The 123,125-nt window shown below is 36.4% G+C and overlaps 3 protein-coding genes and 1 non-coding gene across 7 annotated transcripts; 1 reads left to right on the top strand and 3 right to left on the bottom strand.

The window, feature by feature from the left end:
• Positions 1 to 4,667: 4,667 nt before the first annotated feature.
• On the bottom strand, positions 4,668 to 82,301 carry ATF2 (activating transcription factor 2). 4 transcript variants are annotated; one of them, XM_061135457.1, is made up of 14 exons: positions 82,148 to 82,301; positions 71,615 to 71,715; positions 57,929 to 58,003; positions 56,185 to 56,254; positions 44,760 to 44,856; positions 41,889 to 42,007; positions 41,632 to 41,760; positions 37,735 to 37,913; positions 36,130 to 36,244; positions 32,623 to 32,709; positions 25,065 to 25,214; positions 22,234 to 22,440; positions 12,341 to 12,446; positions 4,668 to 6,157 (listed from the first exon to the last, which is right to left on the bottom strand). In XM_061135457.1, the coding sequence occupies exons 3-14, from the start codon at positions 57,958 to 57,960 to the stop codon at positions 6,078 to 6,080; spliced, it is 1,371 nt and encodes a 456-aa protein (XP_060991440.1). In that variant the 5' UTR covers positions 57,961 to 58,003; positions 71,615 to 71,715; positions 82,148 to 82,301; the 3' UTR covers positions 4,668 to 6,077. The 4 variants fall into 4 exon arrangements, with proteins under 4 accessions (XP_060991440.1, XP_060991439.1, XP_060991438.1 ...); XM_061135456.1 differs by having other exon boundaries at positions 4,668 to 7,208; positions 37,735 to 37,802; XM_061135455.1 differs by having other exon boundaries at positions 4,668 to 7,208; positions 82,148 to 82,300.
• Positions 82,302 to 96,866: 14,565 nt separating this feature from the next.
• Positions 96,867 to 100,087, bottom strand: ATP5MC3 (ATP synthase membrane subunit c locus 3). Its single transcript, XM_061135118.1, has 5 exons — positions 99,930 to 100,087; positions 99,631 to 99,742; positions 98,410 to 98,487; positions 97,703 to 97,896; positions 96,867 to 97,125 (listed from the first exon to the last, which is right to left on the bottom strand). Exons 2-5 carry the CDS (start codon positions 99,667 to 99,669, stop codon positions 97,011 to 97,013), a joined length of 426 nt encoding a protein of 141 aa, XP_060991101.1. The 5' UTR covers positions 99,670 to 99,742; positions 99,930 to 100,087; the 3' UTR covers positions 96,867 to 97,010.
• A 6,979-nt stretch (positions 100,088 to 107,066) lies between these two features.
• LOC133051333 (U6 spliceosomal RNA) lies at positions 107,067 to 107,171 on the top strand. Its single transcript, XR_009691835.1, has one exon. It is a non-coding gene; the product is annotated as a U6 spliceosomal RNA (small nuclear RNA).
• A 5,539-nt stretch (positions 107,172 to 112,710) lies between these two features.
• LOC133050901 (ubiquitin-like protein 5) lies at positions 112,711 to 112,908 on the bottom strand. Its single transcript, XM_061135196.1, has one exon. The coding sequence runs from the start codon at positions 112,906 to 112,908 to the stop codon at positions 112,711 to 112,713; it is 198 nt and encodes a 65-aa protein (XP_060991179.1).
• Between the last annotated feature and the right edge of the window lie 10,217 nt (positions 112,909 to 123,125).

The following is a 123,125-nucleotide window of genomic DNA, read 5'->3' as shown; positions in this document are numbered from 1 at the left end:
TGACCCCATGGACTGTAGGCCACTAGGCTCCTTTGTCCATGATGTTCTCCAGGCAAGAATACTGGAGTGGGCTGCATGCCCTCCTCCTTCTCGACCCAGGGACTGAACCTGTGTCTCCTGCATTGCGGACAGATTCTTTACTGCTGAGCCACTGGGGAAGCCCATATTGGGAGTAGAGCCGATTAATAATGTCGTGATAGTTTCAAATGCATAGCAGAGGGACTTAGTCATACATATACATGTGTCTATTCTGTCCCAAACTTACATCCAGTCTGCCACATAACATTGTGTAGTTTCCTGTGCTAATCAGTAGGTCCTTATTGGTTATCCATTTAAAATACAGCAGTGTGTACATGTCCATCCTAAATTCCCTAACTATCCCCACTCCAACCCTTTCCCCCTGGTAACCTTAAGTTTGTAAGTTCTCTAAGTCAGTGAGTCTGTTTCTGTTTGTGAATAAGTTCATTTCTATCATTTCTTTTTAGATTCTGTGTGTAAGTGCTGTCACACAGTGTTTCACATCTGTCTTGCTTCACTTAGTCTGATAATCTCTAGGTCCATCCATGTTGCTGCAAATGGCATTAGAAAATTAAAGTGTTAGTCATTCAGCTGTGTCCGACTCTTTGCGACCATGGACTATGTATATGTAGCCCACCAGGCTCGTCTGTCCATGGAATTCTCCAGACAAGAATATTGGAGTGGGTTGCCATTCTGTTCTCCAGGGGATCTTCCTGACCCAGGGATCGAATCCAGATCTCCTGCATTGCAGGCATTCTTTTTAATGGCTGAGTGATATTCCTATTCCTTTTGCTCTGAATTGGCTCTTCTCCCCTTAGTGCTGGTTACAACTCATGCTTGGATTAGTGCAGTTTGTAGGCTGATTGCCACATGGGCCAGCCTTTCTATTGTTGTGCATTTTTTAAGCCAAGTCAATAGTTGCCTGTTTTCTAGTCTAAATCCCTTAGGACCCTCTATAAACTAGCCTGATTCTAGCTATGCAGTTTTGCTCATTGCTAACCCTCTTCTTCCCATCTTTCCATTGTCCTATAAACATAATGTTTATATAGTCTTTTGTTGCTACTTTTGTTTCCTTTCTACCCATCTCATTCATAATTTAAGGTGAAGTTCAAATATAATATGGTTTGCCTCCTTTTGTGAACTTATAAATCCTGTTTCAGAAGTTGTAGATTTTATTTCCTGTCATAGATGTAATAAATATTTTGTCTTTCCAAATGTATTCTCCTTGATGGTAAGATCCTGGTCTTTACTTTTACTGTGGTCCCTCCAGTCCAACACCTCAGTGCAAAGTCCGTGCTTATTACGTACTTCATTTAGTGGGCCAACATTTGTAAGTGTTTTCACCAGCAAGAGAAATGAGACACCTAAATTAATATTTTTATGTTAAATATTCAGAAAAAAAGTGGGGGAAAACTTTAACCAAGAGATCAAAGCATTGTTAAATGATAAATGATTTAAAATTATACATACCTATGCACTGTTATAGCAAACATAAAAATATTTTATGCAAGTTCTTAAATTATAGATCATTAATATGTTCAAGCACTTACTACTTTTGAGCCACTTATGTAACTTCTACAGATAAATAGAACACAATGAAAATGACAATAGAAGTAGGTATTTTCAAAATTGTCATCTAATATTACCTTGTCATAAATAATCTCTAGTCCATAAAAAAGAATTTCCAGTTGTGATCTTCAGTCACGAAAAATATCTGAAGATCTTTGTTTGCAATATGTTATTTTAGACTATTGATACGATTGTTCATAATTTAGCAGCGAAGCTACCTCAGAATCCATTAGCTGAGCTGAACAGATTAAGATATAATGCTAAAAATTTAGCAACTGGGGAAAGTCAATAATTATCTCTTGAATAAGTTTTAAATGCTCAAATTAATTATGCTGATAGCTATATTACCTAACTCATTTTATTTTTCAATATTATTAGATCCTATTAACAGAATTTTAACAAGCACATCTCCTAAAAATAGAGAAATTTAGCTACTGTTTAATTACATGGGAGATTTTAAAAAAGTATTGGTGAGAAAAAAAATAAAATTATCAATTAATACTGTATTGTGCAAAAGGGTTTCTTTTTGAGGATAATGGTAGTGAGGGATTTTTGCATTTTCTCAAGCATCACATAATGCATTTCCTTCCTTCCAGTTATGAGAAACTCAGACAACTCTATCATCTTAGATTCTGTTAAGTAAACTTCATTTAAATACTTTTTGTGTCAGGTTATGGAAAACAGCATTTCTTAACTTACATGCTTTTAAAAAATCATTAAAGCAAAAATAATTTTAAAAAGGAGCTCTTTTGAGGGAACAGTCTCTTTTGTCTACTTTCATAGAAAGCAAAACCTACTGTAAAATTAAGTGAATAAAGTAAAACTACCTTTGACTTGATAGTCAAAAATGAAATTCAAAATCATAAGTACTTTCCCAAATAATTGAGGTAATGCATGATAAAACCATGGTTCTAGCTCAATGAATTATTTCTTAAATGTAAAATCTAATGGAAAATAAAGCAAGAGAAGCACCATGACAGTGGTGTGCCAATGCCATTCTCTTCTCATAGTCATTGGAAAAATTTGCATGTCCATTTGAGGAAAAAAGATACAACTTAATGGCCCATTGTTGAATATCAGAACCCTTCTAGTCAGTGCTATGACATTTTTGAAAATTTTACAATATTTGGTGCCTTGGACTGCTACAACAGAATAAAACTATTAATATTTTCTTTTATTGTAGGTTCCAATGTCACATGGCCTTGGTTATTTCAGAACTAATAAATGTTTAGTTCTGGAAACATTTACATTAATTTTACTTCTTCTATGGCAATGTATAATTGGCAACTCACCATTTACTTAAAAGGTAGAACTATTTATTTCTCCAGAAAAATCCTTATTCTACTTTTTGTGAGTTTTTTTCTCCCACACAGAAGGATCTTAATACTTTGCTTCAGTGAAAACCCAACTCTCAGTCTAATTTTAGATAGCTAGAAGGACCTTCACTTAAAAAAGTATGATAATCACAGAAAAAAATGTATTTATTGAAAATTTAAAGAAGTGATTTTTCATAATTAGACATAAAATGGTATAATTTTAATTGCTTCAGAAGTTAAGTATTATCTTGTGGTCAAGGTAATCTAGAAATATCAGATTAAAATTTGCTTCTACTTGGTTTGATAACTGTGCTCTTTAGGTATTTAGTGTATACATGTCTCTCTGTGTGTGTATATGTATATATTTTTATAAGATGAAGTCCCAGCAGTAAATAGGATTCTCTCATAATTACATTCTCACAAATAAATTATTATTGTCAAACATGAAACTATAGTTTGAGATGGAGAATGAGCAAAACTACACTTAAACGCTTGTCTGTGGAATTTACTTATCTTTCCTGTCCTCTGAAATAAGTCAAAAGCAAATGTGTAGTTTCGTAGTGTATCATTAGTCAAGCTTTGTTACAGAAACACATCAATTTGTCTTCATGAAGTCTTTGATAGCATGTAATTTAGATTAAGCACATTTATGAAATGTATACCTTAAAATTAAAAAATAACCACGTGTTTCTTTGTGTCTTTTCGGATTGGCTCTGAGAGAGAAGGCTGAACCATCACCCCAGTGCTCTCCAGCACAACTGGTATGTCCGTTTCTTCACTTGGCACTCATGGCTTCTATTGTAACGAGTAAGATGATGTACTGATACTCAGCGTTGTGTTTCCCCAAAACCCCTCTCTCCACTTAGAATGTAAGCTTCCCCAAAGCAGGGGCTTTTGTGTTTTGGCTCTTAGTGTATGCCAAGTGCCTAGAAGAAAAACGGACACCTAGTAGTGCTCACAGTGTGGTAGGAGACGAGGTTAGAGATGTAATGGGATGCGGTTGGGGGAACAGATCTTGTAGGCCCCGTAAGGGCTCCAGCTCCGAATGTAATGAGGAGCCGCTCTAGAATTTGGAGTGGAGGAGTGCCGTAACTTGATGTGTGTTTGGGAAGCTTCAGGGCGCTCCTGGACTGAGGATGGGCTGTAGCAGACGGTGAAAGAAAGGAGGTACACAGTACTCTGGGTGAGGAACCATGCGGGCACAGAGCAGGGGGATAGCGCTGGGAATGATGAGTGGGTGAATTCTGTATTATTTTGAAGGTAAAGTAACAGCATTTCCTGATGTGTTGGATGTGAGTGGTGAGAAGAGAGGAATCAATGATGAGAACAAAGTTGTTCAGACTTCAGCAACTGGAAGGATGGTGTGGTAATCAATTGATTTATGAAACATTATGGGAGCACTGTGTTTGAAGGTAGGGTAAGGGAAGATTATACAGTTCAGAGTGAAAGAGTTGTTTTGATAGGCAGTTACCAAGATAAGCCAAAGGCTGGTGCATCTGTGTGTAGTAACTGTGTGTGTGGGTAAGGGAATATTCCGGGCTGGAGACTTAAAGGTTCATTTTGTATGGATAGGGCTTAAAGTGCATGCAGAGAAGAAGAAAGAGTCCTGAGTGACCTTGCAGCTGTGAAAGGTCTTGGAGAAGAAATTAATTTTATCACAGGAAACAGAATATTAGGTTCTTCTCAGGTAATAAACATTCTGAAGGAGAAAAACATCATTATCAAGTAATCTTACTTTAGGAAAGACAGGTAAGAACAAGCAAATTAGGAACATAATTTAAAGATAGAATTTATTCTTTGATGGTTTACTCATGCAAACTGCACATAAAAGAAAATAGTACAGTTTGTGTAACATTGCAAATATAAGGACTCAAAATGCTAGGTACAGAAGTAGTGTGACATCCTGAAAGTCAAAATGGAATTTGTGTTTATACAACTAATAATGATTTTTATTTGCTGAGTACAGACTGATTTACAATGAGTTTTGCTAACCTTGGTAATAAGCTCATTAACCGTTTACATGACTTCTTACATCTATGTAGTTTTATTTTACAGTTGCAAGAATTCCTGTTACCAAAGAACTTTAACTTGCATAAATAATAAAATTTAAGAAAAATGCACTGACTGACTTAGGAGAATGAAAAACGGAGGCTTTTCCTAACCCATCCAAACTACAATAAAAAACAGCCTTCTTGCAAAATTCATATTTTGTGCCTTTGAGATCAACTCCTTAGCATAACTATGGCAAAGTCATGATTAGAAATTGAGTACCTGAAAATTATAAAATCAGTTAAAAAAAAAACAAACTTTAGAAGTAGAATTATCAACCAAAAATGCTCATTTTTTATAAGCCAAACAATAAAATTCCTATTATCTTCATACTTAAAAGTCCTGAAATGTCATTTGTATAATCTGAATGTTTCCCAGTTCGGAACTTAGGCAAGGTGGGCTATTTCCTTGAATTGTCAAGGATATTCATACAGGTTTCAGTGTCAGTCTCATTAGGAGACGGGACTGGGACTTGAGCAAATAGTGTAGTATGGATGCAGGACAAACCACACAACTTATTATAAATGTGTCACAGATATTTACATAATGGAATCCTGCTTGAATGCCAGAAGTTGCTACTGGGGAGGACTCATAACTATTTTACAAAGTTTTCTTACACACATCTACTACTTTATTTTTAACAATTTCGTCTATTTTAAAATATTGTACTGTATTTTGAACATAACTGCAGAATAAAAATAGATAATGGCACATTAGAAAACTCAGTATCCCACAGATGATTGGATAATGAGAAAAGTGAACCTACAATCATCTCATCAGAAACAAACTACATCATGGAATGTTAGTTATCCAAGCCTGCACAGTAATGACATCTTAAATTGCAATCATCTATTGGCCAGCATCACACCGAAGGCATCATTAAACATTCAAGCAAAGATTGCTGGCATAAACTATTGAAAGACACACACATACACACATACTCACACTCTCTCACTCACTCTTGTTTCCCACATTATAATTACATTGTTCTAAAGATAGATACTGATTTTTTCCCACGAGAAACGTTATCAAAATTTGCTACTAAAAGATGACAGTGCTTCCACAAGAATAAGTACAAGTTAGCTTGCAAGTACAAGACAATGGGGGTAAACAGTCTTAAATTTTCTAAGTAGTAATTTTTAGGCTTTTCTGGCAACCATACCTTACTTGATTATGCATAAACTTCTCATTTTGAAACCTGAAATCTGCAAAAAATAAAAACCAAAAATCTAACATCAAAAAATTTTTAAGTATCCAATAACCCTGTATTGTACTTTATATAATTTCATATTTTGTTAGCCTCAAAACATAGGATTTAAAATACTGAATTTAAGACTTGAAAAACAGTCATTATTGAAATGATAAAGGATTCCAATATTCATGCTTACTTAAAATCTTAAAATGCACTATTACTGATCTTAAGATTAAGAGTGTGCATAAAAGCACTGTATGTCTTTTACCACATTTCACTCACTTAAAAAGTGTTCGGTAATATTCTTCCTTTTGCATAATGTGCAAAATAAAAGGCAAAAAGATTAAAAGAAAATTTCTTTCTCTTGCTAGTGCTTTATGACCTTGTTAACATTACAAAGTCAATAGGGACTATGCAGAACTTTGGTATAAATGATATAACAAAATTACCATCGTAGTTGAGGGTTAAGAGGTGGTCAAAAGAAATGGAAGTAGGAAGAGAGATTCAGTAACACCCCCATTTATTAAAACACCCCCAAATTAAAAGGGAAATAAACCACAATGAATTATCATACAATTTACACATTGAGCACAGAAAAATTAATAAATCTAACAATATTTATAAAAAAAGCAAAATCAGTCTTTTTCCAGAGACTAAAAACTTGTTCAGTCTGATCATCAACTGCTGCTACACCAACTTTAGAGTCAAATTTAATTTCAAGTAAAAAAAAAAAAAATTTACAACCACAGATTTCGCATAAATGGAAACTGGTCTTTCCTTGATTTCCCTTTGAAGTCACTAATGAGTATCTAGAGCTGCTGCACTGCAGGTTTTTGATCAACTTCCCGAGGGCTGTGACTGGGAGGAAGGAGCCATGGCAACCTGCGAAAGCACAGGCTCTGTACTCTGGTCCGCCATCTGCGTGAGCACGGACGTGGCCACGGCTTCCGCCTTGGAAGTGGAGCTGACGCCATTGGATGTGCTCACAGAACTATGTTGTATAGCTTCGGTATGTGGACTACTCGGCACTGACAAATCTTCTGAACTATCATCTTTATCAGCAGCTGAGTGGAAAAAAGAAAACTACTCAGTTTCTTAGAATAGTTGTAAAAATTTACCAGGCTGAGTCAATGTACAGAATAAAAAGTTAGATGGCATTTTACACAATCAGTTCAGAGAAGTTGGTATGACAGTAACTGAGTAACAGAAAGGTGGATGTAAGTCATGAAGTAGGCAATTGTGCCTGCAACAAGTCAAGTGAAGTCACAGGCATGCGCATGCAAACACCTCAGTGCCCAGTAAAACAGAGCTGAAGAATTATTTGTTAAAGTGTTAGGACCCAGAGGGATGGGATAGGGAGGGAGGCGGGAGGGTGGATCGGGATGGGGAACACATGTAAATCCATGGCTGATTCATGTCAATGTATGGCAAAAACCACTACAATATTGTAAAGTAATTAGCCTCCAACTAATAAAAATAAATGGAAAAAAAAAAGTGTTAAGAAAGAAAATTAAGTAGGAATTTGAGAGATAAGTCTCTTATAGATCAAATGAAACACCCAGCAACACATCTGACATGTAGGCCAATAGACTGGTTTTGTTATTCTTATTAAAAGGTTAGAAAATGTACAAGCATATACATAATCAAAATGAATTCTAACATACAAATTATGTCTTCAAATAATTCCCTCTGCAGAACTATATTTATTCTGACTTTCTATCTACTGCAGCAATGGATGATTATAACACCTGATTCTAATGATCTGTACATATGAGAATAAGCAATATTTAGAATCTAAATGCCACCAGCTGTTATAGTTGCATGCATTGAGATTCAAATAAAAATCCATATAAAACTGGAGATAGGGCATTCTAAATATTTATGAAAATAAATCTACCAATTTTTTGGCTTGAACAACAAATCTACATCTTTCTTATTTTAACAGAAGAGAAACCAATAATTCCATTTGTATAACACTCACAAATAGTTACAGTGTATGCAAGTTATGAGACAACAGATAGCATTAACACCTGTGAACTCAGCTTCCCAACTTAAAAGACTGCAATTAACACTTGTTGATTGACACTTGTTGATTAACACTTGTTGATTACCTTCACCAAAGGTAATCACCATTTTATATGTATTCCCTTTATCATTCTCTTGTTTTTTCTTTGAAGTTTTACCAGATAGGTATAAATCTCTAAACAGTGTCGTTCAGCTTTATTTTTGAACATTTTAAACACAGTGTTACATGGGATGTGTTCTTTTGCACTTTGCATTTGGTATTAAAATAATTTTTATTTAGTGTTCAGAAATGACAATAAGCTGGCTTTCTATGAAATTGGAGAATACATACTGGCCTGCTTGCTGATGGCCAGGTGCTCATTCTGAAAGTCAATTATTAAGACTGTGGACCCCATGAAGCAGGACTTACCCAGGGATTTGTAATGGAGAAGATAGAGGGGGAGGAATCTGGCAAGCACAACTTTAGTTCAAATATAATTCTTCCTTTTGAGGGTTTTCTGAAATATAGTAACCCTTACAGAATTTTGATACTTTTGCCTCAAATTCATGCATTTTTGAAAGAATCTCACCATCTCTATAAATCTGCTTTAAATACAAAACTGCACCACTGGATAAAAATTTGACATCAAGATACAGTAAAAAAACAAAACAAAACAAAACAACCACAATCAGTAATCCTTTTTAAAATTACATAAGGCACAAAGGTACTTTTCTGATTAAGCAACAATGAATGTTATAAAATATTTACAATTCAGTTAAATAGCCAATACAATAATAATGCATTCTAACAAAACACTGGCAAATAACAGTTTAACTGGAGAGAACAGTAAAAAGCCCTCTATTTCACCACTACTTAACATGATAACAAAATGACCTTCGTCTCTAAGTTCTTGGGATATAAAGGCTTTCAGAAATAGAGCCATCTGTGACAAGTGGTATAAGGAAATGTAAATATACAATGGGGGCGATGGACTCAAAATGAAAAAGTGATAAGGGACAGCTATATCTTTCTCCAAGCTTTCAGAATTAGGTAAAACAAATCTTTAGGCTGTACAAAGAATCAGGTACTAACTTATAAATTATGTATAAAATACCTTTGTGATGTGATACAGCTGTACCCATGTCCAGTTTGAGATGGTAAGGGGAGAAAAATTACTAGTGTAAATCACAAACGATAGAAAGATACAAGAGATCTTACTACACTCTAAGAGCCATTTTTAGCACTACTTAAACCAAAGAAACCAGTTGTTTGACAATTCACTCTCTGAAGTTCCACTAATGTTTATACATATTTTCATTCATGAAAATATAAACTCACATTTAGGGTTTAATAAGCTTTGCTTCCCACTTATGATTACAGAAACAACTATGTTTGTTAATTATGCCCAGAGGTTTAGAGAAGATGAATTAATGGCAATAAGATTACTCTTATGTTTTATTCTTCATGGAATCCAAACATTAAAAATATTTTCATATTTCTCTTCTGTTTTATACTGCTGCTGCTGCAAAGTCGCTTCAGTCGTGTCCGACTCTCTGCGACCCCACAGACGGCAGCCCACCAGGCTCCCCCGTCCCTGGGATTCTCCAGGCAAGAACACTGGAGTGGGTTGCCATTTCCTTCTCCAATGCATGAAAGTGAAAAGTGAAAGTGAAGCCGCTCGGTCGTGCCTGACTCTTAGCGACCCCATGGACTGTAGCCTACCAAGCTCTTCCGTCCATGGGATTTCCCAGGCAAGAGTACCGGAGTGGGCTGCCATTGCCTTCTCCGTGTCTTATACTGCTGCTGTTAAGTCACTTCAGTTGTGTCTGACTCTGTGCGACCCCATAGACGGCAGGAAGTCCACCAGGCTCCCCCGTCCCTGGGATTCTCCAGGCAAGAACACTGGAGTGGGTTGCCATTTCCTTCTCCAATGCGTGAAAGTGAAAAGTGAAGTAGCTCGGTCGTGTCCGACTCTTAGAGACCCCGTGGACTGGAGCCCGCCAGGCTTCTCTGTCCATGGGATTTTCCAAGCAAGAGTACTGGAGTGGAGTGCCATTGCCTTCTCTGATGTTTTATACTATTTGACCCTTAAAATCAATGTCATAGTTTTCTCATGACTGAAAGGTTTCCTAGGATATGGGACTTTCCGTTGTTGAGAGACCCTATGACTGTGTGACTTTATATTGTCACTTTTATCTGCAAGATTTTGTCATATTACTTAATTTCTTCTAAACCTTAGTTTTGTATCACAGTGTTTTGAAAGAACTGGTATTACAGCTTATTATCATTAGCAATTGCTATGTACTATAATATGATGAACAGTTATGTATTTGTAAATTTCTCCACATTTTTTTCTGAGATTTAAACATTTACTTAAGCAATCTTTACCTTGACTATTAAACAGAGAAGTCAGATTTCTTTCCAGACTTCAAATTTGAAAATAAAAATTTTGAAATTTCTACAAAATCCAATTTGTAGAGCTGAAGAGAACTAATTTTATGCAAGAACTATACTGATGTCAGTTTGACTATATAGATAACTAGACAGGAAAAAAGATGGGAACTGTTCCAAAACTCCAAAATGTCTTATTTTTTTACATTTTTCACAACCTTGTATATCTTCACTAAAAACTTATTAATCTAGATTTTCAGTCAGTTTGAGGATATAGCATGCAAACCTATACATCTGTACACTTAAAAAAATCTTTATGGCTTCAAATAAATAACTGGTTTGCATTTGCTGAGGATATACTGCCTAGATAACAGGGATAAAACTGTTGGGGTTATCCAATAAATTTAGATTAAAAAATTGAAGATAATTATAAACTGAATGCAACTTAAGAGTTAATTTGCCTTCTACTTTTATAGAATTATTTGCATATTTCTTTTTGAACTATCAAAATAAGGAGAGCTCTCTTAAGAAAATCATGTATGCATAATGCTGAACTCAGTAGCTTCTAAAGGAAATTATGTTGTTAAGTCAGATGGGAGCCATAATGGCCTCCTCATCCCCGCAGCAGTCATTGTTAATACAACCCCAAACATAATTCTATATGGTTCCAATTTACTCCATATGTGTTTCACAATTCTGTCAAAATGATGAGATGTCAAAGGACTGAGATTTATTTGCTCAAAACTGACAAAAATCAATGTTCTGAATATATATGGCATAGAGAGTTGCTAAATCTACTGAATCTTTTAAATTAAAAAATATTGCCCATTCTGATGAAACTGCTTACAATGACTACAAGTAAAGATGGTGGCCATTAAGTTTTATCGTGAGCACCTGAGGAACTGTTTGCATCCAATACAAAATGTTTCTTTCCTTTGAATTACTGACACTGGCAAATTAAAATGAAGTGGATACATATGGCTGAAACAATCTTCACATTTACAAATATCCTGAAATATCACTAAATCATAAAAATGAAAGCTGTGGGTTATATATTATGAATGTTCCTAATGCATTCCCAGCTATGTTATTTGTTACAAATTTGTGTATGATGGACAAAATTGGCCATTTATTCAAGACTAACAGCTGGTTCCAACATTGTGCATCTTATCAAAAAAGGACATTACAAGAAGGAAAAGCACAATTAACCTCTAAAATGCTGAAAACAGAAAAAAAACCCAACTCATTTTAAAGTGAAATATTTAAGAGGAAACTTACAGATAATTTAAATACTGTTCTAGTTTAGTATTTTTGTAACTAGAAGGCTCAATATAAACATTCAGAACAATAAAACTGCACAATGCTGATTATCTAAGGAAGAATACTAGGATCTGCTACTGTAACAATAGGATCTGTTACTGATTGGTAAGTAAAGATAGTTAATTAAAAAAAAATTACTAAATGGAGGCTGGAAAAGAAGTGTTCAGTCTGTCAATCCAAGAAGAATATTACTCTGAGAATATAAACAAAATATCATAAATACTTTCACTATATTTTAAATTATTAACCAACCCATTTTGCTGATCTATAGTAATCTCTAGGAAAAAGCTAGATACAGGAAAATTTAAAAACTCTAGATTCTGAGAAGTATATCCTCCATTCCATAATAACTGCAGAACTTCTGATATTTAATATTAAATATTAGAACTGCAGTCTCCATTTTTTTAATGGTAGCTTGGTTCACTCTGGCAGCATTTCACTGATATAGCCTGAGGCTGTAGGTAATGGACCATTACTCACCATGATAGCCAGATTTCTTCTGCATGGCGGTCACAGGGCAATCTTTATGAGCCAGAAGAAGCTGCTTCAGCTGCGCCACTTCATTTCTCAGCAGGGTGACTTCACTCTGGAGGAGAAACAACTTATGTACCTTACCAGCATCAGACTAAACCATTTTCACTGTTTAAAGCAAGTGAAGATTAAGATATGAAAACTGAATATCTTTAAAAGAATACCAAGGAATAAACAAAAATATGCTGCTTAAATTTATTTAATCATTACACATTAGCTTTTATATTTTAACATTTACATAAAACCTGCAACTTACATAAAAATTTAAATCACAACTGGATAGCATATTTCAAAGTTTTTTACATTATCATTTACCTTGGAACTGCTTATATACTACACAGGTTACCTATCAAAGATATTTTATTTTACGTATGTTACATGCTCTTTTGATTATATGAACAATTAGAAGTATCAAGGGAGTCAGGATAAAATTTCACTGACTCTATTCACTTGGAAATAAAAAAAGTTTATCCTGGAAACTAATTAAACAGTTTTCTAGAAACTAGGAAAATCTCCATGGGGAAAACATTGTCACTGGAGAATCACAGCCATCTAAAGTGCACCGCAAGGCACTGTGTTTTTGGACATGGAACCAATGATAGTAGACATAATGTTTAAATGGCTTAGTTGCCTTTGACCTAGGCCATTTGTACACATCTAAATTTAAATGTGATAAATCAATGATGATTTGTCCTTCTTATTACAGAGCAGTTCAGTCTTTGTTTTGGATGCATTAATCTGGTAGATTCTATGTAGAAGTTCCAAGTTGAGAAAGCCCAATTAATTCCTTTGGATCATCCCCCAAACCTTAACACATAAATTAGTGATAATTACCAATACTCAAGAGTTACAAATAATATGAATGTAATAGATTAATAACATTAAAAAATCTTAACATACAAATACCTCTACTTATTTGGACTTACATTAACTGTTCACATTTCATCCATGAACCCAAAATTAAATGAAGAAATACAGCAAAAAGGTATACATAAAAGCTCAGGCACTTCTTTTTCCATCCCTAAATCTCTTACCCAGAAAGCTGAATGTAAAATAATTTAGTAAATTAGACTCATTAGGTCTCCTTAAGTGACTGATGATAGGAACATACAAGATCAAACAATAAAAGTTCAGTAATCCAAAGGCAAGTTTGTCGACTCAAACAGTTCCTCACACCCCAATAACAACGAACTGTAACTGCTGTGTTAAAGCACAAAACAAAAACTGATGCTTTATAAGAACTCTGAGTCATTAAAAAGAAAAGGTTAAATTATGTTTAGAACATTGTATTTGAGACAAGAATGGGTGTATAGTGATTAAAGTACAAAAGAAAAAGGTTTACAGTTTTGCTTTAAAAAACAAGCTGTTATTTAGAAAATTAATTTCTATGCAATACTGAATCATTAGTGTCAATACTGCTAATTATCTCTATTAATGACAGTACTTATGAGAAACCATATTATGAATAATCCACCATATATAATCCAAAATGTTTCTCCCTCTTTCTGCTGTTAGCTTGATTTTGAGACTTCCATTTACAAGTTTCTCTCATTAATTTCTCTAATATGAAATAGGGCTGGATATGTATTTTTAGTCAAGAATACACAATCTTTCATAATCGAGTACCTGTGACCGCCCTTCTCATTAGTTTGAACCTATTAAATAATCAATATTTAATGATTTTGACCAATAAATAGAAATTTTGTATGGCTAACTAAATATATACTGTTATTTCCATCTAGAAAACCTTTCCTTTTTGCCTTGTTAACTATTTCACTGTCTTTAAAAGTCAACTCAGTACAATATAAATACACATGGTGTTCATTTCTGTGCTTCCACAGCCATATTTACATATATGTACATATGTGTGTTTGTATGTGTGTATTTACATAGCACTTATCTCACTGGATTGTTTTTGGTTTACTTATTTGCCACCTCTGTTAGATTGGGGTTTCTCAAGAGCAACCCCAGATTTGCTTTCTATATCCCCAGATCACAGTCCATGGCATAGCATAAACCGAGTACACTGAATTACCATGGTCTTCTCTAAAATCTATTTCCAGTCGGTAAAAAAAAAAAACACCAAAGAGGGTGAAATGAAATAGCTTAAATAATATAAAACTGGTCAGTGGTTCTAATTTCATTATTTTTGTCAACAACCTCACCACATAGTCACACTGTTCATTTTCTTAGAAAAGGAAGATTGACATACTTAATAGCATCATCTCAATTACAGAATTTTAAAAATCACAAATGCCTTCTCAACTAAATACTCCATATGGACATTCATCATAAACCATATTATGAAAGAAAATGATGTACTAGATAAAATTCCTGAGCAGTCGCAAGTTGATAATCTGATACAAAATAGTTTGATTTAAATAAAATTCTGGGTGTTAACCATTAAAACAATATTCCTGTGCACTCAAAAATAAATATATTCAAAATCTCTCTTTAAATGACAGGTTTGAAACTGGTTAAGTTTGAATACAGAAACTGATATTCCATCTAACAGCTTGTGGTATTATGGTTGTTCACCTAATCAGACTACCTGGTTCATGAACAAGTGAACAAATAAATGTAAAGATGCCACTAGCTAAAAATGGGTAATGAACATTAAGGACTTTAGAGAGAAGGTATTTGATTCCTGTTATAAGGGCTTCCCTGGTGGTTCAGATGGTAAAGAATCTGCCTGCAATGTAGGAGGCCTGGGTTGGGAAGATCCCCTGGAGAAGAGAATGACCACTGAAGAATTCCATGGACAGAGGAGCCTGGTGGTCTGTATAGTCCCTGGGGTCGCAGAGAGTTGGACACGACTGAGCGACTAACACTTTCACAACTTATATTTGTGTTAACTGAATTTAATTCAAATCAGGGGCAAAAACTGGAAGAGAGGGGTAAATTAAAAAATGTTTAAATATTATAATTTGTATATACCTAAGTGATACAGTACACAAGTATGCTGTTCTTTATCCAAAATGCAAATAGTGTAATTTCCCCCCATACCTTTAAATGACAGAAATAGCAAGGAAAAAAACCCCAACAAACTCAAGGTGTGCTCAATACAAATTTAGTTCAATCTTTTACATCATCCTGATCTAAAATATTTTATAATGGTAAGAGATTTTCCTAATGGTAATCCTAAGCTCAAGTGATTTTTGATCAAAAGGTTAAATTAAATCAGTAGTTTGTATTTTATTGTATTCTAACACTCAATTTCTTTAAAAACTGGTTATCAGCTGACTGAAAGCAGCAAATGGGACATGGTTACTAGCAAAGAAGTGGAACTGTAAGAAATACTGCAAAGTAAACAGTTGGATAAGAGAGGCCAAACCTTAAAGAAATGGATTTAGTTGAGCTGGAGAGCCCTAAGTGTAAGCATATGCTTATGGTCAAGATCACGTCCCAGGTAGGAGGTGATAAAAGGAGGCTTATCCTGGTATATAACCTTTACATTAGGCAAAATTAGAAGAGTTTGCCAAAGCCTGGCCAGTATTTTTTAAATCATTTATGACAAATGCAGAAAATTAAACAAAACATTCAAGAATTATAGTCACATAGTTATATGTATAAAGGAAAGAACTTAAAAAGACAGACAGTATTTAGACAAGGCAGTTCCATAAATCATGACTTAAAGCCATAACAGAACCAGTTTGCTTAAGCCATAGTGAATCTGAAAGAAATGTTAAGCCATAAAGAGATTTAATATTAAATGAAAAAAGAAATATTTATACCTCTGTATCTGTGGATTATTTTAGACTGATTATAATTGGATTCAGTCTCCAAAACCTTTCTGGTTAGTCTTAGTTTATTTGCAGAATATATTAACTCTCTTTCTGGGTCATTCTGAAGATGAAATGAAATATGAGACATGAAAACATTTTGAAAACATTAAAGTCCCATTCAAATGTGACCAATTACTGATTTTTTTTGGGGGGGTGGGGCGTCAAAGTAAAATGTATTTGGTAAGATAAAGCAGATGCTGAAGAAATAATTATGGTCTAAGAGAAAATATAATTATTTGGCATTGTCTATACCATTGCTCTAAATCTATTTGTATCTACTCAAAGCTTAATTACATACTGATGAACAAATTATATATATATATTTACAATTTGTCTGAAGCAGATCAGACTGATGAAATAATGACAGGATAGCTAATTGAATAACCAATCAAAACATTTCATTGATATTTAGCCACAGACTGATGTATCAGGTTCCATAAATTCATGATCTTTGACTTTCTAGTTCAGCTACTATCCCCCAAATTAAAGAAATAATATTGGCTAGTTTCTTCTTTGGGGAATTTCTCATTGCTATGATCATTGATTTTTGTGAAGAATAGCTTAAGTATCTTAATTTCTCTATTACCTCTCTTATTTGATCTTTAAAATAGTACTTATCTTCTATGAGTTTGACAGATGGGGAGGTAAAGGCTTGGGAAGATTTTAGTAAAGACTAGTAAAAACTGCAGCCATGAAATTAAAAGACGCTTGCTCCTTGGAAGAATAGCTATGATAAACCTAGACAGCATATTAAAAAGCAGAGACATCACTTTGCCAACAAAGGTCTGTATAGTCAAAGCAATGGTTTTGCCAATAGTCATGTATAGATGTGAGAGTTGGACTATAAAGAAGGCAGAGCACTGAAGAACTGATGCTTTCGAACTGTGGTGCTGGAGAAGACTCTTGAGAGTCCCTAGGACAGCCAAGGAGATCAAACCAGTCAATGCTAAAGGAAATCAGTCCTGAATATTCATTGGAAGAACTGATGCTAAAGCTCCAATACTTTGGCCACCTGATGCAAAGAGTTGACTCATTGGCAAAGATCCAGATATTGGGAAAGATTGAGGTCAAGAGAAGGGAACAACAGAGGAGGAGATGATTGGATGGCATCACTGACTCAATGGACATGAATCTGAGCAAACTCTGGGAGATAGTGAGGGATAGGGAAGCCTGGCGTGCTGCAGTTCATGGGGTCGCAGAGTCGGACACAACCTGGCAATTGAGCAACAACAGTAAAAAGAAGTACTCAGAATAAAATGCATGAGATAGAAGTGGCATCACTATTACCCTTTCCCCCTCTAGAATATAGTGAAAAACTCAGTCTGGGAATGGAGAAGAAAGACAGTTTTAGAGTTTTTCAGGAATTAAACAGGTATTGGATACCATCTCCCAACTGTTGCCATTTCTTTCTATTTCAAGTGATAAATACTAAAGTAAAATACTGTTTAGGTACCAGGATTAAAAGTTCAATCCCATTCCCTCTAAGTCAATGGACCATTAAACAAAACCTTTTCCATATCATTAACTTATTAGTGAAAACTCCTCACGGATCTTGTTATCAAAGAATGCTTCTATTAATTTACCGAGCTTCCAGTCCACACACATTTGCAGTGTCTAAGTTTTAAAAGTAAAATCCACAACAAATTCTACAGGTTTTATCACAGATTGTTAAGAGCTCCTATGAGCCTGCCTTTTGTTCATAAAGGAAATGCTGCAATTCTAAACTGAAAACTAACCCACAAGATGAGTATATGAAAGACAAAGACATAACTGGGTTAACACCATTTCAAGTAAAAGACAAAATCATATATTACATTTGAAAATATAATAGTTTATAACCAACAGCATCCAATTCTTGGTCTAGAGTACCATAAATGTCTCTAATACAATTTGATGAAACTGTTTTTAAAGCAATGGTTCTAGAAAGCTAAAATATAATTAAATTCAGTGAATGGTGCAGTAAGGTTGAATAATTAGTATTTTCTTAAAACCTAATATATATTTGGTAAAAATATGAACAGTCACACCTCAATACTCATTAAACCTTTTATTATATATAAGTAACCATGGGTCATTACTGCCCACTACACTGATCACCTAAACCTGAATGTCACGTGAAGAATTATTAAGGAAATGTAGAACTGATGAATGTTTTCACATAAAGTAGAGTTTAATTATTTCTTTGACATTCAATTTTCTTTACAAGTCATTCTGTTCTTCACAGTTAACAGTTCTGCTGTTGGCAGACTGAATGAAATTTTTTCTCCAGAATCTATTATAAGCATATTAACTCTTCATATTCTGAAAACTAGAATGTGTCACTTACTTTTTTAAAACTTATTTTATATGACATGTAAGTAAAAAACAAGAAAAAGTCATATATCCACTTGAAACAATAGAGAAAGTCATAGTTGAAGTACCCTTTCTTCCCAAACCCCCTTTATCACTGTTACAAACTAGTACATGTCCTTCTTAAAATTTTACCTCCATTTAAAGATTCATTTCTATACTAATTTCCATACACACAATCTATACATTTAACTATAAAGCTTTCATTAATGAAAAAGAATTACGCTACACATTTTTAGTATGTGACTTTTGAGTAATTTGTTGAGGTGAAATTTCCATAATATAGAGTTCACCACTTTAAACTGAGAAGCTCAGAGCGTTTCGTACACATCTGCAACGCTGTGCTGCTACCACCCCCTACCTGACCACTCAAGAGCAAAACCTCTTATCCATTAGCCAGTTTCTTCCTATTTTCCTCTTTCTCCCCCCAGTCTCTGGAAACTACCAGTTTGCATTTTGTCTCTATGAATTAATTTGTTCTATATATTTCATATAAATGGAGTCATATAGTATGTGACTTTGTGACTTCTTTCACTGAAGCATAATGTTTTGAGATTTATTCACATTGTAGCATGTAATTTCACTCCTTTTTGTGGCTGAAAAATATTTCGTTGGATGTATATGCCACAATTTATCTACTGATGGACATCTGGGCTGTTTCCAAGCAACTTAGTTTTTGCCCATAATATTACAGACATTTTCCAGGTTAATATATTCAGAAGGACTTTATTCTCTTTCTTTTTTGCAAAAGTATTTTTTTTTAAATACCCGATAACACATCATCTCACCTATCTTCATGTTTTGGTATACATCTTTAAAACTAAGAACACTTTCTTTCTAACCATGATGGTACCCATCCCTCAATGATTAAAAATACTGATTTTTATGCTTAGTGAAATAAATCAAAGAAAGACAAATACTGTATGATATCACCTGTATCTGGGTTCTGAAACATAAAACTAGTGAATATAGTGAATAACCAAAAACAAAACAGATACTGAGAAAAAACAGTGCTTACCAGTGGGCAAGATAGAGATAGGGGATTAAGAGATTAAAAACTGCTATATATAGGGACTTCCCTGGTGGTCCAGTGGCTGTGTCTCTGCACTCCCAATGTAGAGCATCCAGGGTTTGATTCCTGGTCAGAGAACTAAATCCCACATGCTTCAGCTATGAGTTCACATGCCACAACTAAGATCCAGCACAGACAAGTATATAAACAAACATTTAAAAAACCTGCTTGTATAAAATAAACAAGCTGCCAGGACATACTGTACAGCACAAGGAATAAAGTAAGTGTAAGTGGAGTATAACCTTTGACAATTGTGAATCATGATATGTACATGGAAACATGTAATTATATACTGTATATCAACTATACCTCAATTTAAGAAAAACAACTGGTTCTGTTTTAATTTGAGGTATTAACTAGTTACGTTCAACAACAGAGTTTAACTTAGTGATTTCTTGATTGTGACTTCTATGAAGTTTCATGCTTGCTTCAAAACTGAAGTGTTAGCTAACTTTTACTTAGGTGATAAATCTTGCCTTTATTCCTCCAATCAAGAAATTTCTACTCAAACTAGGAAATATAAAAATGAACACATTTTACAATAATGATATTTTATACAGTTTGGATGGTGGAAAAAACATGAAATTAATGAAGCAAATATTACATTTATCGTGAATACTGAATTCTCCAAAGTTTTCTGAAATAATAAAGCACTGTTGGTGTTCATAGTGGTGACCAGGGCTGCAGTATAATTAAGGAAATAGCAATATGATTAACATGAGTTTGAGCAAACTCTGGGAGACAGTGAAGAAAAGGGAAGCCTGGCATGCTGCAGTCCATGGGGTCACAAAGAGTTGGACATGACTTAGCTACTGAACAACAATCTCATTAAAAGTTGTTAATATTGTTATAACTCGGGTCAAAATAGGAAACTGGCCAAACCCGAAGTCCAGTACCTTGAGAATGATACCATATATTTATATACCACTTTATAGTTTGGCATAACAAGCCAAATTAAAAAAGAAAATATTGATAAATTTATCCTATTAAAATTAATTTATTTTAAAATGCCTGCAAAAATTCTAATTTGATGTATGTAACAATCCAGAGCAGGAGAACCAGCAAGTATTATTATCTCTATTCCATGGGTAAGACAACTGAGGCTAACACAGAATGTTATTTTTAATACCATGTAACTGTTAAGAAGCCAAGTCAGTCAGAAGAATGATTTTGTTAGTTTAAGAACAGATCCACCTAAATCACTTTGTTAATGTATTAATATGAATACTCCAACATTTAAATGAGTTAATATTCAGAGAAATCTGATAAATAACCATTTTTACAGTACATAAATTTGTATCTATAATGTTTCACTTTAAAGAAAAAAATTCAAAAGTTTGTTTTGAAAAATTATGAAAATAGTTCCAGAAGAATAATTTATTTATCAGGTAATATATTATTTAACATATCCTAGTATATAAGTACATATTTGAAGTCTCTGTGATATGGTAAAATTAAAATCATATTTAATTTTATTTGAAATGGTTAAAAGTAAGTTTTGCAAGATAATTTATTTGTTCTAAAGCTAACATGTCAATATTCAAAGCCCAACACAGAGTTTTAAAAGATGTCTGTCTCACATATGAAGAAGTGTTAAGTTATTAAAATTTACATTAGGCGAAATGCTATGCCTGGAGCTAAACAAGCTAGAAAGCTTTTTCCTAAGCATTTAAACAAGACACTGATACTGGTGACATCTTTAAAGATATAAGATGAGAGCAAGTCTCATCATTAATCATGACTAATTTTTAAGTAGGAATGGACAGCTCAGAGGATTGACCAATAATAACAACTACAATTCATTAAATTCATAATGAATTTAAATTCATCAATTTTAATTCATAAATTCATCAGTTTTTTACATTGACGCTCATCAACTGGTAGTTTAGATTTTACTTAAGAATATTCACAACATTAAAAACAACAACAAAAAAGGAAGAAAAAACAGAAGGAAGGAAATAGACTTAGTGCTGCCCGATACCATCATTGAAAATCTTACCAAAGACTGAATAGGAAGGAGCCTTAAAACCTTTATACCACATAGGCTTCCTAAGAAATAAATCTGAGGCACACTGGCAGGGCAGTATGAAATGATTTCTACTGCCACTGGCCATATTGTACCTGTTCTGTGGATAATTAGTCCTTCAGTTCCAAAGCTGTCAATCTGGCACCTTTCACGAGCACTATATTCACTTTAAATAAAACAAACAAAACAAAATAAAATTTATAATTCAAAGAACAAAAGAACTTAAAAACAAAAACTGCAAACTGAACAACTCTATAGTTGTGACATGAACCAAAAAATAAGAAAAGTGAAGTACCAGTAATATTTTACAGTTGAAGATTCTGTTGAAGTCTATATCATAACTTTATAAAGTTTAAACCAGATAGTTTAGGTACTTTTGTACAACGCAAGTAAACACATTTAAAAATTTCTTCACTGTATCAGTATTGAAAGTTATATTACTTCATCTTGGTATTCAAGTAGGTTTATTAAACTACACTTTACTACAGATTCCATACACACCCAATATTGTATGCTAAAATGTCTGAATGTCTGACTAGGAAAAAATAAAGAAAATGTGTGTTCATAATTATTAAAAATAAATAAAACAATTTACATATATGCACCATACCTGCAGTTGACCATTTAATGAACTCAAGTCTTCTGCTTTCTTCTCTAAAGACTGAACCCAGACTTTTCTTTTTTGCCGGCATCTTGAAGCTGCTGCTCTATTTCTTTCCAGAAACTTCCTCCTTTTTTCATCGGGATCTTCATTAGCTGCTCTTCTTCGACGACCAGTTGTATTTTGGGTCTGTGGAGTTGTGTGAGCTGGAGAAGCCTATAATAGACACAAATGAAAGCTTTTGGTATTTGTACATAGTGATTAAAATTAACATAATAGGCAGTAAAGGACTGCCAAGGTGAAAGTGAAAGTCACTCAGTTGTGCCAACTCTTTGTGACCCCATGAACTATACATTCCATGGAATTCTACAGGCCAAAATACTGGAATGGGTAGCCTTTCCCTTCTCCAGCGGATCTTCCCGACTAAGCAATTGAACCAGGCTCTCCTGCAATGCGGCTGGATTCTTTATCAACTGAGTTATTAGGGAAGCCCCTTGCAAAGGTGACAGGTACTAATTTTATTTTCTAAGTCTCATTGTATACATCAATATTCTGAAGCAATGTGCAAATCACTCTGTTGTTTAACAAATTCCTTGAAATAAATAAGCATTGCTAAACCAAGATTCTCACTAACTGTCACAGTGAATGTATTTTTTGTTGTTCAGTTGCTAAGTTGTGTCTGACTCTTCGCGACCCCATGGACTGCAGCACACCAGGCCTCTCTGTCTTTCACTATCTCCTGGAGTTTGCTCAAACTCATGTCCATTGAGGCAGTGATGACATCCAACCATCTCACCTTCTATCACCCCCTTCTCCTTCTGCCTTCAATCTTTCACAGTATCAGGGTCTTTTCCAATGAGTTGGCTATTTGCATCAGGTGGCCAAAGTATTGGAGCTACACCATCAATATTCATACAATGAATATTCAGAGTTGATTTCCTTTAGGATTGTATTCTATTCTTTAATGTTTGTATAAATAATATTTTGTTTATAGAGAATACAAATAAATTAAAAAATGCAATACAAATGATGATGTAGAGATCTTTTATTTTTCCAAGTGCACTTTTAAGGAAACATTATGTTATTATTGAATCCTTTGATAATTATTAAGGTACTAATAAAAAATAACTTATTTAAATCCACTATGGGAAACCATGGTTTCTATGCTATTTTTGAAATGAAGAATAGTATTAAACTGTAAATGTTTTTTAAAAATTGGTTTCTCTAAACTTAAGGAGTTGAAAGTACACAACACATTTTAGTGTATTCAGCTTTTCTTCAGTTTCTGAAATTTGGGGTCAGTCTTTTTCTAAGGGTCAGGTTTATATAATTAATTAATGCTCATTTTCCTGGTAGGTAGAATCCCAGAGTCTAGATTTTCCTTTTAATTGGTCTGCCTGCCCTGCAAAATCAGCCAGACATAAATCTTCAGTCAAGTCATGAGTGATATTGTCCAGTGTTTAGGATTATAGAATATCTTCATGTCTCTCACAAATCCCAAAATTGTGCCACAGAACACCTGAATACAGGAGATAGGATATAAACCCTTAGAAACAGCGCAAAAGAAAGCATTGTGTGGCCATAGACATATGATCCAAAGTAGCAGCCTGAAAACAAATCTCTTGCCTCTACTTTAATGATATTTTAAAATGATGTATACAAAAATTTCTACATTCTCTTAATCTATACCATAGGCAGAAATCTTTAAGTTCGGCAGGTAATTAACCTGAATTATATATATCTCTACCTCTAACAAGGGTTTGAGGCTACTTAGAAGCATATATTCTTCCTTCTCTCCCTTTTTCTATTGATTCATTCACTCTACTTCACTGAAAAATATATACGAACTATTCTAGTGATATAGCAGTGATAGGGCAGGAAAAGTCCTGCTCTCCTGGAGCTTCATTCCAATACAATACAGTATGAAAATATAAATAAAAATGAGATCCAGGTAAACTATAGTTAGTTTCATTCATTTATTTTCTTTTAAATAAACTTTTAAGTATGTAAAAGCCATACTGAACTTGCCAGCCATAGATAAACAGTCATGAGCTCCGTTGGCTCACCCTGAATTAAGACATAAGAACACACTCACTTTTCCTCTCTTTTGGCCCCTAAGTAAAGTTGCTTGGTGGATGACAACCACAACTATTTCACTTTATCTTAAGTTTCACAAAGGTAAAATACAGTTATCTAAATACCTGTGCTTAGGAGGTAGTGTTAAACTTGCTGTTCACGTGTGTTTCTTTAATTGGAAAGTTTTACTTTTAAATGCTAATATTCTTTAAGTAGAGAAGAAAAAGGTCTAAATAGAGCTCTGAAACATTTAACAGAAATACAGTCACCCTTTACTGCAGACACATAGAAATAGCAATCATCTAATGGCCAGACACAAATTAGAGTGAAACGGGCCTCTAGTATAAACAGCTGCCATTAAACCTATCTGTTACTTTGGTGACATTTCACAAGTGTTAATTCAAGAACTATCTTATATCAGTAATATGGTTCATATATACATTACTTGTTGAATACAACCAATAGTAAAAAAGTTTTCTTTAAATACTGTTGATGGATACTGTGCCATCTTAAACCAACACACAGATACTCTGAGAAACATTTACAGAGTGCCCTCAGCAGTAACAACTGCTTATTTATTTTTTGTATGTTCAACTTTTATGTTGAACTACCTTTTCTTAAGGCTTTTTCAATACACTTTTGGAATAAAAATTTGACCAGAAAAATCTTTTCAAAGAATATAGTCATTGAAGTCACACTGTGTTTTGTTTTGTTTTGTTTTTAAAGGAAAACTGAGTGATGAATGATAAAAACAACACACATACCGGAGTTTCTGTGGTGGATGTGGCTGGCTGTTGTAATGACTGTGGTCGAGATTCCTCTGATTGAGTCCTAACCAAACCACTACTGTGACCTTTGACAGTATCGCCATTGGTAACTGGAGGATGTTGCTGGGTCAAAGCAGCTTTTAATCTCTGAAATGCAAATACCAAATTAAAAAAAATGCTCCCTGCTTTCTACCCAAATCTAACTCCCAACACACTTTTGGTTAACCAAATGAGACATTTGTTAATGAATACATAAACTTTAAACTTAGTTCTGATTTATTATATTCCACTGCATTCCTAAATATCAGTAAGACAGATAAAAGGACCTTTGGGAAGCTTTCCTGAGTCATTTTGGGCAACTTTACCTCTCTTCTTTCGTTGGAAATAGCGTAAAGAGGTAGATAATAGAGATCAGCTTTAGACAAAGTCCCCTACATGATTCTAATGCAATTGTTTTCATTTGGTGCTCAGCTTTCTTTATGGTCCAACTCTCACATCCACACATGACTACCTCCCACCACAGTCCCTGAAAATCCTGTCTGTTTTTTGATTCTCAAAGTTTTGCCTTTTCCAGAATATCATATAAATGGAATCATACAGTGTACATAATAAGCCTTTTGAATCTGGCTTCTTTCCTTTAGCATAATGCACCTGAGATCCATCTCTGTTGCTGTGTCATCAGTAATTTTTAAATCAGTTTCTAATAAACAGTATGTTGATTTTACAAATTAGGACACTAGAGATCATTTGCCCAAGGTCATACAGCCATCAAGCTAGTTAGGATCCTAGATTTAAATCTGGATCTCCTTATTTTCAAAGTGCAGTTTTTCCATGGCACGATGTTATATATATTATCCTACCTCCCCCACCAAAACAAAGAAGCAAAAAAAAAGAAAATGGAAAGATCAAGAAAGATAATCTCAGGCTGGATGGCTTGATGATTCAAAAGACAACTACAAAGGAATCCCCTGGTGGTCCAGTGGTTAGGACTTTGCCCCGTCATAGGCCCAAGCTTAATCCATAGTCAGGGACCTAGAATCCTGCAAGTCAAGTGGTGCAAAAGACAACCACAAAGGATTCGGAATGCCAAGTCTGATACTGTAACCGCTAAAGCCATATCAACCCAAATTAGGTGTGTTTTTCCCATCTCTTCTGACTGAGTACTTCTTTATGAACTGCAAACAGCAGTTCACAAAGTCCTAGTTTCTTCACTGGTTAGCACACCTAAGATATATATATGTTTTTACACATATGTAAAGTCCTAGTTTCTTCACTGGTTAGCATACATAAGATATACTGTATATATATTAGCATACAAAATGTGTACAGCTGAGAAGATACTTTACTGTTCAGAAATTAACTCTGTCTCCAACTATCTGAACAAACGATCTGTAAAACTGGGGAAAATGACAACTTCCTTGTAGGGCTGAGGTAAAGATTAAATATGTAAAACTTACCTGAGTTACATAAGGATTTATTAATTTTTTATCAGCTTCCTTACCTTTTTCAAAAATATCTATTGAGCCCTCTATTTTCACAGTTCAGGTGTTAGGGTATGGACACCAAAGAATCATGAGAGTTCCTTTACTTTTGTATTTTCAATATATACTTAGGAAAAAAAGTACTCAGGGATCATTTTAAGGACAGGTTTAGCTCAGTCTGAAGCTAAATATTTAAAATTTAAAAATTTTTAATATTTAATATTATATTTAAATTTTTAAAAAATATTTTATTTATTTATTTTTTTGACCGTGCCATGTCTTAGTTGCAGCATGCAAACTCTTAGTTGTGGCATGTGGGATCTGACCAGGGATCAAACCTGGGGATCCGCTCCCCTACAGCAGGAGCGCAGAGTCTTAGCTACTGGACCACCATGAACTCCTCCAGATGTATTTTATTTTGGAAAATATATTCTCAAGACCACATGGTACACTGCATCTTTCAGAATCCAGGTTTAAGATTCCCAGTTCCATTTTTTCTTCCTTCTCTTATAAACATGCAGAAATAACCACATTAGCAGCTAAGATCCAGGAAATTGGGACACTCATAACTGATGGGATAATGTGGAAGTGGATGGATTAAAACTAATTAGGTAGGTGACAAAGCAGTACTTGCCTGTAATCAGGAAGGAATATTTAAGCTCAACGGTCAAAGAAGTGAAAGCAAAAAGAGGAATTTGAAAGTGTGGGTCATATATACAGAAGGAGGAGGATCTGGGGAGGTGGTCAGTGTGCATAATTACATCTTTTAAAAGCCAATCTATAATAGCGTTAGGTTAGGGCTTTCATTGGATATAAAATGTATAAAAATATAAGTACTGGTTGAGATGTGAAGCTTGGTAAATTATGTGTTGGTAAAACATTTTTAAGTCCTTAGGTAGAAAACATAGAACTGAAGAGCATTTAAAGTTTTATAGTAAAGAGCTTAGCTCTTAGAATTAATGAAATACAGTAACTGCACATAGGGGAGTCTGAAGTACATAAACATCACTCTCTTGAATAATCTTTAGTAGGGCAAGTTACTACCTTATAGAGCACTTAAAAGCAGCATCAGTATTCATTCATTATCCTCTCTTGACTGCCCTAGGGTATACAGTACTCATCCAGTGAGGAAGCTCTAATGTTTGCTCCATGCTGTTACATTGATTACAATGGGTCTAACTTGGAAGTGTGCCACTGGATACAAAATGCAAGAAAAAGATTTTCAAGGGTTAATTAACACTGCTTTGAACTACAGATTTTTTTTTTAAACTATTTTTTTTTAACAAACATGTTTAAAAACAAATGTATGCTAAAAAAAATTACAGTGGGTTAGGAGAAGAAAGTTATCTAAATGGTGATTCATATACATTTTACAACTAATGTAAGGATATCCACAATCCACCCACATATATGTTGATACATTTTAAAGAAGAGTAATTTGGTTCCCCCAAATTAATGAAAACATCTATAAATATGATAGATATTTATTTTACAACAGAATTTTGGAGCTAATCAATTAGTTCAATTACCATCTTATAGATAAAGAAAGAAATTAAGGCCCAAAGAGTGAAGTTACTTCCCAGGATCACAGAGCAAGTTAGAAGCAGATCTAGGACCAGAAATTCTGTCTGTTGACTCCTAGTTCACTGAACAAACATATTTTAAACAAAAGCTTTTCCAAACTAGAGCTTTTGTCTCACATTAAGTATTCTAAGTATATTTTAGTAACTATTAAGAGTATCAGACACTGGTCAGTCCATTACTGGATCAAAATTTCTATCAATAGAGAAATCTAATATAAGTAAATGAAGATTAAGTACTCAGAGAAATTATGTAAGATTTAACAGGTTTATATTCTCTAACATGTACAATAAAAGCTAGGCATCATTTTAATTTTAAACTAAAGGAAAGAAAATGAAAATCTTTATTACTATGTTTCTAAGCAGACTAGTGCTTTAATGTTAGAGTTAAATTTTAGTGTTGTAAAATTCAGCCACTATGTTGAAAACTTTTTGTCTTAAAGACTGTGTCAATTAAAGAGTGAATATAGGGGGGAAAAAAAGACTGAATATAGTCTTGTTGTGCTGACCAATCTGAGATCCATCTTAAGAGGTAATCTGCTAAAAATAATTTGTTATTCAAAATCTATGTTATATGTTGTACCTATGAAAGCAAATTTTTATCACATCTGTCAGAACCTGGTAGGAATAAACTACTCGATCATAGTTCAGAGAAAAAACATAATGTTCTCTAGAAACAATTTATGAAAAAGTCAGATCCATATTTCATAAGCACCACAAAAGCTCATCAGAGTAATAACTCTCCTTCTCCTGGGTGTTATCCTACCATCTGCTGCTCTATTACTTATCTTTATTTTGCAACTAATTAACAGCATAATCTTCTAAATTCAGCAAGTTAATTATCATTATTGTGGTCTTTGCAGCATCATCAGTCCTTGTAAAATCTTGCTCTCCACCCCCAGAGAACATATGAAAATGAACTAGGTTGGGAGAGAGTCTGTTTCTTTGGAGTGGGCTCATTTGGTGTTTGCTGATTAGCTTGGCATGCAGAGGGAGGTCAGAAGAATTCTGCTGAACATGAGGCTCCATGCAGGGCTCAACTAAGTTAATGTAGGTTTCTGAACATTTGCCAAGATGCCCTCTGTCAGCTCTCAGTAGAAACCCCCTGCAGAAAACCTACCAGCTACCCACTGCGTGCAAAGATACCTCTCAGTTTGTCACACAAGCCTTAAAGGAATGATTCTGGAAAAAACAACTTAAATACTTAACTAAATCTTCTTAAATGAAACTCCTGGATGGTTAACATTTTCTTATTCAGATGAGTTACTTTTTGATTACAAATATTACATAGGCAATTTGTTTTTTTAGAAGAGTAAACACAGGTAGCAAATATCTATGGTTTAATGTGCTTAATGACAAACAAAACCCCTAAACTATATCTAATTTGGTGAGAGCCAGTGATATTTTGTAGATAACAGTAGATCCCAAGAGTTTTCCTAGAGTATTAAAAAATACTAGGTAATCTTTTTATTTGTGGAACTCTCCTCCATACATTTTTACTTAAACTACGTTTTTACTTTTCCAAAGACTTAAAAGTTCTTAAAAAACAAAAAAAGCACAACTTGTCCTGAAAGAATTTCTTCAGCAAAAAAAGAAGGATCTTCTTTAAATATTTGTAACAAACACAATGCATATAAATCTTCCAGTAAGCACTGGATACATGATAATCAGGCCACTGCAAAAGCATCCATGGCTATCTTAGGATACAGATAAGTTTCTCTTCAGCTATAGTGTACTACTCATTGTTCTGTGTTCCAATGCTGCCATTTCTCAAACATTTTTTAACCACATTTTAGCAGAGTTAATATTGCTGTACTATTTAACATTAACAGACTGTGACCAGAAAGGTCAAATAAATCCTTAGCAGAGATGCAGAATCAAACAGGGAGGATGTTTAAATATTTTCAAAAGAGTTAAAAACAACAAAGCAAAATCCAATTGAAGCAGTGAAAGAAGAAATTATAATGTTTGCTGGGGGGCTTCAGACTGGTAAAAAGTCAGAAAAATTATTTAACATGTAGCATGAACCTAGGGGATGTGAGCTGGGGACCATTCATTTGGAGAGAACGGAATTAAGAGTTCTACCACTGACAGAGAAAAGAATCCAATCCCATGACGTTTATCTGATCATTAAGGAACCTCTGCACTAGGGTATGAACCGAGCCTCAGCTTTTCTCACTATAATCATACAATTATTTATTTAGTAAATCTTTTTAGCCCCCTATGCTTAATAAGAAAATCAATGACACTGACATTTTAATTCAAGTTTAGAAACAATCAAACCAAACCATTCAAAGTTCTGCCAACAGGAGAATGGATAAAGAAATTGTGATATACTCACAGCACAGAAAACTACTCAGCAATAAAAAGAAACTACAATACACGCAACAACATGGATAAGTTTCACAAACGTATGCTTATGAACGCAAGAGTATACATTGATTTTATTTACATTGCTGGTGATAAATATTAACAGCTGGGGGAGATGGACTGAGGGAAAGGACATAAAGAAATGTGGATAGATGTTAATGTTCTATACCATAATAGAGGTAAGTTACATGAATGCACTTAAACTGTACAGTTTAAATTGGTCCATTTCAATCTATGTAAATTTTACATTTAAGAAAGGCTTATTAAAAAATAATTCAGTGAGGGTAGAGAATGGTCTGAGGAAGAATGACAGTTATATTGCTAACAATTGAAGCTGGGTGATGAGTACATGGGGATTCATTACAGAATCTTATTTATTTTGTATATAATACTTGAAATCTTCCACAACAAAAAGCTTATAAAAAAGGAGGGGGGGGGGCTAATTTCTGAATCTTTTTATTTAATTAAAAAACAGGACAATCTTATTTACTATCCCAATTGAAACAGGTAATCACCTAAATATGGCTATTTTATGTGTTAGCAATATTCTACTAAGAAATTTAATTGGACTGTTAAATTTAAGTAAGGCAATTTGTGACTCCCCATGCAATTTGGGGAGCCTTCAACCTATAACTGTGTTTCACATATAAATATGTGAAATACAGCTTTGGTACTTTTCAGTGTACAAGCATACAAAGTATTTTTCTTCTGACTAATTAAGTTTCTCAAATTCATTCAGTTATTCAGGGAAGCTTACTAGTTTCTATCTTATAGCCAAAAGGATTTCTTTAAATCTGATCTGTTCTTTACAAATTGTGGCAGGAAAAGCCCACTGAATACGTAAAGGTAATCTGAGAGGCAGATTACAACAGGATATCTTTAACTTCTATTTCTATTCTACATAGTTCTCACTAATTCAGTTTTTCATTATAATAGTTACGTTAAGTAGGAAGTGTAAAACACATTCCTAGTGAAGATCTGCTATCAAATGAAAAAGATCCATCTTAGTTAGTTCCATGGCTTTGACCTAAACATGGTGTTACATGAAAAATTCTCCCCTTGGATTTTCAAGTTCTTTCACTATCATCAATAATCAGCTAATTTTAATACTCTTCAACCAACTATTATTCATTCATATGGTATATAAGTTTTACTGTTTAAAAAAAAAGTTATCACATGCCAAATTCAGACTGATTATTTGCATTAATGGAGAAAAGCAGTAAAAAATTTAAAGCCTTGCAATAATACATGATGGTTTTTATGTGTACAAATTTTTATAATGTCAGTATAGTGCCTAGCATAGAACTGAAACAAATAATAGGTGTCTACCAACTATCCATTGATTTTAGTTAAAAATTAGCTCTAAAGTGTGTTAAATTGTAGAAGGGAGAATTATTTTGATTTAAAAGAAAATTAACCCACTGAACCCCCACCCCATAGCAGCAGCTTCAGGTTGTCTACTAAGAAGATTAGCAAGTAAAAAAGATTTGAGGCTAAGAAAGACCCCAGAAATCAAAGTTTAATCCCTTTATTTTACAGATGAGGAAAATGAATCTCAGAAAAATTAAAGTGGCTTGTTTGGGGTTAGTGAACAGAAGAATTATGAGTAAAATGAAAATATGTCGTCTGATTCCTACTCTGTAGTTCACCCCTTAACATCGATTTCTTAGTGCCTGAAACACAAGTCAAAAATATGGTTTTCCTTTATATATAATGTTCACTAACCTGTATACTATTTCAGAATTTTTTCTTAATACTGTTCTACTCATTTGTATGAATGTTTAAAATCATTCATTATGTCAACACTGCCTTCAGATTATTACTTCTAGTTTCAGCTGCAATATCCCTAGCCTCCAGCAGGAGGAGTTTGCCTAAAAGGCCACATCAAACATCAGACAAACCGATGATAAAAACTAGAACTTTACTCCCAATCAATTCATTTGCTTTCAAGTACCAGTGCCCTGTCACTATGCTAATTAAAACTTTCTGGTTCCCCTATAATGTAATACAGCCCACAGATTTATAATATTTTATCTAAATTGTGCATCTGAAGTGGGCTTTAATTGAAAAAGCTAATTCAAAACAGGGTCAAGATATGTACAGAACAAACAAAATCTTGCTTACCATTTTTGCTTCTGACTGTACTGGTTGAGGAGAGGAAGGACCTGGAATTCCTGGAACACTAGGCACCATGGTGACTGGTCGAACAAGCTATCAGAAGATATTGAAAAATAATTACTAGAGAATATATTCAAAATGAGATTTGTACTTTATTTGCACAATGGTTGCTATAATAATTTACATAATAAGTATATATTAATATGCATATGACAATATATTTATACAGTCAGTTCAGTCGCTCAGTCATGTCCGACTCTTTGCGACCCCATGAATCGCAGCACGCCAAGCCTCCCTGTCCATCACCAACCCCTGGAGTTTACTCAAACTCATGTCCATCGAGTTGGTGATGCCATCCAACCATCTCATCCTCTGTCGTCCCCTTCTCCTCCTGCCCCCAATCCTTCCCAGCATCAGGGTCTTTTCCAATGAGTCAACTCTTCGCATGAGGTGGCCAAAGTACTGGAGTTTCGGCTTCAGCATCAGTCCTTCCAATGAACACCCAAGACTGATCTCCTTTAGGATGGACTGGTTGGATCTCCTTGCAGTCCAAGAGACTCTCAAGAGTCTTCTCCAACACCACAGTTCAAAAGCATCAATTCTTCAGTGCTCAGCTTTCTTCACAGTCCAACTCTCACATCCATATATGACCACTGGAAAAACCATAGCCTTGACTAGATGGACCTTTGTTATTATACATTAACAAAGTATATATTGTGTTGGCCAAAAAGTTCCTTCTGTTTATAAAGTAAAAATAAGACACATTTTTCATTTTCATCAGGAACTGTATTGAACAATATATTCACTGTTTTGTTCCACTACCTTCTGCCATTTTTCAGGCACGTTAAAGATTCCATCTTCCCAAAACTTTTTATCTTTTTGAGCAAAGAAACTGTTCTAGGTTCCTGTCATAATTTGTTTTAAAAATGGAATGTTTTTGTTAGCTTAGAAGTAACAGTCAAGAAGGTTTCTTTCATTTCACTTACGTGGAACCCAAATATCAAAGTGATGATTTATCAAGCTGGTACAAATGATTTTCAGTGCTTGATTTGGATATTTTGAGTATGTCAGCTATCAAACTCATGATATAAGATTGAGCGTTCTTAATTAATGCCTCGATTCGATCACTATCAACTTCAACAGGCCTACCCAACTGTGGGGCATCGTCCAGCAAGAAATCTCAGCACAAACTTCACAAACCACTTTTGACACGTTCTATCAGACACAGCACCTTCTTCATTTACTACACAAGTCTTTTTTTTTTTTGCATTTCAATCGCGTTTTTACCTTTCTTGAAATAATAAAGCATAAATGTGTTGAAAATGTTGCTTTTTTGTTTCATCTTCAATATTAAAACGGCTATAAATATTCACCAATTTCAATTTAAAAAAAAATGCACACTGATATGACAGCTGTCACAATATAATCTAACAAAATTGTTTCAAATGAAGTTAAAGACAACTGAGTGCTACTAGAGCCATCTTATGGGGAGGGACTGAATGAACTTTTTGACCAACCCAATATATTAATATTTATATTGTTAAATATAATAATTGATAAAATTATTTGAGACTGCAGAATCAGAAAACTGTATCTGAACCCTTACTGATCTTAATCCTGATTTATCCTTCAAAACTCGTCAATTTTTCTCATTCATTTTTAATCTTAAATTTTCATAATTTACTTTTTTAATAATTCCTTCTTATAGAAATAATATTCAGTGAGGCAAGATTTCTCACAGATCCATCACACCTCCATTTTGAGTGAGAAAGAATGTTAAAACTTGTATAACTAGGCATAAAAAGTAATTTCAACAATGAACTCTGCTTTTCTAAAATATATAGATATAAAATGAACTTTGCTTTTCTAAAATACATATAAAATTTATAAAATATATACATGAAAGTTCTTTAATACATTAAATAAAGCATAATGACAAAGGAGAACCTGATTACCTCTAGTAATTTCACTAATAACACTACTGAACAGACTTCCCATTGTCTTTTGCCTTCTTTTTAAAAAACGTTAATATCAACACTGAATGATTAGTTATTGTATACTAAAGTATATCTCTTTTTCATTTCCGTTTCTCTCACTGCAGTTACATTTAACAGGATACCATATAAACCCAGATACAAGAACATTTCCCCATCAAAAATATCTGGAGAAAAGAGGGAGTAGTCACCTTACATTTGAGTCCTTATAAAATTCTCAAATAATGCATTTTGAACTACAAAGTTCCATTTGAAGACAACACATTATCTTGACTTTGTGGAAATATCTGAAATATTACAGTCAATGCTAATTTTGGATACTTAGGTCACTTTAGTTAATAAAAATAAATATTTAATGTTAATTTTAGTTAATATTCATGAAGATATAATCTCACCAAAAGTGTCCTGAGGATATAATCTCACAAAAAGTGTAAGGAAGATTTTAAAAATAATTTTTAAAAACTATACAATAAATGATTATATTGTACTAACCAGAAATATCTATCTAAAAGGAAAAAAAGAGACTCTTTTTATTATGAGTATTAGGACTTGATGTAAGATTTCCAGGATTATAATAGTAGATTCAAAAAGTGTTACACTGAAATTATTTAGATGAGGATGAAAATAATGTGTTTTGGAAAACTTTGTGAGGTTTCTTAAAAAGTGGTTCTAAAGACAAAAACTTGAATGTTGAAGACACATTTGAAGATTCTGTTATTTTATGAAATGTGAGAATAGAAAAAAAAGCATTATTTCTAACATATTATTCCAAAGAATGTGCCTTTAAATACTAAGTTATTGAATAGTGTAAGTAGATATTTAACTACTATCTATGTCTTTCAAAATTTATATAGTTAACATGTCCCTCAAAAAACTTGTTTTTGATCTTCTCATTAGGAAAAGTGTCCATTCTAGTAGACCATTTAGATTTTCACATGCTTGGGACAGCAAAGGAATTCCATAAACCCTACATGACTATAAAAGTTCAGAATACTTTTATAAATAATTTCTCTAATAATCAAAATAACATGGAGTTACCTGATAAATGTTCCAGTATAAATATCTTCTTACAGAACAGAAATCTATGTTAACATTTGAATTCTACAAATCTAGCAAATTGAAATGGGTTGAATAAGGAATTAGTTTTAATTTCAACCATATTTTTTTAATTTATTTTTTAATTGAAGGATAATTGCTTTACAGAATTTTTTGATTTCTGCCAAACATCAACATAAACCATAGGTATACATATGTCCCCTTCCTCTTGAACCTTAGGAATTAGTTAATACTAAAAATAAAAACAATTAAGATTTTGAGGATTGAAAAATGTTATTTATCCAGTTATCTTTGGCTTGAAAGATTTACGCCATCACAGTAAATATCAACGAGTAAATATTACTCAACACTAAGTATTTTGTTGAATTCGGTTTCATAAACTAATCAAGCAGCCCCAAGTGTATTTTCTGATTATAAAGATCAGTTTTCTATAAAGAAAATATTAAACAGTCTAAAAACTTACTGGGACTGCAGCTGGAACATGCACATTAGAACTTGTGATTGATGCAGGAATAGCAACAGGCATGGTTTGTCCATTAGGAAGATGTAACAGAAGAGGAAATGGGCCTGGTACTGGACTAAGGAAAACAAAAGAAGGGCAATTAGAAAAAAGAAATCTGTATCAATGATGTTTAAAAAATATAAAAGTATTTTTACTCCTATTATAATTTAAAAATAAATTTTACAGAGAAATCTAAAAAATAAACATAACAGAAGAGAAACAGAACAGACAGGTGGTTGCCAGAGGGAAGGGAATGGAGGGATGAGAGAAATTAAGAGGTACAAACTTCCAGTTGCAAAATGAGTCACAGGAATGAAATTCTCAGTATGAGGAATATAATCATTAATAATGCAGGATCAGCTCTGTATGGTAACAAAGGTGGTCAGAAGATACAAACTTATAGTTAGAAGATACATAACTACTAGGGATGTAATGTGTATGTGTATGGTATGCTCAGTCGTGTCTGACTCTTTGTAACCCCATGGACTATAGCTGCTTGCCAGGCTCCTCTGTCCACGGAATTTTCCAGGCCAGAATCCCGGAGTGGGTTGCCATTTCCTTCTCCAGAGGATCTTCCTGACCCAAGGATCGAAACACAGCATCTCTTATGTCTCCTGCACTGGCAGGTGGGTTCTTTACCACTAGTGCCACTTGGGAAGCTCTAAGTGTTCACTGTATATAAGAAAAAAAAAAAAAGAACAAGAGGTCCAGCCCAAGGAAAATGCCCATGTGACAGATGCAAACTTTGATACCATTTTTCATAAAGTGAACTAAATACCCACCAAAAATTATACATGGTATATATACACCACTCAAGAAATTAAACAAAAATTTCTGAACCACTGCAAAGCACATTGTAAAATTTAATTAGCTTTAATTGCATTGAAATGTACAATGTATGTAAGCCATGTAGGATAAAAGGAAAAAAATGGGAAAAGCTACGAATTTAGAGAACAATCTGCAATACATTAGTGAGAAAAATTCTTATCAGAAAGCTCTTGAGAGCTCCCTGTAAAAACTGAAAGAAATGTTTTGTGTTAGTTGCTCAGTTGTGTCTGACTCTTTGCAACACCATGGAAAATAGCCTGCCAGGCTCCACTGTCCATGGGATTCCTCCAGGCAAGAATACTGGAGTGGGTAGCCATTCCCTTCTCCAGGGCATCTTCCTGACCCAGTATCAAAGCCAGGTCTCCCGCAATGCAGGCAGATTCTTTACCGTCTGATCCAGCAGGGAAGCCCTGAAAGAAATGTTATCTAGTGATAAAGATAATCTTATGTGTTTTGTGTAAAATAGCATGAAAATAAGAGACCATCTTAAAATCACAATCTGTGTTAATTTGTCTTTAAAATTAAGCACTGTATGTATATGTTTTCTAATTTGTTAGAAAACATTTATAATAAAAAAAAAATTACCCAAGTATTTTTTCCAAAAATAAAAGCATGCAAAAATGATTAACACACACACAAAACTAAGGCCACAATTAGAATAATTAAATGTCTTAGGAAAATCATGACAAGAAAAACTTAACAATTCATAAAATTCAATGACTGGCCCAAATCACTTACACAATTGGCCTGTTGGAGGACGGTGCCTGGGTGATTACAGTACTTGAGGTTGGTGAAGGTACTGCCTGCTGAATAATGACACTTGAGTCAGAACTTGTAAGCAGCACATTGGGAACTTGTAAAGATGCTGGACGAACTATAGCTGATGTGGGCTGTGCAGTTTGTGCCAATGGTACTTCCTATTTAATAATGAGATGGAGAAACAATGAAATTTAAAAATCCAAGTCAATTCATGTACCTTAATGAACAGAATATAACACATCTCTTAAAAAAAACCCACAAAAAAAACCCCACACTTAGTAACACCCCCAAATATATTAATATTTATTTAAAGTTAATTAAGAGAAAACTGTAGAAGCAGTTGTTTCAAATGCAATGTTAATATTTTAATTTAAAAAATATCTGAGTGGTTTTTTCAGTACAACTTGTTTTACCATCAATCTAGAAATAACTCAAGCTGGGCAACTTGGTTATATAACTCCACGAGAATTCTAGTAAAAAATAAAACTATAATTCCATTCTCATGGAAGTACAGAATTTAAAATCCAGATGGGACTTCCTTGTCCTACTCCCTCATTATATTGTATAAAGAAGAAATAGGTCCAGGAGACTCTTTTATAGTTGATATAAATTCAATAATAGAAATGTTAAAAGTTTTTTTTAAGTAATACAAATGTTTGCTAATTCCAGGTAACTATCTCTACATTACCACTAATTTCTCAATATCAAAAGGTGAAGTAATATTAATACCTTGAATGTAAAACTAAACTACTGGAGTAATATCTTTCCAAAATAAAGGAAAACATGGCACCTTATAGATGGTCTTTTCCCCAATTTACAGATTAGAAAACAGATTATCCAGAACTCCGTAACTAGTGTAAAAATTGGTCCACCATGTTCTTTGAATTTGCCTTTATACTGCCATTTATTCTCAGAATCTTATTAAGCTACACAGCAAGAAAGATAAACTAGTAATACTGGAACTTCATTTACTTGACAAGTTTGAGAAATTACAACATGCCCTAAAGGACTAGTAGGAAAAGAGACAATAAACAAGTAAAACAAGAAAATTTTGGACAGCAGTGAGTTATAGACTAACAGTACAACATAATATCAATAAATCATGAGAGTAACTGAGGGAAAGTTGGGAGTTGGCTACTTCAGATAGCATAGTGAGGTAAAGTGAGCTGCTTTGCAAAATGGCATTTGCACTGGTACTGTAAAGATGAGCGCATTCTAGGGAGAAGGAAGCAATACCAAGAGCAATGTCTTTGAGGCAGGAAAAAGCTTAGAATATCTGATGAACACTATCATAGAAAAGGCATGAGGTGAGGTTGGATAAGAACACAAGTCTAAATCAATGATGGCTTATGGAAGAAGCATGAGTTACCTTAAAGGCAAAGGCAAACCACTGAAGGATTTTAAGCAGGGAAGTGACATAATATATTAAAAATATACAGCCTAGCTTCCCTGGTGGCTCAGTTGGTAAAGAATCCACCCACAATGCAGGAGATCTGGGTTCGATTCCTGGGTTTTGAAGATCCCCTGGAGAGGGGAATGGCTACCCACTCCAGTATTCTGGTGATTGACTTTCACTCACATACATATATATTCAGATAGACATCTACACAAATTTAAGTATTCTGTATATGCTTGTGTTTGGACATTTTCCTGCATGTTTGTTACATTTCAATTAGAAATAATTTAAAAAGAAAAACAAAGCCACCAATTAAGAAAAATATACAGCTAATGGAAAATAGGTTGGAGATGGAAGTAGAAAGTCCTGGTAATTGTTAAGTTATATTAACTGAACAATATATTAACAAATAACTATCAACAATTATTAGAAGGTAACTGTTAATAATCCAAGTAAAAGATGATTTGGACTACAGTGGTGACAGTGACGATGAAAGAGATAAATTAAGGATATATTTAGGAAGTAGGTTTGGTAACATGTGCTACTGGTTTCATTGAGAAGGAAAAGAGGGAATTAAGTATTCTTTATTTTTGGCCAGAGCAACTAGGTGGATGGAGAGAAAATTTATTGAGACAGAGAAAACTGGGGGGGAAAAAAAGGGGCGGCTCTAATTTAGACATACTATGTTTAAGACGACACATAAAAGGAAATGTCAAGACGGAGCTGCATATGAATATAGAAATCTGGGAAATATCTGGGTTGATATAAATTTGAAAACCAGGTAGGTGGTTTTTACAGTTACAGGTCTGGATGAGAGCATTTAAGAAGGAAAAAATTGAGAAAGAGAAGGGGGCTCAGAATTTACTTCTTGAAACTTGGAATAACTATGCCCTGCCCAGTGTGAGCTAGACTGAAGAATGCAGGAAGAAGAAATACCCCTAAGAGGGCTAAAACAGCAACCAGCAGGAAAAAACTGTTGAGTGTGAAGGGACTGGAATATTCTCCAGGTAAAAGATATTTATATCAAAGATTTAACAGCATTTCTTATAACTGTGATAATGTGGAAACAAAATTTACATTCAAGATCAGTAAACACATTATGATAAAGTGCAACCATTAAAAATTATGATTTTGGAAAATTTTCTAATGGCATGGGAAAATATTCATTAATGCTGAATGTATAAAACATGATATAAAAAAGTAAACCATGATTCTTCTTGGTATTTATCTTTGTATCCCTTTATACATCTATGTAACTATTCACTTGTATATGTGTCAAAGTGTTAGGCAGCTCTTTGCAACCTCATGGACTGTAGCCTGCCAGGCTCCTCTCTGTCCATGGAATTCTTCAGGCAAGAATCCTGGATTGGGTAGTCATTCCCTTCTCCAGGTGATCTTCCCAACCCAGGGATTGAATTCGGGTTTCTCACACTGCAGGCAGATTCTTTACTATCTGAGCCACTATGGAAGCCCAACATATATATGTATATTTTTATGTATAAAGGTAAGCATATATCTGGGAAAATGTTTCAAAATATTAGTAATTCTTATTGCTCAGTTATGGGGTAAAAGGTATTTTCTTCTTTCTTATATTTTTCTGGATTCTTAAAGCTTTTTAATAATGAGAATGCACTTTTATAATAAGTAAATAAAAAAATACAAAACACCTATGATCAATGCACGTATTCTTAGGTATCAATAAATAGTTACCTTTTCTGCCTCACTTCTAGCTCCTCTGCCATGGCAAAAGTCCGTTAGTTAGGCTATGATTTTAGAGTAACATAACCTACAAAAGAACACTGTCATTGCCTTTTATTGTGCCCCATGCCTCCAAATAAATGTGTTTAGTAGATGTGCTAGTAAATGAACATTAATTGAGAAATACCTGTAATAATGGTAACTCAACACATAACATACCCCAGTCGGCCCCAGGTACCAAAATATTCAGATCTAGGAATGAGGCACTAAATTACTACAAAAAGACTATACCAAGTAAGAAAGACAGTGTCATCGTCATCGTATTAGTTGCTATTACCAAAGATCACTGCTGAAGTAAGTAGCTATTCCTTTAACCCTTTAAAAGTCTAAATAACCTTTGTTCAAATAATTTTTAGTTGCAAAGATTCTTAATTAAGCTGTCAATGTATAAAAGTAGCAAAAAAAAAAAAAAAAAGGAAAACCCAGAGAAATTAAATTTATAAATTTATGTATCCTCCAAAAAAATAACAGGTTTATCTTAAATGACTACTATTCTCTCCAATAATTTTTCTGTTTGTCATAAAAAATTATCTATAAATAATCTTCTTTCCCTAAAATTTCTGAGTATTCACAGGCTTTCACATATAAGACAAGTACAATCTGATGCTGATTAATGCATATTACATTAAAATTTTATGTAGGCCAAATATTAGACTTTACTGAGAATGCTGATTTTTTTTCCCACTTCGTTTGAGTTTCTTCTGTAAATACAAACTTCTAACCTTCTCATCACTGGTAGTAGACTCTGGGTGAGGTAAAGGACTATCCTGGTGAGTTGTTTCTACAACAGAGGGCTCCTCAATTTTGCTTCTTATGATGGGTGTTGCAAGAGGAGATAAATCTAGAGGCATCTAAAACACAAATTAAAGAAAGTGTTAGGAGTTTAAAAACAGCCAGTCAGTATATCTAAAATAAGAAAGCAACAAGTGAAAACTGTTCTGTCAGAAGCACTCTTTTAATTTGATGGTTAATAACATACTTTCTTAATGTCATCTTCCGAGGCTTTCTTGAACTCATTCTCAAATGGACTTGCCAACTCATTAAACAAACCCACTTCTTCACAGTTTTTCAAGAATCTTGTTGGTGTTGGGGTCTGATCTGAAATAAATGTCAATACATAATTACACATATTTAAGTATCATACAGGACTCTAAAGTATTTTAGCTAGTAAATTAATGAATTAGCAGGACTGGTTCAGTCAGCTGTTAATTCTCTTTGGAAAGACCTCTTCCTTTAAAGCGAACAAAATTTGGTTAAGTTCTTGTTGCAGTTTAAGGTATTTCCTCCAACTTTATGAAAAATAAAAGTATGAAAAGATTTCCTGTTTGTTCCTTATTCCACATGTTCTGAGTAGAGTGACATAAGCATCCTCTATTCAGAGATAAACTAGTATCATTACCTAACACAAATTTTAAAAAAATTTACACTATTAAAACTTACAAATGCTTAAAATACATGCAATTTGGGGAAAACTAGGACAAGAGCATGTATATTTGCTTTAACTTGGCCCTTCCACTAGTGTTCACAATTATGAAAGCAAATTTAAGATAAAACAGTGCTGCACTAAAACACGAACTCGATGTACACGTGAGCACGTTAATTACAAAACAAATGCTAGTTAAGATCTACACTGAATGAAAAACAGCAAAGTATGAATTTTGCCTGTTTAGTTTTATTATTTTCAAGGCTATTTGCTCACATTGATTAGGATTAATAGCACATTCAATTCTATTCATATTTTATATACTTTAGGGCATCAACTTTACAAGTTACATCAAGGATCTAGCCTAAACTAAATAAAAGTGTAAGGATGACTCCTGGTTTAAGATATAATACTCGAAAAACCTTCTGTGAAATTAAAATATGTATTTGTTAACTACTGGGTCCCTAGAGTGGGAATTACTTGCTATTTTATCATCACCCTCAACCCAACATATACACAGAGTATTAATGTGTTTACTACCTATAAATATTTAACACTAAAATGATCTATTTGTCATACACGTCAGATATAATATAGGCCTACCTCAGACAGTAGGAGTATTATCAAAATTACTGAAGGACTTTTTGTCATCATTTTACCTAATAGTCTGCAATGTACATAACCTGTACTCCCCAGAAGACATACAAAATACTATTATAATAAGGGCCCAGCATTCTTGTATCAACCTAGGTCCAGCCATCATGACTGCAATGGTAAACTGAATCTAAATTAGACTCTTCTGTTCATGCCCAAAGGATTTGTCTATGCCCAAGAGAAGGTTCCTATTTTGTATTAAAGGGAGAGGAGTCTTAAAAATAAAATTCATATGCAAAAATCACTTTTTATCAGCAATTACTGTCATGATCAGGCTTGGAAAGAAAAAAGTCAACACAGGCACAATTGTTTAAACATGCATATGGTTTTTGGCTATTTATCATCAAATATATATCACACCAACATGCACTGTATTTACACAGTTACACTATACTACTGATTTCAAGTACATTTAAAGAAAAAAAGTCAAGTGCTATGTTTAAATGTGTTCTACTTTTCTAGAGCATTAAATGTAAACAGATAGTAAAGTAAGTTTTAGAAACCAATCTCAAAGTATTTTTGAGTTAAATGTTACAGAGAGAGATGTGGCTCTAAGGCAAGAAGTTCCAGAGAAGGAAAGACCTTCATGCCCAGGGGAGCGAAACTTCCAGGCTGCAGTTATTTTGTTTGCATTTTGGTTTTCTCTCTCAATATCTGATACATGGTATTTTAAAGAAATGCATACCACACTCTTACCTGCTTCCTTTTACTTATAGAAATGAAGATGCGCTGAATGTTCCCCTACATTTTTCCTAAACAAATTGTTTTTTGGTGAATTATCTGTTACTTCCAGTTTTTTCAAGACAAAAATCTTGATACTGAATGACAAGAATTATCTTTTTTCCTCTTTATCATATACAATGCTTATGAGAGATAATTTGATTTCAAGCAGGGTAAAAATTTAAAAGTATTAATAATATTCAGGTATAATTCTAGACTTACAAATAGTATAACCTAAGCTTTATAAGAGAAAAAAATTAAAACATTAATTTGAATATTTGTAATATATGACTGTGGTTATGACAAAAGGGCTGAAATTTATATAAGTATATTAAATTTTATGTAAAATTATTTTATCACAATACTTCTGGTGTGTATACATATACAGAGATGTATGCATCTATAAATACCCAAAAAAAGAGGTAGCTGACATATAGCATGGAAGGACAATAAACCAATGCATGTACTGGGCTTCTCTTTTCACATACTGAAAGATAATCATATCCACGTAGGTGACACAGTATGTTCATAGGAGCAACATACAAAAATAAAAAGCATTGATTGAATTTAAGCCCCCTTTATTGAGAGTATTTTACTAACATAGATGTTTAGTCCAAACAGAAACATAAACAAAATCCTAATGAACAAGTCTGCTAATTGCTTTCTCCAACAGGAGGAGCCTGATCATTTTCTAGCTTCATGTAGCACTATAAAGCAGATGTAAACAGCTAAAAGAAACAATGACTAAACATCACGTTAATTGAATTATCAGTTAAATGTAAATTCTGGAAATGGTTTGAATGCTCCCAGATCCTAATTAACTTCCACAAAAAATGATATTGAAGTCTACATTTGAAAATTATACAAAAAAGTGAAATGAAAGGTCAGGAGGAAACATGAAAATGTAATGGGTAAAATACATGTTGCCAACATTTATTGTAAATGAAGTCATTGGAATATCACCAGAATAAATTATTTACAGAGAATACACAAAAATTGTGCACATTCCAGGTGAAATATGTATATAAGCTATTAATAAAAGCATATACTAACCAGCCACAATGACACTGTCATTACGTGCTGGACCAAATTTCAGTGTCATCTCATGTTTATGTTTATGGACAGCCAAATGATCCTCGTTGGTAAAACGCTGTGGCAAAAAGTTTTAAAATATAGTTAAGATTTTCAATTTGATCAAATAAGTTAAATGATAAGGAAATTTTCATTTCCACAACAACATGTAAAACCACCATTAACAAAGACATAGCAGTTTGTTAACTATAAAGAATCTACTGTTAGTATAGATAAATATACCAGGTCTCAATCATAGAGAAACTCATTACCCAAGAATGAGCAATACTGATAATACTAGGTCACATAACTCATTTGAGAGCATTTAAAAACAAAACCTGAGGCAAAGAAACTTTACATAAATTTCATTTGGACACTAAAAATAGACCGTTAATTTTTGCCATATCATAGTAGAAATATATACTTCATGGTATAATGACTTTTGAAGAAAGTACTGTTATTTTACTTAGATTTCAGGTTACTTACCACTTTTAAAATGAGAATTTTCTTATAAAAATATTACTCCTGGACAAATTAAGAAGTAAATCAGGTGTTTTATGTTATCACATAAAAAAAGAATGCCTTGATTATAATCCAGCAAAGAAACAGCAGTCAATACAATAAAGCAATTCATTTTAAAATAAAAATTTTAACTTAGAATAAAGTGGTTTTATATTTTTTTCATCATATTCTTATATAAAAAAATGAAGCAAAATTATTTCTAAAGCTACAGTTAACTTTGATAGGTCCTATATGCTAAAGGTGACATTTATGATTACAATATAATACATTGTTTAAATATCTTCTATGTCTGGATATCAATCTTTATGAAGATGCTCCTTATCTTTAGCAACATTTACAACTGAATATAGAGCACTTTCTTTTTATTTCAGAGAAATAATAATAAAATGTCAAATTAAGAGATCTATACTCTCTAGGCTATATCCTTAAAAATGGGATGTTAAAATAATGAACATGGTTTCTCAGAAACACCAAAAATGGATTCCTTATCCTGTGGTCTTACCATTCTCTATTCAACTCAGTATGTATATCCTTTCATGCAACTAATGATAGCAGCTTTAGGGTTAACCTTAAAACAATGTAAAAGAAAGAAACATTTCTATCTACTATGCTTTCTTTTCTAAATATTAAAAGTATGACCTGTATCATCCTTAGCCCAGCCCATAAGCCCACTTAAAAAGTTAATCCCTCTCATTTATATCTGATTTTGCTCTGCACAGTACATGTTTACAGCACCTAGTGATATTATATTGATGCTTTCATATTTCCTTTCAAGTAGACTGAGCTCCTACTATTTCAGTTTCCCTCAGTTTAACATATAGTAAGTAGTCAATAAATGCTAACTGAAAGAATGAACTCCTTACAAGTAAAGAACTGAATCTTCAAGCCCAATCTAAAAGAGACAAAAACCACCAAGCCACAGACTGTTCCTAAAGGTGAATTAAGCCTTAATTTCATTTGGTTATATTGTTTTCTCATGTAAGTATGCTTTCTACTAAGTCTTTAAGTTACTGTACACCAGTGGAAAATTATTAATATGTCCCCTCTTTGGAACCTGCTTATATTTCCATTGAAGATGAGTATCCAGATGCAAACAGTAACTCTATCCCTTGATTTACTTATTTATAATTGAAACAATCATTGAGGAATCATAATCTAGCTCTGCCCTACGCAAGTGCTATTTTCCTACTGCTTTGTCATTATGTATAAGAATCCTTTCCAAATTTGGAAAAATAAGAAATAGTCATCCTTTGATAGAGTTTCCAATAACAAAGCTTTTGGAGAGTGAACATAGCAATAGCATTTACCAGCACTACTTCATTGCTTTTTACTTTGCATTACAGTTTTGAATGTCTTACAAGTATCTTAAAGCAAGATTCACTTTATGTTCTAAAGAACCTAACAATGTGGCTTCTCCACTGAAGGCAATCATTAAACATTTGCAAGTAAATGCATTTTAGTAGAGGTCTTAGATTTTAAAACAGCAAAGTCAGCATAATTAACAGAAGAGCTTAGAAAGTTGTCTCCTAGGAATTTTATCCCCATGGTATCCTCTGCTTAGTTATTGGTTTGAACACAAATATTCAAATCAAACAGCAACTACATATACAATAAATAACATTATGTTTTCTACAAAATATGTGAAAATACCAAGAAGATTGATTCTAAGTGAAAAGTGGCAGGTAAAAGGACCCTAAAATACATTTAAGATCATATGAATAGTAAAAGGAGAAATGCTAGGAATATGAATTCACAAAGTTTCAAAGAGAACATACATATCAAGTTTATCTAAATGCTATTTATAAAGGAATTGTTAATCATATATTTCTATACATGGGTAAAATACATTGAAATTGATACTTGATACAAACGAGTATCAAGTATCATGGATCTATACCATGATACAGGTATCATCTATATCTATAACCTTGCCTATCATCTGAGGAAACTTATTTACCTCTTAATGAGAAACTTAAAACAGTGTCAAAAGGCAGTCACCAGGAAAAGATATATATATGTAAAATGCATTATCTTTTCAACAAATACTTACAAAGCAGCTACTACAAGCTAATATTTTTGCAAGAATCTATGTGAACTGCTTTTCCAGACAAATTAAAAGGTTTATTCTAAAAGTAAGTTTTGTAGAAAAATAATGATACTGCTAGTAATAATATATTGAATTCATACAATTTCTTTCTTCCAGGCAATTGAGAGCACAACTCCAATGAAAATGTTATACATGTGCAGTGTTCTGTTAAATAAGAAAGACTTTGAATATACAGCTGAATAAACAATGGGAAAGGCAGTCAAGAAAGTTAGAAGAGGCCAACAGTCTCTCTTACAAGGTTAAAAAGGAAAGTAAACTGACAAATAGGAGGGGGTGAAATAGTTGCTTCCATAAAAAATTAATTTAAGCTCAGGTATTGGAGAAATTTGTGTTTCCAAAATGTGAACACTCTTATCAGAATTAACTTCTTAAGAAATCAGTCATTTTCTGCATTTAATACATGCATTCATATCCATGATATAGATGATTATTGCTAATTTAAAACATTAAATAGGTATTAAGTTAATAAGGTCATTAGGCCAATAGCCCATTTTACTACTTCTTTCACGAATTTAAGTACTCTAATTCAACACCAGGGAGTTACTGATCAAACACACACACATACACATACACTCTCCCACACTTTCATTGAAACTTCAGATTAAATAAAATGAAATCTTTATCTCCTTTTAAAAAATGTATAATGTATTAACATTTCACCAAAGAAAACATTTTCAATGAGAGCATCACCAAAAGAAAAGCTATTATCAATAAAATTTAAGAATTTCAATGTTAAAAGAGTCTTTCACTAAATTATCTCAACTTTGTCTCTTTTACCAAATTCAATGCAACATCATGTTAAAATAAATGAAATTATCAGAAGTCTTTCTATGAAATACCTAAGTGTCTGAGACCAAAAAAATTTAATAGAAAGAGCCAACAGTTAAAAATTTTGCACTGATATCTATAGGTCTCTCTGAAATAACATTATCAACAAAATATACTTAAAATTTTAAAAATCTATTTGAAAATTTAAGTCCATTAAGTGTTTTAAAGCAAAAATTCAAATTTGGAATAATGTTGTTAACTAGTGACAAAAAATAATTTGTACTACCACCATCAGATTGGGGCTTCTAAAATCAATGCTTAATAGAATTTTTGGCTTCCTAGGAAATTACTATTTGAATCTAGAGAGAGACCATAACTATTCCTGTTCCGAGCAAGATTTAACAAATGGATGATGCTGACCTTGGCCCAGTTGTCATTTGGCCAGTAACAGTTATAAGGCATTACTATAAAATAGATTAGACTATTTAAGTATCTCAGAGAACAAATATATGCCAAAAAAGTTATTAATACCTAGGAATGAAGTGTTCATGATGAGAACAACACTTAAAAGTTATTAGTGAAACTAAAAATTGTTTTAGCTTTTAAAACAATATGAAAAAATGTATGAGGAACCTTAAAAATGTGTATACATTTTGATATGTTAATTTGGTTTCTAAAAATCTATTTTGAGGAATTAGGGAGATGTACATAAGGGGTTATACAGAATATTCATCATAATGTTGTGATTTTTTTTAGGCCATAATAATTAAGTTTTAGGCCATAAAAGAGGAATAGGCAAATAGATTTTGGGACATATTCTGGCAACAGAACACTACACAGGAACTCAAACTCATGTTTTCAATTAGCACAGAAAATGTCATACTATATAATGTATAATATACTATGTAAAATAGTATAATGCTGTACTGTATAATGCATAGTATAATACTATATAATGTCATTTGCATACAAATAGAATACAAATTAATACATGAGGTATGATCCCAATTTTGTTTGAAAAATAAAAGGGGGGAAGGACTTAGGAAATGAACCAAATGTTTAACAGACATCCTCTCTAGATTTTACTTTGTCAGCATTCTCAGTGATACTTTTGTAATTAAGAAAAGAGAAAAACTTTTAATGTTCACTGAAAAAGATACATATACAAAGACCCCTATTGAAATATACCTTGAAGGCTAAACGTTTTGTTTTGGGATATTTTGCTATAAACATAACACAAGAGTAGGCTTGGGTTCACACTTATCTCCAGTGTTCACAGGTTCTGTGACTGAGAGGAATTCAATAATGTATTTGATTGTGCATATGTAAAATGAGGCCAGTAGCACCAATTTCATAGGGCTGGTGCAGGATTAAATAACATAACCCATATAAGCTTCCTAGCACAGTGACTAAGTTTAAAAATGTTAGTATCATTATAATTGCTTTTATTACTACAACAACTATTATAAGAAACTTTAATTCCTCCAATCTTTTTTGAAACAAGTTGGAGCACAAATTTAGACACGGTATGATACACACTTGATAAATGTTTGTAAGCTCTGTTCTATGGTTCACAAGCAACTTCTGAGTTTCTCAGGTAGACCTTTTTCGTTACTGTTTTGAATAAACTTTTTATTTTGGAAAACTTTTAAATTTACAGAAAAGTTGCAAAAACTGTACACAGAATTCCTATACACTCCTTATTCAGTTTGTTTCCCCTAATGTTCTCCTATTATTGTGGCACATTTATAAAAACTAAGAAACCAACACTGATATATTACTGTTAACTAAACTCAAGACTGGTAGCTTTAGTATTGCCCAGCTTAACCAGACTCTGGCTCCAAATGACTTTTTGTTATGTTCCCAAATTCAAAATAATCTCTGAAAATTATGTCAAGGACTGCCAGCTATCCCTTAATATCTGTTACTCTTTTTCCTTCAAATTAAGAATTTCCAAATTTTAGGTGAGCACTTGGCTGCCCCGAACAAAGCCCACATTTTCTAGCGTTCTCTGCAGTTAGGTGGCCATACTCTTTTGGGATCAAAATAATGAGTGAAAATCATCTGCATTACTTCCAGTTAAAGCCCCTAAAATGACGGGTGTGGACATGCTTCTCTCTGCTCCCCCTTCTCCCTCCCTCACTGCTGGAATGTGGACTTCATGGCAGGAGCTGCACAGCCATTTGGACCCAAAAATGGAAGTAGCATGATGAGGATTATAGAACCAGCCAACCTGGGACTCCTACTTCCTGGTTATTATATTAAAAAACAAGCCAATCAGTCTGTTGTTAAAGGTTGATTCTTTGTCTCAGCCTGCATCCTAAGTAATACAAATCTCTTAATAACAATATGCCATAGCCTCTAAAGATAATTTCTTTTGTGCACTGGAATATACAGAAATTTTTATGGTGACCATATCGAAGAAACATGTTTGTATGTCTAAGTTTTGATACGGTTCCTTTTCTCTTTTCAAACCTTCCACACCTCTTCCCGACTTTTCATTCTCAGTTACTATGGATAAATGGTCCATGGTCCTATCTAAGGCCAGTCCTTCCACTTGAACACTGGATCCCATCCTCTCTTAAGGACCCCATATCTGCAACAGTTCCTCTCTCTGCAGTGTAAAGTTATGCTGTGATAGTTGCACCTTAAAATTCAAAACAAGCAAAAAAGCTCCATCTTTAATCCTCCTCCAGCAGTATTTCACTGTTCCCTTTAAATTAAATTACAAATAAAAGGTATCTCATAATGTCTCCACTTCTGATTCTCCACATTTACTCTTCAGGCTAATTCCAATCTCACTGTCGTCACTGCTCTTTCACTGAAGCTACTCTTATCAGGGTGTCTTAACAATCCCCATATTTCTAAATTCAATAGTAAATACCGAATTATCCTAGCAACTATATGACTACATTGTTTCTCCACATTTTGAAATACTCTTCCCACTTGACTTCTAGAACACAATTTTCTTCATTATCTGCTGCTTCTCTGCCTCCTCTATGTCCTTCCCCTCTTTCTGACTGCTAAACACTGGAGTGCCTTAAAGCTTAGTTCTCATCCTTCCTCTCTATACTACTAAAATACAGAAGTAAAACCGAAGAAATACAGGGATTATGGATTATCAGACAAAATGTATTCCTAACTCTACCAATGGAAAAATAATTATTACCAGACATTAAGGGAGGAGGAAAGGAGACGTAAGAAAAATGAGTGTTATCTCCTTTCATAATAGGGAGTCTGAAAAACTATTCTAACTTAATATTTTTCATATTTTTAAAAAATATTAAATCTTTTAAGCAATCTCTGATACACACATGTTCTTATATTCAGCAATAGGTTGCTTTTTCTTCTGTTGAATTTAAGAAAATTTTTAAAAAATAGTGTAATAAACCTCCTTGGTACACTTCACTCAGCTTTAGCAATTATCAACCTATGATCCATCTTATTTCATCTCTACTCACAATTCACCCAATGCAATTTTCTTTTTGAGACCAATTCCAAGAATTATTTTACCTAGAAATATTGCAGTATCCATCTGTGGCACACTGTAAAACATGGCCATAAATTCCTTTTGGTATGATATACACCCTCCTTCCTTTGCCATGTGGTTAATGTTGGTTCTCCAGCCAGAGGACGGTACCTATTTCTCCACCCCTTGAGTCTGAGCTGGTCTGGTGACTTGCGTGATCAACAGAATGCTACAGAACTGATGCCCTGTCACTTCCAAACTAAAGCTTCAAGGAGCTCTGTAGTTTTCAGCTTCTATTCCCATGGAAAACTGCTGTCCAGAGATTCCCAGGTAACAAAATATATTGAACACATATTTAATAACCTTGGCATATGTCTTTTCATAGTGTTGATATAACATTTGTGGGACAGAATCCCAAAAGTGGGATTGCTGGGTCAAAGAGTAAATGCGTTTGCCAACTTGCACTTTTACCAGCAATGAAGGAGAGTGCAGAAGGAGTATTTTCAACATGATTGAAGTAAAATGGCTGCTGCTTTGCCAAAAATATAAACATTCTGATGGTAGAAAATGCCAAAATAATAACAGATTGATTTATAGACAGCATCATTAGATGGAAATGTTGCTGATATACATATTGAGGAAGGATAGTGGGTGACTTCTAGGCCTGATAAAGTGCTGGAACACCCTAGCTACCTGCAGAGGACTCTACAAAGGCTCTCCTCCCTATTCCGTGTGGGCTGAGGGGTAGTCTACCTCAGTCTCTCGGCTATTTGTGCCACAGACTGGGCATGTTCAAGGCAGCCTGCCATGAGAACTCAAATAATGAATATCAAAAAGTTCCCAGACTTCCTGGATCTGGTATTGAGGTGAATAAACTCTGGCTTTACCCCTGGTATGTGTTGTATAATGTTCCATTTGCCTCATTTCATCAGCTAAGGAAGCATTAATAGTGTCTATAAACAATATGGATGTGTTTGAACAGATTGTATAATTTTCCTCAGCAATTTTAAAATATTTTCTCGACCTGAAAACTATCTCATTTCCATTTACCTTAATTCCCCTAATTTTACTGAATTCATTCTCTCACTGGTTCTATCTTCCAGTTTTGGGGTTGAGGTACCAAAAACCAGGAAAGTTAGATGTTACTAATTCAATCTTGGGTTCTCATCCTCTCTGATCTTTTGTTGGCATTTAATCTTCATTTGGTTAAATGCCAAATGAGAGCTAACCTTCATTTAACCTCATTTCTGAAGTAAATTTAAATGCAATGCTTTTTATTAAAAATGGCATATGTATTACTAAAGAGTCAATCATAAGATGACAATTCCAACTATTTTAAGCAGAAAAGAATAAGACAAAGAATCAGGGACTTGTCTGAGACTGAGTTTTCAAGAATGATTCCTAGAACAACACAGCAAAATTGGTCATGGTCCAAAGGCTGGCTTGAGAAACATACTGTATTAGCTATAATCCAGGGGTTACAGAATTATGCTCTCTGTACAGTCCATTCCAGCAAAATGGACCACCTTTCTACTTAACTTAGTCCCAAATCCAAGGAGAAAATGTCATTTATCATTATGAGTAAATCATATCCAAAATTTTAGTGTAAAAGGATTTTGGAAATTGCTTTCCTCAATTTATAGAAAAATGTATACAAAATTTATCTCCAAAATATATGTCAAATCAGTCTACTTCTTTATATGTCCATTACTACCACCTAGTCAAAGCCACCGTTATCTCTCACCTGACTGCTGCCAGTCTCTACTTTCCCAGCTTCCACTATTAGCTCAGCAACAGCTTTTCACTCCTCTGTGAATAAAACCCAAACACCTTAGACCACAGTCAACAAAAAAGCTCTACAGGTTATGGGCTCTTTTTATTCCCCTACCTTTCTGACCTCATCTCCTACCCTTATCCTAGTTAATCACTATACGTTCCAGCAGTCATCTTTCTGTTCTTAAACACACCAAATCCATTTCTTCCCTCTTGGCCTTAAACTTGTTGTTCTTTCACTCTGAAAAACTCTTCCCCAAGGTATGCATAGGGTTTGCTTCCACATCTTTATTCAAGTGTCACCTTATTACAGAGGCATTCACTGACCAACCCATTTAAAATATGACCAACTCTGGTAATTTCTACCTTTATCCTGTGAAAGTGTTAGTCACTCAGTCCTGTCTGATTCTTTGTGACCCCAAGACCAGGCTCCTCTGTCCATAGAATTCTCCAGGCAAGAATACTGGAGAGGGTAGCTATTCCCTTCTTCAGGGGATCTTCCTAACCCAGGGATTGAACCTGGGTCTCCTGCATTGCAGGCAGATTCTTTACCGTCTGAGCTACCTGGGAAGCCCTACTTTTATCCTGCTCAACATCACTGGACATCATGTAAACTAAAATCTTTAGATACCACTACACCCTCACCAGAAGGACTAAAATTAAAAGACTATCCAAAACAATCCTGAAAAAGAAGAACTAAATCTGAGAACTTAGCCTAAGTGACTGGAAGGCTCACTATGTAGCTAGAGTAATCAAGACATACGGTACTGGCATAAACGTTGACAGACTGATGAAAAAACAGAAGTTCAGAAATAGATCCATGCTTACACAAATCATCTGGTTTTCAAGAAAAGGGATGAAGCAATTTAATGGAGAAAGGAAAAATCTTTTCAACAAATGACACTAGAATCTCTGAAAAGCCACATGGAAAAAAGAAGTGAGCTTCAACTCCTAACTCAGACTTATGCACAAATATTAATTCAAAAGGCAAGAGACCTAAATGAAAAGCCAAACTTTCAGAGGAAGATGAAGGAGAGTATTTTTGTGTCTTAAAGCTAAACAACAGTTTCTTAGGTAAGTTACAGAAAGCAACAACCAAAGAGAAAAAATTAACACATCAGACTTCATTAAAAGAAACATCCATCTTTTGATAGACAGATTATTTTCATATTATGAAAGTCAAGTTGGAAACCAGAGACATGAAGAAGAAACTGAAGATGGACTGGTATCCAGAATATTTAAAGAACTCATACAACTCAATAATTAAAAGACAACCCAATTTTAAAAAACAAGCAGAAGATTTGAAGATATTTCACAAAAAATAAGGTATAAAAATGGCCAATAAACAAATGAAAAAGTGCTCATCTTTTCATCAATGAAATGCAAATTAACACACAATTTATCAGTATACACCCAATGAAAATGGCTAAAATTAAAAGAACCACACCAAATATTGGCAAAGATATTATACAACAGGACTGCTCACAGACCACTGGTGGAAACATTAAGTGGTACCTCCCTTTTAGAAGCAGTTTGACAGTTTCCTAGTATATGTAACATATGATCCCATCACTATCCTTCTAGGTAGTCACCCAAGAGAAAAGAAAGAATGTGTTCATACAAAGGCTGGTACTTAAATATTCACAACAGCTTTATCTGTAACAGCTAAAAATTGGAAATAAGCCAAAAGTTCATAAACGAGTAAATAAATGACTGTTTGTGAACTAAGGAAATATTATTCCTCAATGAAAAGGAATTAACTATTGATCACATAGTATGGAGAAACTGTAAATTATGTGGAAGGAAAGAATCCAGTCAAAAGTACATACTGTATGATTCCATTTACATAAAATTATAGAAAATAAAAACTAACCTATAGTGACAGAAGGCAGAATAGAGGTTGACAGGGTTGGGAGGGGTGAGAGGGAGGCATAACAAGCACAGGAAACTTGGGGAGATGATGAATACATTCACTATCTGAATTGTGATGGTTTTATGGGTACATGCATACGTTAAAATGTACCAAACTGTACACTTATAAGTAATATGCAGTTTACTATATATAAATTATATCTCAACTTAAAGTATCAACTAAAGAAAACAATGAGAACCAAAGAAACATTTTAATATTTATGGTTTATAGTTTGTATATTTAAGTACTCTATAATTTTACTACACATTAAATTTATTTTTTCGTTCCTCAGTGTCTATAGTTAAGATTATTATAAAAATTTTAGATTAATAATTTAATGGTCTATTGAAAAACACTGAAATATCTTCTGAAACACTAAAATATTATTTTCTGAAAATGCTTCCACACAAGCCTATGTTAAAGATTTTAGACTTAATAACATTAGTATATTAGTGAGACGCTGTACATTAGTGATTCACTCAGAGGTAAAAATTAGTTAATTTCACAGGAGTACAGCAAATAAAACAGTTTTCATTCGTGATAATGTATCTGATTTCCAACTGGGCAGTTTACAATGATTTTCAACCAATAACGATCAAATGAAAATGCTTTTAAACCTTGTGTTTTCTCCAGATTTTCCATCTTTCCCTTACAAGACTTTTTTTTTTCCATGTTGTATTCTTTAAAATTTAGAAATGCTACTGAGGAAAATGAATTTTTTCTCCAAATTTTTCTGGGTTATTTTCATTCTAACTTCAAAATTGTACAAAATATCATAAAAGAATCCCCTTAATGACAACATTCGCTGTCCTAAGTGTTTAATAAATGTGAACATACCAAATAATTTATGTATTACCTGGCCACATCCAGGGGCAGTACATAGAAAGGGTTTGTCATCACTCATATTCCACAGGTCCTTGTATTGCCTATAATAAAACATTCAGAGATGATTAAACATTTTACAGTACAGATTTTAAAATAAATAACTTAAAATGTAATATTACTTGATTTTCATTAAGCTTTTTACCTTTTCTATCTGAATGTGAAATAAAACAGTTTTACTGACATTTTAACCCCATCTTCCATTTTCTTATTATGAATAAAGACATGCAACATGCAGATTTCACATTATAAAAAAAACTGTTAAGAACTCTGATCTATTAGGTTAAACCTTTCCTGTTCAGTAGCATAAGTGCGGAAAGAATGAAATAATTAGAAGATCACCACCTTATTTTATTTTTTGTTTATTTATTTGGCTGTACCAGGTCTTAGTTGTGGCATGCAGGATCTTCAGTCTTTGATGCAGCATGTGAACCTTCAGTTGCAGCATGTGGGATCTAGTTCCTGGGTCAGGGATCGAACCCAGGCCCCCTGCATAGGAACCTCGGAGTCTTAGCCACTAGACCAGCTGGGAAGTCCCTAGAAGATCACTACTTTAAATACCAATGAAATTATGGACAGGCAACTCTCATCAATGTCTGATAAAACCATCAGGAGCAAAGGTGATGGGAGCTTCATAATGGCTGGGTCAGGTCGACAGCATCTGAACTCACAGGTCAGTGTTATGTTAACGTCACTAAAAGTGGGACAAATACTGTGAGTCCCCTGATGAGACAACAGAAAGCACAGGAAGCATTCGTGGTGGGGGGCGGGGTGTGCGGCTGTATCCAAACCTGAAATTTCTAGATTCTACTACAGGAAATAAAAGGAGATAGAGAAAACAGATCAAACACCACTACTGAGATGCAATTAGCAAAATTCTACAGCACAAAAGACCTGGTCTCCTGAAAAATAAATGTCATGGGGAACAAAAGAAAAGAGAAAGTAGAGGGGAACTGCTTTAGGTTAAAAGAGGTTGAATATACCATATTAAATAGAATACAATATGGGGACTTTCCTGGATCCTGATTTAAACCAAAAACTACAAAAAAGACATTTTCAAATCAACATTATTTTCCTACTTTTTGATTTAGACTTGAAAGTTCCCAATTAGTCCTTCCATTAACTTGCAGGTTTTTATTTTGTTTTTGCTTTCTTCCTACAAATTACATACAACTATATTTGACTGAATTAACAATTCTGTAAAATTATTCCTTTTTCAACACTAGTTTGTTAGCCTTTCAGAAATATGTAACCTTCAGAAACCTTTGAGAAAAAGCCCTTCGCAAACAGAGATGACAATTGCTATCATAGTCAGATTTGGGAAGTGCTAGAATATTTCTTTTGGGAAGCAGGACTTTTCAAAGAATTACTATGTTCGAGGGAAATGACCAGAAGAGCACCTAGAATAGAGCATATCTACCACATCCATTTTCTGTCTGAACCTTTTTTTCACCTCATGGGACTAGTATTATTTGGAACTCATTTAAGGAGAAATCAAAACCCTAAAATATATATTTATCTTTGTCATAGTTAAGTGTATTTTGATGCTCTATTAGGAGTATCAGCTGAACTACATACTATATAAATAAATATTTCCTTATTTATAAAAAAAATGAACCATTTATCTAGAAATAACCTGTGAAAATACTTATAATCTACAATATGAAAAATAAAAAAATTTGAAAAATAGCCCAAAATATCAAATATTGCATACAAACCTGGCAGAATTCACATATAACTTGAATTTCATAAGCTGAACAACTTATCACGTCCTCTTTTTCATGGCAAGGACACTGAAAAATGAAGTGGTTTCACACTATTAAATATTTAGTTTTGAAACACTTCTTGAAACATAGTAAAAAATAAAAACACTCAGATAATTACACTCTCTGTAACTACTGTCATCCAAAAACCCACTCACTATTAAGAATCTTTATAATAGAGCTCTGCTCCTAAAATAAAAACATCCATATAAATGCAAAATATATCCAACTCCACCATAAAGAAGGTAAAAGAGAAACATTTAGCTTAGCCTTTAAGGTTGTAACTGAAGGGCAATAATTAAAAGAGTGAAAATCCTGACTTTTTTGAAGTCTGGTGAAAAGACTAGACCTTCTATTTCAAAATATCTATTCAGAAAGCTTTAAATTTTTTCAAATGCAGTCAGTGTGGTCTGGTTCTCAGCCTAATTCATCAGTCTATTTGTTCCTCAACGTAGTTGAAGGAGCTCCTTCTTCCCTAACTTCATAGCTTACTTATCTGATATTAGCTTAAGGACAAGTACAACACTTAAACTACTAGGTGAGTGTCTCATTTTTAAACCCAGCTAAGCAGCAGCAGCAATACTCCATTACATTCACTGAAACCCCATCTAGTGGCGAACAGAGTTAACTATATGCTTATCCATAAAAGCCAATGGTACATAAGAGAAAAAAATTTGTTTTTACATAATTTTGCTTATAAATGTGGTGAAGAATGTTCTGCTCAAAAGAATTGGGTAATTCCTGTGGAGAAATGTACAAATAGCTACAGTTCTGAATCCTAGAATCAGAGATGATATAAGAGATAAGAAGAAGAAAGTTCTCCTGAAAGAAAGAGAGCATGTTAGTTCCTCAGCCATCTTGACTCCTTACAGCCCCATGGACTATTTACTGCCTCCCAGGCTTCTCTATCTATGGGATTCTCCAGGCAAGAATACTGGAGTGGGCTGCCACTTCCTATTCCAGGGAATCTTCCCCAACCAGGGACTGAACCTGTGTCTCTTGTGTCCCCGGCACTGGCAAGTAGCTTCTTTAACCACTAGTGCCACCTGGGAAGCCCCATTAAATATTAAGGAATGAATAAATTGCTATATAATATGAACCAGTTTAGATTATGTTAACTATCTCAATAAACTAAAACTAGTAAGAAGATGCAGTTCATATTGCTTTGAAAAATCAAAGCAATATTTAAACTCAGATAAGTTCAGGAAACATTTAAACATCAAACATACACACAGACACAAAGATGAAAAAACAAAGAGCCTCCACTCTGAGAAACTTTTAGTCAAGCAGAAGAAAGAAAACAGAAATTTCAATACAATCTGGTTAAGAATAAGAGTTAAAATATTAAAAATATAGAAGTAGTGTAGGGAACCAATCTGATACTTATAGAAAAGCCTTCTAAAGGAATTAACCCTTGGTATTCTTTTCTACCCGCCATGACTACTATTCTCCCATTCTACAAAAGAAGTTCCTTACCTACACAGCAGATTATTTTCTAGCCAACCAATAACAATTCCCATTACTTATAATACTATTTCCTAATATCTAGCTGAGGTAGCTGTAAAGACAACAGTCAAAGCACCTTGAGACATAAATGATCATAATTCCTCCAGCAGGCTTAACTGCTATCTGTGTGTTAATCTAACTGAATCTCAAACCTCTAAATCCAGGCTTATCTCCCTTTCATATCAAGGGTGGAAATATGCTTCTAAGAAAGCACGGGAAAGAGGCTTTGTTCAACTATAAACTGTCAGAGAAGACAATGACTGCAGATAGAGAACTGTTACTATAGCACACCGCTCTCAGGCAACCATCTACAATTTATTAGTTCAGTTCAGTCACTCAGTTGTGTCTGACTCTTTGCAACCCCATGGACTGCTGCATGCAAGGCATCCCTGTGCATCACCAACTCCTGGAGTTTACTCAAACTCATCTCCATTGAGTCAGTGATACCATCCAACCATCTCATCCTCTGTCGTCCCCTTCTCCTCCTGCCTTCATCTTTCCCAGCATCAGGGTCTTTTCAAATGAGTCAGCTCTTCCCATCAGGTGGCCAAAGTACTGGAGCTTCAGCTTCAACATCAGTCCTTCCAATGAATATTCCAGACTGATTTCCTTTAGGATGGATTGGTTGGATCTCCTTGAAATCCAAGGGACTCTCAAGAGTCTTCCCCAACACCACAGTTTAAAAGCATCAATTCTTTGGTGCTCAGTGTATTTTATAGTCCAACTCTCACATCCATACATGACCACTGGAAAAACCATAGCCTTGATTAGACAGGCCTTTTTTGGCAAAATCATGACTCTGCTTTTTAATACGCTGTCTAGGTTGGTCATAACTTTTCTCCAAGGAGCAAGCATCTTTTAATTTCATGGCTACAGTCACCATCTGCAGAGATTTGGGAGCCCCAAAAAATAAAATCTGCCACTGTTTCCCCATCTAATTGCTATGAAATGATGGGACCGGATGCCATGATCTTTGTTTTCTGAATGTTGATTTTTAAGTCAACCTTTTCACTCTCCTCTTTCACTTTCACCAAGAGACCCTTTAGTGCTTCTTCATTTTCTGCCGTAAGTGTGGTATTATCTGAATATCTGAGGTTATTGATATTTCTCCCAGCAATCTTGATTCCAGCTTGTGCTTCCTCCAGCCCAGCGTTTCTCATGATGTACTCTGCATATAAGTTAAATAAGCAGGGTGACAATATACAGCCTTGATGTACTCCTTTTCCTATTCGGAACCAGTCTGTTGTTCCATGTCCAATTCTAACTGTTGCTTCCTGACCTGCATGCAAATTTCCCAAGAGGCAGGTCAGATGGTCTGGTACTCCCACCTCTATCAGAACTTTCCACAGTTTATTGTGATCCACACAGTCAACATAGTCAATAAAGCAGAAATAGATGTTTCTCTGGAACTCTCTTGCTTTTTCAACAATCCAGCGGATGTTGGCAATTTGATCTCTGACTCCTCTGCCTTTTCTAAAACCAGCTTGAACATCTGGAAGTTCACAGTTCACGTACTGTCAAAGCCTGGTTTAGAGAATTTTGAGCATTACTTTACTAGCGTGTGAGATGAGTACAATTGTGTGGTAGTGTGAACATTCTTTGGCATTGCCTTTCTTTGGGATTGGAATGAAAACTAACCTTTTCCAGTCCCGTGGTCACTGCTGAGTTTTCCAAATTTGATGGCATATTGAGTGCAGCACTTTCACAGCATCATCTTTCAGGATTTGAAATAGCTCAACTGGAATTCCATCACCTCCACTAGCTTTGTTCACAGTGATCCTTCCTAAGGCCCACTTGACTTCGCGTTCCAGAATGTCTGGCTGGGTGATCACACCATCTTGATTATCTGGGTTGTGAAGATCTTTTTTGTACAGTTCTTCCGTGTATTTCTGCCACCTCTCCTTAATATCTTTTGCTTCTGTTAGGTCTATACCATTTCTGTCCTTTATTGAGCCCATTTTTGCATGAAATGTTCCCTTGGTATCTCTAAGTTTCTTGAAGAGATCTCTAGTCTTCCCCATTCTAATGTTTTCCTCTGTTTCTTTGCACTGATCACTGAGGAAGGCTTTCTCATCTCTCCTTGCTATTCTGTGGAACTCTGCATTCAAATGGGTGTATCTCCTTTTCTCTCTTGCTTTTTGCTTCTCTTCTTTTCACAGCTATTTGTAAAGCCTCCTCAGACAGCCATTTTGCCTTTTTGCATTTCTTTTTCTTGGGGATGGCCTTGCTCCCTGTCTCCTGTACAATGTCATGAACCTCCATCCACAGTTCATCAGGCACTCTATCAGATCTAGTCCCTTAAATCTATTTCTCAGTTCCACTGTATAATCATTACGGATTTGATTTAGGTCATACCTGAATGGTCTAATGGTTTTCCCTACTTTCTTCAATTTAAGTCTGAATTTGGCAATAAGGAGTTCATGATCTGAGCCACAGTCAGTTCCCGGTCTTGTTTTTGTTGACTGTATAGAGCTTCTCCATCTTTGGCTACAAAGAATACAATCAATCTGATTTTGTTGTTGACCATCTGGTGATGTCCATGTGGAGAGTCTTCTGACAAAATGTGGTGCACTGGAGAAGGGAATGGCAAACCACTTGTGTATTCTTGCCGTGAGAACCCCATCAACAGTATGAAAAGACAAAAAGATAGGACACTGAAAGATGAACTCCCCAGGTCGGTAGGTGCCCAATATGCTACTGGAGATCAGTGGAGAAATAATTCCAGAAAGAAGGAAGAGACAGAGCCAAAGCAAAACCACCACCCAGTTGTGGATGTGACTGGTGATGGAAGCAAGGTCTAATGCTGTAAAGAGCAATACTGCATAGGAACCTGGAATGTTAGGTCCATGAATCATGGCAAATTGGAAGTGGTCAAATAGGAGATGGCAAGAGTGAACATTGACATTCTAGGAATCAGTGAACTAAGATGGACTGGAATGGGTGAATTTAACTCAGATGACCATTAGATCTATTACTGTGGGCAAGAATCCCTTAGAAGAAATGGAGTAGCCCTCATAGTCAACAAGAGTACAAAATGCAGCACTTGGATGCAATCTCAAAAGCGACAGAACGATCTCTGTTCGTTTCCAAGGCAAACCATTCAATATCACGGTAATCCAAGTCTATGCCCCAACCAGTAATTCTGAAGAAGCTGAAGTTGAATGGTTCTATGAAGACCTATAAGACCTTCTAGAACTAACACCCAAAAAAGATGTCCTTTTCATTATGGGGGACTGGAATGCAAAAGTAGGAAGTCAAGAAACACCTGGAGTAACAGGCAAATTTGGCCTTGGAGTACAGAATGAAGCAGGGCAAAGGCTAATAGAGTTTTGCCAAGAGAATGCACTGGTCACAGCAAACACCCTCTTCCAACAACACAGGAGAGAAGACTCTACAGCCTATACTGGTAGGAAAATCACTGGCATGAAGAGTACACAGGAGGGTTCTACACAAGATTTAAGAAGTCAGTTTCTTTGGTTTCTCTAATCTCTCTTTTAACTCTTCTTCTAACATTCTTCATCTTCCCTCTCCTCATGATTTACTGCCAAGGTTTCTCCTTTTCATCTTTGAACAAATATTTGAGGGTCTACTTTGTTCTTCACTCTATGCCACGTGCTAGGGACGTAGTAGTGAACTAAGATAGGTATTTGCTCTCAAGAAACTTCCAGGATAGTGATGGAGTTTATACTAGCTAATCAAACATCCAGCTCAGACTCCTCTTTCCAGTTTCTAGGACAATTCCACATATAAACATGTGTATGTTCTTCATATTTTTTCTATTTCACTGCTATAAGGCATTTTATTTTAGAACTCCAAACCTGGTTGAAGGTATACTTTAAATTTTGTTTGTTATAGCATAGTCACAGCAATATCCACTACTAAGTACACCACATAAATGATCTTACATAATTCTAAAAAATAATCTTTAACGCTCAAGGTTTATTTGGGGTTCAGAAAGAGGTCATTGTTATTTCTGGATATTATGAACTAAATTACACTTGCTGAACTAAGACGTTGTAAGAAACTTTATTTTTTTTTTTGTAACAAACTTTAAATTTGCTCTCAGAAAAATACAGAAAAAGAATGAATAATGTATAAAAATACACAAATATTTAATTTTAAAAAAAGAGTATTACAACTTCCTTTAAAATACAATTACCTAAATAAATGCTATGGACCTAACAGAAGCAGAAGATATTAAGAAGAGGTGGCAAGAATACACAGAAGAACTATACAAAAAAGATCTTAATAACCCAGATAACCACAATGCTGTGATCACTCACCTAGAGCCAGACATCCTGGAATGCGAAGTGAAGTGCACCTTAGGAAGCATCACTACGAACAAAGCTAGTGGAGGTGACGGAAATCCAGCTGAGCTATTTCAAATCCTAAAAGATGATGCTGTTAAAATGTCAGCAATGTGTCAGCAAATCTGGAAAACTCAGCAGTGGCCACAGGACTAGAAAAGATCAGTTTTCATTCCAAACCCAAAGAAAGGCAATGCCAAAGAATATTCAAACTACCGCACAAATGCACTCATCTCACACACTAGCACAGTAATGCTCAAAAGTCTCCAAGCTAGGCTTCAACAGTATGTGAACTGAGAACTTCCAGATGTTTAAGGTGGATTTAGAAAAAGTAGAGGAACCAGAGATTAAATTGCCAACATCCACTGGGTCATAGAAAAAGCAAGAGAATTGCAGAAAAACATCTATTTCTGCTTCATTGACTACACTAAAGCCTTTGACTGTGTGGATCACAACAAACTGTGGAAAATTCTTAAAGAGATGGGAATACCAGATCACCTTACCTACCTCCTGAGAAATCTGTATGCAGGTTAAGAAGCAACAGTTAGAATGGGACATGGAACAATGGACTGTTCCAAATTGGAAAGTAGTACATCAAGGCTGTATATTGTCACCCTGCTTATTTAACTTATATGCAGAGTACATCATGTGAAATGCTGAGCTGTCTAGGTTTGTCATAGCTTTTCTTCCAAGGAGCAAGTGTCTTTTAATTTCATGGCTGCAGTCACCATCTGCAGTGAAAAAGCTGGCTTAAAACTCAATATTCTGGGGAGGGAGGTGGGAGGGAGGGTCGGGATGGGGAACACATGTAAATCCATGGCTGATTTATGTCAATGTATGGCAAAAACCACTACAATATTGTAATTAGCCTCCAACTAATAAAAATAAATGGAAAAAAAAAAAAAAAGGGTAGAGTTGCTGCAAAAAAACCCCACAAAAACTCAATATTCAAAAATCTAAGATCATGGCATCTGGTCCCATCACTTTATGATAAATAGATGGGGAAACAATGGAAACAGTGACACTTTATTTTTTGGGCTTCCAAATCACTGCAGATGGTGACTGCAGCCATGAAATTAAAATATGCTTGCTCCCTGAAAGAAAAGCTATGACAAACCTAGACAGTATGTTAAAAAGTAGAGACATTACTTTGCCAACAAAGGTCTGTCTAGTCACAGCTATGGTTTTTCTAGTAGTCATACATGGATGTCAGACTTGGACTATAAAGAAATCTGAATGCCAAAGAATCGATGGCTTTGAACTGTGGTGTTGGAGAAGACTCCTGAGAGTTCCTTGGACTGCAAGGAGATCAACTAGTCAATCCTAAAGGAAATCAATCCTGAATATTCATTGGAAGGACTGACGCTGAAGCTCTAATACTTTGGCCACCTGATGCATAGAACTGACTCGTTGGAAAAGACCCTGATGCTGGGAAAGATTGAAGGCAGGAGGAGAAGGGGACGACAAGGATGAATTGGCTGGATGGCATCACCGACTCGATGGACATGAGTTTGAGCAAGTTCAGCGAGTTGGTGATAGACAGGGAATCCTGGCATGCTGCAGTTCATGGGCCACAAAGAGTCGGACACAAATGAGCAACTGAACTGAAATTCTGCCACATTATGAAATAGTATCAGCAGTCCCCAACCTTTACTGGCACCAGGGACCAGTTTCGTGGAAGACAATTGTTCCACAGATGGAGGTGGAGGGTTAGGGTGGGGGTGGATGGTTCAGGTGGTAATCTGAATCCATGAGGAGAGCGATGGGGATTGGCAAATGGTGCAAAGCTTCACTCACTTGCCCGGACACTCATCTCCAGCTGTGCAGGCCAGTTCCTAACAGGCTGAGAACAGGTACTGGTCCGCAGTTGGGGGTTTAGGGACCCCTGGTAAAATCATTAAATATTAAATGTCATTTTAATGGCTATATAGTATTCCATATAGATCCACAGTGTCATACAGATACAACATATTTATAACTAATTCTCTATTACTCCATTATGTGTGTGTTAGTGGCTTAGTCGTGTTGACTCTCTGTGACCCTATGGACTGTCACCCATCAGGCTCCTCTGTCTGAGGGTTTCTCCAGGCAAGCATACTGGTATGGGTTGCCATTTCCTTCTCTGGGGGATATTACCAACTCAGGGATTGAAACCAGGTCTCCTGCAGTGCAGGTGAATTTTTTACCGTCTGAGCTCTATTATAACTATTCTCTTACTGATTTTTATCATCAGTGACTATTTTTGAGGACAAATCTTTGTGTAATATCTGTAATTATTTCCATTAGATGAACTTCTAGAACTGAAACTACTGTATCAAAGTGAAGGCACATTTATAAGACTTTTAATTTACATTGCTAAACTCTTCAGATACATAACACTGACTTCTACTTTACCTGTAGTGTACAGAAAGACCTCATTTCTCAATGCCCACACCAACACTGAATATTTAACTTTTTTGTTGAATTAGTGGGAAAAAAATTTTTAAGTTGTATATCATGACACACAAATGAGACTGAACCTTTTCATATATAAAATGGTTCTTTGTAATCTCTAAAATGCTTCCTTTGCCCAATCTTTTTTAAAAAATGGAAGGTATCTGACACACGGCATTGTGTAAATTCAGGGTGTAAAGTATGGTACCTTGATACATTTGTATGTTGTAATAAACTGCTACTGTATATTTATTCTACATTACCTGATTATAGTACAATATTGTTGTCTATATCCATCATACTGTACATTAGACCACCACAGCTTACTCCTTTCAAATCTGTATCCTTAAAACATCAACTTTATCCCTGCCTCTTGCCCATTCAAAAAAATAAAATGTTAGTCCAAAATTCTCAGAGGCTCTTTCTTATAACATGGATTTCTGATTATTTACCTCATTGTATTCCTGATCTAGTTCTAACTATGCAAACTACAAATGATGCCCCAAACAGTGAAACGACTTACTCGAGGTAAAAAACGGCACAAGAAATTTCTCCTGCTATAGTCTGTGCCTGCCAGCTGACCAGCTTTGCTATACTGTGCATATGAACTGTCTTGTGTTGCAATTCTTTGCCTACCAACTATACAGCAATTTTATGTAAACCACTTTAAAAAAAATTGTACAGAAAGACTCTCTGGGGACTTGTAGAGTTACTCAACAGACCCATTATCAAATAAAACCACACATAATATAAGACTCCAATTAAAAAATCGTAACGAAGAACACTTTAAGGAAAGATGAAAGGGAGGAAATGGGTTGACATTAACCAGCAAACCATGTCTTAACTTAACATTAATATAAAAGACAACCTTCTAAGGAAAAACACATATAAGGGTATCTTCATGAGAAACAGATTAGTCAGGCCATTGAGGGAGCAGCCTGTCTAAGTACAGAGTATGAGAACCTGGACAAGAAGAGAAAGGTGCTCATGGGGGGAGGGGGGTTGGGCTGCAGAGGAGACTGAGTTAGGTAAGGGAAGATCTGTCTGTGCAAGCAGGGGGAAGTAGTCTGATGTGGGATGTCAGTGCCCCAGAAGGGTGAGGCGGTATCCACGTGAGGTAAAGAACAGGGATGGCACCAGCCCAGGCCAGGATACCAGGGCCTGAGCAAGAGGATACCTACCTGATGAGAGGAAAAGGTCTGGGGGCAATAGGCAATTCATTACATGTAATGCAGGTAATGAATGAATAAGTGAATTTCTCAAGGATACAGTGGATGAAAATAGGCAACACTATACAGAGGATGAAAATAGTCACACCATAATCACACAGAATAAATCCTGATATTAGATGAGATTATAGATATTGGTTGGAGAAGGCAATGGCAACCCACTCCAGTACTCTTGCCTGGAAAATTCCATGGACATAGGAGGCTGGTAGGTTGCCGTCTACGGGGTCGCACAGAGTCAGACACGACTGATGCGACTTAGCAGCAGCAGAGATATTGGTATGAACTCATGACTTTCAATGTAAACATACAGAAACACAGATGATAATATGTATATAAATATGCACATATATTCACATACTTCCTTAGCTGTGTCACTGAGAGGGCCTAGCAACACTGATACCACCTAACCAAGAAGCCCACTTAGCACTTGATGTCAAAATGCCATTTTCAACCAAAAGGAACCTGGGATCCTTGAAGAATTGGTTGATTCCAGGGCTTTAGCAGGAAAAATACATGATGGGCCTTGAATATCTTGTGCAAGAAAAAAGGACTTATTATGAATTTAGCCAGAAAGTGGCTATATCTCAGACAATTTCAGAATCAAAATAAATGACAGTAATAGATATTATAAATAAAATAGGATTTCATTAATCTGATATAAAAAATACATACCAATATAGAAGAATAAACTGAAAGTTTGATTAGACAGGATACTTACGTCCTCTCAAAGTATCTCCGCATAAAATACATTTTAATTACTAAAGGCAAAAGAGTAATATACAGTACAAATGCCTGGCAAACATCACTTTACTCAAGTGATACAAGTTAAAAGGCTTGCAAGGAGGAGGACACAGCATCACTTTCATGATAGTCATGCCACAGATACATAATATGAATCTAATCATGAAGAAATACTACACAACAATACTACACAAATTGAGGTAAATCCCCTCAAAACAACTGGCCCATAATTTTCAAAGTGTCCAAGTCAAACAAAGATCAAGGAACTGTTTCAGATTGAAAAAGACCAAAGAGTCACAACAACTAACTGCAATGTGAGATTCTAGACCGAATCTAGTTGCTATAAAGGACAGACATTATTGGAATAACTGGCAAAACTTAAATATAATATACAGATTAGATAGTAGCAATATTTTGAAATTAACCTCTTGATTTTCATGGTTATATTACGATTTAAGAGGAGAATGTCTTATTGTAGAAAATAAAGTATTTGCAGGAATTGGACATCATGCTAGCATCTTAAAAGGTTCTGAACTAAAAAAAATTAAACATAAAAATGGAAGAACTTACAGAAGGAGCTTAAAGTGTATAGAAATAACATGCACTATCATAATTTACATATAACCATTATATAATTAGTATCATGTAACTTTTAGCAGTAGTTAAGAGAATATACTAAAATATACAGATTCTCAACAATTCTCTGATTGTTTCTGGATTATAACTTTCATATTGTGTCAAAGAACAGAAAAACTGTTCTGTATTGAAAGTTAAGAGCAAACAGAATCATAATAATTTCTGTATCTGACTAAAGACTTGAGAGGTGACTAAAATTTAGACAATTAGCTGTCCTATAGGAAACTCCCTTGTTTAAAACATGAAATGTAGGTTAAACATTTTAAGATAGATAATATTAAACATATTAAGATAGATAATCCTTTACCCTGTAGTATCAATATTCCCATGCCATTTTGAATTATATTATTCAAATGATATAACTGATAAAAATATTTGCTTTTCTTACATCTCCTATCAAAAACAAGTAAAAAGGAAATCACTTCATAGAAACTAGTATGAGCAAATGAATCTTTGAAAACAAAAGTGGGGGAAATGAATCAGTTTCTGGTGGTTAATTTCAAAAATCACTAGATTCTAAAATATGAATTTTACTGATATTCTAGTTATAGAACTACAAATGTTGTAACCTTTACACTTAAAGCATGTATTCAAGCTTCAAAGCAGATTTCTAAAATACAGATAATATTTCATGTTACATATGATATGCAGAATTCTCAAACATTTCTAATACAAATATATTTTATGAAATTTATTTGAAGATATTTGACTATTTGTACCTGATACTGCATTAAGAATAAGATATGTTTCCTGACCTCAAAATTAGTTTAGTAAGGAAGGCAAACAAGTGAAAATAGTAATACTAATTTAGTGATATACATACAATAATAAAGATATACACAGGTGCTATGGGAATATAAGGGAACAGGGAGTATACTAGGGCTGGTTACCTTTCTTCCCTACCCATAATCCCCTCTTAGAGCCAGAGGGCCAGCAAAAGGCAGTCCTATATATTTCAGGTAAACCAGGAAAGACATCTGAATAAGTTAGGACAATCAGATTACCTCTTCAGGAAATGTGTAAAAAAACAAAAGTCAACCAGAGCTATACATTAGACATTTAAAATCATACTCAGGATTCACAGACACCTTCTGTTCTGTGAACACCTTCATGTTCCATACTGATAAGAAATTAATGAAAGCCAGAATGGAGTAGGTACAGAAAACAGAGACAAAAAACCATGTAGCCAAGATGAGTGAAAAGTTTCTATGAAGCCTGATGATTTCTGTGACTGGGTCAAGTGAGAATCTTTTGTATTCTGAGTATAAGCTCTTCTTTTCTCTAAAGTTAAATTTATCTGAACTTCTACCCCGTCATTAAGACAAGTACCTAGTCAACCCTGGAGAGAGAAAGGATCTGCCAAGGATACTGAAGGAAGTAATGCCTGGACTTAAGTCTTCTTAAAGAAAAAAGAGATGATGTTTTGGGCAGAGGAGATACCAGAATACACAGAAGGATCGCCAAGAACTTCTAATGGCTAAACTATGGGATATATGGTTGAAGAAGAAGAGAGCTGGGGCCAGAGCAGGAAGCAAATTTCAAAAGGCTTTTAGTACCTGAGCAAGGAGTCTGGAGTCCAACCTCATTCCCCTATCTGACCCCTACCCTAAGGTTATAAACTATGGCCCTGTGCCAAAATGTTAAGAAAGTTTTTGAACTTTCTAAATAGTCGAGAGGTGTGTGTGGGGTGGGAGGAGTGGAGGAGAAAAAGAAGCAAGAGACTATATGTGACCCCCATAAAGCCTAAAATCTTACTATCTCGCTCTTCAAAGAAGTTTGCTTAATCTTGTTATTAAAAATGGGAAAATTCATGTTGAGGTTTGACAGAAAATAACAAAATTCTGTAAAGCAATTAAAAGATAAATTTTAAAAATTTAAAGAATGAAATTAATAATAAAAAATGTAAAGATTTTAAATAGGTGATTTAGATCATCAAAGGGACATTTTTGCAACATCACTAATAGAAGTGTGGAGGATGATTAGTGAGAGTAACACCATGCATAAGAAAATTATGCATAAGAAAATCAGTTATAAACTTCTAGATTCAGGAAAGAGAACGATGATTTATACTCAAGCAATGCCAGTCAAAATGAGAGGAAAGGATACGTTATGCTCTTATGGTTAGGTCTCTAATCCTTAACGGTGTCTGCAGACCCTTGCATGCACTGGCCTCTGACACCCACCGCATTCTCATACCTTCATTTTTTGGCTGTAGTAATGCAAACCTTTAATCAGCTCACTCTCTCACCCCAGAGCGCTCGTACTCCCCTCTCATCTGTTTCTGAGTTAACACCACTCACCACTGACCTTCTTTTCCCTCTACTACCCCTACCCTGTAATTTCCAATGTCTCGTTGAGTAATCCAGTTACTGAGCACACGCAAGAGTAGGACTTTCTGTCCAAAATGTTTTTAAAATATAGAATATATCTCAAGGATTAACTCCTGTTACTGTACCTATAAAAAGTCCTACAAGAGTTGGGACTTCCATGCTGGGAACCTTTGCTACAGAGGACTCTCTAGTCAGACAAGTTAGGACACTCTGAATTAAAATTATGTACTTCATGTAAGTATTTGGCGTGCTCTTATATGCTGATATGCATTGTAGCTCCAAAAGGACATCTCCAAATCTGCCAAACCTCAGAACTTTTTTTTTATTAAACAGTCAATATGGTAGGACACTACCATTCTGAGGACTGCTGTCTGGAAATACCTTTTTAATTTAATAATATTTGAGAGACAATCACAAAATAAAAGGCCACTTTTGCAGTAAAAACTTAAAATCTCTTACCTTTCTAGCTGGTAGGCCATGAGCTTTATCTACTGTGCTGCCAGGTATCTGTCAGCTCTTATTAAGTAAGCAGTGCTTCTCAAGCTTCCATCCAAATATCCCTAGGGCAAAGGAGAAGCAGAAAAGAGCAAACTCATTACTCTGCAAGAGCTAAACAACTTCACTACAAAAATTTATAAATGGTTATTTTACATTTTAAAGTGCATGTGAATTTTGCCTTCCATTCCATTATTTAATATAAAATTAAGGTTCCCTCAAAAATCTTCCACAAAGATACTTATCCTGTGGCCTCCCACAACTCCTGGCACACTGCCATCTATTAGAGGTTTACGTTTCAAGGATGGAAGCAGGGCAATGGAGTCTTGGTGAAAAGAGAAAAATAAAACTTTTTAATGTAACAGAAGGGAGAGTTAGTCATAGCTGATCTGTAAAACGGCAGTGCTGAATCTGAGCAGCAAAATTCTTACAGTGAACATTAAGAGTTCCTCTTATGTCAGTGTTCTTTACACAACAGTTTATGTGGTTCTTATTTGGAAACAACTTAACTTTTTCACACCTGTATCAGCTAGGATTAGCTTTAGCTGTGAGTGAGAAAACTCAAAATAACAATGGCTTAAGTGAGTCAAATGTTTATTTCTCTCACATGAACACAGGTAGTCAGAACCATGACCATTAGGAACCCAGGTTCCTTCTATTTTGCAGTTTTGCCATCCTCAACATGTGGCATCTCCCATCATGGCTTAAAATAACTGCTCAAGGTCTAACTGTCACATCAGATGACAGGAAGGAAAATGGAGAGATGGGTGATAGCCTCCTTTCAAGGACACTTTTCAGAAATTTTACAGGAAACCTCTATTCTGGTCAGAACTTAAGTCACATGGCTAGAGCTAGCAGGGAAGCTGGGAAATACATTCTTGATTTCATCATATGCTCGGGGTGGGGATGGGGGGAATGGAGCATCTACAATAATGAAAAAAGACGAGAATGAATATTGGTGGATAATTAGTTTTTTCTGTCATCATACTCTGGTCATTCTAAAATGGAAGATGGTTGGATACCTTGTAGAGATGCCTCATCAGTCCACTGACAGGAGCTTTCAAAAATAGATAGTTCTGCCAGCAGCCAAGGAGCAAGACCAATGTTAATAAGGACTTCTCTAAATATGCAAGACCAATCTGTATCTGAAGACCAGAGTAAAGAAACAACCTAAAAAGTTTAGGTTTGGAAGGATAATCTCACTAGGTTTTCCATAAACTTTCCATTAAAATGATTACACAGGACCGATTAGGTAAGCAATGGAGTGCCTAAGATGAGACTGGGTAAGAACTTGCCAGAAAGCCCAGTTACTAACTATATTAGGAAAAGGCAGTGATCCCAGGAACAAAGTTAAAGGGAAAGTCAACTTTTCTCTACTGTTATTTGAGTGCTGAGGTCCCATACCTGAGAGTCAAGTGTGAATTTGGACCTCCATTTCCTTATCGCACAAACTGTTGAAAAGAACTTGCACTTTACCTTGAATAAAGTTGGCTGAAAAGGCCTTAATATGTTTAAAACTTCTGATGCAAATACCAAAAGTGATAATGACTCTTATTTCAAAGCTGGCAACAAAATTCTGTTTTATATACAGACTGTTCCTTAAAGGAAAAGGGACCAGAAGAGGGTATTCTGCTAGACAAATGTAAAATGGGGACTATGAATGGAGCAGCAATTCAAAGGACAAATGGCTCTGTGGGATAGCTCAAAGGTTCACATCTTCCAGGGACAGATCAATTTCTGCAAATTATTTCTTTCATGGAAATGCTTAAGTATGGCTTCAGATTTTCCTATTGAATATTTGCATTTAGCTCAGCAGCTGCTTACAAAAGACGAGGAACTTATATCTAGAAAGCAGCAAGATGGCCTTCTGATCTTTACTTCAAGCAAAAGCAACATTAAGCCAGCCAGCTGAACCTGACAAACAGAGCTCATGTTTAATGCATGCAAGGTTAAGCTAATTATCTAGACTTTGAAAAACATTAAAAATAAAGGTTTATTTGTAACTTGAAGGGCACAAATGTAAGGACTCTCTCCTTTACCACTACTACCTTACCCTAGCTACTGTGTATGTATGTCTTATACTTGGACAAAATCAACTTGTAGGTAAAGGGTAGGATCTCTGTCTGCTAAACGGGACAAACACTACTAATGGCAAGTATTCAGGAAAGAGAAATTGTGCAAAGAACAGGGCCCAAAAAGGTAGACATTAGTGTGAGAAAGGAATTCAGTTCTACTTAAGGTGGATTCTGGGAGAGAAGCTAGCTTCTGGCCTTGTGGGAGCAGAAGAGTTAGGTGGGTGGGGGAACAGACTTTCAAGGGAGCAATGTTCAGACAGGTGTTTGTATTACTGCAGATACACTAAGACTTTTCAAGGGACTGATAAGTAAAACATGTTTTAAGAAAATCAATTTCTGTATCTTCAACTTCCCTTTGTTTGCTTTCCTAATAATAATCTGCCTACTTTCCCTAAGTGCTCATAATTCCATATTTGAAAAGAAACCCATAGCTCTTAGCCATACCAAATATTACTACAATGCGTTGCCCTGGATTGTAAAAATCTCCATGGAACAAAACAACGGGCTGATTTAAAATAAGAGTGTCTTAAAGCCTCCATTAATCAAGGCACCCTTATAAATAGTGCTGTTAAAGCGAAGCATGGCTTTTTAAGAATGATGTTGTGCCTTGTGTTGAGGAATGTTTTGAATTCAGATGTATTGAACAGTGTGATGACAGGAACAAAAACCCTTTCATTTAATGATTGCCTCTACTATTCTCAAAATGCTGTGGAAAAATGCATTGTCCTGAGAGTGAGCTTCATGAGAACAAAGCAAAGAGGAAATCAATAGGAAACTCTGTAAAGTTCAATTTATATTTGCTGCAAAGAAGTAGGATAAGGTGATGTGATCAAAATAGTTTAAAGCATTAAAATACCCTGGATTCAAATAAAATTATTCTTAATTATAAGTTCAGTAAGAAAAAGGAACAATAAAAATGCTCAATTGTTAAAGGTGAATTAAGTCGTTTGTCTTTTAAACCAATGACAGATCGAATCACTAAGGATCACAGTTGATGCTCAAACAACTCAGGGCACCAATCTTCCATACAGTCCCAAACCTGAGTGTAACTTAAGAGATGTCCTCTGTATCTGTAGATCCTCCACTTTCCCAGTTCTGCTCCCACAGATTCAACTACTGGCAGGTGATGCAGTAATGTTGTATATACTACTGAAAAAAATCCACATTAAGTCAACCCATGTAGTTCGAACCTGTTCTTCAAAAATCAACTGTACTTAGAATGGTGTCAATATCTTGAAAAGTCAGAAATCATTCTTTTTTCAACTCAACTTATTGTTGTTCAGTCACTAAGTTGTGTCCGACTCTTTGTAACCCCATGGACTGCAGCATGCCAGGCTTCCCTGTCCTTCACTATCTCCTGGAGTTTGCTCAAACTCATGTCCATTGAATCAGTGATGCCATCCAAACATCTCATCCTCTGTTGCCCCCTTCTCTTCTTGCCCTCAATCTTTTCCAGCATCAGGGTCTTTTCCAATGGGCTGTCTCTTCACATCAGGTGGCCAAAGTACTGGGGCTTCAGCATCAGTCCTTCCAATGAATATTCCGGGTTGATTTCCTTTAAGATTGACTGGTTTGATCTCCGTGTTGTCCAAGGGACTCTCAAGAGTCGCCTCCAACACCACAGTTTGAAAGTATCAATTCTTTGGCGTTCAGCCTTCTTTATGGTCCAACTCTCACATCCCTACATGACTACTAGAAAACCATAGCTTTGACCATACAGATCTTTGTCAGCAAAATGATGTCTCTCCTTTTTAATACACTGTCTAGGTTTGTCAAAACTTTTCTTTCAATTTCATGGCTGCAGTCACTGTCCGCAGTGATTTTGGAGCCCAAGTAAATGAAATCTGACACCGTTTCCACTTTTTCCCCATCTATTTGCCATGAAGTGATGGGACTGGATGCCAAGATCTTCATTTTCTGAATGATGAGTTTTAAGCCAGCTAAAACTAAACTTACGAAGAAAAACTTTAGGAATCAACTTAGAAATGTGCTAGAGTACACAGTTCATCAAATTTATTTTCAGGAGTGTATGTATGAGTACACTAGGCAGAATGGCCGCCCAAAGATGTCCCCACCCCAAATCCTGGAATCTATGAATAGGTTATGTTACAGAGCAAAATGGACTTTGCAGATGTAAAAATGGTCACAGACTCTAAAACAGGAAGGTTATCCTGGGCTATCCAAATGGGCCAATCTGATCATATGACCCAGTGAGAGCAGAGAACTTTCTCTGTCAGAGAGATTCTGACAGTAGCAGAAGTCAGAGATAAGCAAGAGATAGACTTTACTTGCCATTACTGGAGGCAGCAATACTGAAAGCATTTTAGCTTCTACGAGTGAAGATCAGCTCCAACTGACAGTCAACAAGGAAAGAGAACGGCAGTCCTGTAACTATATGCAGTCAACAATCCAAATGAACTGGAAAGTGGATTCTTCCTCAGAGCCTCCAAAAAAAAAAAAAAAATTGCAGCTCTGCCAACATACTGATTTAGACTTTGTAAGGCCCTAAAAGGAGGGCCCAGGTGGACTTCTGACAAAAGTTGAGAGATAAATTTCATTTGTTCTATAATGCAAAGTATGTGGTTATTGCTGATGAGGAATAGAAAATTAATAAAGCAAAAATCCTAAGGTACTCAGGAGGACAGGCTTGCAGACCAAGGAACTGCACAGATTTAGAGCTTTCTCTGTGCTCTAATTTCCTTCTCATATCTTGGTAAGAACCAAAAAAAAAAAAAAAAACAAACAAAAAAAATGCCAAGAAATGATCCTAGAGCTCGCACTGGGAACAGCAGTATAGTCATAATAAACTTAAACCTAAGAAGCGGAAAACCTGTAGCTGTAAGCTAGAAGGACTTCATTCCCCTTTCAATGTTTAAGATTCTTTGAGTTTCTAAGCTAGGAAAAATTTAAATGGTATGATTTCACTACTATCCTCTCCAGTAAGAAAAATATACTAGTTTCAGGATTGTAAAAAAGCACTCATACAGTATCTATTCAGTTTATTATAAGTTTTACTGTGTTTTATTTTGACTTTAAATGCATTTTCCTAATAATCCTAATCTTACTACCTCCTTTATTTTTAAAGCCTGAAGGTGAGAATTAGTTAAACTTTTAGACAGAAGTTTTTTTTATTAATCTTTAACCCATGAATTTGATGTTATCCCCTCAAGTTATCTGGTACATGTTTAGTTCATCAGTTTAAGGAAGTGAGAAAAACGTAAGCTCAGCTTTAAGGATGAAAGCAGTAGTTTTTAATTGTTGCCCACTCCCAGAAGACACGGGACTTCCCAAGAGGCACAGTGGTAAAGAATCTGTCTGCCAAAGCAGAAGATGCAACAGACACAGGTTCGATCCGAGTCAGAAAGATTCCTTGGAGTAGTAAACGGCAGCCCACTCCAGTATTCTTGCCTGGAAAATTCCACGTACAAATGAACAGCACACATGACAGATGTTCTTCACACATATCACCACTCCCAAGAGTATACCAGAGTTTTGATGAAATTCCTCGAAGTTGATGAGATACATGAAGAGCATCACAGACGTCTCAATACTGTATTCATGAAAGTACATTATGAGTGCAAATGGCCCTATGGATTCAACCAACCTTGGATCAAAAATATTTGGGGGAACAGGACTTCCTTGGTGGTCCAATGGTTAAGGCTCTGTGCTTCCAATGCAGGGGGCACAGGTTCAATCTCTAGTCAGGGAAGTTCCGATATGCCAAGCAGTGTGGCAAAAAAAAAAAAAAAAAAAAATTGGGGGGAAGAAATTCCAGAAAGTTCTAAAAAGCAAATCTTGTGTTTGCCTCCAGCTGGCAACCATTTACACAGCATTTACACTGTATTAGGTATCATAAGTAATGTAGAGATGATTTCAAGAACATGGGAGGATGTACTTAGGTTATATGCAAATACAATGCCATTTTATATATGGGACTTGAGTATCAGTAAATTTCGGTATCCACAGGGGATCCTGGAACCAAACTTCCACAGATACTGAGGGATGACTGTATGTGAACAGTGAAATTAGCCCAATGTTTCAAAATGTTCTTTAATAAAAATAACAGTAGTCCAATTTTTAAGTCAAACTTCATTTCTCAAGTGAGTCTTGATTATTGCCAGACCTCTACTTCCTAGGTGATGTAAGGTAAACAAGTTCTTATTTTAAAGTTTAAAGTTATAATAGAACAAGATTAGAAATATATAAACACAAAGAACTTACAGATTAATGGTTATGAATATGAACAGTATTAATCCAAGTTTTTACCAATAACATTATTTTAGACTTGGTAATCATATCAGTTATGTGAAATAACATCTCCAGCATTGTTTTTGCTCAAGGCAGATGTGTAAAATGCGCTTCTTGATCACTGCTTTTCCTCACTAAAAACTTATCTCTGTAAGAATAAAAAGATTAAATAGAAATTCAGAGCTCAGCAAGAATTAAAATAATTCATGATCACCACTCAGGAGTACATCAATAATAATTTTTCATTTTGAAGAGGGCACAAATAACATAAATTATGTAAAATTCCCATAACAACACTAGTAAGCTTACCTCCTCCCACACCATACAAAGTATGTCAAAATTCAAGTAAATGAAAGAGATATTATCTCAGAAGTAACCCTCATTCCAATATCCATACTTCACAATCATTAAAATCTATCTTACAAAGATAAAAGATATCAGTGACTCTCAACAATGTGATTGAGAAATGATGTTGTACTTATAGTAAATAATTAGTAAAGAAATCAAAAGCACAAATATCAGAAATATGGTCTTTAAATTAAATCATCTCTTCCACTGAGGAGAGGAAGAAATGAAAGTTCTCACTGAATGTTTAAGGTGGGATTGGTGAAGCAGAAGAAAATGATAACTGGATTGCATAGAAATCACAGCATCATAATTTCATCATCTCAGTGATTTCTGGTAACACTATTCTAGCATGTATCCAACAAATAAATGGAAACTCGCTAACCTAAACAATATAATTAGAAAAAAACTAAGTTATAAAACTGGAATGTCAAAGATTTAGGTTCCATGAGGCAAACTAAAGCATGTTTAGGGAACATATTTATAAACTTAAGGTATTTTATTAAGGTATTATATTATTACGGTAGCCATATAATACCAAAATACACCTGGTGATTTACCAACTGGCTTTTGCCAATTACAATCATTCCCACCTGTCTTTCTCTACTAATCTTCTTGAGAATCTCTCCAATAATAAGCTACTATTACTGTTGGGACTGGGCTTCTCCGGTGGCTCAGTGGTAAAGAATCAGCCTGCCAAGCAGGAGAGACAAGTTTGATCCCTGTATTGGGAAGATCCCCTGGAAAAGCAAACGGTAACCCACTCCAGTATTCCTGCCTAGGAAATCCCAAGGACAGAGGAGCCTGGCAGTCCATGGGGTCACAATGAGTTGGACACAATTTAGCAACTAAACAACAACAGCTGTTGGGAGTGCTTTCTATTCCTTGGATATTGTGACAGAAAAAATGACTGAGAATCACCGTCTTTGTTAAGACACAGACTGCAGACATGGGTGAATAGGCCTAGCCCCCGAAGCATTTATTCACATCCTTTCTTGTTGCAAAAAAATGTTTTTAATTACTACAATTACCAAAATGCCAAGAAGAGGGAGAAAAAGCATCACTAAACATAAAAATGTAAAGGAATGTATCAGTTTCAAGCTTGTTAAAAATTAAGTGAAAGTAATATTTATGTATTTACAATTACAATATATATGTAAAATAATTCCAATTATTGTTGGCCTTAAAGATCCACAAACTTCCTTAAATTTCTTTGAAACTATACCTTACACTAACTTTTTAACTTTAAGAAACAGAAATAAGATATTTTGTGGGATTGGGCCCCAGATATGAACAGGTGAATACTATTACTACTACCTCCTCACTAAGTTACATTAAGAGAACATGAGGAATTTTATGTACGTTCTTAGTCTTAATAGGTGTGCAAATAAGATAAACACAGAAATATAGTGAGTTAAACTACTGACTATAACTGCTAATTTGTTTTATTTACAGTACATTTTAATTACAGACTAGAAAAACATTTTATGTTTTTATTTTAAAAAATAAATTATTGCTACTCACTGGGTTTTCAGTGAAAGACTGGTGAAAATCTGGTTTTAAATAGGGAGACTTCAACTACTTTACCTTGTCGGAGGACATTACAGTAAGACTATTAAAGAGAAAGAAGTACCAGTTTATAGTCTTATTTCATAATGGAAGGAAGAGCTTGTAAAAAAAAATGAGTGGAAACAGCACGTACAGTGGGACAGTTTACTTGATCTAACATGATCTAACAACAATTTACCAGCAGAGAACATACAAATCATTAAACCCCAACTTTTCCAAAAAACAAAAATTTAAGTATAAAAAATGTAGATGATTAATTGAAAGTTAATGCTAATTATAGGTAGTAGAAATTTGAGGCAGAGTACATCACTTTTAAAAACGAAATTCATACAGCTTCTAAATCCTAAATACAAACACTCCAATTTATTAAAGAGCTGACACAATAATTTCTACTGTTAATCTTAGTTTTAAAATATGAAACACATATTCCAAGTAAAGTAAATGCAGGAATTTCTGGATTACACATCTAATAGATAATATAGTGCCCCAAATATGAAATAAACATTCTAATAAGATGTTTTAAAAAGAACTTCTAGAAAATAATCAAATCTGCAGAAGGTATTATGTACCTTAACAACATATGCACAAAAGCACCTGAAAGCTCCGTCCTTACTGACAATTAAAAAACAAGCACTTATGTTCTAAATTACCACAATATTATATTTTAGTTAAAAACCTAATGGTGGCAACATCCTCTCAGAATAAGATTAAACATGTCTTGGGGAAGCAGCATACACAGCACTGTAATTCTGGACTATTCTTACAGATTATTTTACAAAGATTAGGATTCAATTATCGATGGCCTTAATTCTGTTTGATCTGAAGAAAAGCATCTCTATTTTTTTAACATACTTTACAATGATGTCCCTGCCGCTTTGAGAACAGTGTTCTTAGTAGATTCTTCAAGTCAGTGTAATCAATTACAAAATATAATTGCTATTATATTTGTCTTTCAGGGCACTTAACCACATAGGGATGACTTTCTAAGAAGCTTCTCGCCTTCATAGTTTTGGTACAAAAGACCAAAGATATAGGCTTTAAGATAATGACTAGAAAGACTACTGACAGTGGTTATAAATTTCTTCAGATAGGACAAAAAATGTGCTCAGTGGAACAGTTTTTGTTCTGATTTCAAATCTATACATTAAGTGTATCTACTGTTATTGTCTCCAAGTTTTAAAATTCCTTAGAAATTGTTACTTTCACATAATAACAGGTATTAGTCAATAGCCTAAAGTACATCAGGAGTAATCCCTTTTACTCCATCATATTCACAGTAGTTTTGCTCTTGGCCTGGCCAGTTTTAAAACTCTTCATTAAGCAAAGGCAAAGATAACTTTATACGATCTAAGGGCACAAAAATAGTCCCCATCTCTTTCACTCTCTCCCTCCTTCTAGCGTCAGTTTAACCACTGAACACAGAACCCAAACCCACATACACACACTCTCGGTACTGGTCCCCAGGGCATCAATTTAAAAAAAAAAAAAAGCAAAGGTTATACCCCTACAGATTCTCTGCAGTCTACCCAGGAAGGTTTTTTAAAATTAAAAAAAAAAAAAATGGGGAAAATACTAGAATCAATCTGCACCCGCACCTCAGCCCCGCCCCATCGGGAAAAAGTGGGGGGTGGCGGGAGAGTGAAGGGGCAGAAAGGACAGAAAAGGCCAAGACTTCCAACTCCCAGGTTCTCCATTCCATTTGTTCCGTCAGCTTCCACCGCAGCCAGAGACCCTGACCCTATTTCCAACCGCGCGTCCAGTTCCTCCCCACGCCACCATCATATACAGTGCCCAACCACTGAGTGCAGAGACCGGAGCCGGCCCTCTTCCTGTTCCATTCCAGAACTGAAGCGGGGTTTCCCTGCGCCCTCTGCGACTCCGACATGTGCCCCTGGGACCTCTGAACTGACCAGAGACGAGGAAGGTACATCGGGGGAGGGGTCTGAGAGAAGCCGTTATTCCTTTTTCCTCCACGTTAGGAAAGCGCGCGAGCGGGGAGGGGCCGGAACAACAAATGCCAGTTACCTAACGGTCCGGCCTGGCCAGTCCGGCTCCTGAAGCCGACGCCGCGCGGGCCGCAGAGGCGGCAGCACAGCCACAGCCGCAGCCGCCCCGAGGGCTAGGCACACAGGCAGGAGAGCCCGAGGTGATGGGAAGCGGGGGGTGGGGACTATGGTGAGCGACGTCGCCATGTTAGTGCCTTCTTTCTCCGTATCCCTACAGTCTCCAGTCCTGCGGCCCTCTCCTCATCACTACTCACCTTTCCAGCTCACTAGTTCATGCTCTTTTCGGTCGTTGGGAAGACCCAGGCTCCGCGGTGTTTACAAACTACCCCTAGAGGAAAGGGCTGAACCGCACTTTAAAGGCCACGGGCTCCCACAGGCTTCCGTCCTCTCTCGCGAGATCGGACTGACAACCCTTCTCTCCGCCCCACTCCCGGCATCCCTCCTTTCTTCTCGCGCCCCTCCCCTACACGCACACGCCCCTTCTGGCCTTCCTTCAGACGGAGCGCCTCCGGGTCAGGTGGTTCCGTCAGGCTAAAGGAAGCGGGTGGGACTTCAGGAGGGCCGGGAAAGGGGGGCGGGAACCAAGGGATACTCGGGTGCTGATTATTGGATAAAGAACTCGAAGGGCGGGAAGCAGTTATGAAGGGGGCGGGACCAGAGTGTCAAAAGAGCTGTGTCTCTGTAACCCGCGAGCAACTGAAGGCTGTGATTGGCAGACGGCTGGGAGGCGGGCGCGGGTGTGGGGCGCCGGAGCAGGTGGATGTTGAGGTCGCGTGAGGTTGATGGTGAGCAGGAAGGAAAGGTGAACTCTGGGAAGGCTGCGAGCGGCGGGAGAGAAAGCAGGAGTCCTCTGAGCCCAGCTCTGGAAACCTGGTATTTCCGTTGCTGTCACTTCCCGGTCCTAGGTAGAAAGGAGAGTAAAGCGTAGGGAGGCGTTCACCGTAACCCACCTTCCGGCTACAACTGAACCCTGAGATGGAGAGCTTCGGTTTAGAAGAAGCGGAGTGTGCTGGAAATTAACTCTCGAGCCCCCAACACGTCTGAAATGGGAAAGCAAGATGTCAGTTCTGAAAATAAACGAGAAAGCCTTTACTGTGAATGGCATTTTTTCGAATTTTATTAAGCTGTAGCTGAAACTGATTCCTCCGGCTCTTAGCGCGCCCTGTACGTGATTTTAGCATATAATTATGTTCAAAGTAACTTACCAAAAGGAAATAACAGTGCTTTACACTATATCTCCCTAACTTAAAATAGTAACAGGGACTTGTTTATAAGAGAAAAGCTTCCATATTATGGTGTATCCTATTTTATCAATTTTCCCTTACTAAGTAGTTATAGACAAAAATACATCAATTTTAGTAGAGATAATTTCAAATATTTAAAACATCAACAACTCCGTGTTAACACCTTAGAGAAAACCAAAGGACACTAATATGGCATAGAAATAGCGCTCGTTCCATGGTACTATCCTGCTACTTCACAGGTCGATGCAATACCAAGAAAATATCTCTCAAACTTTGAAGGTACCTGTTTAAAAAGTGTGTGTGTGTGTGGGGGGGGGGTCATTTGATTAATATGAAGGACAAAAGATATATTTATTGCACCGCAGTTGACACAGATACACTCTTACAAACAAGTAGAAATCTGTGATTCTTTTTACAACTTAAATGTTTCAAATGTTAACTGTAGGGATATTGGTTGTTCAATAAATACACACTGGCACGTTGAAAAGTATGATAGGGACCCCTGCAAAAATCTGCATTAGTTTTTTAAAAGCACATTTTTTCCAGTGCCTTCTTTTCCGTTTATTAAGTGATGATTTATAGTCTGTAGCAAAATTATGAATTGAGTTTACATATGAACATATTTGCTCGACAATAAAAACTTTGCCTGCTAATGCAGGAGACATAAGAGACATGGTTTCAATCCCTGGGTTGGGAAGATCCCCTGGAGAAGAGAATGGCAACCCACTTTAATATTCTTGCTTGGAGAATCCCATGGACCAGAGGAGCCTGGTGAGCTTTAGTTCATGGGGTCCCAAAGAGTCAGACACAACTGAGCAACTAACACTTTCACTTTCATGAGCATAAACTGTACTCTCCAACATCTCCAAACTCAAGTGAAACAGAAACTGTTGGAAGATTGTGGGACATGTATTTGACAGTTAAAGAACCTGCAGTTCAGTAACGGTATCTGGCATTTAGCAGGTTTCCGGCCTGTATGCCTGTATGTGAGTCAACAAACCCCTCTTTTAAAACTAATTTCATTACTCAAGAGACCTGAAAGAAGACAAATTATTGACACAGTTTATGTCTCAAGTTAAAATGAAAGTACCATCCCTATATGTTAGTAACACTGTAGTACTGTTAATGTAGTGTAACATTGATTATTAAAACCTCAGGAGCTCAGGGATTAGATCTGATAGAGTACCTGAAGAACTATGCATGGAGGTTCGTAACATTGTACAGGAGGCAGTGATCAAAACCATCCCCAAGAAAAAGAAGTGCAAAAAGGCAAAATGATTGTCTGAGGAAGCCTTGCAAATAGTTGAGAAAAGAAAGAAGTGAAAGACAAAGGAAAAAAAGATATACCCACCTGAATGGAGAGTTCCAAAGAATAGCAAAGGGAGATAATAAAGCATTCCTAAGGGAACAATGCAAAGAAATAGAGGACAACAATAGAATGGGAAAGACTAGAAATCTCTTCAAGAAAATCAGAAATACTGAGGGAACATTTCATGCAAAGATGGGCACAATAAAGGACATAAATGGTAACGGACCTAACAGAAGCAGAAGATATTAAGAAGAGGTATCAGGAATACACAGAAGAATTAAAACAAGATCTTTTTTTTTTTTTTTTTAAACAAGATCTTAATGACCTGGATAGCCACAATGGTGTGTTTGATCAGTCACCTAGACCCAGACATCCTGGAGTGTGAAGTCAAGTGGGCCTTAGGACACATCACTACGAACAAAGCTAGTGGAGGTGATGGAATTCCAGCTGAGCTATTTCAAATCCTAAATCGACTGAGTGGATCACAACAAACTATAGAAAATTCTTAAAGAGAACACCAGACCACCTTGCCTGCCTCCTGAGAAACCTGTATGCAGGTCAAGAAGCACAGTCAGAACGGACATAGAACAATGAACTGGTTCAAAATTGGGAAAGGAGTACAAGGTACCAGGGTGTATACTGTCACCCTGTTTACTGTATCCTGTCACATGTCACTCATTTATAAGTGAGTTATAAATGTTATAGCATTTCAAATTAGATGAATTTTAAAAAATATTTTCCATTCACTTACGTCAAGAATTTGAAATTCTTTTCTCCAGTTTTGATTCATTTTCAGTTGGCAGTAGGTTTGGTCTTAAATTTCTCCTCTTCATCCCTCCTCCTCCAGTACTTTGCCAACCCAGTACATAATGGGTTAAAATATATATATATATATATTTTTTTTTTTTAAATATATTTTTAAAGAAGTCTTTGGGAGTCCTTTTAGACAGGAGAAGAATCATTAGTAATACAGATGGTACCCTGATCTGTTGTGAGGATACATTTTGCTAATTGTCTAAGGAAAATATATCAAAACTGAAAAAACGTAAAGGAGGTCAGAGGAGGACTTCCCTGGCTGTCCAGTGGTTAAGATTCCATGCTTCTAATGCAGGGAATTTGGGTTCAGTTCCTGGTTGGGGAACTAAGATCCCACATGCCATGCAGCCAAAAAATTAAAAACTTTTTTAAAAATGAAGGAGGTCAGAGGGAAAAATGGGTGGAATGAATGCAAATCTGTTATATACACATGTAGCAGTTTGGCATAGCAAAGTAGCTCACTTTATCTACATCTAGTTCCACAACAGTTCCTTCACTATGGCTTTACTGCAATGGAGAAAACATTCAGTGTGGACAAAATGAAGTCAGTATTTTCAGTTCTGATCTTGTGAACTTGTAAGCTCACTATTTATGCATAATCTCACAAAAATTTTCTCACTTTCTCGTTTCTCAATATCCCTGAGAGCTCCAAAGTTCTCTGCAAGTTTTTTTTTTTTTTTTTTTTACAATGGCAGTAAACTTCTGGACTGCTTGTTTGCCTGTCTTATTGTTCCACATATCTATCTATCTAACTTACTCCTAGGAAAATTAGTGAGGACCTGGTGAACCACCTTTCAGAAACTAGCATGACTTCTGAATAAAACTGGCATTCATTCAATACAAGGAGACTATTTGAAGAAAACTCCTTTCTGTTGAACAAAGTGTCCATTACTAAAGAAACACAAGAAACAATGGTGGCCTCTAAATGCTCTCAAAACTTTCCCAATGCCACAGAGTGTTATGTTTCCATCTTATTTAGAAGTATTTATGTGATTATTCATCCATAAATCTGTTATTGCTCATAAGAATGCTACTAAAACCCTACTATATATACAGATAGATAAATATCTATCTATAAAAAGAGTAAAATGGGAAGATTTAATTTATAAAATGTAGTTTCTGTTTGTAGCTAAACAAAACATAGTATAGTCCAGGGCATCCCTTATGTCTGCCTTGGACTAGGGGAAAGAGTCTCTACATTTTCACAGGTATCCTCAAGGTGCAACTCAGTACAGTGGTTTAGATTTTGCCTGTGGAATCAGGAAGGGTGTGTTTATGTGTGTCTGTGTGGTGTGAAGCAGACTTAATTACCCACCCATCTGATATCTGAAAGATGAGGACTGCATAACCTAAGACCCTTTAGTTGATTTTTGGGGTAGCTTCTATCTCATGACTTCTCTCTCTTGTACACTGCCAGAGTTTTCTTGTACACTGACAACCATGACCTATGATACAGTTATCTCTCAGCACCTATTCTCACTATGGAAATTTCCATTCTGAACATTTCAAGTGCAAGGAAGACCACTACACACCTCCCACCCCTCAAAAGAATTTATCATTGTGTGTGGCATTGTGGAGCTATATTTATCTTCAAATTACACCAATAAGCTTATGCCAGCTTCAGTGACACCAGCCCAAAGAGAGAGAATGGCATTTAAGGCCTCATTTTCATCCTTCATCTCAATGACTTATCTTATCTCTCTCATCCCACTCGCTACAAAGAGGGTTTGTCATCATTATGGTCTGCTTTCCACACACTATTAAATTACCAGTAAAAGTAGATAGAACTACTCCCAGAATAAAGACTTTCATCTGTCCTTTGTGTCTACACTTCCTGGCTCCCCATATCTAGTCTACTTATCAACCTGAGGCCCAAATAAGACCAAAATCATGAGTTCCTTATTTATCAGAAACCAAGGTAGGTCTGGTCATACGGACTCTCCTGGGCCCTAGCCAATACCTAGCTCTTTCCAGTTACCTTCTTACCTTGGACACAGTCTCTCAGGTTCCTGTCAACCAAATGCTTTGTCTATTTTTCATCAAGTGTCAATATTGATGGAGCATAAAACATGCTCAATATGTCAGGCACTGTTCCTGACCCTAAGACCACAACAATAAATAAGACAAAGTCCTCTAAGCAAATCCTCATGGTGGGAGGAGGGGCAATACAGTACCTATATAGTCAGATAACTCAATGGTAAGTGCTATGGAAAAAATAAAGCAGGAGTGTGATAACATGCAGTATTATAAGCTTACTCCTTTTATACAACTTTACAGGACTTGAGAACTACAGATAGTTTAGACCTCTCTAGAGAAGTAGATGGGCTTCCCTGGTGGCTCAGATGGTAAAGCATCTGTCTGCAAGGCGGGAGACCCAGGTTTGATCCCTGGGTCGGGAAGATCCCCTGGAGAAGGAAATGGCAACCCACTCCAGTACTCTTGCCTGGAAAATTCCACGGATGGAGGAGCCTGGTAGGCTACAGTCCATGGGGTCACAAAGAGTCAGACACGACTAGGCGATTTCACTTTAAGATACAAGTCTTGAGGGAATAATAACTGAGCTGTCCAGCATCCGAGAGATTCAGCCAACCTATGCAGCTATTTGAGGAAGCAAACCCTGTGACTTTTCTATACGAGGAGCAGATCCTGGCATTTCCATGGCTGGGAATTGCTGACTAAATGCTTTTTGTTCAAAAGCAGCCACTGACAACATCCATGAGTCCTTTTAGGAGTCTCTACCAAGATCTGCTGCAGGATGATAGCTAACGCTAATAGGCAGGACAATCAGGAGCTCTTGGATTTAAGAGTCCCTGTTAATCTTAGGTCAGTTCTTCCCTTCATTATTGTTGAGAAAGAAGCTCTAAATTACAAAACATCTAAGAGACAGATTACTTACATTATTTGGGAGAAAGAAGTATAGATTCTTGCCAAGAACCTATGCCAATTTTTTGAGATTATAAAGAGATTGATAGCCAAAAGGATATGACCTAGGGAGACAGGTTACTCTCAACTTACAAAATTGACATTTCTATAGATTTTTGAGATGTGTATTAAAGCCTATTTTCCCTCTGACAAATTAGACCAGTGGTTCTCAACTTCCTGACTTTGGGACCCTGTACCTCATAACAACATGTTACCATACGTAACATTTTGGGGGAAAATAATTATATTTTCCAAAACAAAAGGAATAAAATTATTTTCATTTTTGCAAACTATTATGTCATGCTTAAGAGAAGACAGTTGCATTATTGTGTCTTCTTCTGCACTTGATTTGCAGTTGGGAGTATATGATGAAAATCTAGCCTCACGGAGTTATGTAAATGCAAAAGAGGACCTCATGAACTCCCTGAAGGGCTCTTGGGGCTCTCAGAATTCTCAGACCACACTTTAAGAATCACTGGATTAGTGGTACATTGCAATAGGGAGGAGAAAATAAGTCTCTCAACGAGTGAGTTGACAGCTTTTTGAGAGATAAAGAAGTCGGAGTCATGGCATGCTGGCAATTGTAGTATTCTGGTAGTGCTTCTTTGAGGAGCACTGTAAGCTTTGAGTTTAATGTATTAATATATACAGGGTGGAGAGGGAGGTGGGAGGTGGGATCGGGATGGGGAACACATGTAACTCCAAAAAAAAATATATATATATATATATATATATAAATATATATATATAATCTGGGTTCCTTGTTAAAATTCAGATTCTGACTCAAAAGATCTGCTGTGAGGCTCCAGAACCTATAGTTCTAACAAGCTTCCAGATGATACTAATGGTGCTGATCCATGGACATCACTTTAAGTAGCAATGTTCAAGTAAATTATGATATATACATCACCAGAAAACCTATAGGACTATACACAAGTGAGCTTCTGTGTGTAAGGGAAGTGTAGGATGGGGACAGGTGGAAGAAAAAGAGAATTATAAATAAACTATATACATGCTATATACTTTAAAAAAAACTATTAAGATGCTACTGTTTCTTATAAATCCTATTCAGTTCAGTCACTTAGTCACATCTGACTCTGCAATCCCATGGACTGCAGCACACCAGACTTCCCTGTCCATCACCAACTCTTGGAGCCTCCTCAAACTCATGTCCGTTGTGTTGGTGATGCCATCCAACCATCTCATCCTCTGTCGTCCTCTTCCCCCCTTCTTCAATCTTTCCCAGCATCAGGGTCTTTTCCAATGAGTCAATTCTTTGCATCAGGTGGCCAGAGAATTGGAGTTTCAGGTTCAGCATCAGTCCTTCCAATGAATAAATTGTATATTATGACAGATTTTCACTACTACTTGTTAACTGTCAAAGCAAGCTAAGGCATAACGTTGCTATGTTTGTTGAGGCAGAGGAGAATGGTATTAGATCTGAAAAAAAAATAATTTTTGCCCCTAATAATTTGGCAAGTAGTGATAGAACTGTCTCTGAAGTTCATAGTATTATCAATAGAGTAATACCATGAAATTACGAAATTTATATATTCTCAGAATGTAGAGAAATTCAGCAACTCATTATTTCATATGTAGAAACCACATTTTTAAAAGGTTTTGCAAAGGATCAGTTCAGTTCAGTTGCTCAGTCATGTCCGACTCTTTGCAACCCCATGAATTGCAGCAGGCCAGGCCTCCCTGTCCATCACCAACTCCCGGAGTTTACTCAAACTCATGTCCATTGAGTTGGTGATGCCATCCAGCCATCTCATCCTCTGTCATCCCCTTCTCCTCCTGCCCCCAATCCCTCCCAGCATCAGGGTCTTTTCCAATGAGTCAACTCTTCACATGAGGTGGCCAAAGTACTGGAGTTTCAGCTTCACCATCAGTCCTTCCAATGAACACCCAGGACTGATCTTTAGGATGGACTAGTTGGATCACCTTGCAGTTCACGGGACTCTCAAGAGTCTTCTCCAACACCACAGTTCAAAAGCATCAATTCTTCAGCACTCAGCTTTCTTCACAGTCCAACTCTCACATCCATACATGACTACTGGAAAAACCATAGCCTTGACTAGACGGACCTTTGTTGACTAAGTAACGTCTCTGCTTTTTAATATGCTATCCAGGTTGGTCATAACTTTCCTTCCAAGGAGCAAGTGTCTTTTAATTTCATGGCTGCAATCACCATCTGCAGTGATTTTGGAGCCCAAAAAAATAAAAGTCTGACACTGCTTCCACTGTTTCCCCATCTATTTGCCATGAAGTGATGGGACCAGATGCCATGATCTTAGTTTTCTGAATGTTGAGCTTTAAGCCAACTTTTTCAGTCTCCTCTTTCACTTTCATCAAGAGGCTTTTTAGTTCCTCTTCACTTTCTGCGGTAAGTGTGGTGTCATCTGCATATCTGAGGTTATTGATATTTCTCCCGGCAATCTTGATTCCAGCTTGTGCTTCTTCCAGCCCAGCGTTTCTCATGATGTACTCTGCATATAAGTTAAATAAGCAGGGTGACAATATACAGCCTTGACATACTCCTTTTCCTATTTGGAACCAGTCTGTTGTTCCATGTCCAGTTCTAACTATAGCTTCCTGACCTGCATATAGGTTTCTCAAGAGGTGGGTCAGGTGGTCTGGTATTCCCATCTCTTTCAGAATTTTCCACAGTTTACTGTGATCCACACAGTCAAAGGCTTTGGCATATCAATAAAGCAGAAATAGAGGATAGTACTGCAATAAAACAAACTTTTCTTTACTTGTCATGCAAACAAAACCATATTAGCTAAAATGATCAAATAGAATTTTAAACTTACAGTAGAAGCTTGAGATGGTTGATTCTTAAATGTTATTTCCCACTTCTCTATAATTCTTCCTTAAGCTTAACTTCAATAACATTAATTTCTACCGAACTTTAGCCATTCAGCAACTTAACCACAAAATTCCATCATTCCTTGCACCTACCTTACTTCTGAGATCTTGAACACTGAAATTTAAAGAACTTGTCTAAACATTGAAAGGATCTTCAACCTTATTGAAATCTCTAGGCCCTTAATCCCTCCCTTTCAAGTTTTTGATAAAATACACGTAAAATATACCATCTTAACCATTTTAAGTATACATTTCAGTCATTAAATACATTCATAGTATTGTGCAAGCATCACCACCATCCATCTCCATAATTCTTTCCATCTGGTAAAATTAAAACTCTACACCCATTAATATATAGCCCCCTCCCCCCAATTTCCCCCACCTCAGCCCTTAGCAACCATGATTCTTTTTGTCTCCATGATTTTGACTATTCTCATATAAATATATATATATATATATTTTTTTTTTTTTTTTTGAGGAACACCATACTATTTTCTACAGCAGCCATACTATTTTACATTTCTACTTTCTGTGCATAAGGATTCCATTGTCTCCACATCCATGTCAACTTTTGTTATTTTTTTGATGTAGCTATTCTAGTGGGCTATTTGCATTTCCCTAAATGATCAGTGATGTTGAGCATCTTTTCATGTCCTTGTTAGCCTTTTGAGTATCTTATTTGGAGAAATATCTATTCAAGTCCTTTGATCATTCTTAAGTTGTTTTGTTCTTATTTTAGGAGTACTCTATATGGAACTTAATCTCTTATAAGATATGATTTACAAATATTTTTTCCCCTTGTTAAGATTTTTTATTGCACAAATTAAAAAATTTTCATGATGTCCAACTTATCTATTTTTTCTTTTGTTGCCTGTACCCATGGTGTCATATCCAAGAAATCTGCCACATCCAACTGTCTTGCAAACTTTGCCATTTTTTTCCAAGAGTTTTTTTTTCCCATTTATTTTTATAGTTTTAAGTCTTATGTTTAAATCTTTAATCCAATTTGAGTTAATTTTTGTAGATTGTTAATAAGGGTCCAACTTTTTTCTTGTGCATGTGGATATTTAGTTTTCCCAATATCATTTGCTGAAAAGACTGTCCTTTCTTCACTGAACAGTTTAGCATTTTTGTAAAAGTTAATTTACAAAAAAATTTACTCACCCATAAAAATGAATATTGCCTTTTACAGCAACATGAATGAACCTAGAGGATATTATATGTGGTGAAGTCAGAGAAAGACAAATACTACATACCACTTATATGTAGAATTCAAAAAATGTACAAATGAATTTACATACAAAACAGAAACAGACACACAAGAAACAAACATATGGTTACCAAAAGGGAGAGAGGAAGGACAAATTAGGAGGCATATGGAATTAACAAACTACTATACATAAAACAGATAAGCAACAAGGACTTACTGTTAGCACATGGAATTATATTCAATACCTTGTGATAACCATGATGGAATATAATCTGAAAAAATATTTGAATCATTTTGCCATACATCTGAGACTTAAGACTATATTGTAAATCAACTATACTATACTTAAAAAAAGTGTGAAGATTATTTGGCCATATATGCAAGGGTTTATTTTTGGGCTATTACATTGGTCTATTGTATCTATTTTTAAGCCAGTATCACAGAGTTTTGATTACTGTAGATTTTCAAAGTTTTGAAATCAGGGAATTCATCCTTTTTTTTAAACTTTCTCCACATTTTCCTTTAGTTCCTCAAGCATCTTTAAGATAGTTGTTTAAGTCTTTGTCTAGTGGATCTGCCATCAGGTCTTTATCAGGGAGATTCTGTTGATCTTTTTTTTTCCCTTTGAATGAGCCATACTTTCCTGTTCCTTTAAATATTTTGTGATTTTTGTTGTTGTTGTTGAAAACTGGACATTTGAATTTATAATGTGGGATATCTCTGGAAATCAGATTATCTTCCTTCTATAAGATTTAATTTTTTGACTGTTGTGGGCTCTTCTGCCAAGGATTAATCAGCCTGATGTGTGAAACTTAAGGTATTCCCAGGTCTTTTTGAGTCCTTGGTCACTGTCCTTACTCCTGCTCTATACTTGTATTCACATACACTCCATATCATATACCATACGTCTCCCCTTTTCACATCCACAAGTCTTTAATAAGACTTCAATCTTGACCATAACTGGCTCCAGTCCATCCTACATACTGTTCTTGTATTAAACTTTAAGCAGATCTAGACCTTCAATAGCTGGCTGTGGTCAAATGAATTACATCTGCCAGATTACATAATTTGGCCTGTTTACCTTTGTAGCCTTATCTTAAATTAATTCCCTACCCTCATGCTTTTTTCCTCATGCTATTCACTGGCTAAGATATCCTCTTAATCTGGGTTTTCTTCATTCCACCAGTTCAAGGTATATATTAATTGTGAAAAATAACTCTTCCTCATGTAATTCCATCACTAGAAAACTCTTCCTACCCCTTCTGAACATCTTAGTACTTTCTGCCACTCTTCTGGAACTCACCATTCTACTTTGTTTCAGTTATTTCCTTAAGTGGCTAGTGTTTGTGGATAGATGACAAGATTCTCTTTGGTTATACTTTATAATTCAAATCTGTATTTGAGCTTAATCCCAAAGGCATCAAAAATACCACATTTTTGCAATGAGGAAAGGTAACAATGAGTCACTAAATAAGTACACATGGAGATCTGAAATACCATTAGGAACAACATTCTTCTACTACTTTTGAGTGTTGTCCTCTCTGAGAGTAAACAGGCCAAACTCATCAACATGGAAAACTCATTTGGTCTTTGATGTGAAAACATCTTTATTGGCCTCTGTTCACAAACTAAAAAGTTAGTGAAAAGCAAACACCATTAATATTTGCTAGTAAGGCTGGCAGCACTTGCTGCAAAAATGTACAATAAACATTTCTGCTGTTAAGGATATAGTCCAGTGTTGAAAACTTGTTACTGGAAGTAAGATAAAATTGCTTGTGGTTACACTGCTAAGTTATACTTACTAAGAATTTTTTTGTTCAGTAACTTAGAAGCCAAGCAGCCATAGCACAATTTCCTTTTCATTCTCAGAGGATTTCCTCAGCTAAGGGCATGTCTTTTTTTTTTTCCATTCATTTTTATTAGTTGGAGGCTAATTACTTTACAATATTGTAGTGGTTTCTGTCATACATTGACATGAATCAGCCATGCATCTACACGTATTCCCCATCCCGATCCCCCCTCCCACCTCCCTCTCCACCCAATCCCTCTGGGTCTTCCCAGTGCACCAGGCCCGAGCACTAGGGCATGTCTTTTAAGAAACCTGTTCCATAATTAATGTTACAGGCCTCTTTAACCACCAAACCAGCACTAAGAGCAGGTTTTGGTTTGTCTAAGTTGATCTTATTTAAAATGAACTGGGGACTTTGCTGGTGGTTCAGTGGTGAAGACTCTGGGCTCCCAATGCAGAGGACCCAGGTTAGGTTGCTGCTCAGGGACTATATCCTACATACCTCAACCAAGAGTTCACATGCCATAACTAAAGATCCTGCATGCTGCATATAAGACCTGGCACAACCAAATAAATATTTTAAAAATAAATGATTATGGCTTTAAAAGTTAATAAAATAACTATAATGAACTTGTTACAAAGGATTGGTTAATCTAAGTACTTCCCTAGGACTTAAAAGCTTTGGTATGACTTTACAATATAGACTTTGTGTTAATTGCATAGTACTTCTTAAGTTGTAAAACACATATTCTTTCAACCATTTTAAAGTGTATAATTCAGTGGCACTTGGTACATTTACAGTGTTGTACAACCATCACCAGAACACTGATTACCCCAAAAAGAATCCCCACAACTATTACACAGGCACTCCCCAATCTTCTCCCACTAGCCTTTAGTAACAACCAATCTGCTTTGTTCTCCATGGACTTTGTTTTTTGAAGCAATGCAAGGCTTGTGGGGTTTTAGTTCCCCAATCAGATCAAAGCTGGGTTCTCAGCAAAGTCCAGAGTCCTAACTACTGGACCACCAGGGAATTCCGTGCCTCTGTGGATCTGCCTATTCTGAGTATTTCATATAAACAGAATCATATAATATGCAGCCTTAATGTGTCTGGCTTCTTTCACTTAGTCTGTTTCCAAGTTTCATTGATGTTGTAACACTTATCAGTACTTCCTTCCTTTCTATGGCTGAATATACCATTACATGGATATACCACATCTTATCATCAGTTTATGCAAACACCATTTTTTGTTCATCCAAACATCAATTTGGTTGTTTCCACCTTTTGGCTGCTGTGAATAGTGCAGCTATGAACATCCGTATATAAAGCTTTTGCTTGAATGCTTGTAATTTTGGGTATATACTAAGGTGTGGAATTGCTGGGTCATATAATACTTCTCATTTAAATTGCTGAATTCAAATATTGAGTGGTACTATTTATGAAAATAGTGAAGGCTCCAGGAAATTATGTTTCACACACTAGATGATTAACCAAAAAGTGGCAGTAGCTCTAGCTCTGGTTTTTGACACTAGGTAGCGGGGAAGGATATGGCTAAGTTAGTGATTCTCAAATAGTGTGCACAAAAATTACCTGGCAAACCTTTTAAAAAATGTAGATGGCTGAGTCTCAAGGCCAAATATTCTAATTCAGTAGGGCTGGAGCCTAGGAATTTGTACTTTATAGACATCCTAGATGATTCTGATGGAGATGGGTCTTTCCACTGCACTTTGACACACCCTTAAAGCTGATGGCTCTTTCTCAACTGAAATCAGATTAGACAGAAGGGATTAAAGGAGTAAAATGAAGCTTTCCCAACTGTCACCTTAATCTTTTATAGAAACCCTGCAACTGTGATGACAAATAATATATCTGCTGAGGAAATATATATCTGCTGTGAGGAAAACTCAAGTCTTTCTATAGTAGATTTTCCTCATTTTAATAGGCAAAACTTGACCAATAAACAATACATAGTATTACAAATAAAATACTACTGAAAGCAAAGTTGCTCAGTTGTGTCCGATTCTTTGCAACCCCATGGACTGTAGCCTACCAGTCTCCTCCATCCATGGAATTATCCAGGCAAGAGTACTGGAGTGGGTTGCCATTTCCTTCTCCAGGGGATCTCTCCGACCCAGGGATCAAACCCAGGCCTCCTGCATTGCAGGCAGATGCTTTATCCTCTGAGCCACCAGGGAAGCCCATAACTGAACCAGTTGTCATTCCCAAGACTCCTATTCTAAGCATTTGTTAGTATCAAAGATAAACAATGCTGTAGCAACTTTTGGCTTTAAACTGTAGCCATTCAGTTTACTTTTTGATACTGAGTTTCTTCTAAGAAGGCAGGTAAGATTCACTACAGACACACAATTGCTCAATGTGAGACTTACTGACAATCAAAAATTGCCTCCCTAATCCCAACACCCATTTAATAAGGGTTCAATTCCTAAAAACCTGACATGATTTATTTTTAGATCCAGGTGTGTAAGACCAGCCAGGTTAGTCTTGGAAGGTAATACTGCTTCCACGTATTGTAATTCATGTTAGCCCTTAAAAACATAAAACCATCTTAAGTAATTAACTATCCTGATTTAATCATATTTCATAGAAGCTCAAAGCACTCTAACATTTCCCCTTTATATGAATAAACAAAAGCCCTATAATTTACAATGTGCAAAACATTAAAATAATTCCCATAAAATTATATTAGCATATTTTCCATCACCAGGGACTGGTACAGCCTCTGCCTGAATACATGTTCTTCTCAGTGATGATCGAGATTTAAATTTAAGTAAATACAAATCACAGCAAAAATAAACTTTTCATCTTTAATGAAATGACTTTGGAAATAACATACATTTCCATGACACCAACACTACAGTTTTCGGAGTCACAGTAAGATACACAGAATTATATCCGTAATTATATGAATGCCAACATTTGAAGCAGTAATTTCTGTTACATGGCAAACAAAATCAAGAAAGCAACCATCAAACAAAAGAGACCCATAGCTTCAGACAAGGCAAATCCCAGGATAGCATATGAGAACAGCTGCTGCTTCAGTGAAGGGTTTCTAAAAGAGACAACACATACCATTGTTACTTTGAAATATTATTCAAATTTTAGCATGGTTAACAAATGTTAAAGAACCAGATTATTAGTGTTGGGTTCTTTGTAAGCTGAAAAGTACTGGCACAGCGTTCTGCCCAGATCTCTTTTGGTTCTGCCTGTGACATTCCTTTCCCCTCATTCCTAATCAGATGGGGAAAGGGAGGCATATCTCCCTATGTCAATGGTCAGTCTTCATCCATTATGAAGGATTCTGACCTTCTTATCCCTGTAAAAGTATGTTTAAGTTTCAATAGTTTAAATAAAAGGTCTTAAATAATAAGATGGAAACTGGTATTCTTTTAAAGCATGAGCTATCTTGCTTTGACTTTAGACAATGAGCTTCTCTAGTCCTTAATAGGTAAACTGGAGTCTCTCTAGGAGTTTTGGGAGCAGTGATAATGCATGCAAAGTTCTCAAAATGTAATGCAAGACACAGAAAGGCACTTAATAGAAAGTAGCTATTATTATTTCACTAGTTTTCTAAGTTTCCAACTATTTCAAACATGTTTTCAAACTATTTATTTGGCAATAGAAATTACCTGGCATAACCAATGATGAGACTGCCAAAGACTGTTCCAATACCAGCACCAGAACCAGCCACTCCTACTGTGGCAGCACCTGCACCGATAAATTTGGCTGCAGTATCAATGTCTCTGTTGACCGCACTGGTCTGAAACTCCCTTTGGATTAACTGAGACACACCATTTTGGGTTCCATTAAATACCGTAGAGCCCTAGACAGCAGGAAATAAAGGCAAAGGTCAAATTAGTAATCACAGTTAGCTATTGTAATCATGGTACTGTCAAAATGATAACCACTTCTCTATATTTGTAGCTGAGTTTGAATAGAAGATGGTGTGGCACAATGGAAAACTCTAGGGCTTAGAATAATTCCAGTCTTGCAGAAAAGGAACAATAATATCTATACCACATAAGGTCTTTGAAAATTAAGAAACAGTGTATGTGCATATGCTTTTTAATAGAGTAGGCTGTTCAGGAACTGTTGCTATCAAAATCGTACACCAGCAACTCAAAACTATACATTTAAGTATATATATTAATTATATTTCCTGGCCAAAATTCAGGTGAATAAGTTTTGGATAAAGTTTCTTTCATTGGCTCATTCTTTGCAAATTTTTTGGATAAAAGGGTGGAAAGGACTGCCTGAAACCATTCATTAATGAGGTTGTCCCCCTTCACTTTGATAAAGACCCTAAGACTTCTTTGGTAGCATTAGTTAATTTTACCTCTCCAGTCCTAGTCTCTGGTCGAGATAACACTGATGCAGAAATTGGTCTGTATGCAACTCTGGATCCAGCTCTGATCTATTCATGAAAAAGATTCCATGTATTAAGACAACAGATATGACTTCAAGGACCCTTCCCACACCATGAATTCTAAAAAGGCAATCTGCAAAAATGAGTCAGAAAGATCATGACTTTTCTATATTGATTCTTATCCTGGCTATTTGATCATTTTTCAACGTATTAAACAATTTTGACAAAACTTGTTAATGAAATTTTAAAACTTATTCATAATGCATTTGTAATACTCTGAACAAAACTTGTAAGTATTGCTTTTAAAATTTCAATTATTGTAGTGCCACAATTCAGATCAGAAAACCAGCAATAAATACCCCACATTCTTTGGTAAGTTAAGTGGATCAACAAGTACATAAGCACTATAAACGCTTGTCATTTTAAATAGCCCGTTAGTTAAAATGAGCTCTCGCTATTTCTAAGATTATTCCTATATGTCTATTAATCATAAGATTAAAAAGCAGTTTAAACAATTCCACACTGGTGGAAGAACAATCTTTTAAACAGTCTGACCATAAGGACATATTCCTGCCCTTGAGTGTCCACTAACTAAGGTCACAGAAAATTCCTTCAGAACCAAGATCTGATTCTCTAAGACAACCCCCCCAGATCTTCACACAAAGTACCCAAAAATGGTTTTGGAAATAACACTCCAGAAGCAGTAGAAACTTTGGGCTGCTGCACTAGCCGCCTCCGCCCACACAGGGTGAGGCAAAGTCCCTCCCTCTGCAGCATCGAGTTTGACCTACAGATCGTAATGGAGACCGCAGCAGCATCGAACGTAGGCCTCAAGGCCCCTTCCACCCTTCTCTGCACCCCAACCCTCGCGAGCACGGATCCAACAGGGTGTCGGAAGAGGTGGGGGAGGGGCCGTTCCAGGACAAGGAGCAAGGAGTGTTTGACCTACACCGAGCTGGGCCTGACAACTAGGCCCCGACGGTTCTCCCTAGCCAGAGTGGAGGGGAGGAGCGAAGTAAGAAACCCCACGAAGGAAAAGGAAAGGGACAAAAAGACACAGAGCTTAAGAGGCGTGAGGGAACTGTCCTGAGAGGGCCGTGAGTCCCGAGCGGAGGTGACCCATTCAACAACGTGGACGCCCGTGCCAAGAGGTCGGGCCCTCCAGCTCCGGGCCCAGTCTGGGCTACGCACCAGAGCTGGGGTGCAGGCAAGCTTGGCGCAGGCGAACATCTTGCACTCTTCGGGGCAGCGCAGCTGGAGGACTTGGGTGACAGGAGACGTGGGCTCCTCTCCCGCTTCCTCTCTGCGGAGGCAAAGAGGCTTAAGGTCAAGTGTCCTCCGAGGGCCAGTATTTCCACCCAAGTCCCTCGAGTTCCCGTGCACGCGGTCAGCTCGGGCCCAGCGCCAAACGAGGCGCCGGCAGAATGAACGGGTCCCTGTGGGGCGCAGCTCCACCACTGCCAGACCCGGCTCCCGCGCCCTCCGCTTACCTTCCAGTGAGGTGGCGGCGGCCGCTGCGGCAGAGGTCGGAGGAATGGGGCTGGGCGCGCACGCGCAGTCCCGCTCTTATTCGCACCGCAGCACCCGGATGGAGAAGGCGGGGAATTGGGTGCAGCCCGGAAGACGCTCAAGGTCACTTTGTAACAACTTTATTGGTAACCAGTCCGGAAGTACAGAGACAGCCGCCCTAAGATGGAGTGGCGGGCAGAAGAGGGTGAAGGAGAGACAAAAAGTAGATATTGAAAACTAGCCCAGGGAGAGGGAACCGAACGGAAAGTTTCGCCTTTGATCTAAGCTGGTCGCAGGATAGTGGGACTTAATCTTTCAGTTGACTTTCTTAATGAGATGTGGCCTTTTATCCGTTGCTAGGTTTCTTTCGTAAAAGAGATCCCTTCCTGGTCATTGTTCTCTGTGAAATAGGGCTCTGTGGGGAAACCGTTCATTCACTGCTTAGCAGAAAGTGAAAATACATTTCTGTAAAGGAATCTGAAAAAAAGAGTTCCAGAAGTCTGCAATAATCTTTTGGGGGAAAGTGGGCCTGACCTTCTGGGACAAGTTCAGTTCAGTTGCTCAGTCGTGTCCGACTCTTTGTGATCCCGTGGACTGCAGCACGCCAAGCCTCTCTGTCCATCACCAACTCCCAGAGCTTACTCAAACCCACGTCCATTGATGTGGTGATGCTGTCCAACCATCTCATCCTCTGTCGTCCCCTTCTCCTCCCGCCTTCACTCTTTCCCAGCATCAGGATCTTTTCAAATGAGTCAGTTTTTCCCATCAGGTGGCCAAAGTATTGGAGTTTCAGCTTCAACATCAGTCCTTCCAATGAATATTCAGGACTGATTTCCTTTAGGATTGACTGGTTTGATCTCCTTGCAGTCCAAGAGACTCTCAAGAGTCTTCTCCAACACCACAGTGCAAAAACATCAATTCTTCCGTGCTCAACTTTCTTTATGATCCAACTCTCACATCCATACATGATTACTGGAAAAACCAGAGCTTTGACTAGACAGACCTTTGTTGGCAAAGTAATGTCTCTGCTTTTTAATATGCTCTCTAGGTTTGTCATAGCTTTTTTCCCAAAGAGCAAGCGTCTTTTAATTTCATGACTGCAGTCACCATCTGCAGTGATTTTGGAGCCCCCCAAAATAATACTGGGACAAAGGAATAAGCCCCCTCCCCCCAAAAAAAAATAAATACTGGGACAAAGGAACAAGCAAATGAATAGCTCTAAGAGCTTTGTGGCTTGGGCACAAAGTTACCTCTTGGTAAAGAGAGGGAGGTCAGTTTTTTTTCCAGCCCTGTGATTGGGAGAATTAAGGGATTGTAAATGTTTTTTCATGTAGGGCCAGGGACTAAAGAAAGTCCGAGTATTTTCAAAACTGACCCAACTGTAACACTTATTTGGGCTTCAGATGAATACAGAAATATCTCAGGAAAAAAATGGCTCTTACTGGACTTCTGTCAGGTCTTGAATTCTGTAAATCTGACTTAGTAGTTCTAACAAGTGGCTATGGAGGTGGTACAAGTCAACACAAAAGATTAAGTATCTAGGGCTGTCTAGGGACTGAAATCCTACCTACTTGGCCTAGAGCCCTGAAACAACATAGACCCAGAGGATCACTTTTTTTTCTAGTTGGCACAATGGTGCAGTATCATCTAGCAGTAATCCTGGGGAGAAGCCCTCAGAACTAAAACTTGAAGAATGAATTAAGACTGATCCACTTCATAGGCAATTAAGACACTGATCCAACTTCATAGGCAAATACTTCAAACTCACATGTGAGCTGATCATTTTAGGCTCAATCTTTAGCACATAAAACAGAGTTAATTCACATGTGCAGTTCAAGGAGAACTTACTAGTATATTTTCTGAAGCACTCAGTTCTTGCCTGAAGTATGTAGTAAGATGTCCTTTGATGTCTAAAGTTGAAGAAACAATAATGCTCTGTAGTAGTCAGGGTTCGCCAGAGAAACAAAACTAGCTGGAAGAAAAATTTGACCTCTTTTGGTAGGATCCTACTGTTTCTGTGGAGAACCTGGACTAACACAGAACATTATTATATTAAGCATTATTGTTTATATAGGCTCCCTAGGTGGCACTTATGGTAAAGAAACCACCTGCCAATGCAGGAGACGTGGAAGATCCCCCGCAGGAGGGCATGGCAACTCACTCTAGTATTCTTGCCTGAAGAATCCCAGGGCTGCAGTTCATAGAATCTCAAAAAGTCAGACACAGCTAAAACGACTTAGCGCGCGTATGTGCCTGCATGCACACACACACACACACACACACACACACACACTAACTGACTTATGTGGTTATAGAGACTGAGAAGTTCCATGAACTGATGTCTTCAAGCTGGAGACTCAGGAAAGCTGATGGTATAGTTGAACTGGATCTGAAGGCCTGAGAATCAAGGAGGCAAATGATATAAATCCCAGTCAGAGAAAATAAGGTGGAATGGCCCACCTCAGGAGTGAAACAGGGAGAAAAAAAGTGAATTCTTCCTTTCTCTGACTTTTGTTCTATTCCTCAATGGACTGGATGATGGTCACCCACTTTGGGGAGGGCAATCTACTTTACTGAGTCCACAGATTCAAATGCTGATCTTGGCAGGGAGGGAGGCCCACTAGGGAGTGGCCTATTTATTATTATAAATAAATAAGTATATTTATTGTATATAATAAATAATTATATATATAATTATGACTGATTCACATTGATGTATGACAGAGACCACTAAAACACTATAAAGCAATTATCCTCCAGTTAAAAAAAAATTTCATCCAGAAACACCTTCACAGACACTAGAAATAATGTTTAATATACATATTCCTGTGCCCAGTCAAGTTGACACATAAAATTAATCATCACAGGCCTTATACTTCAGTAATAGATTATCTTAAGGGAAAAATTATTCTAAATGAATTTGTGTATGGAGATGGCTTAGAGAAAAGGCCTTCCTCTCCAGCCATAAATCAGTAGCAGTAACTGTTGAGAAGAGGCAGAAGAAAAACCAGGCCCCCTAACAGTCTCACTTCCATGGTGCATGTGGATTAGTTGCCTATAGGAGTGAGAGGTACCCTCTGTGTCCAGGCTCCCGCCTGACATGTGTCAGCATGTCAATGAGCACATGAGTTGGCCTAGAAGAGAATAGGTCCTTTGTGGGTTCTGTGAGTTAGAGTTTAAATATTTATGAAGAATTTTAGGTGTTCAAAGAACAGATGTTCTACCTTTGAGAATGGTGTGTGTGTGTGCATTTAAAACAGAGAGACAGAATACAGAGAAAGACAAATAATAAGTTAGTAATAAGTATTTAATCCTGTCTACATTTTTTCTTAGACTGTGGAGTCAGTCATGTTAAGTTATGGGACATCAGAATTAGGTAATTCAATTCAGTCACTCAGTTGTGTCCAACTCTTTGTGACCCCGTGAACCGCAGCAGGTCAGGCCTCCCTGTCCAACACCAACTCCTGGAGTCCACACAAACCCATGTCCATTGAGTCGGTGATGCCATCCAACCATCTCATCCTCTGTCGTCCCCTTCTCCTCCCACCTTCAATCTTCCCCAGCATCAGGGTCCTTTCAAAAGAGTCAGTTCTTCACATCAGGTGGCCAAAGTACTGGAGTTTCAGCTTCAACATCAGTCCTTCCAATGAACAGCCAGGACTGATCTCCTTTAGGATGGACTGGTTGGATCTCCTTGCAGTCCAAGGGATCCTCAAGAGTCTTCTCCAACACCACAGTTCAAAAGTATCAATTCTTCTACACTCAGCTTTCTTTATAGTCCAATTCTCACTTCCATACATGACTACTGGAAAAACCATAGCCTTGACTAGATGGACCTTTGTTGACAAAGTAATGTTTCTGCTTTTTAATATGCTGTCTAGGTTGGTCATAACTTTCCTTCAAAGAAGAAAGCATCTTTTAATTTCATGGCTGCAGTCACCATCTGCAGTGATTTTGGAGCCCCCCAAAAATAAAGTCAGCCACTGTTTCCACTGTTTCCCCATCCATTTGCTATGAAGTGATGGGACCGGATGCCATGATCTTAGTTTTCTGAATGTTGAGCTTTAAGCTAACTTTTTCACTTTCCTCTTTCACTTTAATCAAGAGGCTCTAGTTTCTCTTCACTTTCTGCCATAAGGGTGGTGTCATCTGCATATCTGAGGTTATTGATATTTCTCCTGGCAATCTTGATTCCAGCTTGTGCTTCATAATATTTGATAATATCTGGGTGATGATTGCATGAGGAAGAAAGGAATGGGGCAGTAAAAAGAAGTATGAAAGATAATTTCTAAATAAATCCTTCCCTATCCTGCATGCTCCTGTGCAATGTGACTTTGCTACTCATCGCATGTAATCTACTGCTTGATAATTAATATATAAATATCATTTACATTAAAAGAAAATGAATACATATGAATATGAGATCATGTTCCTCTGCTGACTCTAACCCATCTCGAAGTAAGTAACTTACTCCTTTTCCAGTTAATATGTCAGATACTGCTAGTTACCTATTCAGCATTTATTCTCCCTTTCTCTCTTACTTACAGGATCCTGCTCCCAGTTAAAAAAGTACTGAGCTTCCCAGGTTCACTTACAGTTAGGAATTATCAATGGTTTGTGAGTTGAAGTTACTTGGCAGTGCCTCTAAGAATGCTTAGAAAGAAGTTAGAGGCAACTGGTTCATTTTTTTTCTTTCCCTTTCTTTTTCCTGCCTGGAATATGAATCCAGTGTCTGGAGGTGAAGCAGCAATCTTGCAACCATGAGTCCAGAAGCCACACATTAAGTATGGAGAAGCTGGGAAAGAAAAGGAGCTGGATACCACTCAACCATAAAAAAGAATGAAATTTTGCCATTTGAAACAACAAGGATGGACTTGGAGGGCATTATACAAAGTGAAATAAGTCAGGCAGAGAAAGACAAATACTATATGATATCACTTATATGTGGAATATGAAAAATAAAGCAAGATAGTGAGTATAACAAAAAAGAAGCAGTTAGAGATATAGAGAACAACCTAGTGATTACCACTGGGGAGAGGGGAAGGAGAATGGGGAAGACAGGGGTAGGGGATGAAAAAGTACAAACAATTACATATAAAATAAATAAGCTACAAGGATATACTGTACAGCACAGGGAATATAGCCAATATTTTATATGACTGTAAATGTAGCATAATCCTTAAAAATTGTTAATCACTATGTTGTACACCTGGAACTTTACTATACACCAACCATGTTTCAACTAAAAAATAAATAAATAAGGAGTCTGAGTTCTTAACTTTTTAAAAGAGTAGCTACAGTAGCCCTTAACTGCCTAGTTATGGATTTCATGGTTTACAAGAGAAAATCAATCTATTTGGTTAAGCCACTGAAGTCAGTTTTCTGTTATGTGCAGCTGAACTCAATCCAAACTGATACATAATTCTGTAGATTTACATCTGAAACTTTTTTGGATTTTTGGGCTGTGATTATAGTGGCCTATTCTCCCACAGAATTGACATTAACTTATATGTGTCTTTTTTCCCCTTATCTGCTAGGTATTTCTGCTGGGACCAACCACAAGACAGAAATCATATTAGTAATTTGAACAGGGAAAATTTAATACAAACTTTGTTAGCCAGTAAAAGATATCTAACTACTAAAAATGGGCGAGTGTATTCTAAGGGGTCTAGAAGCAGGAACGATAAGAACAGCTGCTATCCTCGGCTGAGGAAGAGTGAAGAGTAAGGGAGAAGTTAGAGATTTAGAGGAGAGGGCACGGCCGTCACAGGAACGTGCAGTCCACAGTCCACTTATGGTGAAGAAACTTGCTGGAGGCAGAAGCCACACAAGTGAACCATGAGGATTGCTGAGGTGAACACAACCAGGCCTCTGCTGCAAGCCAATCCACCTGAAGAAGAAAGGAAAGTCCTTCCTCTTGGTCTGGCTCCACAGTGTCTTGCCAGCACCCTCTATTGGCCAAACCTAACATTCTGCCAGTTGTCAGAGCAGAAATGCCTAAAGGGTCCAGTTGCAGAACAGGAACAAGGCAAAAAAGCATGGATTTCTAGCTGAGAGTCGTAAGTTATTAACTAACAGAGATGGTAAGATTTTTAAGGGCAGGAATAATGTCTAATTCATATTTATGTCTTCCATAGCAGCTAACATAGAGTATTAAACATAGTAGTCACTCAATAAATGTTTGCTCAGTAGTAACTAAGGTACTTAGTATGGTTGAAGTAATTTGCAAAAATTTATTCTTCTAACTAAAATTTTAGGCTGTTGGACAAATTGGAATGAACTCTAGAATTTCTTTTTCTTACTCGTATTGCAAAATTCAAACTTAGAGAACTCGAGGAATATTTTCTGGTTTTTTTTTAATTTGTGGCATGAGTTTGTTCAAATAAACATTCTATGTGTGTACCTAAGAAGGATTCTGTATTTATAGTCTTGTGTACCTAAAGAATTCATTAAAAAAAAAACAAAACAATAAAGCCCTTTATTGACCTGTTCTATGATACAAAGGGGCTGCCCAGGTGGCTCAGTAGTAAAGAATCCACTAGCCATTTCAGGAGATGCAGGAGATGGAGTTTCAATCCCTGGGTCTGGAAGATCCCCTGGAGTGGGAAATGGCAGCCCGTTTCAGTATCCTTGCTTGGAGAATCCCATGGACAGAGGAGCCTGGTGGGCTACAGTCCAGGGTGTCACAAAGAGTTGGACACAACTGAGCTTGCCTGGAGAATCCCTTGGACAGAGGAGAATGGAGGGTTATAGTCCTTAGGGTAGCAAAGAGTAAGACACGACTGAAGTGACTGAACGTGCGAACGTGCATGCGTGACTGACTGAGCACGCGCAGCACACGTGATACAACAGAATGTTGGCAGACGTGGGACACGAGCAGAAGCAGAATAGGCCCTGGGCTGGCTTGTGAGGCCGGCAAGGTCTGTCGGTGGTTAGTCTTTGACTTTTGTCTCAAAGCCTCTGCTCTGTCAGTGGGCAACTGACTCTCTCTGCCCGCACCTTGTACTTGCTTGGTATCTCGTGGCTATGTTAGGCTCTCCATGGCAACAGCTACTGATGCTATCTCTTTCCAGGTATTTCTGCTTCTGAGCTCTTACCCATGTAAAATCTAACTTATTGCTTGCTTCAGCAGTGCATATACCAAAATTGTAATGATACAGAGAAAACTAGCATGGCACCTGTGCAAGGCTGACACTCAAATCCATCATGTATTCCATATTTTTATAGTCTGTTACTATTAACCTCACAAGTGGAGAAGGAATGTGAATGCATCTAAGAAGGGGAGAGAATTACAAACACATTTCCTCCTATGTTTTAAAAGTAGAAGGTTCAAAAATGGTTCCCAATATGAGAAGGAATGGATTGAAGGGAACAGGAATAGATGCTAACCCTCTTTGAATATACTTTGCTTTCTGGATTTGGGTTTGGAACCATGCAACTCATTTAAAAAAGTGAAAAAAAATTAAATCCCCTATAAATTGAAACAAACGAATTCCACTGTTTCTAGTTGGTAGCATAACCACAATTTACTCTTTGTAGGTACAAAGAGTCCAGAAATGGACAAAAAGAACAAACAACTCCTTGATCATCAGCTTCATGCTCCCTGGCCCCTTTGCTGTTCCTCCAGCACCCCAACCATACTGCCCGATAGAACCGCATGTTTTGCTCCTTTAGTTTGCAACACCTTATGTTTACTTGGCTTAACCTCCACTTCATTCAAGTTTTTCCTCAAGTCACATCTTAAGTGTGGCTTTCCTGGATCCTTTACCTAATTTTATATTTCTCCATGGCTGTTATTGCTACCTTGGCATCATTTATGGCCTGTTTGTTTGTATCTCACATTAGATTCTAACTTCTTAAAGAGATGGCAATACCAGACCACCTGACCTGCCTCCTGAGAAATCTGTATGCAGGTCAAGAAGCAACAGTTAGAACTGGACATGGAACAACAGACTGGTTCCAAACCAGTAAAGGAGTACGTCAAGGCTGTATATTGTCACCCTGCTTACTTAACTTATATGCAGAGTACATCATGAGAAATGCTGGGCTGGATGAAGCACAAGCTGGAATCAAGATTGCCGGGAGAAATATCAATAACCTCAGATATGCAGATGACACCACACTTATGGCAGAAAGCAAAGAAGAACTAAAGAGCTTCTTGATGAAAGTGAAAGAGGAGAGTGAAAAAGTTGACTTAAAGCTCAACATTTAGGAAACTAACATCATGGCATCCGTTCCCATCACTTCATGGCAAATGGATGGGGAAACAATGGAAACAGTGACAGATTTTATTTATTGGGGCTCCAAAATCACTGCAGATGGTGATTGCAGCCATGAAATTAAAAGACGCTTGCTCCTTGGAAGAAAAGCTATGACAAACCTAGAGAGCATATTAAAAAGCAGAGACATTACTTTGCCAACAAAGGTTTGTCTAGTCAAAGGTCTGGTTTTTCCAGTAGTCATGTATGGATATAAGAGTTGGATCATGAAGAAAGCTGAGCTCTGAAGAATCGACACTTTCGAACTCTGGTGTTGGAGAAGACTCTTGAGAGTCCCTTGGACTGCAAGGAGATCCAACCAGTCCATCCTAAAGGAGATCAGTCCTGGCTGTTCATTGGAAGGACTGATGTTGAAGCTGAAACTCCAGTACTTTGGCCGCCTGATGCGAAGTACTGACTCTTTTGAAAGGACCCTGATGCTGGGAAAGATTGAAGGTGGGAGGAGAAGGGGATGACAGAGGATGAGATGGTTGGATGGCATCACCGACTCAATGGTCTTGAGTTTGAGTAAACTCCGGGAGTTGGTGATGGACAGGGAGACCTGGTGTGCTGCAGTCCATGGGGTCACAAAGAGTCGGACACGACTGAGTGATTGAACTGAACTGATATGAGAGCAGGGACTTTGTTTTGTTTATTGCTATATCTACATAGCCTAGAACTTGCTTGACCTATTATAGGCACTCACTACATTTTTAAGCAATGAGGTTGGAGAAGGAAAGGAGAACCTGTTAAATTTTCTTCATATGTGCATGCTTACCTCTGCATTATTTGATATGTTACCATAAGCATGAACTTCAACAGTTAAAAAAGCAATATGTTAGGAAAGTTTTAATTTATGGTAACTGATAAATGTATTATATTATCCCCTCTGTGGCAGCTGCATTAATGAAACCAAAGGGAAGCATTATTAAATGTTGAATTTCAGTTGTTGGTGATGGGCTTGGGTGTACTTTTAGGCAGTAGCCCCATCCAATACATTTCAAATTATATTCAAACTCTAATCTATTCATGATAAGGCTATTCCTGTTTTAAAGCATCATGTATGTGTGGATGTGGGTGTGTACACCTTCTTATCTATATATTGGCTGGAGTTTCTTGTATTCTTTTATGTGATAGGAAGGTATACTGTCAGTTTCAGCTATATGTGTGTGTATATACATTTAAACACACACACACACACACACACACACACACACACACACACACATGCCATGCCATGTGGTTTGTGGGATCTCAGTTCTCCAACCAAGGATTGAACCTGGGCCATGGAAGTGAAAGCACTGAATCCTAACCACTTGACCACCAGGCAACTCTCGTATTACTCTACTTTTATTTAGTTTTTCACATTTTTTGTCCTTCAGATTCATGTGTCAATCATTCATTCAACAAGCATTTTATTTATTTTATATAATTGTGAGCCTGCTTTCTAAAAGGATTTTCTTTGCTGAGAATTCTAGAATAAAATATGTGGTAATTAAGGTAAAATTAAAAGCCTTTTTTTTCCTGGCCCCCTACTACTTTGCTATTGAAATCCTCTGGTCTTCTATAGGTTTTTGTGCTACTCTCTCAATTCATCCCACCCTTGTGACTTTGGCGGCTTTGCCTGGCAAGGCACAGGGGGACCTCTGAGCTTTCAGTTACCTCTTATATATATCAACAAAATACATGCTATACAAATTCAGCTGAAGGTCAAAAACAAAACAAATGGGGGGGGCAGACTAAGTGCAGTGTTAAGAATTAGGACCAAGTTTTGTTAACTGTCTCTATTTGCTATCGTTGCTCCATGATTATCTAGACAAATAGTATTTCCCTTGAGATCTGATACTTCCCTTCCCACATTACACTTCTCTTGCCTTGGAGTTTTTATTTAATTGGGACCTCTAACCTGCCAGAATAGTAATCCTTTTGGCTTACTCATCCCATGCTTCAACATCCAACCAATTTTCTGTTAAAAACCATCAGGAGAAGAATCCCACCAAAATTGTCTTTCTAAAATAATATAAGTAATGTATAACTATAGGCTTATAAATAATCTTAGCAATATAAAATTATAGCCAGCAAAATCATAATTGTTGTATATCCTCCTCCCCAATATTGGTTTCCTCCTTAAAAATAAAAATTACTAACAGTACAGTGTGTACCTTTCTGGGCTTTCTTGGTGCCTCAGATGGAAAAGAATCTGCCTGCAATGTAGGAGACCCAGGTTCGAGCCCTGGGTGGGGAAGATCCCCTGGAGAAGGGCATAGCTCCCAGTATTCTTGCCTGGGTAATTCCATGGACAGAGGAGGCTGGTCAGCTATAGTCCATGGAGTTGCAAACTTTCACTGTATTTTTACATGGAAAAAATTGGACATGACTGAGCATCTGAGCATATGGAAATATTGATATATATGAATAGAGTTTTTAATTTTCTTAAAAATTTATCTTATTTTCAATGAATAGTGCTGGGAAAATTGGATATTTGCATGTGAAATACTGCAAATCTTACCTTATACCATATACAAAAATTAACTCAGAATGAATCAAAGACCTAAATGTAAGATCTGAAACTATAAAACCCTTAGAAAATATAGGGTAAAAATCTCCATGACAATGGATTTTGTGATGATTTCTTGGATATGAAACCAAAAGCCAGGCAACAAAAGAAAAAGACAGATAAATTGGGCTTCATCAAAATTAAAAATTGTATGCATCAAAGGACATTATCTAGAGAGTGAAAGGACAACCCACATAATGGAAGAAAATATTAAAAATCATATCTCTGATAAGGTATTAATATTCAGAATATGTAAAGAACTCCTACAACTAAACAACAAACCCCTCAAACAACCTAATCTAAATATGAAAAAAGGAATTCAATAGGTGTTTTGTCAAATAAGATATACAAATGGCCAATAGGCACATAAAAAGATATACAACATCACTCATCATTAGCGAAATGCAAGTCAAAACCACAATAAGATACCATTTCATACCAATAAGAAAGACTATGATCCAAAAAAATGAAAATAACAATTGTTGGTTAGGATGCAGACACACTGGAATCCTGGAGCAGTGATCATTGGAATGTAAAATGGTGTAGCTGCTGTTGAAGACAATGTGATGTCTCTTCTAAAAAGCTAAATAAAGAGTTACCATATGATCCACAATTCCACTTCTAAATATATACTCAAAATAATTGAAAGCAGGGGCTCAGATACTTGTGCATCTGTTTATAGCAGCTTTATTCAGCATATTCCAAAAGGTGGAAATAATACAAATGTCCATCAACAAATGAATGGATAAGCAAAGTGTGGTATATACATACAATGGGATATGTACGCTGGAGAAGGTGTGGAGAAAAGAGAACCCTCCTATACGGTTGGTGGGAATGTAAGTTGGTGCCGCCACTATGAGAAACAGTATGAAGTTTCCTTAAATACTAAGGAATATAGAGTTACCTATGATCTAGGAATCCCACTCCTGGGCATCTCTCTGAAGAAAGCTCTAAATCGAAAAGATGTATGTACCTCAGTGTTCATAGCAGCACTATTTACAATAGCCAAGACATGGAAGCAACCTAAGTGTCCATCAACAGATGAATGGATAAAGAAGATACGCCTTCTTTATCCATTCATAAATGGAATATTACAACAGAATAATAGTCATAATAAAGGATGAAATATTTCCATTTGCAATAACATGGATGGACCTAGAGATTATCATACTAAATGAAATCAAGTCGGACAGAGAAAAACAAGTATCATGTGATATCATGTATATGTGGAAGCCAAAAAAAAAAAAGTGATACTAGTAAACTTATGTACGAAACAGAAACTGAGTCATAGAAAACAAACTTAAGTGGGGAAAGGGAGTATTGCTGTTCTGTTGCTAAGTCATATCTGACCCTTTGCAACCCCATGGACTGCAGCATGCCAGGCTCCTCTGTCCTCCACTATCTCCTGGAGTTTGCTCAAATTCATGTCCATTGAGTCAGTGATGTTATTAAACCATCTCATCCTCTGCCGCCCCGGTTCTCCTTTTGTCTTCAATCTCTCCCAGCATCAGGGGCTTTTTCGATGAGTCAGCTCTTCGCATCAGGTGGCCAAAGTAGTGAAGCTTCACGTTCAGCATCAGTCCTTTCAATGAATATTCAGGGTTGATTTCCTTTAGGATTGACTGATTTGATCTCCATACAGTCGAAGGGGCTCTCAGGAGTTTTCTCCAGCACCACAGTATGAAAGCATCAGTTCTTTGGCACTCAGCCTTCTTTCTGGTACAACTCTCACAGCTGAACATGACTATTAGAAAAACCATATCTTTGACTATATGGACCTGTGTTGGCAAAGTGATGTCTCTCTCTCTCTCTCTCTTTTTTTTTTTTTTGCAGTCCCTAAGTTTTTATTAACATGAGTTTCCAAAAACAGGCATCAATATTAGTGTGGGAGGAGAGGGAAGGGGAGGGAGAAGGAAGTCTGCTCTACTGGTAATAAAGCGCCAAGGTTCATCCATCATGGATTTCATAGTCCCCCAGAGAAACCTGGTCCTTAAAAATCGTGTACCACTTCTTCAAACCAGTCTTGTTCCAATGGGTGCCAGTTTGGGCTGTGATCAGCTTTTTAAGGTCCCCAGTGGTGTCATCAATATTGCATGTAACATGAACCTTCTTTCCCAGATGGTCATTGCAATCAACTTCAATCATCCTGGCTGGAGCTTAAATTGCCTAGAACTGACTGACGCCACAACCTTCTCACTCGAGCTGATGTCTCTGCTTTTTAATACGCTATCTAGGTTTGTCATAGTTTTCCTTTCAAGGAGGAAGCGTCTTTTAATTTTGCGGGTGCAGGCACCATCTGCAGTAATTCTGGAGCCCAAGAAAATAAAATCTGCCACTGTTTCCTCTTTCCCCCCTTCTACTTGCCATGAAGTAATGGGACTGGATGCCATGATCTTAGCTTTTTGAATGCTGGGTTTCAAGCTAGCTTTTTCACTATCCTCTTTCACACTCATCAAGAGGCTCTTTGGTTTTTCTTCACTTTCTGCCATTAGAGTGGTATCATCTGCATATCAAAGGTTGTTGATACTTTTCCCAGCAATCTTGATTTCAATCACAAGCAAGCTTGGGATTCATCCAGACTGGCATTTCACATGATATACTCATGAGTACATCATGTGAAATGCAGGGTGTCAGTATACAACCTTGTGGTACTCCTTTCCCAATTTTGAACCAGTCCATTGTTCCATGTCTGGTTCTAACTGTTGCTTCTTGACCCGCATATAGGTTTCTCAGGAGACAGGTAAAGTGGTCTGGTATGCCCATTTATTTAAGAATTTTCCAGTCTGTTGTGATCCACATAGTCAAAGACTTTCACGTAGTCAGTGGAGTAGAAGTGTTTTTTCTGGAACTTGCTTGCTTTCTCCATGATCCAAGGAAGGTTGGCAATTTGATCTCTGGTTCCTCTGCCTCTTTGAACCCAGCTTGAAGATCTGGAAGTTCTCAGTTCATGTACTACTGAAACCTAGCTTGAAGGATTTTGAGCATAACCTTGCTAGCATGTGAAAAGAGTACAACTCTACAGTAGTTTGCACATTCTTTGGCATTGCCCTTCTTGGGATTGGAATGAAAACTGACATTTTCCAATTCTGTGGCCACTGCTGAGTTTTCCAAATTTGCTGACATATTGAGTGCAACACTCAAACAGCATCATTTCTGGATTTAAACTAGCTCAAATCCACTAGTTTTGTTCATAGTAATGCTTCCTAAGGCTCACTTGAATTCACATTCCATGATGTCTAGCTCTAGGTGAGTGACTACATCATTGTGGTTATATGGGTCATTAGGACTTTCTTGTACAGTTCTTCTGTGTATTCTTGCCACCTCTTCTTAATATCTTCTGCTATTAGGTCCTCACTGTTTTTGTTCTTATTGTGCCCATCCGTGCATGAAATGTTCCCTTGATATCTCCAATTTTCTTGAAGAGATATCTAGTCTTTCCCATTCTATTGTCTTCCTCTATTTCTTTGCATTGTTCATTTTAGAAGACCTTCATATCTCTCCCTGTTATTCTCTGGAACTCCGCATTCAGTTAGGTATATCTTTCCCTTTCTCCCTTGCCTTTCACCTCTCTTCTTTCCTCAGCAGTTTGTAATGCCTCCTTAGACAACCATTTTGCCTGCTTACATTTCTTTTTCTTTGGGATGGTTTTGGTCACTGCCTCCTGGACAATGCTACAAGCCTCCATCCATAGTTCTTCAGGGAAAGATATAGGGATGGGTAAATTGGGAATTTGGGATAACAGATACACTCTAGTGTATATAAAATAGATAAACAACAAGGACCTATTGTATAGCACAGGGAACTATATTTAATATTTTGTAATAACTATAATGGAAAAGAATATGAAAAAGAATATGTATATATATTTATATATAACTGAATCACTTTACAGTACACCTGAAACATTGTAAATCAACTATACTTCAGTTACAAAAAAAAAGAGAGAAGTAGGCTTTAGAAAATTGAGATTTTTTAAAAAATAGAAACAAAAATTATGATAAAAAATTATTGTATCTCAGCAAAAGAATTTGATACATGCTATAACATGGATGAAATTAGAAAACAGTAAAAATAAGGCACATGCAAAAGGATGAATATTGTATGATTCCTCCTATATGATGTACTTAGAATAGGCAGATTTGTAGAGATAGAAAATATTAATAGAATAGAGGCTACCAGGACTGAGGATAAGGGAAATGGAGAGTTGTTGTTTAATGGGTACGGAGTATCTCTTTAGAATGCTAAAAAAGTTCTGGAAATGAATAGTGGTGATTTTGTACAAAATGTGAAAGTACTTAATGCCATTGAACTGTACACTTTTGAAATAAGCTTTAATATAAATTTTAATAGAAAATTTATATTATATCCTTTACTAATATAACAATCCCAAAAATTGTGCCTCAATTTTTCAATAAATATGTGTTAGTAATCTTTCAACTTCAGTAAATACAGTTACCTCAATCTTTTAAAAATAATGTTTAAAATTTTATAAGGGAAAATGCCAACATACCAAAAAGCAAATGGAATAGCATATTAAATTCCCACCCATCACCCAGTTAGCACTTATCAACACATGGTCAGTTCTGTTTTTTGTATTTTCCCTCTCATCTGTTTCTTCTCCTTTCTAATTTCTCTATCGCACATTATTTTGAAACAAATAACAGAGGTCATAATACTCATATTATGAATGTTTAAGTATAAATCTCTATAAGGACTCTTTTGAAAAACATAACCAAAATATCATTATCACACCTAAAATATTTAACAGTTTTTATAAATCTCATCAAATATGCAGCCAGTGTTCAGATATCCCTGATTATCTTATGATACTTTAACAGTTGGTTTACTGAAATTAAGAATCTGAACAAATTCTACATACTGTAATTAATTATATGTCTTTTAAGTCACTTTTAACCTCACTTTTAACCTATAGATTCTCCCTCAGTCTCCTTTTAACTTTATTAGTTGAAGAAACTCAAGTTTTTGCCATTTAGTGCTTCTGGATTTTGCAAATTTATCCTCATGGTGTCATTGAACACATTTATTTGAACTCTGCATTTACTGTAAATTGGTAGATAGATCTAGAGGCTTGGTCAGTTTCCTTTCCTTCTTAAAATATCTTTTATAGGTTATATTTTGTACTTCCTGTGTGTACCATTTAGGAAGCACACAATGCTGGTTGTCTTTTTCTGACACTAAAATTGATCAATGAGTTCAGCTTGATTTATTCGTTATAAAGCTCCTTATCAGTTTTTTACTTAACAATTTTAGTGGTCATTGATGATTATTTTGTAGATCCATTATTTCATTAGGACAGAAACATGGTCTTTCTCAATCATTTCTTCTTCACTTATTAGCTGGAATTATTCTACAAGGAAAAACTTTCCCATATCAACTATTTTTATTATCTTGTATTAGTTAGGATAGAAAAGGCAGAAAAAATTGTTGATTTTTTCCCTTTGTTGCAGTTTTCAGAATAATGAATCATAGGTAATTTTAAACCATCAGGATATGAGTACAAGAATGATTTAGAGTGGGTAATATATCTTTAAGGAAATTTGGGTGATTTCTTTATTTGAAAAAAGCCTGTTTCCAGGTGTTCTCTAAGGTCTATGCGAGCTCTTATAGCTTATAAGTTTTCTTATTCATAACAATATTTATGCTTTATTTCTCAATTTTGAAAGGAATCAGTTAACATGTTCTAGGGTTCTTCAGAGTGTAAGATACCCCTTTAACATATAGTATACTTTGTTTGCTAAATAATTTGCAATAATTTTGTGGGTTTGTCTCAAAATACTGGATAGGTAGCTCATATTTTGGGATGAAACTACTTTATTATCTTTAAAATCTTTTATGCAAAAAAAAATTAGCCTAAATTTAAAAATCTTAAGTATTAAGGAAAAATTGCTAGAAAAGAACAGAGAAGTACTGTTAACCTTTTACCCTGACACCAATTTTATCACTTTCTACACTTTTTCATATTCTCTCTTATTCCTTTTGTTTGTACACATGTATGGTGTATGTATGGTATTGTCTTTATATATAAACATCTCTCTATATCTATCTATATATGTACACAGATGTTATATTTTTATTTTTTCTAAATAATTTGAGAGTAGGTTGCACACATCATGTCCCTTAATATTTCTCTGCATATTTCCTAAGAACAAGAAGATTTTCTTACATAATCACAGCAGTCAGTTCAGAAAATTTATTGTTAACAAAACCTACAACCTATGCTTCAGTTTCATCAGTTGTCCCAATAAGGTCCTTTATGGAAATTTTTCCCCTCTCATATAGGACCCAGTCCAAAGTCACTTATTGTATTTAGTCACCATGTCTTTTAATGTTATTATCTAGAACATTTCCTTAGCCTTTCTTGGTCTGTCATGACATTGACATTTTTGAGGAACCAGGTCAATTTCATTCATTTTTTCTTGTCATAACCATACACATTGCTCAGTTCTCAGTCATAAATTATAGAAATTGCCTATGGCTGACTGACCAGGAAAGGAACTTATTAAAAAATTACTGGGGAGCTCCTTGACATATCTCAATAAATACATTTATTTTGCATATATATGCAAATATTGTTTTATATACATACATAACTATTTTTGTTTACAAACAAAAATAACATTTACTGAGCACTTCTAATGTGTCAGACACTGTCCATATTACAAAACATGACCTATAAGATAAATACTCTTTCAAATACTCCTGAATCCCATTTTTAAAATGAGACAATTATGATTAGAGGGATTAAGTAGCTTGCCCAAGGTCATACAAATAATGAGGGACTGAGTGTTCAAAGTTGTGTCTGACATTAAAGTCCATCATCTTCACTTCCACACTCTTATATGGCTGCATAACTTGAAACCCTTCCCATAAGATATTAGCTAGAAAATAAATGATCTGTGATAACCCGAAGTATTAAATATTATTTCAGTAAATACTAGGTTACAAGAGGTGCATCCTGAAAAACATACACAAAATATAGCTTTTTTCCATCTTTAAAAAAGTTCCACAGACATGACCTAATGCTGGAGTTATTGGCCAGAAAATCCTCAGCATGCACATCAAAATGTACCCACTTGGGGGCACCCACAATGCAGCTTTTCTGCTTGTTCTGTCCAGAAGCTGTAAGCCTTGCAGAGCTGAAGTTGAGCCAGCTGATGAGCTCAGGCTGCTCTGCAGGACTCAGACAGCCGCATCCGATGTCTCAAGGAAGCGCCTTCCGTATCTCCAAATGGGAGGAATATTTTCCTTAGCATGTTGCCTCCACAATAAATTGCTACTTTGTGCTATTTAAAACATTAATACTTAGTACATTTGCTATGGGCCATTATTAGAACTTAATGACCAAAGCCAAGAACTAAAAATAATTTGCTGATTAAAAATGATATATTTGTCCAAAGGAGTTTTTGGATTTATGTTATGCCAACATTAGGAGCCTAATAATTAACCAGCAGAGGGTAAAAATGTGTCCTAAAATCAAGCTAAGTGTTTCAAATTGGTTATGTGTTCTCACCTGAGGCGTGCTCTCTGGTGATCCCTAAAGCAAGGAGGGCTTCTAGCTAACATAAGTCAGGGGTCTGGTCTTTAGCTTCATCAGATAGTAGAGATATTCCTGAAACTTAACTGATGTCAAAGATGTCACTGACCCAGATGTGTCATTGACCCATTGCCATGGCTGCCTGGAAAGGGATTATCATCCACAGAATAAGGAGTGAAGATGTGGGAAATAAGGTTGTACTGGATGTGGCTATCACAGTGTCATTTATAGCTACGGTCTCTGCTAAAGAGGAGATGAAGTGCCCATGTTCTGTACCATATAAATCTTCCTTTCCTATATATGGCTGATTGCACTAGAGGGAGCCAAAATATCAACTGGAGAGCAGCTTATAGGGCAACCTGGCTCAAAAAGCACTACTACAAGCTGGACCAATCATAGGCTTGCTTGTGGGAATCTGATCTGGGAGCTAGAACATGAGGTGGGTAACAGTAGGAGCTGGTATGAAAGTACAGAGTGGGGTACGATGCACAATAGAGGCCAAGAGCAAAGCCAGGTATGAGGAAGCTAAGCTGTAAAGAGGCTGAGACAATAATTAGTGTATTGGTTGCCGTCATGTCTGACTCATTGCAATCTCACGGACTGTAGCCTGCCAGGCTCCTCTGTCCACGGGATCTTCCAGGCAAGAATACTGGAGTGGGTTGCCTTTTCCTTCTCCAGGAGATCTTTCTGACCCAGGGATCGAATCTGGGTCTCCTGTGTTACAGGCAGATTCTTCACCACCTGAGCCACCAAGGAAGCCCAAGACAATAATTAAGAGGAGCCTATGAGGAGGAGAAAATATGTAGAAGAGAAATCCAGTCTTTTGTGGGAGGAGTAGCAAGAAGTGTGAGAAGTAGGGAGAGGAAGAGGGCTGAGCCCTGTGGAGATGGAGCGCTAGAGGGAAGAGTCACAGCTCTCTTTGACGGTACAGTTTCTGATCCACCCTGATCCTTGTTCCTTGACTGTCATGAGATTCTGGCTCCATCCTGAGTCTTACAATGCTGTGACTGCTGCTAAGTCGCTTCAGTCATGTCCAACTCTGTGTGACCCCCTAGATGGCAGCTAGACAGCCATAACTGTGGGGATTCGAGTGAATATGTTACCAAAGTAACTAACTAGGAGTGATGTGAGAGAAAAATATTAGTTTCCAGAGTCGTTTTTGAAAAACATGTGGTAAAATATACATAATATAAAATTCATCACTGTAATAATTTTTAAGTACACAGTTCACAGGGCTTCCCTGATGGCTCAGCTGGTAAAGAATCTGCCTACAATGTGGGAGACCTGGATTTGATCCCTGGGTTGGGAAGATCCCCTGGAGAAGGGAACAGCTATCCACTAATACCAAACCACCTGACCTGCCTCCTGAGAAATCTGTATGCAGGTCAAGAGGCAACAGTTAGAACTGGACATGGAGCAACAGACTGGTGCCAAGCTGGGAAAGGAGTACATTAAGGCTGTATATTGTCACCCTGCTTATTTAACTTATATGCAGAGTATGTCATGAGAAATGCTGGGCTGGATGAAGCACAAGCTGGAATCAAGATTGCTGGGGGAAATATCAATAATCTCAGATATGCAGATGACACCACACTTACAGCAGAAAGTGAGGAAGAACTAAAGAGCCTCTTGAGGAAAGTGAAAGAGGAGAGTGAAAAAGTTGGCTTAAAACTCAACATTCAGAAAACAAAGATCATGGCATCCAGTCCCATAATTTCATGGCAAATAGATGGGGAAACAGTGGAAATAGTGACAGACTTTATTTACTGGGGCTCCAAAATCACTGTAGATGATGACTGCAGCCATGAAATTAAAAGATGCTTGCTCCTTGGAAGAAAAGTTATGACCAACCTAGACAGCATATTAAAAAGCAGAGACATTACTTTGCCAGCAAAGGTCCATGTAGTCAAGGCTATGGTTTTTCCAGTAGTCATGTATGGATGTGAGAGTTGCACTATAAAGAAAGCTGAGCTCCAAAGAATTGATGCTTTTGAACGGTGGTGTTGGAGAAGACTCTTGAGAGTCCCTTGGGCTGCAAGGAGATCCAACCAGTCCATCCAAAAGGAAATCAGTCCTAAATATTCATTGGAAGGACTGATATTGAAGCTGAAGCTCCAATACTTTGGCCATCTGATGCAAAGAACTGACTCATTATAAAAGACCCTGATGCTGGGAAAGATTGAAGGCGGGAGGAGAAGGGGACAGATGAGATGTTTGGATGGCATCATCAACTCAATGAACATGAGTTTTAGTAAACTCTGGGAATTGATGATGGACAGGGAGGCCTGGCGTGCTGCAGTCCATGGGGTTGCAGAGAGTTGGACACGACTGAGCGATGGAACTGACTGACTGACACAGTTCAGATTCATTAAGCACATTCACATTGTTGTGCAACTATCATCACTGTCCATCTGCAGAACTTTTTCATCACCCCAAACTTTGTACCCATTAAACAATAACTCCTCCTGTCTCCTCATGCAGCCCCCGGCAACCACTATTCTACCTTCAGTCTGTACGAATTTGTGCCGAGTCCCTTTCAAATGAATAATATTGGTATAAACTGTTAAGATATTATTTATGATTTATATAAATTGTATTTATATTAAATGGTTAGGATTTATTTACAACATTGGTATCAAATGGTTAAGATATTACTCACATTATTGATATTATTAAATGGTTAAGACATTTTATTTAAAATTACATTTGTTATAATATTATACAGGTACGCATGGTATACATATCATTTATGGTTAAGATATTTATCTTAACTACTTAAATGGCTAAGATATTATTTATCTGGACAAAGCCACTGCCCAGAGTTTTGGGGGAGCTGGAGTTATCCCAAAGAGCCTGGGAAATGTAGACTATTGATTGTGTGCGGTCAGTGAACTGCAGAAGGAATACCAATCAGACAGGAAACCAAACCTGAGTAGGAAGCCCCAAGGGCGTCTGAGATGTCGAGTGATGTCTTCAGTCGTGTTCTAGCAAAGGGGTTGGTGTATTTAGAGGAATACTCCTATGATGTATGAAGTAAAATAACTTTGCTTGTGGGGGAAAGACTGAGATCTGGGAAGAAAGGAGGCCAAGGAAATTGTGGGTTAAAGTCTGCCATCTTTACGTGGCTAGAGTTGACTTATTATACTAATTTGGTTCCTGAAGTCTGTACTTTGGAAACATCCTTCTAAGAGGTTTCCAAACGTCATAGACCATATAATTTTTCTAGTGGTTGTGCTGGACCCTCAACAGTGTGGGGTCTATGAGGAGACGAAAGTAAGCTTAAATTTTACTTAAGGGGCAAGGGTTTGGGGAACTGACTTGATGAGTTTTCAAGGAAGCTGGACCAGAAGTCCAAATCACAAAATCCAAATTAAGGTATCAGGTAAGGTGAACTGGGGTCCTGTGGCAAGATTCTCTGAGCGGCAGCTATGCTGGTGATACTCAATGGCTGGTATCCCTTTGGTTCTGATGAAAGCAAGATCCCAGACAGCATGTGGAGGGAGATAAGAACATGATCCAAATCTTGGGAAACCAGATGGACTAGAATGAAGTAGATTGAGAGAGTTCCAGCTGAGCAAACACACTCAGGGCAATGCTGGACCACTGGATAAGCCAGAGCTAGTGTCAAAATTCCTTCCTTCCAACTGAATATTTATGACAGGGATTCATGTTAAAAGACTGTTTCATCCCTTCCAGACAAGATTGATGAAAGGAGAAGCAGTTCCTAAACAAAGCCATGTTTGGTTCTCTTTAGCATAACAACACGGTGGTCTGAGCTGCAAGGTTGAATGTGCCAAATGCCTACTTCTTGGCTTGAACACGCAAAACAGACTGTGACACCTAGCGTCTTGCTGGAGAGTGGGGATAATTTCATCACTTTATTGACTGATTCCTTCTTTCAGACCATTCCAAGTTAGGTTAACAGGGCACAGTCTTGAGACTGTGCAAATTCCCTACTTCATAGATCATCAACCAAACTGTAGACATAGAACTAATGTGTTTGATGAAGGTGTTTGTGCCGAAAGTTGATCTAGGAGACTATGCTGTGGTACTGGCCACTGGGACTTCATGTTACTCTACATACTTGTTCATCTCTGTTACATCCACTCTGATCCTCTTTTAATGGATCTTATTAACACTATTCGGAGAAGGCAATGGCACCCCACTCCAGTACTCTTGCTTGGAAAACCCTGTGGACGGAGGAGCCTGGTAGGCTATAGTCGATGGGGTTGCTAAGACTCAGACATGACTGAGCAACTTCACTTTCACTTTTCACTTTCATGCATTGGAGAGGGAAATGGCAACCCACTCCAGTGTTCTTGCTTGGAGAATCCCAGGACGGGGGAGCCTGGTGGGCTGGCGTCTGTGGGGTCGCACAGAGTCGGACACGACTGAAGCGACTTAGCAGCAGCGGCAGCAGCATTAATACTATTAATAACTGAGCTGTTAAAATAGTATTGTCAACAGATAGCCTTCAGCTGTTAGCCCCTTCATGAACTCCTAACAAAAGAGAATGGCCTTGCCCAAGAATCACCCTCTACAGAGCAGCCCACATTCAATGACTGCCCAACGGGGAATGTAAAGACACTGACATCTTGGCCCAACTCAAGACAACAACTAGCTTCAGCACTGTACTAGTTCCAGCACTTCCCACAGAGTCAGCTTGATTTCTCCCATTGCCTAGTCTTGCTTCTGTCCCTGTTCTGGTCTGAATGTTTGTGTCTCCCCAGAGTTTGTATATTGAAGTCATAACCCCAAAGGTGATAATATTAGTAGGCAGGGCCTTTGAGAGGTGACTAGATCATGA

Source organism: Dama dama, chromosome 33 (assembly GCF_033118175.1).
Source record: "Dama dama isolate Ldn47 chromosome 33, ASM3311817v1, whole genome shotgun sequence".
NCBI lineage: Eukaryota > Metazoa > Chordata > Mammalia > Artiodactyla > Cervidae > Dama > Dama dama.
The sequence above is the reverse complement of the archived record's forward strand: the minus strand, read 5'-3'. Positions and strand labels throughout refer to the sequence as shown.

What these genes read in the sequence shown, in the direction of transcription:
- ATF2 (XM_061135455.1), bottom strand. Translation starts at nt 57,960, where the DNA reads ATGAAATTCAAGTTATATGTGAATTCTGCCAG. An exon ending in CTGCCCCTGGATGTGGCCAG is followed by an intron (nt 44,857 to 56,184) that starts GTAATACATAAA and finishes TTTTTGCCACAG; the next exon opens with CGTTTTACCAACGAGGATCA. An exon ending in TGACAGTGTCATTGTGGCTG is followed by an intron (nt 42,008 to 44,759) that starts GTTAGTATATGC and finishes CATTTATTTCAG; the next exon opens with ATCAGACCCCAACACCAACA.
- ATP5MC3 (XM_061135118.1), bottom strand. Translation starts at nt 99,669, where the DNA reads ATGTTCGCCTGCGCCAAGCTTGCCTGCACCCCAGCTCTG. An exon ending in TTGCCTGCACCCCAGCTCTG is followed by an intron (nt 98,488 to 99,630) that starts GTGCGTAGCCCA and finishes TTTCATGAATAG; the next exon opens with ATCAGAGCTGGATCCAGAGT. An exon ending in CAGAGACTAGGACTGGAGAG is followed by an intron (nt 97,897 to 98,409) that starts GTAAAATTAACT and finishes CCTGCTGTCTAG; the next exon opens with GGCTCTACGGTATTTAATGG.
- LOC133050901 (XM_061135196.1), bottom strand. Translation starts at nt 112,908, where the DNA reads ATGATTGAAGTTGATTGCAATGACCATCTGGGAAAGAAGGTTCATGTT.